General features: G+C 34.0%; 1 protein-coding gene and 1 long non-coding RNA gene across 2 annotated transcripts; one reads left to right on the forward strand and one right to left on the reverse strand.

Moving 5' to 3' along the window:
* Nucleotides 1-26,506: 26,506 nt before the first annotated feature.
* On the forward strand, nucleotides 26,507-121,676 carry LOC308630963 (sodium channel protein type 2 subunit alpha; the record flags this gene model as incomplete). The annotated part of the gene is made up of 27 exons (XM_081261773.1): nucleotides 26,507-26,578; nucleotides 28,197-28,514; nucleotides 29,449-29,597; nucleotides 39,161-39,250; nucleotides 40,092-40,220; nucleotides 40,612-40,703; nucleotides 41,773-42,045; nucleotides 44,890-44,953; nucleotides 45,847-45,988; nucleotides 46,138-46,344; nucleotides 47,625-47,912; nucleotides 52,792-53,139; nucleotides 57,081-57,213; nucleotides 62,002-62,240; nucleotides 76,313-76,486; nucleotides 79,262-79,618; nucleotides 86,874-87,353; nucleotides 97,209-97,329; nucleotides 99,057-99,211; nucleotides 100,638-100,811; nucleotides 103,473-103,595; nucleotides 104,963-105,244; nucleotides 108,704-108,757; nucleotides 111,098-111,239; nucleotides 111,599-111,696; nucleotides 117,904-118,174; nucleotides 120,481-121,676. The coding sequence occupies exons 2-27, from the start codon at nucleotides 28,248-28,250 to the stop codon at nucleotides 121,674-121,676; spliced, it is 6,048 nt and encodes a 2,015-aa protein (XP_081117899.1). The 5' UTR covers nucleotides 26,507-26,578; nucleotides 28,197-28,247.
* Nucleotides 58,336-68,129, reverse strand: LOC308630964. The gene is made up of 3 exons (XR_014018072.1): nucleotides 68,059-68,129; nucleotides 60,775-60,876; nucleotides 58,336-58,780 (listed from the first exon to the last, which is right to left on the reverse strand). It is a non-coding gene; the product is annotated as an uncharacterized lncRNA (long non-coding RNA).
* Nucleotides 121,677-134,765: the final 13,089 nt, after the last annotated feature.

Here is a 134,765-nt window from a genome sequence, read left to right on the forward strand (position 1 = left end):
TTTCATGCATTAGTAATGCAGGCTCTATCTGGTGTACCGATGTTTCACAAGTGCTTAGAATAGTTACTGACATATAGAGGAACTAAAATTGTTTGTTGGATAAATGAGTGAATCTTAGATTCATAACTTGTGTTTCTTTAAGGTGCACCATACTTTCTCTTTCACCTTTATTGGGCTGACTCCCACTTAAAAATACCCACTACAATCTGCCTGATTTTCATTCAGTATTTATGACAATAGGAATGAAATGCATAGTTATTACAACACCAAGGCTTATAGGAATGTAAATGTATAATTAACCCTGCCTGATGACCTTTTCCTGATTTATCTAACATATGATGCTTCTCATTGACTTCTTTACTCTTTGCTTGCATATCCATGTTCTGGGTTGGGAGAGTCTCTAAATCAGGAACTTGATTTTCATCTCTATCTCCCAAGCATCTAGCCCAGTGGTTGGTGCATAAGAACATTTTAAAAGATGCTGGTTTAGTCACAGGATGAACATGTACTTAAAATATAATATTGTTCCAGTATGTGCTATGCATCATGATCTTTCTCTATGTAGATGCCTTCAATCCTTACAATAGTCATATAAAGGGAAATGTTAATCTCACTTTTTTAGAAGTGGTGAAGCTGGTATTTCACCCAGGATCTCAGTCTTTCTCAATTGTTTCAATTATTAATCCCAGTAGCCATATAATAGAAAATTTAATGTACTCCCTGGTTCAAAGATAAATATATGTAATGCAAGATTTCTTGGAAATATTTGCATGATAAAATCTGTCTCAAATTTGTATCAGGAAATATACTGATATAAATATAGTGACAAAACACTATAAATATATGTGTCAAAGTTAGGAAAAAGCTAGAAATTTTCAACATTAATATTCCCCATGCAAATCTGCCACTCTAATTAGAAGAAAATACTGATTAGAAATAAGTAGAGGAAACATGGCTTAGAAGTAAATCTCTGTAATTTGTTTTGTTTGTTTGCAGTGCTAGGGATTGAACCCAGGAACTCAAGAAGGCAAGGCAAGTACTCTACCACTGTTGGTATCCAGTCTCTAAAAAAGAAATATTGAAAAAGAATAAACATAATTATCAACTTATTTAGAAACAAAATTATGTTCCTAAAAGGTTAAAAAAAGGAACTGAAAAAATGTTAAAATATGTAATGTAAGCATACCTATATATTTCACTGTATGAAATCATTTTTCCAGAAGTTTAAATGCTGCCAACCACCTAAACTTTGCAATTATGGTTTAAGTTGAGAATATAGGCCAGGTCTGGAACAGTTTAAGAAACCATTTAGCACCCTTCAACAGATGAATGGATAAAGAAAACGTGGTATATACACACAATGGAAAGTTACTCAGCATTAAAAAATAATAAAATTATGGCTTTTGCTGGTTAATGGATGAAACTGGAAAATACCATGTTTAGCAAAATAAGCCAATTCCAAAAAACAAAGGCCAAATATTTCCTCAGATATGCGATGCTAATCCACAATAAGGGAGAGGGGAGCCAGGGAAGAATAGAGGTACTCTGAATCAGGCAGATGGGAGTGAAGGGAGGGGAGAGGGCATGGGGGTAGAAGGTAGTAGAGTGAATTAGACAATATTAATTACCCTATATGGATATATGATTACACAACTGGTGTAACTTTCCTCTTATACAACCAGAAGAATGAGAAGTTATACTTCATTTATGTTATGTATCAAAATGCATTCTACTGTCATGTGTAAGTAATTAGAACAAATTAAAAGAAAGAAACCATTTAGCAAACGTTTTAGGACTTGTTTGGTATAATATTTATATGTTGTGATATATTCTGTATTTCTTAAACATTTTTAACAAAAGTCACTACAAACTAACTTAGTGTGTAAGACCCTGTTATTTAGGCTATGCATAGCCTTTCAGTGATGTTTTCAATAACCACTTGTTAAGCATTATGCAGATCAAAAATTGTGCTATCAAAGCCTATGTCATGTCATGAAGAATTCCACAAACATCATGTAGAAGTACTTACTACCAGATATTGCACAGCCAGAGTTAGAATTTTGATGTAAAAGTTAAGAAAAGCAAGTATAGGACAAGAGTAGTTTAATGAAACACGTGAATCATCTTCTCTCCCACTTTCTGTAGATGGAATAACAATAAATTTTGACATCATTTTTGTCTTACCTACACATGAAAATCAGCAAGAATTTCCCAGTAAAAATATTCATATTTTCATACTAGTTGAATAATGCTTTTTTCTTAAATTAAAAAGGTTATTAAAAAAACAATGTGCATCTTCAGGGAGATTATTGATAAGTAAATGCATTTATTGATTCTAATCAATCTTTAGGAATTTAAGTAACAATTTTTTCTATTCAATTTTATTCATATACTTTTGCTCACTTAAAATACTCCAAGACAGCAAATAGATTTTTAATTTGTATGAATTTATAATAATAATTTTTTGTGTTGAGGAAAATGCTGTTCCTACCCTTTCCATATTTTCAGAGCATTGATATACTTAGTGATATCCTCAAGCATTCAGATATCTACAATTTGTTTATAAACTGTTTCCAAATCTAAAATAAGTTATGTACTAAGTCATCAATGTGCTTTGAAGTTATTTAACCTTTATTTTGCCCTGTTCACTTTCTGCTCTGTTTTTTATCAATTGAGGAAATGAAATATGCTGAATGACCTCAAACGTGTTATAACTATGAGGTGAGATTGATTTGGGGAACCTTCTATGGGCCTTTGTTAACACATGACATTTCTAACAGAATATTGCCATGGTTCTTACACCTGCCCATCAATTTGGTCACTCTCCATTGGTGTATAGGATGCTGACAGTATTTTAGGCATTTGAAAAAGAGAAAAGACATAACATTTATACTAAAGTGTTTATTTTAATAAATAGCAGTTATTTACTGTTGTTCTGGGGATTGCTTAATCTATACAATGAAAATGACTTTTGGGTGTTTTGTTCATTTTTCAATTGAAATGGCCTCTATTTTTTTTAAGTGGCAAGTACTTAAAAATGTTCTAAATAAAAAAGGTTGTAAAAATCCAAACAAACTAGTGTTTTATCCAGATGCCTATCCTGCCAGGAAATATTAAAAGGATACACATTATAGTTTATAATAAGATCTAGACATTTTGCTCATGTTCATGTATGTTTTCCATACATTTATAGTAAGAGGTGGAACTTTTCAACATAGTTTTACACTTACCTCTTAATTCAAAACTTTTTCTGAATTTTGAAATATTGTTGATTTATTTCATTATTTACCACTTTATTGAACTATAATTCATCTTTTCTTTAAATGAAAATTTCATTTTTAATATTACTTACTTATGGGCTGGGGATGTGGCTCAAGCGGTAGCGCGCTCGCCTGGCATGCGTGCGGCCCGGGTTCGATCCTCAGCACCACATACCAACAAAGATGTTGTGTCCACCGAGAACTAAAAAATAAATATTAAAAATTCTCTCTCTCTCTCTCTCTCCTCTCTCACTCTCTCTTTAAAAAAAATATATATATATATTACTTACTTATTTAAAAACACAGGATGTTTTTAACATTGTTTTCATTTTCAGTCAGAAAACTAAATTTAAATAAAGGAAAAAAGGAATAGTTTACTTTTTATTACCTTTATTTTTATAATAATGTTTTATCTTTTATATGTATTTTTAATTAATGAAGACTTTGATTTTCAATTTTATTTTTAGAAAGATCATCATTTTACTCCTCCTTATGGAGCACATCTCTATGCCCACCAGGGACAAAATATAAACCCCAACTGCATGCCACCAGTGACCTAATTCTTCCAATCACCCCTACCTACCTGCAGTTCCCAACAATCAGTCCACTCAAATTATTAATCAATCAAATGGATCAACTCACTGATTAGGTTTTAGTTCTCATAATCTACTCTGAACATTTTACCTTTGAACATTCCTACATTGTCTCACACATGAGCTTTTGGCTGACACTTCAGGTTCAAACCATAGCATTCTTCCCCTGGCCCCCAAATCTCATGCCCAACTCACAATGCAGAATAAAGGTCGTCCATTTCCAAGAGTCCCAATAATATAAGTGCCAAGAACACAAAATGGAAAAACAATAGTCTCTTTACCTAATGGTGCTAACAAAATCGGATATGGATAAAAAGAATGAAATAGGATTCTTATCCCATACTATATACAAAAGCCAACTCAAAGTGACAAATACTATCAGAAAGTATAAAACTTCTAGAATAAAACATAGAGGAAGACCAGGCAGAGTGGTGCATGCCTATAATCCCAGCAGCTTGGGAGGCTGAGGTGGGAGGATTGGGAGTTCAAAGCCAATCTCAGCAAAAGTGAGGCGCTAAGATATTCAGTGAGACTCTGTCTCTAAATAAAATAGAAAATAGGGCTGGGGATGTGGCTCAGTGTTCAAGTGTCCCTGAGTTCAATCCACAGTACCTGCACCCACCCCCCAAAAAAAAGATGAGAAAAAGCTCCATGACATTGATCTGGGCAATGAAATATTTTGGATATGACCCTAAAAGTACAGACAACACTACTGTCCTGTATTACTAAAAAGAGCATATAAAAAAAGAAAAAGCACGATAAGAAGCAAAAATAGACAAATGTGATTACAACACACTGAAAAACTTCTGCACAGTAAAGCAAATAATCAACAAAGTTAAGAGACAAACTGCAGAAGGAAGAAAACATTTGTAAATCATAACCTGATAAGGGTAAATATCCAAAATACATAAGGCATTCAAACAACTCAATGGCAAGAAACCTGATGAAAAACATAGGACCTAAATAGACACATATCAAAACAAGACAAGCGCATGGCCAACAGGTGTATGAAAAACGGTCAGCATCACTAATCATCAGGGAAATGGAAATCAAAACCACAGTGTCATGTCACCTCACATCTATTATCAAAAAGGCAACAGAGAGCAAGTGTCAGTGAGATTGTGGAGGAAAAGAAATGCTTACATATTATAGAGAAGAATGTGAATTTGTATAGCTGTTGTGGAAAACAGTATAAAGATTCCTCAAAAAAAATTTAAAATAGAACTACCATATGATCTAACAATTTCATTCTGGGGTACATAGCTAAAGAAAATAATATCAGTATGTCATAGAGATAACCTGCACTCCTGTGTTCTGTGCAACACTGTTTACATTATCCAATATATGGAATCAACCCAAGTGTCTATCAGTGGCTATAGGGATCAAAAAATAAACACAACATGAAACACACACACACACACACACACACACACACACACACGGGGGGGATAGTATTTAACCTTTTAAAAGAAGGAAACTTTGTCATTTTCAATAATATAGATGACCCAGAATGATGTTATGTTAAATAAGCTAAGCACAGAAAATCTAATACTACTTGAACTTATTTATATGTAGAATCTAAAAATTAGATTCATTTTGTAGAAGCAGAGAGTAGAATGGTGACTACTAGGGGCAGTCACTTGGGCATAGATTAATGTTTGTCCAAAGGGTACAAAACTTAAACTAGAATAGAGGAATAAATTTTGGATACCTACTCTATAACATGGCAACTATAGTCAATAATAAGATATTATATACTTGAAATTGCTGAGAGTAAATTTTAAATGTTCTTATCACACAAAGAATAAAAGGTGATGAACATGTTAATAGCTTTTTTAATAATCTTGTAATATATTCACATCTAAATATCATTTGGTACATCATAAATATATGCAGCATTTGTCAATTAAAAATAAATAAACATTGACACGTTAACTTTGTAATAGGAAATAGAGCCATGATTAACATTTTATTGTTTATATAGATGGTTTTACATAGATACAAACCATTTTGTGGTTTAGAAAGGATTCATAAGTAACCTTACAAACGTGATGGTTAAGTACTTGTTCTCAAATGTCAGGTTGCCACACTCCAAATGCAGGCTTCTCTACATACAGACCTGTTCTCTTTCAGCTTTCTTCATAAAGTAAAATTAAAAAGTTGTTTCTACCCCCAAAGTTATTGTGATGATTGAATTAAATAATTCATTGTATATGCAAAGCATTTAGAAAAGTCCCTATCCTTAGAAAGATTAAAAAATATTAACATTTTGTTTAACACAAAATTGGTAATTATTATATGCTCCATTGTGTTACATTTCTGGGATATTCTGGGGTATATATTCAGATTGAAAAAATTAATAATTGTAAAGCAAAGTTGACCTCATATGATGTGCTAGTCAGCTTTCTGATGCTATAACAAAATACCTGAGATAATCAACTTACATAGATGAAGGAGAGAAACTTTATTCTGGCTCACAATTTTGGAGGTTTGGTCCCTAGTTGGCCCATTGCCTTTTGGCCTGTAGCCAAAAGGAAGTACATCATGGCAAGAAGCTCATGATGAAGTAAGATGCTCACCTTAGGTGGCCAGGAAGCAGAGAGAGAGAGAGAATAGGAGACAGAGTCTCAATATCCTCTTCAAGGACATACCCCTATATAGTTGGATGACTTCCAATTAGGCCCCATCTCTTGAAGTCTCTACTACTTCCCAATAGTGCAACAGTTCAGGAATCAAAGCTTTAACATAAGACCCTTTGAGGGACACTCATTCAAACCATAGCATATGAAGAAGTCATATTTTCTTTCATTCAAATAAATAAGGCTTAATTTAAGGACAAGAAATACCTACATATATGTATGAGAAATTATTTTCTAAATTTGTTTTTATTAAAATTGTATCTCCAAATTCAACTTTTTATTTTTGTAATTTTATTTCTTCTGTAATCAACCAACAAAACTCATTTTTTATCAGTGATAATTCAAATGACCTTATTAGTCTTTCCAGAATTGTGTGATTTCAAATCTTTTCTTCTCACCTTATTTTAACAGGATCTTGCACAGTACTTTATAGAAAAGATTGAGGTGATGAGGTGAATATAATCTTGTCTGATGTTTACCTTAATTTAGATCTCTCTGAATCCATTTACTTTGATTTTCTTTTCATGCTTAAAGATATGCTCCATGATTTCAAATTTCAAAGCTTTCTTCTGAGTTCTTGATTCCCTCTAATCCTTTTTATTTCAAGAAAAAGACCTCTTAAAGAAGTTTTATTTCCATAGCTTTAATTTCTGATTCTTTGCTACCCTCCTTTTGTTCCTCCTTCTCAAGAAAGTATGGCTCTCTCTTATACTAAGAAATAAATTGTGCTGTTTGGTTCTCTTTTTTCTTCTCTTAATAGTAAATTTTGTAAACAAATTTGGTTCATCTAATTTCTTTATTTCTTTACAACCAAGTTATTGCTTATCCATTCTCATCACTGTACTCAATTGTAACTTTAAATATGTATAATATTGGTATTTCTCTAATATGAATCTTGTATTAATTGTATAATATTAATATTGTATTAATATTTAATGTATTCTACAATACAGTTTTTTAATATTTCATTTTCTTTTTTAAAAGCTTCAGCAAACTGCCATTGACCGTTAGCATTATATTTGACACTTTCTCTCATGCTATTATCCTTTCCTGATTAAATCTGCAAACTTCCATCCACCTAATCCTGTCATCCACCATTGTTGTGATTTGCCTTGTTTTTTCTTATCCAGAGCCAGGCACTGCTTGGAACTGGGCCTTGCTCAGGATTTTTTCTGTTGACTGGAATGTTCTCTCACCCAGACCAACCTGGGAATCCTGGTCTAAATTCCACTGTGTCTAAGAAGTCTTTGTAGTCACTTCAGCCCTCAATACCTGTAACCTTTTCAAAACAGGAAGTGATACAGAAGAGGTTATTTATTTATTTATTTATTTACTGGAGTCCAAATACCCGGCATCTCTCCCTTATTTGCTTGTGGCCAGTGGTGTAGCCTGATTCAAAGCTCAGTTTCTTCATCTAAAAGTCGAGACTATTTAATCCCTCCCTGATCCACTCTCAAGATTGCTATAAGTGAAAGTAAAATTTTGAATATAAATTCATCATGTAAAATTGTTTTAAAATTACTCAAGCTTATCTTTGTTATCAAAACAAATTGTATACTACCTTGTTGTCTTGTATTATTTTTGTACATTTTTCTTTTATGTTGCTACTGGACTCAGTGTTATTTAAATCTCTATGTATTAATTTTGACTACCTAATAGGATTTTGAATTATTTGAAAGCAGAGTATAATGATGAATTCAAGTTCCTATTCATTTTAAACCTAAATACCTTAGAGGCAAAATTAGGCTTGCATTTCCCATTAAAATATGAACCATATCAGAGAAGCTTGCAAGGTTCTGGCTAGCCAAATAGAGGCAGTCAATTGAAGATAACCGAAAGGAACACTCTGTTAACTGAAAGAGGGTCAGCCAGAGTGAAAACAGATGGTTGGCTCACCGAGGCCTGGCTTGGTGTAGTCACATAGACTTACAGAAAAGAGGAAATAGATAAAAGTTTGTGGAATTGGGGTTCATGATAGTTCTTTCATCAAACTATGATTTCCACAAGGTAACAACATAAGCATCTTTCAAATGCATATTAGATTGAATTTTCAAAAATTTATTACACTGCCTATGACCTCAACTAAGATACAGAACATTTCCATCAACCTAGTGTCTTTCCACTCAGTCCCTTCTGCTCTCAGAGATTGTTATGATTTCTATACCCACAGGTTAGTTTTACCCACTCAAAAATTTCACATAAATGGCACCGCAAGGTATCACTCTTTTTTTCTTGGCTTCTTTCACTCAACATACCATTTTATTAGATGTAACTATTTTGCTGCATACAAGTGGTTTTATGTTTCTCCTGTTGAAGAGTACTCTATTCTACGTCATAATTGTTTTTTATTCACCTACTGATGGACATTTGAGTTGTTTGGGGGTTTCAGCTATTAGGAGGCTGCTGTGAACATTCTTGCATAAGTCTTTGCGTGGGTGTGTTTTCCTTATCATTGAGATTGTATGACTTGATAAAAAGCAAAATCAGATGATATATAACAGTATATTTCAAGACAAATGATACTAACAGATAAAAATGATTATTTCATAAGAATAAAAGGGACAATTTGTGGCAAGATATAGTAATCTTAAAAGTGATGATAATGAGACAGTAGGATCACAAGTTCAAAGTCAGCCTCAGCAAGGCTCTAAGCAACTCAGTGAGACCCTGTTAAATAAAATACAAAATAGGGATGGCGATGTTGCTCAGTGGCAGAGTACCCTTGAATTCAATCCCTGGCACCCTCCTCCCAAAAAGAGATGATAAAACAATAGCTTCAAATTCCAAGAAAAATACATCATAACTAAAGTGTGTAGGAAAATCTACACTTATTAGAGATTTTAATAACCCATTCCAATAGTTGATAGAAAAAAGACAAAATTAGTAAAGACGTAAAAGATTTAAATAACATTATGATTATCAGACATGAAGAATTAATTGACATTAATAGAATATTATACTCCACAACTACAGAATATGTGTTATTTTCAAGTGTACCTGGAACGATTAACACAGACCATTTATTAGATCATAAAGAATTCTGAAACCATTTCAAAGAGCATTTGACTACAGTGAAATTGATTTAGAAACCTGTAATAGTGAGAATTCAAGGAAAATAAACTTCTTTTGGGGGGCAATTAATCAACATATTTCTAAATAGCCAATCTATAATCCAAAGAGGAAATCATGGGAAAACTTTAAAAAATGTACCATAATAGAAGATAATTGAAATGCAACATGTTAGACATGTTAGACATGAACCATTTTTTTTTTTTGTCTCAGGAACTGATGAATCAAATTGGCATTTTATTCTCTTTAGTAGAAATGAGGAAGGGAAAAGCAGAAAAATAGGCTGAAGAACGAAAATTATGGGAATCATGCCCACCATGAGCAGGTGTTTTAATAGTACTACAATTGTAATGACATCCTTGGATCTTGGTTAAACTAACCTTTCAATATGCCAATAAACAGACCACTAAATAAACATTTTAGCAATTCTTCTCTGATAAGTCCCAAAGAGTGGCATGTACTAATGCTTTCATTTTCATCTAATGAAATGCTAGTGGAGATAGTTTGGAGAGTGTTAATGTTGACAGAGATTATAACTAAAGGATACGTTAGATGGTGATTAAAGAGATGAATAGGCAACCAACAAAAGTTGTGAAATCTGCTATGAGATATGAGATGAAACCATCTGTCTCTGGTTTTAGTTTAATCCTTAATGAATATAAGAAGCCTGACTAAATGATCTGGCGGGAGGGTGGGGGGTGACTTCCAAACACAAAATCCATTATTTTAATTGGTATTGACTATGGTGCCAACATAAAGAAAAAACTCTCTCGAGATAAATAAAAGGATAGATGTAATTCTGAATCTGTCAAGTCTTCTAATTTATAAACTTTCTTATTTGGAAAAATAATTACTTTCTAGAACCCAAACCATCCCCCTACCCCACGATCTGTCTTTCTTTTATGAGAAACCAACAGGAAGTTTAGTTTGCAATTTGTGATCATGATTTGAACTTTTCAAAAAATGTGTGTGAGTCATTTCTTGCTCTTTGATAATTTCCAAATGACAAGAATTTGCTTTTATAGATCAGTCCTTTTAATTATTTCAGTATACTTTGGTTGGAAGCAAGAAGAATAAATGAGAAATGTCATTCCTGAGGAAGAGCCTCATAATAAACACATAAAAAGCAAACGGTCATTTTGTGGTGGGGTGATATGTATTCCTGAGGCTTTTGCCCCTTTCCCTTCTTGAGCTGCTCTTTTTCCTGTTCCTTTGCAGAGGAATCTGGTGGAGCAATTTAGTGGTGTGGAAATCACATGAATCTAATGTATGTGGGCTTCAGCCACTGTGTACATGGATAGAGATGCTGTTCAAAAATCTGTCTTATGTGTTCTAACCATAATTTTAACATTCAAATATGTGGAATTCTATAGGGAGGCTTTACATATAGAATGCAGGATATATATATCTCTTTGTTTTGAATAACATTTCTTCATTCATTCCTACAGACAAAACTTAAAATTTAAAAATATTAAGAAAAAGAAGAAAATGATGCATTCATTTTGCTTGGAACCTCTTCATCCATAAAGGCTTACAACTAGGCTGACTTGCTCACCTTCTGCTTAAATCTCATTTTCTCTGCATAAATCTGATTTCCTAAGCAAAACTCTCTTGGCCGCCCTGTTTAAAAGTAGCATTGCCTTTCTATTTAAAAAAACTGTTTTGTTTCCAATGATCTGAATTCATTCCAATTAGCAATATTGTTGATTTCATTAGGAAGAGGGAGGAGATTTCTAAAAATTGTCAAAAATAAAAAATAAAAACAATCATCAAAAGGTCAAGTAAACTGAGGGACAGAGCCACTGAATGTTTGTCCTCTCTGTCGTGCATTAGGAGTGAGCATGGGGGAGAAAGGTGCTGGCTGAGTCCATGCCTACTTGCTGAACAGGCAAATACACTGCCAGCAGACCCAGTATAGTTTTCACCATAAAAACAAACAAAAATCTTAGGCAGCAATACCTGTTTGTGGCAATATCTTTTCACTGTTGCTGTGGTCTATTTTACAAACTGCATTGTGGTCAAAGAGAATATCACTTTTCCATTCTTTCAAGATTTCAACAAATATTTCTAGATATTAGAGAAAGGCAACATTTTGCTTTATCTACTTTTTTTATTTTGAGGTGATAGCTGCTAAATTTGGCTGCTGTACTCTCCATATCCGTAAAGCTGTTCTTGGGTCCACCCTGTGGGCAACCATCCAGATATGGATTTTTCCAGGCAGCCTGGGCATGGCTATCCTGCTTTTAACCTCTTCCTTCTGTGCTGGGGCTAAGGACATTGAATGGCCGTGAGCTTTCCTTTATTTCTGGTGCAATTGTTGCTTCTCAGGTCTGGCTTGGGCTCTGATCTTGACATTTATGTCACAGGTGTCACTGGTGAAACTGCTGTGAAACCAGATGGCAGGCCTACTGGGGTTGGCAGCATCTGCTATTGTCCTCGCTGTCACTGCTACCTGCTCTACTTTCTTCTTCCTGTTGATGTGCTGTTGCCTTGTGTTGTCATTCCATTTGCTATTTGCCTTCCTTCAGGCCTTTTCAAATGTGAATACCTTTCCATAAGTCTTATGATGCATTCGCTCTGCTTGGAACCTCTTCATCCAGGAAGGCTTACAACTAGGCTAGCTTGCTCACCTTCTGCTTAAATATCATTTTCTCTGCATAAATCTGATTTCCTAAGCAAAACTCTCTTGGCCACCCAATTTAAAAATTATAACCCACCCTTCTTCACTCCAACTCTGATGTTTTTTTTCTCTTTTTCCTATGCTATTTTTTTCACATAGCAAATAACATTACCTTGTCATGTACTGAATTTAACTTGTTTATATATTATCCATATCCCTTCATTGGTCAAGATTTTGTCTGTTTTTGATTGCTTGGTTCATTACTGAATTGCAAGCATCTGGAAGAATGCTGGAATGTACTTTTAGCAAATATGTCAAAATATGTGTCCAAACACGTTTTTCCATTGACGTCCAAGCTCTTAACCCCAGAGTGGGATGCACTATTAAATAATTTTTCCATTCCTCATTTTGAAGTTGTTGCTTATGTTTCTAGAAGGCAAATTTGCAATTTTTTAATTAAGCATTTTTGAAACTTTCTTTCTACTTACACTTTTTTGTGCAATATCACTCAATTAGAAGAGGTCTTAATTACTACTGTTTAGGTACTTCAAAGTGTTTGTTAAATGATTACCTGGATTATAAATATTGAAAATGCAGCCTATTGCCTTTGTATTTGGTTTTATTCATTGCATTTAGCATACTATTATGAAGAAGAGATTGAAAAACCCAGGGGAAAAAGAATAAGTAACATCTGCTGCATATACTGAATATTTGACTGAAGTTGTCTTCTTTAATCCTCACAATAATCCATGTAATTTGCCCGAAGAACCACAGTCAGAAAGTGTCAACACAGAAATGCAAAGCAGTTGTGTCTGGCTCCAAAGTTTGTTCATTTCTTCCTGAGGCACAGTCATACCAAACAGCAATAAGAACTCTTCTAATTGAGTGATATTGCATGAAAACATGTAGCTAGAAACAAAGGTTCAAAAATGTTTGATTGAAAAAATTTGCAAAGTTGCCTCCTACAAACATAAGTAACAACTTCAAAACGAGGAATGGGACAATTATTTAATAGTGCACCGCTCTCTAGGGTTAAAAGCTTGGACATCAATGAAAAAACATGTTTCGGCACATATTTTGACATATTTGCTAAAAGTACATTATTTGCAATATGAATCCAACAAAATATATATATGCCCAATGCTAAAAAAGAGGCACCAAGATCTCTATAACATTGTTCTTGAGTGTTTTGCTTATTTTAGACTGCCAAACTATAATTTATTATATTTCTGTATTTTTAAAAGGAGACAATTTATTGTTAAGATCCTTCCTTGTTTTGTCTTCTCCTTTGATAGATTTTGATCTAGTTGTACAGTGTACATTAGGCTTCTCTTTTCATTCAGCACCATATATTTATGAAGACCCCATATGATGTAAAAAGCACTAGAGAAAGGAAAGTTATCTGCAAGCTCCAACAAGCCCCCTAGCTTATGGAAGAGCATCAGCTATTGTTCAGGGCAATGGTATGCTCTGTGACTATCTCTGGGATGCTCAGTTTTCTCCAATCCAGAGTCTATGTAAATGATCTTAATGATTCACTTAATTATAATTCCATTTTTCTTATTTGATAAAAGTAAATTGCTGCTGTGTTTTTTCAAAGCAACCGTGGAATCTACAAGTTAGAAAAAATCTTAGAACCATACATTCCAATTATTTACCCAGACAAAAATCCTCCTTATGGTATCTACTTGAGTATTTCTGATAATTGAGGATTGTTTCATATTTTAAAATATGCATTTTGTTTTGTATAAGTCTCCAAATTTAATCATCATTCCTTGTACTTGGGTTGTAAATATTGGATGTATTGCTTATATTTGTTAAAAATTAAACTAAGAAACAGTAAAATTTTAGAGTTTATTTGAATGAGCAGCAGTTCTGAAGTCAGACAGCTCCAGACGAGAGTTGGTTTAAGAGTTCCAAAAAGTATCTCAAGAAGAAGTCTTTCATAGGGCAAACATGAAATTAAAACAAAGAAAACATTAGATTGGTTGCAGTTATAAGGATGCCTTACTTTGTCCATTCATTTGGGAATTTTCTAACCATGTGAGTTGGTTACTTTTGATTGGCAGTTACAAGAAAGACCTCAAGTTAAGTTTTATTTATATTTGCAAATCAAGGAAGGGTAAGATTACTTGTAGGGATTTTTTGTTTGTTTGTTTTTAATTTATTCTAATTTGTTACATATGACAGCAGAATGCATTTCAATTCATATTACACATATATAGCACACTATTTCATATATCTGGTTGTACACAATGTAGAGTCACACCATTTGTGTCTTCAAACATGTACTTAGAATAATGATGTCCATCTCATTCCACTGCCTTTCCTACCCTCATGCCAGCTCCCTTCCCTTCCCTCCCCTTTTCTTTATCTAGAGTTTATCGATTCCTCCCACGCTCCCCACCATCCCCATTAAGAATCAGCATCCTTATATAAAAGAAAACATTCAGCCTTTTTTTTTGGCGGGGGGGGGGGGGCGGGCGCTGGCTTACCTCACTTAGCATGATATTCTCCAGCTCCATTCATTTACCTGCAAATGCCATGATTTTATTCTCTTTTAATAGTCCATTGTGTATACATACCACATTTTCTTTATCCATTCATCTACTGAAAGGCATCTAGGTTGGTTACACAATTTAGCTATTGTGAATTGAGCTACTATAAACGTTGATGCTGCGGTGTCCCTTTAGTATGCAGTTTTTAAGTCCTTTGGGTACCAAGGAGTGGGATAGCTGGGTCAAATGGTAGTTCCATTTCCAGTTTTCCAAGGAGTCTCCACACTGCTTTGCATATTGGATGCACCAATTTGCAGTCCTACCAGCAATGTATGAGTGTGCTTTTTCCCCCCACATCCTTGCCAACACTTATTGTTGTTTGTATTCCTAATGGCTGCCATTCTGACTGAAGTGAGATGAAATCAGAGTAGTTTTGGTTTACATTTCTCTAATTGCTAGAGTTGTTGCACATTTTTTCATATATTTGTTGATTGATTTTGTTTATCATCTTCTGAGAAGTGTCTGTTCAGTTCCTTGGCCCATTTTTTGATTGGGTTGTTTGTTTTTTTGGTGTTAAGATTTTTGAGTTCTTTAGACATCCTAGAGATTAGTGTGCTATCTGCTGTGCAAGTAGTAAATATCTGCTCCCATTCTGTAAGCTCTCTATTCACCTTACTGATTACTTATTTTTCTGAAAAGATGCTTTTTAGTTTGAATCCATCCCATTTATTGATTCTTGATTTTAATTCTTGCACTATAGGAATCTTGTTAAGGAAGCCGGGGACTAATCTGACATGATGGAGATTTGGTCTTTCTTTTTCTTCTATTAGGCGCAGAGTCTCTGATTTAATTCCAAGGTCCTTGATCCACTTTTGTTTGTGGTGAGAGAGGAGTTTAATTTCATTTTGTTGCATATGGATTTCCAATTTTCCCAGTACTATTTGTTGGAGAGGCTATCTTTTCTCCAATTTATGTTTTTGGTGCCTTTGTCTAATATAAGATAACCGTAATTTTGTGGATTTGTCTCTGTGTCCTCTATTCATACCATTGGTCTACAAGTCTGTTTTGGTGCCAATATCATGCTGTTTTTGTTACTATTGCTCTGTAGTATAGTTTAAGCTCTGGTATACTGATGCCACCTGCTTCACTCTTCTTGCTAAGGTGGTTTGTTTGATTAAGGAGTCTTCAGAAATAGATTATGTTTTAATTTAATTTTCCTATAATAGCTATATTAGTTTTAGATCTTTCCCCTATAGTCACAAGAGCATCTCAAACACCCGAACCCCCTTCAGCGTGATAGCTTGTTCACTATTGTACCTCTTTGAAATTTGTAATTCAGTTATTGAGTAACCTTATTGAGTAAAGGTATTGCTTTATGCATTTCAAGATTTACAAGGAAAAATACTGCATAGCTTTGCCTCAAGATAATAGAGATGACTACCTCTATTTTTACAAATATGTGTGGAAAACAAGTGTGTTTTTGAGCTTGAAAAAGTAAAAGGATATACAAAGCTGGAAGGATGTGAAAATATTCATGGAAATGGCAGAATTTGAAATTTACTCCTCCTGTTGCTTCAGCAGACTGAACCAGCGATATAGAGAATTTCAGGGTAAAATAGCAAGAGCAACAGCTTGGAAGTGGAAAGACAGAGAACAGGATGCAAGTGGAGAAACACTTGAGCAAATCCTTCTATCTGTCCCACAGATGCTGAGTGTAATTGATAGGGGAAGAGACCAGAAAAGAAATTTGCAGTGCTCTTTTTAGGGAGAGGAATTTGTACTTTATATGGACAGTAGTGGAGATTCCTGAGTAGAGGTGATAAATATAAGGTGATATTTTTATTAACATTGACCTAGGAGTAGTTTGGAGGATCAATTAAAGCAAATAAAAATGATCATAGAAGGAGGAGTTAGAAGATTAATATTGAACTAAATTTCTATTTAAAATTTAAATTTAGTTAATGAAGAAGAGATTCCTTCAATAAGGGTTTCCAGAGCAATTAGACAAGAAAAATTGACAAGATTGAAAAAATTATATAAGCAAACTTGCTGTGCAAGTAAAATAATAAGCTACAGAGGCAGGAATAACTCCATTCCTCGGGGCCTGAGGTGAGGCAGAGCATCATGGCAGAAGAGTGAAGTGGGTGAAAGCAGCTCAGTACATGGTCACAGGAAGCAGATAGAGAAAGGCTCTCGCCCACCATGAACAAAATGTCTACCTCAAAGGAAGACTCCCACCTACTAACCTCCTCTAGCCACGCCCAACCTGCCCACCAGTTACCAACCAGTTAATCCCTATTACCAGATTAATGCACGGATTGAGTTAAGGCTCTCTAGCCCAGTCATTTCACCTCTAAACTTTCTTGCATTGTCTCACAAGTGAGCTTTGGAGGACACCTCATATCTGAACCATAACAGATAGATAAAGAACAGAGTGAAGAATGGAAACTCGCCGTTTATTGTAGTACTACAAGTTCTTTGATATTGAGGGTCTGAACCTGATGTTGGAAATGGATGGAGAAGGGAAGAGAGAGAGATGAATAATTTCAGAGGCACAATTGACAGGACTTGGAGGGCAGTGCAAGGAGGAGGAGTTAGGTGATGTTCATGCTGTAAACTTGAGTGCAGGAGATTATGCCTTTAGAAGAAAAAGGAAGGGGAATTTGGTGAGGTGGAAAGTTTTCCCTCTGTGTCTACTATGTATGCACACTACTGCAGTGCCTGGAACACAGAAGGCACTCTTTATAATCATTTATCTATGCATTCAGTCTTGACTGTATGCCAGAGTACTGAGCACTGGAGATATATATGGAAGCAAAAAGAAAATGGAGAAACAAGATTTGTTGCTCTTATTTAGTGTGGTGGACATTATGTTGCTTTATCCAAACCAGATTTCCTTGGTCTCTTCTCCTGTTTCTGTGCTTTTCTGAAGTGCTTTTTGCTTCTAAGAATCTGTAGCAGTATCTCTCTTTGGAGAACTGTCTTTTGGTTATTTGAATCTTTGTTCCCATTTTAGCAAAAAGCCTCATGTCCAGGAGTTTTTATTTCTCATTCACATCTTTAGTCACTGACTACTTATTACAGTCTAATGAAAGTCCAGATCTCTTGCCTCAAGTTGGGACAAATCAAAAGACATAAATAATATTCCAAAATTGTCTTATAGGATTAGGAAAAAATAACCTTCTATAGAGTTTTGTTGGACATCCACCTTTGCTTGGTTTCTTTCCCATCCAGTCGAGCAAGTTCTCCCACTCCTTTACTGGCTGATCGTAGGAGTATTTTCTTAACTCATGTCTGCTTCTGGGGAACCTGACTAAGATGTGTAATTTACATTGCAATGGGAAGAGACAGATAAACAACATAAATAATTCAATTAAAATGTAGGTTATGAGCAGCTAAGAGGAAAATATGGAAGGAATGTAATCAGGGTGTGTAGATGTGTTCACAGTGCATTTGTAGGGGATGGCTTGCAACTTTGCACTGTGCAATCAGGAAGAGCTTTGTCACTGAGGTAACATACCAGCAAGGACTAAGAAATGCCATGGCAATGAGCTATGGAAATGTCTGTGGGGAAAGCATTTCAGGCAGAGAGAAGAGTAAATGCAAAGTCATGAGCTGAGGTTGTGCCTAAAGTGTTTGAAAAAGAATGTTCGTGTGGAAAAGCAGAGCAAGAAAAGAAATGGGAGAAGGGATTGATGGGGATGGCCAGATCTTCTACACCAACAAAAGCTGCTGTATGAAATTTGACTTTCTCCTTTAAGTAAGATGGAGAGTCACTGCATCACTGCAGAGTTTTCAACAGAATAGTGACTCAATCGTCTTGCATTTTAAAAGAATCTGACTACTGAAAAATAAATCTGGCTACTACATTGAGGAGACCAAGAATAAAGCAGGCAGGGAAAGCAGTTCAGAGATTATCAAGGCTGGTATCTTGGGACATCACACAGGGTTCCATGTTCAAAAGGGCTCCATGTATGGGGTTTAATGCTCTGCATTCACCAGCTTGTAGCATATCCTGAGTCTTGCTTCTAATTCTGCATCCAGCATCCCTGCTGAGAACATATTCAATACCACCTGTGCCCCTCACCCCTGGTATCCCAGGCTGCTTAGCCTCCTCTTCCCACATCTTCTCAATGACTACTGCTCCCATCCATGAAGTTATGGTGAGGAGAGGTCTGTGTTCTTCTTCCATTGTTCTTGTTGGGGTTTAGAGCACAAATACAGGTCAAGTTGAAATGAAGAACACACACTCTGTGCTGGCAGAGCCAAGGCAAGTGAGACACTCAGCCTCTCATCCACTCCCAGCCCAAGAATGTTCAGGTGCAGATGTTACAACCTCTTGGGTTCACCCCTTGAACATCTGTTGGAGCAGCAGACTCATGGGAAAGGTAGATTTAATTCTCTCACTTTCCCTGAGGTCAGGTTGCTTCAGTTCAGCATCTAATGACAAGGGAAACCAGGCAGCTGGGGGTGGGAGCAGGAAGGTGTCCATGTGGCTCTGCACTTGTCCTTTATCTCCCTGATCAAGGGAGTGTAATATTAAATAGCAAATAAAAAACATCGGCTCATGAGACAGGCCATTTAAGTAAAAAAATAAAGTATGTTTTATAATGAACAAGGCGCCCTACATTTTCATTTTGCATTGTATCTCATAAGTTATGTAAATGGACCTTGTATAATCCTAATGGAAAGATCATGGCGACTTGAACCAGGGTTCTGGAAATAAACAAAGTGAAAAATGGTTGGATTCTATATATAATGTGATATAGAACAAAAAGAATTTGCTTTTGATATTATGTAGTGTATGAGACTGAGATAAAGGTATCGAGAATGACTCTTAGGTTTTCATATGAGGACCTAGCCAACATTTATTGAATGAATTAAGTGTATCTGTGCATGAAGTACATGGTTGGTAATGAAAGCATGGTGGTAGAAGCAAATCTTAGAGGTATTTTCTAAGGGCGAATATAAAGATTTGGTGACAGAGATGATAAAAAAGAGGGAAACAAAAACACTTCTAATATAGGAAAATAGAAGAAATTGGTATTAGTGAAAGAAATTAAATATTTAAGAAATGGCACTTATTTCTAGGAAGATAATTTCAATTTTGAAAATGTTCAATTAAGGCTCCAAGAATGGACAGCCAAGGAGAACTTGTCTATATGTAATGGGATCTTGAATGAACATCCCAGACTATGGATCGGTATGGAGAGAATCATCATACAGTTGTAAGCTCCAGTCACATGTTCTTTTGAAATGTGCACTAGTAGAGAGTATATAATATTTCCAAGAAAACTTTAGATTGCATTTATTGTTAGGAAGCAAGAGGAATAAAGTTAACCTGAAAAGAGGGGCATGAAAGCAAGGTCAGAAAAGACTAAAATGAAGTGATCAGAATTAAGGACTCCACATTCAAGAGAATCATCAGTCATGTTGATGTATCAGTTTCTTGCTAATATATCAGGTCTTCCTCCATCCCTGGGACCAGTATACTCAGTATGATGCATGCAAAGACACTGAGGAGGGAATTTTTGTTTTCCAATAAAGGATAAACTAGCACCACAACAGCCAGGTTATAAGGAGAAACTAAGTTATTCTTGAAGGAAAACAAGGAACAAGAGATGGGCAAGCGAGAAACAAAAGACAGAGGCCAGGTATAGATGCAAAGAGAGTATATTTGTCAGAGCTGACAAATAAAGGCCATCTCTCCATAAATGGAGAGAGGCAATACAGGCTTGGGTTCTGTGACTTTTATGGGCAGGCTCAGGGAATAGAGCCTGGTGGGTCCTAATGCGGGGGTGGGGGGTGGGGAGGTGGTTAAGAGTGAGGTTGGTATGAGGGAGTGATGAGCCTTTCTCAAAAATGCCTTTGGGCTAGAAAGCAAATTTTTTTCTTAAGGTGGCCTCTGTCACTTAAGATGGTCATCCAGATGCTAAGCAAGGACCTTACAATTCTAGTTTGCCTAACTGCACTAGGGCTGATGGATTGTACAAATGTCTTAGGTATAGATAGAGATCACATTCCTTTAGAAAAATCAGATGTATTTTTAAATTTGCATCTCAATGGTACATTTCTCATTTCTGAAGGAAACAAGGAACACTGAAATATATTTAGGATCTGAAGTCAGATGTGTGATTTGAAACTTTTGCTCAATGTGACAATGGCAAGTTACTCAACAGGTATGAACCCTGACCATCATCATACTTGCTAACTTACTAGTTCCTTCACAAGTACTGCAAGGGTTAATCAAGTAAGATAACTAAGTCAAGAATCTAGTAGGGTGCCAGAATGTTTAAGCTCCATGTTAACATGACACAAATAAACAAACCCAAGTTCTCTTATAAGCTCATTCTCTTTCTCTGTATCAGACACACACACACACACACACACACACACACACACACACACATACACACACACAAATTTTGAGTCTGGGACATTTTGGAATAAAGCTATTTTTCGAGCATTAGTTTTCATTTCAAAGAACTCTGCCTCTGCCTCTGCCTACATGTTTCAATATTAGGAAAATGGCCCCAGTGGAAGAGGATGAGAGCTGAGAGAAAAAATTTTAGGTAGAATTTCTCCATTAAAAAAAGGAAAGGAAAAAAAAAACTGACCTGGAAATATTCAGGTGTATGCAACCAATGAAAGTGCCTGCCCTCATGGAAAGAACTAGTCCTCAGAAAATTTTCTTTCTTACCCAATAATGAAGATCCAAAAGTGGAGCTCTATGATCCCAGAATATTCAATCCATCAAAAACTAACACATCATTAGATTAAAGGTAGCCTTACTGCTGATGAGCCACATAGAGAAGATTGAATTAGTTCATGGAAGTCTATTAACACACATTTAATACATTTTGAAGATTTTAAAAGGACCTAAAAATGTATTATAGTCAAGCTTCAAAAATAAACAAATAAATTAATTTAATTTAATTGCTTCTGTAAAGATAAAGGTATGCTTCCTTTTGTATAAATAACTTATTTTTCTAAGGAAAGGTGTATATAAATTGACTATTTGTGAATTAAATTATATTTCCCATAGATCATCATGATAAAGTTTTAGCATAAATTCTGTTGAAGGAAAACAAAATATGTCCCAAGATATAATCATTCCAAGGAATACCTACACTTTTATAAAGAATATTGCTTGCTGGGAGCAGTGGAACATGCTTTATAATCCCAGCTTACGAGGCTGAAGCAAGAGGACTCCAAGTTTGAGGCTAGCCTCAGCAATTTAGCAAGACTGACTCTAAATAAAAATAAATTTTTTTAAAATTAAAAGGCCTGGGGATGTATGTAGTTCACTGGTAAATGCCCCTGGGTTCAAACACTGGTAGCACTATGTATATTATTACTCAATGCACATAATAGGAAAATAAAGTATTAAAATTAAGTTTGTTTCATAGTGGAACTAAAACTACCATTTAAAAGAAAGAATAATGGCTTTTCTGACCAGTACATACTAAACTTTAATCTTTCATATTCTATTGTGCTCTGTTCTTAATATATAGCAGAAAAAAATGTAAGTCTGGTTGTTCAAAACTTTCTCTCCTTTATGAAAATGGTTAGCTATAGAAATGCTCTGGTGGATTCAGGCAAAATAGAAAAGTGTACATAAAAAAAACACAGCAGGGAACAGTCCATGAGCATGTAGATTCAAACATTGAAATAAGGAAGCAGAGAATCCAAAAATCTTCAAATGATATTTAAAAAAAAACTTTTTTTAGTTTATGTTCATATTACTTTAATATACTGAAAAAAACCCTAAAAGTTACCATTGTAAAACAGAACTAAAAAGGCACTTCCAGAAAAAGATATTTCTGTCATAGCTTTGTTAACTCTTGGGTTTAAAAAAAAAAACTAAGTTTTGAAGACATGTCCACAATCATGAATTATAATATAAATTATTTCAATGAGGACATAATCATTTCCTTAGTGTAAGTTTATCTTTACTTATTATATAAATGTCATTTTAAAAAATTTTTTGCAATGATGGATATTAAACTTACTGCCTCCTGTCTGCAAGGCAAGAGCTCTACCATTGAGCTACATCCCCAGCCCATAAATGTCAATCTTTATGAAGAGAAATTAAAGTTACATAGTAATAATTACTACAAATTCTTCTTTTCCCTTGCCCCTCATATAACTGTAACTATTTTTTCTGCATACACACATTAAATGTATATGGCTTAACTTTTTTTTACATTTTAATTTAGAAAATTCATGCTCCTTTTTTGTAAAGGAGAAAACAAAGAAGAGAATTCATCAGAAGGGAAGCACTATAACAATGTCATCAGAATTTAGAAATGCAACTTTTAATATTTTTTTCTCTTCTTACTACTTCAAATTACATTGACTTTCCCATTATTTATGTATCCCCCAAAGATAGCAACTAGCCTTAAATTTTTTAACAAAATCTTTTGTCTGAAAAGTAATATAAATGAATGTAAGTATTTTTGTTAGGTAATGTATGTCATGTAAAATACAAAGTATCAGGTCAAAAGGGTCAGAGAAAAAGGAAGAAAAATTAATGTGCTTAGATTTTTGAAAATCTCATTCTAAGAACTTAATAAAGAGAACATAGTCTTATTTCAAACCTACACATAAATCTTTTTGATATGGGAAAAATATTCAGATTTTGCTCATTTCATGTCTTGGATGTACTGACAAACCATTTTATGTTCACCCTTTAAAAAATTCAAAGGCAAACTCACAGGTTAGGATCAATGGAAACGAAGGGGTGCCCCTACAACTGATATAATATCAAAGAAACTGCATATATTGGTGTGTTTCTGATAGTGAATGATTCTGGAAGAAAATCTTAAGCAATGCATAATTTTAAGGAACATGGATTCTGTAGTCAGACAGTATGGACTTAAATTCTGACTCTACTAATTCCAGTTGTGAGAATTTAGGCACGGTGCAAATTATTTAACTCTTTGGCATCTAAGTGTCTTGATACTTTAAATGGAAATGATAACACTATCTAACTTATCAGGGGGTTATAAGGATCAAATCATTTCATGGCTCTCAAAATAATACTCGACAAAAAATAAATACTACATGCTATTATTATGAACAATTTCCCCCTCAAATTACCTTGCAATTTTTTTACTCCCTAATTTATTTTTTGAATTAGAATCTTCTGTATAACCAGTTGATCTACTGTGGAGCAAATTTACAAAGTGAGACATGAATATTCATTTGATAAATCTGATGCTTACCATGAAATATATGTGTTTTGTTATACTATATTCCATATCCTACTGGACAACTTACTTTGGGGAAGAGATATTCCAAATATCTTTCCTGGTCTCTGTTGGTATAGGTGGTAAATTTTACATACACACACATATGCATATATACCCATATACATATTTGTGTGTGTGTGTGTGTGTGTGTGTGTGTGTGTGTGTGTGTGTGTGTATATATATATATATATATATATATATATTGATATTGGCAATTGTATTCACCAAATATCAAGGCATTGCAAATATGACTGAAATGTTACTAGTGTGCACACTTACTAGTTTGTTCTTGCTTTTCAATATTTATTTTCCCCTTATTTCAGTATTAGTACCCCGACTTATTTTTGAGGAACTTATATATTATTACCACTATGACCCTGACTTTTCATACATTTTCAGGGAGGTTTCTCCTTGTTCTAAGGGTAAGGGATGTGGATCAGGGGAAATCAATTAAAGGGAAGCATTACCTTGGACAGAATGATGACTTCAAGTTGAGTGTGCATATGACTAAACTGGAGCCAATGAGAGAGAATGAGTTTTCCCAGGTCATTTTTTTTCCTATGAGGTTTAAATTTCAGAGTGTTGGGAGGCTGGATTTGCTATAGCATCTTACTACAATCAGAGAAGAATCTGCTAAAAACAACACCCACTATCACCATGAAAGTCAGAGCCCAAGGACACAGCAAACTACATGCTAGTAACATCAGTTGACCTCCTGAATCATCCTATGCTTAAAGCTAGTTGTAGACAATATTATGTGAAAAAATTCTGTTCTCTGTTTTTTCTTTTTTTTTCTTTTTTCTTCAACTACTTGAGTACACTTCTTTCTCTTATAATAAAAAGATACCTGTTATAGTGACTCTGTTCTCTGTTTTTTCCTTTTTAAATTTTTGCTTCAACTACTTTGAGTACTCTTCTTGCTCTTATAATAAAAAGATACCTGTTATAGTGACTAAACTATTCTTTCTGGCTAAACCATCCCCAGGTTCATTTCCAACAAGTACATTTTCTAGTGAAAATAATGAAGCTAGAAAATGTGCAAATATATCAATTTAATAATTAGAATTGTTTTAATTATAATTGACAACATTGCCTGATTTTTATTTAATCTTTATTTGGGGTTTTATTTACATGAGCAAGTGTTTATTTTTATGACTGAGTAAAGATTGCAGATTTTTAGTGTCAGACTTTGAGTTTGAATCCTGCTTATATGATTTTAGGATACTTCCCTTAATCTCAGTGTACCTCTTTTCTTCAGTTTTAAAATAAGGATCATGAAAGCATTTATTTGATAGTTACATGGAGGAAGAAATGGTATAGCACATGCTTACATCTTAGCCCTGAAGCTGGCACTTAGTGAATCCTCAAATCTTAACTGTTATTGATTGAAAGACTAGCACTTGGGATTCACTTTTCCTCTGTGAGTTCTTTTTTTTTTTTTCCTGGTTGCTTTACAATGACCTAAATCAGAGATAAAATAAGAATGATGTACCATTAACTTAATTTTCCTTCCTAAGGAAAATTAATTTGTATGACACAAAAGATGTCTTTCTATTGAATTAGCAAAGGACTTTATTGGATTTCAGATACTCTGGGACTGAAGTTAATGTTAAATCTGACTATAGGTAATATGTCCTTAATATAACGGCTGGTTTTTTAAAAATTTTTTTTCTAGTTGTAGATGGACACAATATCTTTATTTTTATTTATTTATTTTTATGTGGTGCTGAGGATTGAAGCCAGGGACTCACGCATGAGATGCAAGGGCTCTACCACTGAGCTACAACCCCAGGCCTAATTGCTGTTTTATACAGGTTTTTATTTTTAATCTTGTACTATTTACTTTATTTTCACTTTTTTCCCCCACACAAACTTTACTTTCCACCTTTATTTGAAATTCCTTCTTTTTCCTTTCTTCCAAAGTGATCTGGGACAGTCACTTCAAGTGCACAGATAATCCTCATTGGGCAGCACAAGAACTCATCCTGACAATCTTCATTATGGGGAAAAACAACAACAAAAATAATAATAATAATAATAGCCAAAGCATTCATCATCCAGGAATCTGAATGATGAATGCTTTCTTTTTACCTTTAACTTGAATTATTTATATTGATTGAATGACTTCCTGCCTTTGCAAATAAAAAACATGAACAGAAGCACTATCAATTTTTAAATTTTTTTTTTCTAGTTGTAGATGGACACAATATCTTTATTTTTATTTATTTATTTTTATATGATTTTAGGATACTTGCTTAAAAGATATTTTTAAAATGAAATCACTGAAATTTGCAAAGTTTTAATGTTTAATGCTTCTTTGCTGGAAGCTTCAGGCTCCGTCGCTGAACACTGCTGAAAGCTTCATCTGTGTATACACTGGAGGTTTTCCCCCTTCATAGTTCCCAGCCCTCTAGTGGTAGTTATACTAATGTCACTTTGTAGTCCCTGAACAGGAAATGCCTGTTTTTACTTCAGTTACCAGAATCCTTTCACAGGAAGTTAGGTGTGGTCTTTGAAGGAGAATTTGAAAAAAAAATCTTTTTTTTTTCTTTTTTTTTTTTTTTAAGCATGATGGAATTTTAGCTGCAGTCTTCTTGGTTCCAGCTTATCAGTCCCAAACTCTGAGTGTAAAAGATTCTTCAGGGGTAATGTTTTAAATTCTTATTATGCTTCTCTACCTTTACAGGAGAATCCTTGGGGAAATTTGCAGGGAGACCACTTTCATTTTGAAGCTTTTGGCAGCATGTTTTAGCATGTCTTTTCTATTAGAGCATCCAGGCATGAGAGTTTTCTCCCTTGAGTGTGCAAGGACCAGCTTATTGCCTATACCTATTGGTAGGCATGAGGGTCTCCGGTGATAAGTGAGGAAAATGAGGGATGTTTTGGAGGTACTGTGATACTGGGAGGGCAGTCTGATAGTTGGTGGCTGAAAGGTTCTTGTCAACTTCAAAAAAATATATGACAACTATATAGTAGCTTATGATCAGAAGTCCCTCTTTTCTCTGGCATATACTGGAGAAATGAATTGAATTGATATATTTTACTCTTAGAAAATGCAACTCATGTGTTTCAGTGGAGACTTTCATTTCTATAGTATTATGGTTAAAATGGTTTTATATTTTTAAAAAGGAGAAAAATAGTTTAAGTGATTTTTTTTTTTTTTTGTACAGTTGGCATTCATAAGCCAAGGTCTTGGTTGTATTGTTTAAATAGCATAGAAACTCTTGTCTTTGGTTAAAGAAATTTCATTTGGAGTGATTGCTGTGTTCTGCTGAGTAGTCTATTTTAGTCTAGTAAAAGATGGTTTGAATCCCAGTAAAACTCCATTTATGTTATCACAAAGACCATATAACAGGAGTTTGCTTAAAAGATATTTTCAACTTGTTATTTTTTTCAATTCCAAATTCTGAAATGGATAGTCAGACCACTATGCTAGATTTTGTAAAATGGGATTTATTTGAAAAAAAGGGGGGGTTACCTTTACCGTATTTCCTAAGGTACTGCATATTCGTTAATTTAAAAAAAGAATCACACTAGCTAGCAGCAGGTTGCTAAGCCAGGGGGCCAAGCTACAGACCTCTGAGGTGTGTGACTTCCTGCCAGGTTTGGCAGGAACTGGGTCCCTTCCTGTGCAGCTTGCTAGCAGTTCCAAACACAATCGGGCATCCCCATTCCCTTGCTCTCAGGCAGTATCTGTGTTTCCACAGCCTGGCATTTCAGGATTTTTAGATTTTTTTTTTAACCTGATGTAATGATTTTGAATAAACTCTCAAAGGTGCAAAAGTGGGCCAAAATAAAAGTGGAAAAATTTAAGAGGGACATTCAGGATCCTCACATAGCTCCATTTCTACAATTCTGTGGTTTTTCCTCTCTTATTTTGTTCCTGACATATTTAAAAAAAAAAAAAAATTGAAAAAGATGGCTGCCAAAATATTCACACAAGTGAAAAAGCAAGCACAAACCAGTATCCTCCATTTCCAGGCTCTGAATTGGGGTTTTCCCCCCAAGTAGTGTAATCACTTAAAACATTTCGGGAATGAAAGATTAGATGACTTCATAGACACCTACTGAATGTGCATGACAGATCTCTGTGTAAGCAAATGAACGCATGCATTAGGTTCCCTGAATGCTAAACACAGCTCCCTTTGTAAAGTACTATGGCTTTTGGTTTGCATACTTGATATCAGTGCTCAGTGTCATATAACTGCCACAATAACCTTTTATCCTAATGGTCATTGCTTTTTTCCCTCCCTGTTTCTATAGCACTTTCTCATGCAAGGAGCTAAACAGTGATTAAAGAAGCAGGATGAAAAGATGGCACAGTCAGTGCTGGTACCACCAGGACCTGACAGCTTCCGCTTCTTTACCAGGGAATCCCTTGCTGCCATTGAACAACGAATTGCAGAAGAGAAAGCTAAGAGACCCAAACAGGAGCGCAAGGATGAGGATGATGAAAATGGCCCAAAGCCAAATAGTGACTTGGAAGCAGGAAAATCCCTTCCATTTATTTATGGAGACATTCCTCCAGAGATGGTGTCAGTGCCTCTGGAGGACTTGGACCCCTACTATATCAATAAGAAAGTGAGTTTCTAGTCCAGTTGTCTTTATTGCCCTATTGCCTGTTTCTGGGCTGGTCCCATGGATTATGGCAAAGATTGTTTGACCTCCTCCTGTCTGTCTAAAGTATTTGTAAGTTGCTGGGTGGGCCTGATCCAGTAATGGACCAAGTATCACAGAAATTTTTGGGAAACATTCATGTGAACCTGCATTCTGGGGACAGGCAGAGAACTGAAGAGGCATTGGGGGAATTGAGGAAGAGCAAATGCCAAATCACCTTCATGAATGCTAATTATATGTAAAATTGAGTGCAAATCAACCCTGGTTCTCTGGCAATGTGATATCAGGTTGATGTGAAAAGTGGCAAGTAGGAGTATATTTGAAATACATATTTTTTATATTTCCAAGAACAGAATCTAAATTCCCTTTTATGATCTTCAGCTCTACACAAGGCACTTTGGTCTTCTGCAGGTTTAATTATGATTTCACACCATAGACATTCTGCTTTCCATGCTTCTCCACAGAAGAAATAATCACAGGTGATATATAAGTGCCAGAAAGTGTTAGCCAAGAACATGGCCTGGAAAAACCTTGAAGTCCTCATAAGAAAATTATCTAAACCAAAGTAATTAAACCCTTTTTTTCTGTTTCCTGTGAATTTTACATGCAGTTTTAAAATACTGATGTTAAAACTTAATAAAGATGCCAAGAATTCCTATGGCACTGACAACAAATTTACTGCACATTCTTTAAATTATCATGCCACTTATTAAATTAGGAGAGTTTATAGTGCTCAGAAAAGAAAAACTCTATCATCTTGCCACATGTTGGCAATTGGTGTACTAGTACATTATTTTATTGGGCAATGTTTTCACATATGGTTTCACCTTTCCCTTAAAATATCCTTAATATATATTCTAATTTTTTTCTGTGTGTATGTGTGTGTTTTCTTTTGCAGACATTTATAGTATTGAATAAAGGGAAAGCAATCTCTCGATTCAGTGCCACCCCAGCCCTGTACATTTTAACTCCCTTCAATCCCATTAGAAAACTAGCAATTAAGATTTTGGTACATTCATATCCTTTTAATAATGGTTGCTTATTATGGTATTTTTTCTTTTACAAATTATTGAGCTATGAATTTTCTAACTGTATGTGGTTGGCTAGATGCTAGATGCTCTTTCTTTTTCTTTCCTCATACTTGACATCTAGCATGTTGCAAAATGGATTCAGAGGTAAGTAAAGCCCTGTTCCTCAACCTGGGTATTTCTCCTCCCACTCACTACTCCCTTCATTTCTCCTTCACTCCCTTCTGAATTGCTTGCTACATCAAGACTTCAAGCGTTTTTTTTTTTTTTTTTTAACATATTACCAGGTTCTCCTTTTTGTCTTCACATTTTACAGTGTTATATAATAACTTTCATGCACTAATTTTCTTCACTGCTTATACATTTGGAAAATCTAGATACATAATCTGAACTATACAATTTTGCATCTTTTGATCTGAATTCTACTGCTTTCTGCTTTTTATTTTGGAATTTGAAAACTTTAAGTTAATAAGGGTTTACAATTTTCTCTATATGCACACTAGCCTTACCAATATTTGTCCAAGTTATTTTCCCAGAAGTATTCCCATTAGTTTCCTCTCTCTCTCATATATATATAATATATATAATATATATATACAACTAATATATACATATATATACACTATAACTAATATGCATATATTAGTTGTATTTTCCATTCTTTATATATGTACATATGTGTGTATATATATATATATATATATATATATATATAATACAACTAATATATATATATACACATACATATGTATGTATTGTATTCTTCATTTTTTTATTGAAGTATTTACTTCCTATAAATGGAATTGATAACATCCTGTTTCCAGACAGAAATGCATTTACTCCTTGAAGTCAAATGTAGTAGTTAGGAATAAAAGTTTTTTTATTCCAGGCCAGGGGCAATTGTCTGGCTGAAAGCAGCCCTGGAAAAGCCCATGGAGCAAATGCTTAGAAGACTGGGGCTATACCAGGCAGTACCATTGACAGGAAGCACACAGACGCCTTGGGATGAGTGGTTTGTGTTGGAACCAGAGGTGAGGCAGGGGAAACTCTTTTCCTCAGATAGGCAATTGTTGGTATTCTTTCTTCTTTAGAAAGAGTCATGGCTTGGGAATCCCAGGACCTGGTCAGCTCAGAGCCTAGTTATAAGGCTTGCAGCATAAAAACCTACTATCATTATCAGGCACAGAAAATATTTTGAGTCAGATAGGTAGGAAATTTACAACATGGGATAAGTCACATACGGGATACTTTCACAGTACTGGATGGAGAGGATATAAAACATATCCCAGGCTCGCCCGAGCGCAAAGCAAACAATAGATTTAAAAGAAGGACATAAAGAAAGCCTGCTTTTTGCTCTAGTGCAGCCCTATCTCCAGGTTTTGTAGAAGCATCAACACATTTTCATTTGATATTTTAGATTGAAAATTTATGGTGTGTTACCTTAAGCAATAATGTTTCTTTATCTCTGTTTTGTAAATAAGAGAATCCAGTTAGAAAACAGTGTCTTTGAGTTACCATTAGAAATGAAAGATAAAGTTGGGATTTATATTTGGGTCTCCTGAATTATAAATGATGATCTCTTATTATATCTCAAGTGCAATGAAGAATTCTATCCATAAATTAGTCATTATACTTTGAATAGTTATATTTTAATTATTATTATGTACTTATAATGAATATGCAAAACTATATGGAAAACTCAGATTCAGCCCACAGCCCTGTTCATATGGTAGGCACTGGGAGAATATGTATTCAATAAATAAATGACTAATAAATTAGAGGTTGGAGAACACAAAAACATGTGGGGGAAAAAAGCAGAAGACTTGAATGGATCAGAAAAATTTCCTTTTGTCCTCTACCAATGATGAAATGGAATTAAGAAAGCCCATACAAATGAAAAATAGAGATTTTTTTGAAAGATGCTTATAGAGATATCATGTATTTCTTTGAAAAATCTCATAAAAACTCAAAAGAAAATATCCCTAGGATATTATGAATCCTAACTTAAGACCCTCTGGAACACAGGGCTTCATGGTAGAGGGCACAGACAGCTTTAGAAGTTCTGATGGAACAAGCTGGGCACTGAGGACAAAGTTTCTGCCAGGAGCACTCTAAAATGCTAGGTACAATTTTAATTTGAATGTTTTCCATAAGGAAGCACTCAATCTTTCATGGTAAATTTGGTAAGAGGTCTGTAGAGATGCAAGTTGAATTGTGAAAGCAACCAGGTAAACCTGTTAGATGGGTTAGGCTGTGATGTTTATTCTCCTAGAGACTGTGTGGTATATAACCACAGTTTCTTCCAAGGTAGACATTTAGACTTTCTCAAATCTCTAATTGCCTGAATGAAACTATTATATTTCAGATGTCTCACCTTGGAGTACAGATAAAAGAAAAGGCAGGTGGGCTAACAGTCTTAGACAAATTCATCAGTTAGCTAGTGAACTCAGATATATATAACATTGAAGTTTTTGACCGATTTTCACAATTACATTGTTATCTATGCCTCACAATGCAAACCCTAGATTCAAACCTTGGTTTTCCGACTTCAAGTACAGCATTTTTTTTTTTTGCTGTATTTTAAAAATACTTATAAATGGTTGCAGGAATCTGTGGTGGACTTTGGTGGAGACAATAACAGTGGCAAAATGTCAGAAATTTTAGATTTATTTTTCAAGAAAGGCTGACAGGATTTGCTAAGCAATTGAATGTGGAGAATAATGGAGTAAGACTATTTAAGGGTTACACTAAGTGTTTAGTCTGGTCAAGAATGAAAAATGGATTTACTGTTGATTGAGCTTGGGACAGCTTTGGAGTTGGAGTAATTTGGTGGGTAAAATCAAGAACTTGGTTTTGAACATCTTATGTTTGAGACACTTGCTAGACATTTAGTGGAAGAGTTGAAGAGTTAGATGTGTATGCAAATCTGGAGCTCAGGAAATTGTTAAGCAGGAGTTAAAAATTTGGAAGATGTCAGTTTATGGGTATTTCTTTAAAGTCACTGCACTGGACTAGGTCACAAAAGATCTGAGACACTTCAAATCACATGATTAACATGAAATTGCCTATCATTCACCAAATGTTAGAAAAATGAAAATCAAATGTTAGAAAAATGAAAATCATTGAAAAGCTACATTCAGATCCTTCTGAGATTTACTTATCAGTTCTATGATGTTGAGCATTACTGTTTTCTTTCTTTCTTTCTTTCTTTCTTTCTTTCTTTCTCTCTTTCTTTCTTCTTTTTTTTTTTTTGTACCAGTGATTGAACCCAGGGCACTTAACCACTGAGCCACATTTGCAGCTCTTTTTATTTTATTTTGAGATAGGACCTCATTAAGTAGCTGAGACTATCTTTGAATTTGTGATCCTCCTGCCTCAGGCTCCCAAGCTGCTGGATTATAGTCATGTGCCACCACACCTTGCAAGCATTACTCTTTTTAATCTCAGTTTTTCATCTATAAATGATGATCATAGTTTATAAATCAATAATAATAAAATGTATGACAAATACCTCAACCTAGGATCCATGACTAGCACTCAGCACTTAATGGATACTTGACAAAGGGTAACTATGACCACCACTGTTAGTAGAAGTAATAATTCTAGAAGCAACTTTTGTAAAGATTAGCAAGAAATCTTTCATATTGCTTAAGGAATTCCACACAGAATTCTGTACAAATTACTGCTCAGCTCCACCTTATCCTTGCAAATGAAAAGCTCTTATAGCACCAAAAGTGGGACCTTTACATGACCAAAACGCTCTGTGAGCATCCTCAACTCTCTCATTCTTCAGATGAGAGATGAGGCCCAGAGATGTTTAGTTCCTCCCTAAGTCTACATTATCCATCAGTAGCAGGGCTAAAACTTCAGACCCAATCCTCTGACTCTCAGCCCTTTGCATTCTTTATTCATCAGAAGAAAACTAATTTTTAATCTGTTCAACATAATATATCACGGACATTGCAAAGTGTATATCTCTGCACATTTCAAAGGTTCTTTTCAGTGGCTCCAACTTACTAAACTTAGATGATACTTATAAAAAAATATTTCAACTGATAAATTTCCAAACAAATAACTATACAGGTCTATAGGAAAGGAAATGTTACAACTTAATGATTTTTCCTTCTTTTTGTTTTCAATATTCAAAGGTTCTCCTAGTTTTCTACCAGCAAAGAGGCATTTGCTAATATTAAAATTAAACAACTCAAGAGTTAACTGTATATATGTGAGATCTATTCAATATTTTTCCTGGTTCATAAATAGGTACAGATATCTAGAAAAACGCCTATCCTAACTCTGCGTAATTCTCCATTTTTAGTTCAGAAAAACTCTCACATAAATCTACTCTCTATGTCTTTTTTATATAAGTTAAAGATTTCTATGGATAATATTCATCATTACAAAGTTCTTATACAGATGAGCTGGGGATATAGCTCAGTTGGTAGAGTGCTTGTCTCTCATGCACAAAGCCCTGGGTTCAATCTGTAGCACCACAAACAAACAAACAACAACAAAGAAAAAACAGTTCTTGTACAGAGCAGCACTCTGCCCTTCCTTAAGAATAACAGAAATATTCTATATTTTATGTCCAATAAACGAATGATTAGTGGTAATAAAAATAGTTATTATCTTAGCAGACAATGACCATATCCCATAAGAAGAGTAATAGTGTGGTTATTCATATTTACTTATGAAAACTGAGCCTCCAAAAACTAAGCAGCTTGCTGAAGCCCTCCTGGCTGCTAAGGGCTGTCTGTGACCAACAGAGTTCATGCTGCCTCACAGACAGAGGGCAGGCCTGCCAGAGGTCCACATCAAAGCTCACAACCACTTTCAGCATAAACACAAAGGTCTTCCTCATTATATGCACACAGAAAAAAATTAACATTTTCAACTGGAAAGTTAGTATTCATCAGTAGGGTAACATGCTTTTACTAATACCTAGTATACAGAAATTAGTAGAAAAAAAGACTTTTTTTCTAATGTTTTTATAGGGTTAATCTGCCTGCTTTATTTTATAAAGCCAAGCTCTTAAGAAAGTATTATTCCAAGATAAATTGCTCTTTTGAAAAATGCACTCCAGCTTATGGCGTGGCTTTAAATTTGGAAAATAATATAGGATTATGCATTTTTCTACCCATTGTAGCCCTTTGAAATCTGCCTTTCCGGTGTAGTTTCTATATTAACATGGTATCACCACTACTAAATTCATACCTATATTTTTGCATTTGAATAACTGTGTGTCTAACTAAAACTATACTTTTTTCAGTCACCCATCAAAATTCAGGAGAAAGTATGTGTCTGGTGAAATAAGTAATAATAAATTAACAATTATTAATAAAGTTAATAAATTTAGAAACTTTCTATTTAGATATACTTATGATACCCAAGGTGTACATACTTGACTCTAGCTCTCTCCTCTCTTATTTTAAGAGGAAGGAAGATACTCAAGTCCCGCAGCCTGCTGGGCTGATGAGATAAGCTGGGTTTAAAGGAGCTGGCTGCAGCAATAACTAAGAAAACAGAGAAGAGACTACATAAAACATGAACATGAATTTCTAAGAATAAGAGCAGGACAGCTCTGTGACCTTAAGGGTCAGCTCCACACTGGACAGCACTGGAAAATGAGCAAGAGAGCAAGCGCACCCACAACCCCTCTATTTATTAGGGAAAAGACATTCGATAGAATATTCCACCCAAATAAGGCAAGGGATAGGGTTTCGAAAGGTGGAGTCTTGCTTTGTAATGTCTTGTAGTCAGCAGATGGATGGACATCTTGGCAAGTCACACCCACCTCAGGTGCTGTGTGGGATCACAGGCAGAGCAAGAGGAAAGGCATACTTAAGTCACACCTCCCAATCAGTGTGCAATGCCCGACCAGTCCCCTCACATCATGCTCAAATTCGCATAGCTCATACACACAACCCATGGATGGCTCATGACACGCAAGTTCATTTTTGAGTGTGGGTCAGAATTTTTAAACTAAAGTGTTTATTTACCTCTTGCATTTATAATGATGCAATGTGAAAAATAACTGGTTTTGAGCATAATACCTTATTATCTATGACTTCCTAAAAATAATCATTATTCAATTAGTAATTAGTATTGAAATATACTTTAACTTATTAAATGCAATTAAATTCTACTCTTATGAATAGTGTTTATAAGAAACAAAGCTATAGTTGAGTCCATATGTAATATAAATCTCATGAGAATGTCCACCTTATGTTTATTTCTATGTCCTACCTTTTTATAAAAATCAGACACCTTTATGTACAAAATATGTGAGATTTGTCATGAGGGGTATATTTTAAGGTACTACAGGGATATGTAACTAGTAGATATAAACAAAAGAGGCATTATTGTGAACAACTTTCTACTGAAAGTGTCTTTTTATCTCAGTGCTAAAGCAAAAACATGGATTGGCCAGAGTGAAGCAGAGACCATTTCCAGGGAGTGGAAATAGCAAGACCTAGTATTCAAAGGGCCAAACAAAAACAAACAAACAAAATAACCTCATAACATTTATACACAAATTACAAAATAATTGGAATTAAGAAAATACAATTAAGAGAAAAGAAGTTGAAAATGAAGTCTACAGGGAACAGAACTCTTAGAATCTTGACTATATGTGAGGATATTTGATCCTCATTCTAAGAATAGTGTAGAGCTACAAAAATGATCCAGATTACATTTCCAAAGGTCATTTGGGGATAATGTGCAGAATAGATTAAAAGGTGCCAAATATAGATTCATTGTAGAGTAAACTACTATAATGTAGATGGACTATTAGACTTGATTTTAGTCTTGATGGACACTTGGAACATGCAGTGATGTGGGGATGGACAATAGTGAACTAACTAGGGAGACAGCAGGCAGAATTGACAATATTGGGTTGGATGCATAGTCTTAAGGTGAGAGAAAGATCCAAGACTGCTCCTAGGTGCCTGGCTAGATCATGAGACATTTTGTAACATCCATAGTACCCAAGGTATTTAGAGGTATTTAGTCAGAGCAAAGGGATAAGATGAAAATATTTTTAGTTCCATTTTAGACCTTGGGTAAAAGTGCAATTTTCATGTAGACAACTGAGACAAATGAAGTGTCACCTGGAAAGAAGTCTTTCATATTGGTATGCATGTGGATGGTACCTGAAGCTATGTTTGCTGAGGAGCTCTACTAGGAAGGGGATGGCAGGATAGGAAAGATGGCTTGGATATTCTGTTTTGGTTTTTTTTTTTTTTTTCAGAAAGGGAAATGCAACTTTCATGTTTTTCCTGAAGCATGAAGAAACTTAGGAACTTGAAAGCAAAGGGAAGAAAACTTAATGAAAATGGGAGGGATGATCCTTATTGAGTGTCACTGGAAACCAAGTCCAATAAAAACTCAAAATTATCCTTTGTTTTTTAGTGACAAAACATGGAGATGTTTTTCATCTTTAGAAAAAAAAAGCTGGCAGGCTGAGTATGTGATAGATACATATGGAAAAGAAAGATCAACAGCTCTTTTAAGAAGTGTGGCTGTGAAAAGGAGAAGAGTGGCTGGCATGTAAGCAGTTGAAGAGGGTTATGGATTATAGGGATGATCTCCCTCTCCTCCAGGATAGGAGGGACATAAGCAAATTTGTGTTGATAGGAAGAGGCCAATAAAGTGGCAGCCACTAAAGGTAACAGAAGGAAGAAGTAAGAGGTTGCTGACATAGTCTGGAAAGGTGGAAGGTGTTCAGGGTATGGATGGGGGGATAGAAAACTTCCCCACTGTACCCGGAAGGAGCAGAGGATACCCAGTGTACAGAGGTTTATCAGTTTGGGGATGGGAAATGGAGTTCTATGCCAGATTTTATCTCTGTAAAGTAAGAAATGAGACCATGAGCTTGCAATGCAGAGGAAAGCAAGAAGAGGGTTGCTGACTGAAGAAAAGTGTAGAATGCTCAAAATTATCTCTGTAGGCAGTAAGAGGTAGGGCCCAGTAGTGGAATACATGGCTGCTGAGGACCCCCCAAAGCTAGTGACTATGCATTTAGAATGGTGACCATCTGCCAAGGAGGATTATATGTTTCCTGGCAGGGCCAGTCAAGCCAGCAGGCACAGAGGAACCTCTGGTTTCACCTACTAATAGTAAAGCATCTTTAATTTTATCTTATCTTTTGTTCATTTTTAGCAATAAAGGAAAACTGTGTTTCTTCTTTGAAATGGTGTTTTCTGTGTTCTCTAGATTGTAGTGCCCTCACGTGGCTGATCCACATCAATCAGTTATAACCATTTTCATGTGGATGCCTTTGAACAAGCTGAGAATTAAGTAAGGCCTTATAACAGTGTTGCTAAAAACAAAAATCAATTATTAGTTTGAAGGAAGTTGCAAAGAAACTTTCTTTCTATATTAATACAGCACTGCCTACTAACTGTCCTATTGTGTCGCAAGTGGATGTTGTTGATATTTTGTGATGTTTAAGCAACATGATGATTTACAATAAGAATAGGGTGATGGGCTGGGGATATAGCTCAGTTGGTAGAATACTTGCCTTGCATGCACAAAACCCTGGGTTTGATCTTGATCCTCAGCCTCCCCCCCCCAAAAAAAAAAAAAAAAAAAACAGAGTGAGGAGGGATGTGAATAGTATTTAGTCCTTCCCTGAGATTTTTATAATTGTGTCAAAATTCACACTAATATAGTTTGCTGTATTATATAATTGAAAATGATTTTTTGTGCTTTATATAAAAGTCTTTTCACTTATCGGACTACTAAATATTTTCTTACTTTTTTTTGCTATTTTATTAATATAAAGAAAAGTGAAGAGCATTGGCTATACCAACATAGGCAAAGTGGGATAAAATGAAACAAACCATATATTATAAGCAGTATTCTCTATTATCCAGGAAATGAGGAAAGCAAAATGTTGAGCATCTACTATGTATCAGGTGCATGAAATATTAGGAAATTTGACATATTTTTACTAATTTGATTCTTGTAACAATCTTGTGAAATGGTTATTATTTTTTTACCTTCAACAATATCATATGTCAGTTAAGACTCAGGGAACTTCATAAGTAATTTCTCCTTAGTTACAAACTCAAGTAATGCACACTAGTACCAGCCACTTTCACACACAATTTGGAATATTTTGAGCAATTTCAGTATATTAGCATTCAGCAAGTACCTTATTATAACACATTTTTTCAGTATGACCCTTAGAATGAAGTTATAACACATTTAATTCATTACTTGAATACTTTTGTTGAATTTTTTCCAAGGTTTACTTACATGCTAAACTTGCAGTTCTATTATTTAGTTGAGTCTGTTTCTTTGAAAACTTATATTGATGAATTAGTCACCAATGAACTCATTTCTTAACATTTAATCTTTTTAATATCTAAATGCATATACATAGTCCCAAGTAAGTTGATGGTTTGGGCTAACGTGCTCTACAAATGGATTATTGAATTACAGAAATGTAAAAAAAATGATAGAATAATGAGTATAAAAAATAAGCATGTAAACTTTATCCTTCATGTGGTGAGGACATGATAATGTGTGAAACTGAGATGTTTCTATCAGTCTTTATCTTCCTTGACAATTTTCTACTTTTTTCAATGTGCTCATTATGTGCACAATTCTTACCAACTGTGTATTTATGACCATGAGTAACCCTCCAGACTGGACAAAGAATGTGGAGTAAGTAGAAATTTTTAAAATATCTTTCAATGTTGACAATTCTTTGTTTCATGTTGTGGCTTTAATATCTTTTGACCTTTTCAGTTTCTTTAACAAATCATGCCAACTACTCTAAATCAGACACAAACTCAAGTTCATTTCAATCATCAATTCTTTCTAGGACAAAGATTGCAGAGGCTTTTACAGTTACTCAAACTACTGTACTGGGTTGACTGTTAATATTTGTAGCCATTTATCTTCCTTGTGAGTCTTATATTCTGTTAAACATTACCAAATATTACTAGTATCTACTAATAAAAATTATGTTTAGCTTATATATTTCTTTTCTCATGCTTTACAGTTTTATGTTTTAGTAATATATATTTTGTGGTCCTTAATGGTGCATATTCTATGAAACACATATGTTCCATTTATTTTGGGAATAATATATATTTGCTTATATCAGATTGTAAGTCAGTATATTTCAGGTAACATCATCATATAATATGATATTTTTTTGATTCTTAATATTAATTAATATAAAAAGAATGATATTCATTTAGTTATAGTCAATAAGAATGTCTTTCAGAATTTAATGCAACTTTTTGCCTGAAGCCCTAACAAAGCTCCATATCAGAGGGAGACCAATGTGAAAGCCTCTGTTTTATTTGCTGGTTAAGTCAGCTTTAAGATATGTACACATTGAGTGTGGCATGTAGCTCAGATCTCGTAGAGAATATGCTTAGCATGCATGAAGCCCCAAATCCAATCCCTATCACCTAAAATTTTTTTAAAAAGTATATTCATGTAAATTTCATAAGATCAAAAGACATTTAATGCAAGTTTGACTATTTTCTCTCAGGTACACCTTTACAGGAATTTATACTTTTGAGTCACTTATTAAAATACTCGCGAGGGGCTTTTGTTTAGAAGATTTTACATTTCTCCGGGATCCATGGAATTGGTTGGATTTCACAGTCATTACTTTTGCGTAAGTATCTTCATATATTTTCTTTCCTGGAAGAGTAAATCACTGGTGGGAGTTTACATTTTATTTCTGCTTAGTGGCATCCCCTAGAAAATTGAAATTGTCCTCAGTTACCTTACGATTTTAGAATATTTTTCTTCCAATCAAATTATTCAGTTTGGAGAAATTAGGAACCATCATAATAAATTCTGTGGCTTTGGTTTCACTGAGCACTGTAAAAAAAATGATGTTACATCTCCCAAATAATAGAGATTAGGATCAATGACAATGCCATTTCTCTCTTAATTGGGAAATTTGATGGCAACAATCATCGAAGTTGAAAATGGTCTTGATTGAAGACCAAGGTAGACTTAGATTTCCCGAAATTCTGAATAACTCTGATTTAATTCTACAGGTATGTAACAGAATTTGTAAACCTAGGCAATGTTTCAGCTCTTCGAACTTTCAGAGTCTTGAGAGCTTTGAAAACTATTTCTGTAATCCCAGGTAAGAAGAAACTGGTATAAGGTGGTAGGCTCCTTATATCTCCAACTGTTTCTTGTGTTCTGTCATTGTGTTTGTGTGTGAACTCCCCTATTGCAGATATGTGACAGAGTTTGTGGACCTGGGCAATGTCTCAGCGTTGAGAACATTCAGAGTTCTCCGAGCATTGAAAACTATTTCAGTCATTCCAGGTGAGAGCTAGGTTAAACACTGAGGCTGACTTTAGCTGCACTGGTGCTACCATCACTGCTTTCCTTTGGCAGGAGCCTTGTTGCTTGGTGCATATGGCAAATAACTTTGTAAAAAGCAAGAATTGGTACATCATGGTTTGGATGGATTTGATTCTGTGCTTTTTACTAGTTGCTTTCTTTTCAACTATTCTAAATCAGCCTTTGAGTTTAACAAGTTTTGCATGAGGCATTTGCAGTATCAGGCTACCTGGTTTGCATTATGTAACATCAAGCTTTCCGCAATAGAAGCTAAACTACGAGAATTCAAACTGATGCAAATTTGACCATGTAGGCCCCAAACTGGCAATATTTTTAAGTGCAGATAAATGAAAGAGCAAGGGATAGCATGAGTGCTGCATGGGGCTCAGTTTTCAGATGTCTTCCTTTTTTTTAAACCCACATTCAAGTTTTCAGATTCACAAATTTACAATCTCATAATTCAGTGACATCAAGATTTCTCACTATTCTATTCCTATAGACGTTTTCAAACCAATAATGGGTTAGAGAGTAAGACATCTGCAAATACAAAGCAAAATATTTACATAAGGTTGAGTTTAAGCATGAATAACAAATTCATTTCTTTTGCTCTAAGAAGTGTTTGGAAACACACATTTGGTTCGTTTCCATTCACAGTTCTCTAATGAACATACAAGTTCTGCTTTCATTCATTTTCACCAGCTAGCAGGCTTTTCATGAAATGTTATTCAGTCACAAGCATTACACTAATATTGTTGGCATTCTGCATGACATTTTTATTTTTCAGGACAAGCTCATGATATTTTTATTGGTAAAATAGCTATTGAATAGTGCATTAAAATTCCTCCCTCTGGCTTTATTTGTAGGCCTGAAGACCATTGTGGGAGCCTTGATCCAGTCGGTGAAGAAGCTCTCAGATGTCATGATCCTGACTGTGTTCTGCCTCAGCGTGTTTGCACTGATAGGCCTGCAGCTCTTCATGGGCAACCTGAGGAATAAATGTTTGCAGTGGCCCCCAGATAATTCTTCCTTTGAAATAAATATCACTTCCTTCTTTAATAACTCATTGGATGGGAACGGTACCACTTTCAATAGGACAGTGAGCATGTTTAACTGGGATGAATATATTGAAGATAAAAGTAAGATATACTCTCTTACCATTAAGTTGTTTAGTTCTTGAAATATTAAATACCATGTATAGTGGGAATTATCTCACATTTGATGGGAACAATGTGACTTAGACTAATTTAAGACAATTTACTTCATGTAGTAGGGAAATCCAATCCTTTTTCTATAAGAAAATTGCATTTGAAAATGTGTTATCTTTTTCTAAACCACTGTGGTAAACAGTTCCATACTATGCTATAAAACAGATCAGGAGTTTCAGACATCTTAATAAATGAGTAATATGAACCATTCAGTGTATTATGCTAATATGGATTATTAAGATCACTGGGTAAAATAATTTGGACCTATTTGATTGACTCAACACATACATTGAGAACATATGATGTAATTGGAAGTAGAGAAACCACTCACCAAGAAGAAGCCAGAACTTGTACACAAATTCGAAAGTTAAGCAACCTGGTTCAGTCATTCACTTATTGATATTTCATTTCATTCCTTTGGTGTCAATCATTGTATTATAGTTGTTTAATCAGTGTAATTTATTTTAAGCACAGACATCAGAATAATCTTAAGATGCCATATAGTTCAGCATTTTTTCTTATGATTGAGACCATCCTCTCTGTCCTTTGGTAGGCCTTGCCCCTTCCTCTCCATGTAATATTAGGCTAGCCAAATTCCACTGGTCTCTTGATTATCCATACTCCACTGAGATATTTATTCTGAGATATTATACATGGTATACATGTATTGTAGGATCATAAGAAATTATATCCCTTCTCACATTATAGTGCTGTTTAAAAAGTTAACATTCTTATAAAGATTTATATTTGAGAGAAAAAAAATATTGGATAAATGAATAAATCTAAAAACCATCAATTAATTATGAGATTTCCCATTTATTAATATATAATAATAGAATAATGACAAGCTTTGCCCATAAATCTTTTCTTTATTTCTGGTTGTTTCCCTTATATGAATTTCTATTAATAATATTTTGGAGGGGTGACAGGATACAACCAGATTAAAACTATACACAGATAGCATCAAGTTGCTTTTCTGAGAGATCATACCATACTATATCCTCAACAGAAGTATCCATCTTACAGAATTCTCACTAATATTAATTATTATTGTATTTTAAAATCATTGGGTAGAAGGAAAAATGGACAATACTACTCTTTTGTTGTTGTTCCTCAATTATTAATTTAGAGAATTAAAATATGTTTAATAGTATCAATAAACATTTAAATATTTCCTATAATGTGAATCATCTGTTGATTTTTTATCAAGTATTTTTGGGAAATTCATATGGGATTTTTAATTTATCCAGTATATTAAAATTTTATATTTTATTTTGCTAAGTGTATTCTTAACTTGTTTTCCATCTCATGGCTTGTTTTTTTTTGTTGTTGTTTTGGTTTGGTTTGGATTTTTTTTTTTTTTTTTGAGTACCAGGGATTGAACACAGGGGCACTCAACCACTAAGCCACATCCCCAGCCCTATTTTGTATTTTATTTAGAGACAGAGTCTCACTGAGTTGCTTAGCACCTCACGTTTGCTGAGGCTGGTTTTGAACTCACAATCCTCCTGCCTCTGGCTCCTGAGCCACTGGGATTACAGGTGTGTGCCACTGTGCCCAGGACTTATAGCTTTCTTTCTTTTTTTTTTTTTTTCATATGTCATTAGTTGTTGATGGACCTTTATTTTATTCATTTATTTATTATGTGATGCTGAGAATCAAACACAGTGCCTCACACATGCTAGGAAAGTGCTCTACTACTGAACCACAACCATAGCCCCTGTAGTTTATTTTTGATACCTAAGTGATATTAAATTTTAAAAGGCAGTCAAATAAACAAAATTGTTGTCATTTTTTTCTGTTTTGTATTTAGAAAATACCTGTTGATTAAGACATGAAAATAATCACCTAAGTATTATATAATAAAAGTCATGTATATTTTTGCTATCATATTTAGTGAACTTATCTTTAAATCTATAAACACCTAGAATTATTTTTAATATTTATTTTGATGTGAGAGTCTAATTTTTTTACAAAATATGACACAGATCTACCTACATCATCTATTAGAATAATCCTTGAATAAAGGGCCTAAATATTAATATAACAAATTTGGGAAGTTCATATATGTATGTGTTTGTTTATATACATGTTTTCATGTTTTTATTTGTGAATATATAAATCATTTTCATATGTATGTTTGCTGATCTCATCTCTTATAAAAACCTTTTCATTTCTTAAAAAATAAAAATTAGATACAATAGACATGTATTTCAAAATATAAAACCTTTTACCTTTATACATTTGAAAGACAGAAATCAAGCAAAAACCCAGAACAGAATATTTTGAGAAGGAACAAATACTAAGCCCATTTCTCACAAGAAATTAAGTAAAACTGGGTGGGCGAAGAAAGTTTGAAGCTATTTTGTGTCCAGGCAAAAAGTATCCTAAAGTAAAGATTTATTTGCTTGTAAACACTTAGAAGCAGGGTTTCCCTCTCTCTCATTTTGTAACAAAAATCAACCTAACTTCTCAGTTTTTTTTTCCAGTGCCCCAAAGAGTTTGAGTTTCCATTTACAATAAATAATGACATGAGAATGCTATCAGAGTTATTCCTTTGGAAAAGTTTCTTTCTAAAATAAATTTTCTAAACACATATTTGATCAAAAATATTATATAATTACGTTTGTTTAGTTCTTTCGAAAATCTTTTATTATTTTATCTACCTTGTTGTGATTGAAAACATTTGTAGGCTTTGTTACCTACATACAATGTAATACTAAAGTGTTCTAAAGTCTTTTTAATGATTCTCTCTATTCTTTACTCTTCAAATAGGTCACTTTTATTTTCTGGAAGGGCAAAATGATGCGCTGCTGTGTGGCAATAGCTCAGATGCGGGGTAAGTTGTGCTTCCTATTGATTCTCAGCCCTCGCTGCTCCTTCAGCCTCAATAACCTATCACCTCCCACCCATCCAGCCCCACACACTCCTCATTCAAAGCACTGCATAAATTCCACTTCACGCTGGCTCTCAGAATAGCCAAGATAAGTATGGATTCTCACCTCCTTCACACACTCATATACAGCAATTATTTTTCCATACTAGGTCACATCTAATCTTCCAAGTTAGCTCAATGGAAAATAGAGAGAAAAGGAGTGCATATACATAAGCGGCTTAAGTTAATAGAATTCATAAGCACATACTTGTAGACGTGTGACATTTTATTTATGCTAATGTGCTCTCCATGGCTTAAAATGCAAAATCTCTGAAGATAATGTCAATATCTGAGGCTTGGTAACTAAATGTCTAGCATATTTTAACAAAGTGCAAAAAAACAAAGACCACAGTGTGGAGTTTCCTCATAGATTTGTGCCTCCTCTAATCTTCTTCTTTTTTTTTCATATGATAAATGGGCATAATTATATACCCCACACTCACTTCTGCCTCAAGACATTTTTGGTGAATGTCAACTTTCCCTGTAGACTTTTTTTTTTTTAATCTGGTCCTGACTTCTAGTTGCAGAAGATATTAATCAGGATATGATTGCTTTTATATGGAGATGTGATAAATATAACTTGACAGTTATGAATCACAACAGAACCCACAAAATAAACTTAACAGATTGTTATGATAAATCAGTTTGCATGATGAAGGGTCCAGTGCTGGGTAAGGTTAGAGGAACAGGCTTTCTCTAGAGTCTGCATCGAATAGACTGGCATCCCTAGGAAGAGAAAAATCATTCAGTGGGCTTGCAGCTGCTGACCTCCTCTCCTTGTTCTAACCTAACTATAGCCAGTGTCCCGAAGGATACATCTGTGTGAAGGCTGGCCGGAACCCCAACTATGGCTATACAAGCTTTGACACCTTCAGCTGGGCCTTCTTGTCCCTATTCCGTCTTATGACTCAAGACTTCTGGGAAAATCTTTATCAACTGGTGAGAACAGACATAATGATTCTTCTGGGAAGCATGAAGCATGAAATACAGAGATTAAGAGAATCGCTGTGTGATGTTTTATTGCTTCAGAGTGGGAATTTGTAACATCCTATATAAAATTTATTAAAATGTCTCTTCCCTTTTTGCAGACACTGCGTGCTGCTGGGAAAACATACATGATATTTTTTGTGCTGGTCATTTTCCTGGGCTCATTCTACCTAATAAATTTGATCCTGGCTGTGGTGGCCATGGCCTACGAGGAACAGAATCAGGCCACAATGGAAGAAGCAGAACAGAAGGAGGCAGAATTTCAGCAGATGCTTGAACAGTTAAAAAAGCAGCAAGAAGAAGCTCAGGTATAGTTAGCAAGCATGGGGACCTTCTGTTTCCATCTCAATTCTCTGACCTAAGTGTTAGTTAAAGTCAGTGGCATATGGTTCACATTAGAGACCTGTCATGTGGCTATTAGCTTAGCCCTTTGTTTTGGTGATTACTGGCAATACTGAAGGCAGAAAACCATAAAGAAGTATAACTAAACACTTTTTTGCCTCACCATGAGAAAATTATCAAAACCCTCATTAACTCAAGCTCATAAAGTAGGTGGACCTACATACCCTCAATCAGACTATTTTCTTAACCTTCCAGGGAAGAACTCAGTTTCAGTCATTTTTTCTTGATAGTGTCACTACAATTGGGAAGTTCAGAAAATAAAAGTCAAACTAAGAAGAGTATTTCATAGAGTCTGGAAAGCAAAGATTATTCAATGTTTGTTCTCCTGCACATGAAGTGTGTAAATACAGGTTTATGGGTTAACAAGAAATTGCTAAAACACTAACATTTTTATATCATACATCCTTTAACTTGGAAATGAGTCTTCAAAATGAGGCAAGTATTTCTCCTAAGTATATTTGCCTGACTAATGGCATCAACCCATCCAGTTGCCTTATTTTGCTTTTCTTGAATATTGACTGCAATTGCCTTTTGTCTCCAATTATCCTTAAATATGTCCTAAAAGCCACAGAAGGAAGGTATGCTGAGGCAGTAGCAACCACCTCAGTTGTATATTTTTCAGAAACTGTACTATAAGAATTTATAGATAAACACAGACACCAAGATCCAGGACTCCCTAATACCTAATCTGTAATATGCCTGTATTGTTCATTTCCTACTGAAATTCTCAATACAAACAGAAAGTAAAAAGTTCATTAAAATTAAATACTCAACTGAGTTAAATTCAATAATTCAGTCTAGCACTAAAGTCCTTGCCAAGTCGAGGTGTGATGCAAGGCAAATGATTATCGGGCTTAAATAGGAAAACTTACACTTAATTCTTCCTTCTTATAATATTGCTTAAATCAAAAAAAAGATGGGATGCCATATGAGTGTCTTGTTCATTTTGTAGGTAACTGGTTCACCTATGTGCAGCCAGAGCTGGAAGGCTGTCCTCATCCATGCTCATAACTTTCATGTGTACGCCAATTTTGTTCTTTGTTTGATCTAATGCACAAGGACTGTTTTTCAAAAGAGCAAGTGGAGAACTGTTTTTAAGGACCATATTCACTGTATTAAAGACAAATGAAGCAGCCGATTATTTAAATGTTCATCTGCTCTGGCCATTTGCTTTGTGCCCTTCTAGGCAGCAGCTGCAGCCGCATCTGCTGAATCCAGAGACTTCAGTGGTGCAGGTGGGATTGGAGTTTTCTCCGAGAGTTCTTCCGTGGCATCGAAGTTGAGCTCCAAGAGTGAAAAAGAGCTGAAAAACAGAAGAAAGAAAAAGAAGCAGAAGGAACAGTCTGGAGAAGAAGAGAAGGAAGATGGAGTCCGAAAATCAGAATCTGAAGACAGCATAAGAAAAAAAGGCTTCCGGTTTTCCTTGGAAGGAAGCAGGCTGACATATGAAAAGAGATTTTCTTCTCCACACCAGGTAAAACATATTAGATGATATCAATCGCACTTTCATAATAAGACTTTTCAAAGAATATGCCAAGATTTGGTGGAGAAAAAGCTGCCTTTCCTCTGGATGGCACAAATGCTTTCAGAATGGTAATGACTATCAAGTGTTTTGGCTGTTGCCTCACAGATGTGAGTTTTACCGCATTTTTGGAATCCCAGGAAGGGATTTTTAGATCCCACTGGGTTGGGAAGGTTTATGGTTTTGAGGTTTGTTGAAGACTTAAACATCTCTGGGCAGTTTTCCACAGAGGAATTATCAGCAGATGGTTCCCATGCCTCTTGTGCCTGGACCCAGTGAACTGTGGGTTTTATGAGTGGCAGGGCCTCAGAAGTGTACCAGGGATACTTTCAGACCATCTGTGCAGTTTGTCTCATCCATGTGCAAACTTGACATGCTGGGTGCATTCTTCATGACCTTGTTTCAAAGGGAACTGAAGCCCACTTTTGCTAGAAGTATAGTCAGAATTCTTAGGCAGAAATGCACAGAGGAAGGTTTATGACACTAAATAAACAGTGATGCTTAATTGTACTTGATTTTCCATGTCTGATGTTAAACATAAGACTTGCATTCAAAGAACATGCAGATTTATGTACTGCAGCATATACATCACCAGATGCCTCAGGCTTATGCACCCACACAGGTTCTTGAAAACTTAAAATTTAGGATCCTTTAAAATTACCAAGAGAATTCCCAGGAATACACAATTCCTCAGATGACAATTTCACCAGAAGTAAAACCTTAATGTCCATATAGTAACAATAAAAATTACAGCAACATTGATGATGATTCTAATGTTACTATTTGCCCATAGTATTGCTACTTGCAATATAACTTTGTTTGAATCTCCTTATGACAACCCAGGCAGGTACTGAATTAATTTTCATGCCAAATTTTCAGATACAAAGAGAACGAGAGGGTGTGTGCTTTGTTAAGTGCCTATTTTAAGTGTGCATTCTTTTTACACTATTCTAATGCTAACTGCTCTGATGCTTTGTATTATTATTAGTATTATTATTTTTACTTTTTTTCTTTTCTTTTCTTTTTTCCAGTCTGGGGATAGAACCTGGGGCCTTGTGCATGTAGGCCCTACCTCTGAACTACAATCCCAATCTGCATGGTATTTTTTCACTGTAGTTTTGGTTCAATGAAGTTAAATAGCTGCCCAATGTCATATAGTTATGAAGGGTTGAGGTACTATTCAAACTTGGCCTGACACTGAAAGCCTTGAATGTTCCACTTTATCAGGCAGTCTATAACAAATATTTTTTTATTTTTTTATTTTTTTTATTGGTTGTTCAAAACATTACAAAGCTCTTGACATACCATATTTCATACATTAGATTCAAGTGATTCTGCAATCTGTATTGGGGTAAAAATGGGAGTTCATGACCCACTTGAACAAATATTTTTTAAACTGATAAGGATATTTATAATCTAATTTCATTCAAAAGATACACATATCTAACATTACACTTGCGTTTTGTATGGTTTTAAAATAAATACATGGTTTGTAGGTCAGCTTCATTCGTTCCAAATCCAATTAGCATTATGGGAAATTTAAAATAGAATTTATTTTTAATTATACTGAAACATTCACTAGTTCTCTGTCATTGCCTTTTCTCAACCGTTGTCATTCTATTAGAAGAAATATTAATCAATAAATATGAATCCCTTAAAATTAAAAATCTCCTTTTTAAAGCACTGGTTATTTTGTAAAAAAAAAAAAAGGATAAGGGGGAACAAAAGGAAGAATGGAAGGTAGAGAGAAAAGAAGAGAGGAAGGGAGAGAGAAAGGGCAGATTATTTTGGCCTGGGTTTAATCATAACCTACATTTGTCTAAATTATATCCTAAGTTAGCCTAAATTAGAAACTTAATAATTGATAATATAAATAGTTGCCCAGAGATTCTCTTCAATTTTCAGTATTTCAAATGCAATGGAACTAATTCCAGGAAAAATCGTGAAGCCTGAGAAGGATAGGCTCTGTTCCTCCCCTTTCTGCAAATGTCGCTCTCTAAGATAACCTTTCCCCAATACTGTCTTTTCATACTGTGGCATGCCTACTTCCCAGCTACTTTGTCATTACAAGTGATCACCAACTTATAAAACATGACATTTATTTCTTAAGCAGTCTCACAAACAACTGGCTAAGAAAAGGAAAATGGAGAGAAAAGGTCAAAGGGATGGGGTAATGAGAAGAAGACAGAAAGAAAACCTCAAAATAACCCTAACCCTACTTCACATTCCTGAAGGCAATATTTAAACGATCAAGCCAGGTAGAGGTGCTTAACCTAGGTACAGCGATGAAGGGCCCTTAGCTTTAACTAAGCTTTTCAAAGGTCTAAGACTCGAAAATATCAAGAACTACCATTTTGTCATGACATGATGGAAAAGAGATGATGTTCATAATCATTTCTGCTTTCATCCTGAAAAAAAATACCCAATGTAGGCTTTTACTGCAATATTACAATTTTCTCACTAGAGTAGGTGGAAATATGAAATATTTCTTCGGCTTCAATTTGATTTGTTCATGTGGGAGTGGGGGGAAAAGAAAGTCAAGAGTGCACATTCTATCCAAGTCTCACAATAATCTGAATAATTTTTTCAAAGCCTTTTAAAGATAGAGTTGACCCTCTGAAGTTATTATTTCCTTCCCTATTTGTGATAAATCGGGCATTCTGCTTTCTAGAGATTCATTGGTACAGAGAGTTTTTCTTACTGGTCATCTTTTACTTGTGGAACAGAGTTTGATTACATTTATGAAATTAATGTAAGAATTAGAAATTGATGCTAACAGAAGGAGTGCAACCATTTAGCATATCTGTTGCATGTAAATATACTCTTGTACAATTTAAATAACCTTTGAATCTTGAGAAATATTGTCTGCACTATAATAATGTATTTATTTCCAAACTTCTGTAATTCTCATTGTATGGAGTACTTGTAGTTAAAATATAATCTCTTACTAAAGTGATACCTATAAATAATTTCTTTTTTTATTTGTAATTGCCAAACATTTCTTCTGCTGTTGATTTGAGCTAACATGACCATTAGGTCACAAATTTTGTCAATATAATATCCTCACAGCTAATTCAAATACCTGTGAAGAGAGAGAAAAAAGACATGCAAGAAATTGTGTGGTCTAGGAGATGCTTTAAAATAGCCACCTGTATAAAAGCAATAAAGGAAAAAATGATTCTTAACAATAAAGTTGATAATAGGATGAAAAAACATAGGAACAAGAAAAGGAAAAAAAAAACTTCTGTAGGGGGAAAAGGTACATCTTCATAGATGTGCTTCTTTCTGTAAATAATGAGTAAGATCTCATAAGGAAGCTTCTAGCATTTATAGACTTTGTTGAGAAATAAATGATTGCCTAAAAAGAAAATTTATTCATTGGTCAGGGAATGTAAAAATGACAGTAATTATGATTTTAATAACAATTAAAACTAAATGATTATTTTAGTTGTCTTTATATCCTGTGGAGAGGAAAAGATTGAGCTAATCATTTTTACTGATGACATTAATATTCTTTCTATCAATATTCACAGAAACCCAACTCAATTTGGCTTAGGCAAAAAAAGACAATTTTTAGATCATGCAAATAGTCCATGAGTATCTCTAGGCATCCAGGATCTCCAAACCATATTGAGACCAAGATTTTTCCCCATATCTCAATCCTGGTCCCTCCCGGATGGTGGCAAGAAAGCACCCTTTAGCACCAATTATATCCCATATTTTTGGCAACTTCAGTTGAAAAGGCACCTCTTTCCTAACAGTTGTAAAAGAAAGGAATGGCTGTTAACAGGTCAAGCAGGACCTGGTGCTCCTCTTTAAACCACTCTGTGTACAAGGTATACAAAATGTACTAATTGGCAAAGCCAGGACACTGTCCTACTACTGGATCAAGAAATTGGGATTAGTGTCTCCCAAGTTAAATGGTTTGAGAGTTGAGCATTTTTTGAGACAGGCGGGGCACTGTCAACAAAAGAGAAGAGTATATTGGCAAAGAAAAATTAGTGTTTCATAGAGTGAGGTTACAAAAGGTAGACAAGTAAATACAGGAAGTAGTTCATTCTCCTTAATGTGGCTATAACTGAGAAACAAGATAAACGTTGCGATGAAATTGACAAGGTCACCATTTAGAATATTGTAAGTGATTGTTATCAGATTCTTAGTGAAAACCAGGTTTTTGTAAATATGGTGCTCTTCAGATTTCTTGAGACAGGAGAGTGAAAATCAGGGAATGAATCATACAGTTATTTCAGCTTGATTTGTTTAATTTATTCATGAAGATCATTATAAAATATGCAAAGGGAAGGGAAGAAGCTTCTCCTTGTACTATATTTAAACAGATCTACTAGCAAGATGGATTTTATTTTCCTCTGTGGGAAGATCTGCATCAGGGTGTGGTCACTTGTGAGTTCTTACTGAATATATTTTTGGCTTCAAAATCTCTCGATGTAGGTGCATATTTAGTTGCTTTTCACTCAATTGTTAAGTGAAATTAGCATCTAGAAGAGAGTGTAGCAAAAATTGCTGTTCTGAGTGTTGATAATAACACAAGACATTGTCATGGCAATACTTTTAATATACTAAAATACAGGAAAAGTAGAAGAAAATGAGAAAGCTTAGGAAAAAATAAAGGAAAGGAGAAAGAGCAAAACAAAAGTGAACCTAGCAGAAAGTGCTGGAATGCTACTAGCAGTTACCATAGGAGCCTGTGGTTACATCTGTCCAGTGACTCAGATAGGTCAGCGTCCACAAAAGAATGAGGCAAGTCATGTTTTCAGGATGCCAGCTCTTGATTTTACTCATCTGCTTTTATCTCTTTGCTTATTGTTCACAGTCGTTATTGAGCATCCGAGGCTCCCTTTTCTCTCCAAGACGCAACAGCAGGGCGAGCCTTTTCAGCTTCAGAGGTCGTACTAAGGATGTTGGCTCTGAGAATGACTTTGCTGATGATGAGCACAGCACCTTTGAGGACAATGACAGCAGAAGAGACTCTCTGTTTGTGCCACATAGGCATGGAGAGCGGCGCCACAGCAATGTCAGCCAGGCCAGCCGTGCCTCCAGGGTGCTCCCCATCCTGCCCATGAATGGGAAGATGCACAGTGCAGTGGACTGCAATGGAGTGGTCTCTCTGGTGGGGGGCCCTTCTGCCCTCACTTCTCCAGCTGGGCAGCTTCTGCCGGAGGTGAGGCCAACTAAAACTGCAACTGATGGGAGCAATGCAGTGGGCTGGTGCAGGCAGGAGTGTTGTTGTTGTTGTTTTTAAAGAGAGAGAGGGAGGGAGGGAGGGAGGGAGGGAGAGAGAGAGAGAGAAAGAGAGAGAGAGAGAGAGAGAGAGAGAGAGAGAGAGAGAGAGAGAGAGAGAGAGAATTTTAATATTTATTTTTTAGTTTTCGGCGGACACAACATCTTTGTATGTGATGCTGAGGATCGAACCCGGGCCGCACGCATGCCAGGCGAGCACTGCTACCGCTTGAGCCACATCCCCAGCCCTGTTTTTTTTTTTTTGTTTTTGGTTTTGATTTTTTATTTTTTTTTAGATCTAAGAATTTTCCTGAATCCAATGTTCACAAGCCAGGAGTTGGTTTTATCAAGCTGAGAACTTGTCTTATCAAGTTGTCCTACACATACTTTTTTTTTTTTTTAACACATTAACTAGAAACATAAAACAGGTCTCATGGACTTAATTTAGAAGTGTTTCTTCATCTTGATTATAATTTGAAACTTACCAAAAAGTAAAACAACAATTTATCAAGCAAAATGTTTCATTGATATAATTGAATTGATTGCAAGAAAATTAATATGGACAACTTACATAAATATTTTTCTCAGGGATTTTGCCATCATTGTGAAGAAGAGAATTTGAAATTTTTGCTTGAAGTAAATACTAGTACTAAATAGATCAGTATATCCTAGAGCAGCTTTCTCTCTCTTTGTAGGTCAAAGTGGTAACATCTTAGCATCTGCTCAAATGACCTTGGCCATTGTAAATTTGCTTCAGTAAAAGTAGTTCCTCAAAAAGTACTTGGTTCTGAATCATATAATATAATTTTTAGACCAGATATTACTGTCATGAATTACTTTGGTAAACAAAGTGACTCCAAATCTAATGCATGGAAAAGTATTTCAGCTAAATACTAGACAGTTATCAGGATATTACTAGCATTTCCTTCATAAAACATCACTCTTTTAATGCTGGTATTACCTGAAATTTCATTTACAAGCAGGAGCTCCTGGGTTAAGTCCCCAGCACTTCAAAAATCAAACATACACTCTGGCAATATCGTTTGATTATATTTTCTGGTTTTCAGAATCATATTAAAAATCTTTGCATGATTTTTTAATATAACTTCATTTATTGTATTAGATTAGCTCTTTGAAGCCACTTTAAAACAATATGAAGTTAGTTTTCAGTTACCTCTTAGATGAGTTTCTTGCTTTGAATTATAAAAATAGCCACTGATATTCACTTTTTATGTGTGGCTTTTCCCTGCCCCTTTCTCTCAGGGAAATTGTTCAAGCAACCAGGAGTAAGAGCAAACCATGAGAAAGGTAGATATTTGTAGTGAGGGGAAGAGGAAATGTCAGCTTTTGCTAAAAAATAGCTGTCACCAACAATGTGCCAGACAGGGTCCCAAACACCTTACACATGTGAATTCATTTGACGCTTCACGATAGTTATTAATATCATCCCCATTATACAGAGGAGGAAAACAAGGCCTGTGCATGGTGGAACTAAGATTTCACCCCAAGTATGCTGGTTACTGAATCTACATTCTATCCAGATTATAATATTACCTTCCATTGAATTTTCTTAATGGAAAAAAAATGGCCAAGTATACAAACACTTTCTTTCAACCAGAGTTTCTCAAAATATACTTCACTCTCAGACTAGTTAGAGATGAATCTTTTAAGATGCTCCTTAAAAATGGACATTCCTGGACCCACCCAGACCTACTCAGATTGAAACACTGAGGTGAACATGGTCTGACTATCTTTCTCCCAATAAGGATCCCACATGGCTCTTATGCATAACAAACCTGACCATTACTGATCTTCATAAATATTTATCAAGAAAAAAGCCTTCACAATTTCTCTCCACAAAGGAGGATGTCAGTTTGTTGGAACCAGCTGGTATTCATCAGTAATCATCATAAATCTCCTGTCCTATCAGAGACGATGGAGTCAATCTCTGAAGGCAGAGTTGGGGCCAGTTTGAAGCAAAGCCTACCGAAATCCCAGTGTTGCCCGCCTCCTCCTCCATCATTCACTTCTGCAGTCAGGTGTTCAGGGTAGGACACTGCACTGCTGCACAAGACAATCTGAGTATGTCCACAAATGAAGCAGGCCCTGGGGCTGCAGAGGGAAGGGGAGGGCAGAAAATAAACAGCTGTGGTCAAATGGCACCTTCCAGAGGACAGGGTTCCCTGATCTTTACACATAAATTCAATTGAGACAATTTAACTAAAGAATTACCCCAGTGATGTAATTAAAGGTTTTGAATATATCATTAAATCCTAGACAGGGAGCTAGGGTGGTGGCTCAGGGGTAGAGTGCTTGCCTAGCATGTGTGAGGCACTGGGTACAATTCTCAACAATGCATATAATAAATAAAGGTCCATTGACAACTAAATATATATATAATTTTTAAAAAAACTAAACAGATTTTGAGTTCTATATATGGTTTTGTTTGGTACAACAGATTTAAATCAGGGTCACTCGGCGGCCATTGAGCCACATCCCCAGCCTTAGTTGTATTTTATTTAGAGACAGGGTCTCACTGAGTTGATTAGTGCCTCGCGGTTGCTTCAGCTTTAGGAGATGCTGGAATTACAGGCATGCACCACCATAGCCAGCTACATATGGTTTTGAGTAGAGTAAAAAAGAACAAATAACCTTCATATGACCATTTTTTTTAAACTTTCTCTGACAGTGCAAAATACTTTAAATTCTGAGAATCTCCCTTTTGATTTGAAACTTAGTATTTTCATAGAGGGTATATTTCTTTTTTCATTAGTTTCACTTATTTTTTACCTTAAAATTAATTTTAGAGTAACCTGTGTGGATGATTATTGCCCTTAGTGACAATAATATCAGTTGGGAAACTTTGGTTTTGAATATACGTGAACTAGAGGTGTTCAGGTTAATAAAGATAAAAAATAAAGTTAATTGTTCTTATCAAAATAAGGCCAAAATAGATGAATACCACTCAAATTTCTCTTTTAGAAATATTAGAAATATTAAAAATACTCAGAGAACTTAAAATGACTCCTTTATTATTAATACACCCTGAAATGTATTTGAAATGTTTAAGTTTTGCCTTTTGTCCTGTGATAGTTAATTTCATTGTTTGAACTCCTGAATTAGAAATTAATTTCTGCCCTTTTTGAAATCCCAGTGAGCTTATTTTATAATAGGAAAGTTTGAAATTATTACATCATTTCTACAAAAATAATAAAAATTCAAGGTTCCCAAACTGATGCCATTTTTTAATAAAAGGGATGGGTCATTTGTGGATTCAGTTGATTTGTAAATGTATCACCAAAGTTATAGACAAGTTAAAATTTAATGTTCCTATATTGGGAAATATTACCTATTTCTAATAAACAAAAGCATTTTACTTCTGGAATGTTTTTTTTCCTCACACATTAAACCAAATGAAAATATGTCTATAAAGAAGTAATGACTAGACCTGGGAATAAATTAAAGAAAAACATGTTTCAGACTGAACTCCTCAGTTGAATTAGTTGGAAGTACCAAAAGATTACCTACCTAAAAGAAAACATCATACTTCTAGGAGGGTACTCCAGAATGGAGGAACAGAAAAATTCACCTAAATATCCCAGAAAGCTTAGCATCTGGTGAACCTTCAAACACTCCCTAAGAATGATAATTCAAGCAATATCATCATGAGCTATTTATGACTGAGAAAACATGGTGAACATTTAATTAAGTAGCATCTGTTACAAGAATGTGTTAGTTTTTGCTACCCTCAATAATAATTGTGGGTTGAGAATATAGCTCAATTGGCAGAGTTCTTGCCTTGAATGCATAAAGCACTGGGTTCAATACCTAGCACCACAAAAAAAAAAAAAAAGGTGATTTTGTCTGAAATTTTATTTTTAGGGCACGACTACTGAAACAGAAATAAGGAAGAGACGATCCAGTTCTTACCATGTTTCCATGGATTTGTTGGAAGATCCTAATTCAAGACAAAGAGCAATGAGTTTAGCCAGTATTTTGACCAATACCATGGAAGGTATGTCAGAAGTCTTACACCATATCTATGTGGTGGTATTTTAACAACGATGCAAAACCACTTCCTTAAATTCCAAGAAAATACTCCCCAACTTGTTTTCCATATCATCACTATTTCTTTTGCTAAGTAAAAGTAAAATCCATGAGCAACACATGGATTCTACTATCTCATAGATTTTTACATTTAGCCTCTAGGAAGCTGCTGCAAATTCAAGGTATATTTGGAATGCTACTTTCAAAGATTAAACTCTAAACTCTTGAAACGTGTTGTGTGCATGACATTGAAATGAGTATAATGATAAATGCGTATCATTATGATGATGCTAACCTGCTGAAATTGTATTAACTTCTTAACACAGTTATAAAATCCATTGATCTAACCAGAAATATAAATGAAAAAAATGCAAATTAAGGTTTGACATTAACCTCATTGAAGGAAAGCATTCAAAATTTTGTAATCCTGCCTTTACAAAACTCTCTTTGACCAGAGCATAAAAATGCATTAGCATTTTCTTTAGTTACAGATTTTATCTAGGTAGTTAAAATAATGTTTAGATATCTGGATTGCATAATATCACATGAAGGGGAGCAGCACAATTTGTAATTAATTCTTGGCTCTGCCACATGTTAAATGTGTTACTTTATGACTCAAATTATGATTTCCTCATTAGTGAAATGTAGATAATGATGGTTAGGCATAAAGTTATAGTAGGGTTAAGTAAGGCACCCTATATAAAGCACCTATGTACTTGGCATGTGGAAGAAAGTCAATAAATATCATTGCTATTCGTTGTTATATTGTGTTGTTTTTGCTAATTCACATGTCTTTGCCTTTCCATATTACAAATGAATTCAAACAGCGACTGTCAACTTCAACTACTTGGAAAATAGTTTCATATAAAATAAGTTCTGTCCTTTCACTTTTCCCGCCTTTTCCCTTCCCTCCTTATTATCCCTCCCTACTGTGATGTAAAATATATTCTATCCCTCCTTCTTTTGAACTCCCCTTGCACCCGTTCTCACATGTGTGAAAGTATATTTGTGGTGTGTGTGTGTGTGTGTGTGTGTGTGTGTGTATAAAAAGAGAAAAAGAAAAGGAGAAAGAGACTGAGAGAGTTCCAAATGCACACGCATTTCTTGTTTATTACACTTTCTCTTGAGATTGGGTAGATCCCTGGAATAATTCTCTTCCAGTCTGAATGCAAAGATCCCATGATATCAGTACCTAAAACCTAAAAGTTACAGCCACAAAACCTCACAGTGTAGATGACTGTACACCTCACAGACAAAACAGTAATACAAGACCCAGTTTTCATAATATCCTAATGCAGTAGCAGAAATCTTTTCTCTGATTTCAATGGAATATTAAACTCTAGTCATTCTTCCCCAACCTCGCCTGCGTTAGCTTGCACTCCCTCTTCCCCCCCAGCTGCCAGTAGCTTGCTCCTCCCTATCCCTCCAGGTAAATCTTTTGAAGATTCTCTGGTCTTCTGCTCCTTGCCATAGCAAAACCACTGAGAGGAAGCTGCCAGTGGTTCTGCTACAGATGTCAGCAGCATGTCTGCTCCCTAAAGCAGGAAGTAGAGAAGGAGACAGGGTAAGTCTAAATCAACAGTCATACTTTGCACTTATCATAGCATTAAGTTTGAGCTAACATAAGAAATTATTCAGAAAGCATCAAACCACCACAAGATTGGACTTATCCATTCATTAAAGTACTAAGTTCCAAATGATCGTACCCACATCCTTCTCCAAGGAAATGTGTCTCAGGGTTGGTGTTTCTCAGGATGGAAAGAATGTTCCAGGAACAAGTATAACTTAGGAAGGAACAGAGTGAGACTCTTTGGGTTTGATTATCTACAGATCTTCTGACTTTGTGTTTTTGTGAGAGACAGTGGCTACATTTTACTCTATTTTCTTCAGTTTCATACAATGAAAGGATGACTTTTCTTTACTCAATTATACCTAAGGAATGTGGCATTGGTCAAGGTTGGCAGTAGCAATACTTAGCACAGAATGCATTCTAGAGCTGACATAAATATGGTACGTTTTTGTTGCTGATAATGGTAAGGAGGTTTCTTGGTTGATACAATCTGTTTATTTGATGATTGCTTCTTCTAAGATTTAGTTCACCTTTCCTTCTTACAAACCAGGCTTACTGATCATGTGGCAACTTTTGTTTTCCTTATTTTTAACTACAGCCAAATCTTCATTGTCCAGGGTAATAAAGAGCCTCATGGTAAATGAAGCTGTGCAGGATGAGCAAAACTGACTTATTTACTTTTTAAGCTTCATTTTTTTATTCTTTTTTTTTTTTGCTTTTTTAAAAAATTTGTTCTTATTAGTTATACATGACAGTAAAATGTACTTCAATACATCATACATAGATGGAGTATAATTTCTCATTCTTCTGGTTGTACATGATGTGGAATCCCATCATTGTATAGTTATGTATCCACATAGGGCAATAATGTCTGATTAATTCAACTATCCTTCCTACCACCATACCCTTCCCCTCCTTTCACTCTCCTCTACCTAATCTAAAGGTTAGATTATTATTCTAACTATTTTTCACAAACCTCAACTCCCTTATTGTGAATTAGCATCCACATATCAGAGAAACATTTGGCCTTTGTTTTTTTGAGATTGGCTTATTTTGCTTAGCATGATATTCTCCAACTCCATCCATTTACCAGCAAATGCCATAATTTCATTCTTCTTTAAGACTGAGTGTATATATATATATATATATATATATATATATATATATATATATATATATATCACATTTTCTTTATTTCTTTTTTAAAAAATGCAAAACCACATAGAAAAATTTCCTGGTCACACCTTTGTGAAGGATTTATGAGGGTGAATTAGAAGCACCAGAGGAATGAAATCGAGCCAGCAAAAGGTACAAATTTAGCTGTAGATGATTCTCAGTGTGGTAACCCACACAGGAATAATGGAGAGGTGGCTGTAGTTGTCTCCTGAATACTTTGCTTTTTTTCAAAATGTGAAATTCTTTTTTTTTTTTTTTTGGAATGAATAATTGAATGATTTTATTTTAGTGCTCACACAACTTTGCTCCAGTTTCTCCTAGTGTCACGATGAATAATACTGGCTGAATTTTTCTTTTTGAAATTTTCTCTGATTTATTTTGTTTTTCTGTGCTATTCCTGTTTGCTTCTCTTTTTCTACTAACTGGCAGCTAGCATATAAAAGTAACTTATTCTGAGGGTACAGAGGCAAAGTGAGATTTTTGTAATTTTCCTTTTATTATTTATCATAAATTATTTTCATGTTACCTTTGGTGTAAACACGAGGTTTTGGGGGAGTCTTCAAATCATCTACAATTTAATTAATGCATAGCAATTATATGTATATTTTTCTCTGATTTAAAACTCAAATACTCTTTATTATTTTCCAAATTACACATAAAAAGAAACAGAAATAAACTGTTCACTTGAAGAATGTCAGTATCCAAAGAGACAATTTTTACTTTAGGGACATGGTAGTATTAATTAGTAGCAAATGTTTGTCATCAAGATAAGAAAATAATTACTGTAGTGATGATTCTCTATTTCACATATTGGTTCCTTCCTTACAAAATGTAGTCCATAGTAAACTGTAGCAGGATGGAGGTCTAGATGCCATAACAGTGACACTAAAGGTAAAAACAAGAGTTAATTGGATGGAAAAAGAAGAAATCTTCACAATATCAGTGTGGGAACTGATGGTCCCATGTTTGGTAGAGCAAGTAATGGGGTATGCAACAGTGAAATTGGCAGAGGGCAAATCCCCTGCCCACTGGTTAGTTCATTAAGAGATCATCTTATCAAAGGAAGACAGTATATATTGTTCCACTTTCTAATTCTCCAAAGTTATTTGCCATTGTTTACCAAAATTTTCAATTTTGAGAATCCCTTAAAGATCTGTGCATTTCTTCCTTCTCCCTCCTATTATTTAGTTAAAATTCTTCTTGAGAACGTAGTTTTTTCCCCTAAAATTTTACTATGAAATTTCATGTCACAGGTTTGATATATAGTTTCAATACAATAAAATAAAAGCATACCATAAAACTTTATGAATTCTATGTATATTCTTTCTAAAATCCTGTTGTAATTTTTGACAGTACACAAATCCCACTTTGTGAAATGTTGATTTAAACTAACAATGGGGATGGCAGTTTCTTAGATTCCATATTTCCTCTTCTTTTGTGTCCTCTAGTTAAATTGAGAATTGTGGAAAGAAGAAATCTTGCTGAATTTAATATGACAGCTGTATCAAATGAGTTTTTGTGAGACACTTTAACAGAGAATAAAGACACTGACAAAATCATCTCAATAGAAACCCCTAAAATATGTCTAATCCAAGAAACTGAGATTCAGCATGACTGAGAAAGGTTTATAGGACATCGACTGAAAAGAAGTTTCAATAACATACATGCCTCTTTATCTGTCTGGTACACGATGAACTTTAAGTGTAGTTAACGTAAGTCATACTGTTCTGGAAGACTTGAAGACAGTTGCCAAGCAGTTTAATGTTGCAAATGGAATCTTGAAAACTATGGTTAGCCATAAAAACTTTGGAAAACTGATTAGCCCTTCTCTGCCCACTCTTGTTAGACTGCAAACCCATTATAAATTTTTTCTTGCTTCACCATGAGATTAACCAATTAAACATTTTAACACCTTTGAATTTCTCAAAAAGTTATTTCAAGTTTAACCCAAAGACTATTTAATAAAAAGTAAACACTTTTCATGAGAATTTTAACTTTTTTTTCTTCCAGAACTTGAAGAATCCAGACAGAAATGCCCACCCTGCTGGTATAAATTTGCTAACATGTGTTTGATTTGGGACTGCTGTAAACCATGGTTAAAGGTGAAACACCTCGTTAACCTCGTTGTGATGGACCCATTTGTAGACCTGGCAATCACCATCTGCATTGTCTTAAACACGCTCTTCATGGCCATGGAGCACTATCCCATGACGGAGCAGTTCAGCAGCGTGCTATCTGTCGGGAACCTGGTAAGACACTGAGGGTTCCTCTTCACATTGAAAGAGTTCATGACTGCCTTGGTGAATGTACGTTCTTGGTAAAGAATGCTAGACTTTTGTTACCCAGTTAAATCAAATATCCACTTACTGGCCACATTTATCTGCACAACAAAAGTTTAGCATTCTTTCTTTTAATAATAAAAATATATTATTATAGGTAAACATAATGCAAAAGATTCAGAGATTTTGTGAACAGTTTTGATTTAAAATTGAATTTAAGTTATGAATTCATTAGATAATTGTGAATTATGGAGGCCATTGATCTATGATGATAGAATCCTGACACATTTCTCGGGTTTTAAGAACAAAAACTTTGCAAAACAAATATAATAATAATTTTGAAATAATTATGAAATATCATTTTTAATTACCTGAAGAGGAAATCTCACATGGTGGTTGCTATTTCCATTTTAGTTTCTGCTATAATTCTAGAATTTGTAAATGATAGGTTTTACATTAGCTTTCACTTAGCAATAGAAATGAAAGTAGAAAGGTCTTATACAAAGAAATCAAAGAAATAAAAACATAAAGCAAAAGTATATTGGTACTAATATAAAGTGCTTATTACCTTCTCATCACCACACAGCATGATAATGAACATTTAGACAGGTTGTATGTAAATAGTGAACGATGTAATCTAAGTCAAAGTATACAGCATTTGAATTAAACACTATGCATTTTTTTTAAAGAGAGAGTGAGAGAGGAGAGAGAGAGAGAGAGAGAGAGAGAGAAGAGAATTTTTAATATTTATTTTTTTTTTTAGTTCTCGGCGGACACAACATCTTTGTTGGTATGTGGTGCTGAGGATCGAACCCGGGCCGCACGCATGCCAGGCGAGCGCGCTACCGCTTGAGCCACATCCCCAGCCCCAACACTATGCATTTTAATAATTTAAATTTTATTCTTTTTTGAGCTAGGTCTTCACTAATGATAAAGTTAATGTATGTTGGCCACTTTTTTTTTTTTTTAATCAGGCACTACATTCTATGATTTGCATGAAATCTCTGTCTTTGGATTCCCCCAAAGCCAGTCCTAAGGTAGCAGATACTATGATTGATTGTCTATATTTTTCAATCAAGAAAACTGTGCCGATGATAAATTGCTAGAGCATTGGACAGTCTGAAGGCTCTACAGAGATCCCAAAGGCTATTTCAGAGCATACTGTAAGCTATGGCCACAAATCATAGAAACTTAAAGTAGGAAAGGACAGTCATGTTATTTAGTTCAAATTTTCTCCTATATAGGAATCTAAAAAATGGGAATGTGATATGAAAAAGGTTTATGGAGGTGAATATCAGAACACAAATGAGTTAAGCACAAATAAGGGAATTCATTACCTTAAGTAACTGAAGTTTATTTGGAATTAACTCCAGATTCTAACCTGACTAGATTCCAGTTCTTTATCACTGCCATTGGGAATCAGCTTCTTGACCCATCTCTTCCCAGATGTTTCCTTTATCTCTGCCTGGATATCTCCTACTGTATTCAAGATGCTACTGACTTTATTGTACCCATACAAGTCCCTGAACAGGAAGATTGTAGCTTCCCAACTAGCAACTTTAAGATCCAAGAAGTAAATATCATCAACCATGTGATAGTTACATGACCATTTCTAAGCCAATCAATTGCTCTAATTGTAGGATTAAAATGTCATATCTGGACAAATCAGAATAACTTCTTTTCACTGAATAGTAAATGAGTGGCACTATCAGGCAGAAAATTGGGATGCGATTATGAGAAGAAAGAAAGGTATGTGCTGGAAAGACATAAACAATAGAAGGGAAGTTAAACTTAGAACTTCTCAGAAGTATTAAGAATCTCAGGATTTGCATTTGAGGTGAATCATGGAATACTAGAAAATATAAACACAGGATGCAATTTCTTCTCAAGTGCACATGGAAGCTTCCCTTGTATGTTAGGTGACAAAATAAACATCAATAAACTTAAAAAGTTATAAAACTATTGAAAAGTACTTTTTGATAAATAAATGAAATAAAATGCTAGAAATCAATAACAAAAATAATGGCAGAAAATTTATTATTATTTTTGGTGGTGGTGCTGGAGATTGAACCCAGAATCTGTGCATGGGTGGTAAGCATTCTACCAACTGAGCTATATCCTAGCCCCAAATACAATTTATTCTTAAGTGACCAATGGATTAAAAATTTCATCATAAAAGAAATTAGAAAACACTTTAAAATAGAGGAAAATGAAAACACGCCAAACTGAAATTAATCGGGCAACTAAACAGTGTTTCAAAAGATATATACTGTAAATGTCCATGGTAAAAAAGATGATTCCTTAAATCATAAATATATCCTTTCCCCTGAAGTGATTAATCTATGGATTAGAAGAATCACCTTTTACCATGGACATTTTGAGCATAAATGAAGAGCAAAGTGAACCCAAAATTTGCATAGAGATTAAAACAATAAATAGAAAAAAAAACAGAGGAAATGAACAAACTGAAAGGTTAGTTCTTTGAAATGATGAGTAGAATTCATAAGTCTTTATCTAGACTAACCAGAAAAAAAAGGAAACTCAAATACTAAATCAGGAATAAAGACAGTATATCAGCATAGACCATATGGAAATCAAAAGAAGAATAAGGAAAAGTGTAAACTACTGTAGGCCAACAAATTAGATACCAAGACAAAATGAGTTGTTCCAGTTCCTTACATATTCTGGATATTAACCACTAAAAGATGTGTACATTATGCAGAGTTTCCCCCATCTTCTAAGTTGTCTCTTGACTGTGTGATTGTTTTATTGCTGTGCAGACATCTTGTAGTTTGATGTATCTCATCTCTTTTCACTTTTGTTTCCTGTGCTTTTGAGGTCTTATTCAAAACATCCTTGCCCATTCCAATGCCCTTAAATATTTGTTTATGCTTCTTTAGAGTGGTTTTATGATTTCTGGTCTTAAATTTAAGTCTTTAAATCCATCTGGAGTTGTTTTGTGTATGGTTAAAAACTAACTAGTGGTTCAATTTCATTCTTCATTCTTTTGCATGTGGATACTCAATTGTCTAATCACTATGGTTTTTTTGTTTTGTTTTGTTTTGTTTTTGGTCCTAGGGGTTGAACTCAGGGACACTCAACCACTGAGCCACATCTCCACCCCCCCACACACCTTTTTTGTATGTCTGTGTGTATTTTTATTTAGAAACAGGATCTCAGTGAGTTGCTTATTTGCTTAGTGCCTTTCTCTTGCTGAGGTTTTTGAACTGGAATTTCCTCTTGTTTCAGCCTCACAAGCTGTTGGGATTACAGGCGTGTGCCACTGTGCCCAGCTTCAAAATTGTCATATTTGAAGAGACTGTTAGTTACCCAGCATTTCTCAAAACAACACTCAAATGGCCAACAAGTATATGAAAAATGTTCAACATCATTAATAATCAGGGAAATGCAAATCAAAACCACAATGAGATATCATCTCACTGAAAGTAGAATGACTATTACCAAAGAGACGAAAGACAAAAACTGCTGTAAAGGATATGCAGAAAAGGAATCTTTATAGACTGCTGGCAGTAATAGAATTTAGTGATTATGGAAAATATTATGGAAGTTCCTCTAAAAAATAACAATCCCACTACTGCACATATATCCAAACACTTTGAAAATAGTATGTCAAATAAACATCTGTACTCTCATGTTTATTGTAGCATTATTCGCAGTAGTTGAGAAAAGGAAACCAAAATTTCCATCAAATTATCATGGGATAAAGAGAATATTGTATATATACATAGTGAAATGCTACTCATCCATTAAAAAGAACAAAATTCTGTCATTTCCAACAGCATGGATGGAACTTGAAATCATTAAAGTAAGTGAAATTAGCTGAGCCCCAAAAGACAATACTATAGTATCTTATTCACATACACAATCTAAAAAAATTGATCTTACAGAAATTGAGAGTAGAATGGAAGTTCCAAGAAACTGAGGAAAGGTGAAAGGAGAGAGAGTTATAGGGTGGTCAATAGTTACTAAATTATAGATTTTTTAAAAACCTAGAATAAAGATTTTTAAGTATTTTCATCACATAATAAATGTTGAAGAAGATAGCTATGCTTACCTTGAATTAAATATTATACAATACACAGATATTGAAATGTTATGCACTACATAAAAACATACAATTTCCTATGTCAATTAAAAAGATATTTTCATTAAAAGCATAATATATTTGGAAATAACGTCCTAAAAAGAAAATATGAATAGATATTTAACATGTAAAAATTTAATTAATAACCAAAGGAAAGTCTGAGCCAATATAGTTTCACTGGCGAATTGTAGCAAATGTTTAATGAAGACTTAAAATCAAAATCAATTCTTAAAAAACTGTCCAAAACCCAGCTACCTGTGAGGCTGAGGCAGGAGGATCACAAGTTCAAAGCCAGCCTCAGCAACTTATTGACACCCTGTCTCAAAATAAAATATGAAAAGGGCTGGAGATGTGGGTCAAGGGTCCTTGAGTTCAATCCTTGGTACAAAAAAAAAAACTGTTCATAAAACAAAAGAAAAAGTAATATTTATGAAGCTCAAATAACCTGATATAAAAACCTGACAAAAAAATTGAAAAGAAAGAAAGCTATTGACCAGTCTTACCCAATTGAACATAGATAGAAAGATCCTCAAAAAAATTCTAGGACAGCAATCACACAATGTATTTGGGGTGTTGGAGTGAACCAAGTGGAATTTATCTCAGAAATGCAAAATTGGAACAACACAGAAATTGTTAATAAAATGTACCTTATTACTTCTTTTAAAAACATGCAATCATTTCAACAGAAGCAGAAATCACATTTAATAAAAAGTCAGATAGTTGAATGATTAAAAAAATACTCAACAAAATTAACATATAAGGGAACTTTACCAATTTGACAAAAGCCACCTAGAAAGACCCCGCACTTAGGATCAGAGTAAATAGTAAAACTGAAGAATACTTTCACTTTGAGATCAGGAACAAGACAAGTATGTCTCCTCTAGTCATTTCTCTTCAACACTGTACTGAAGGTTTGTTTGTTTATTTATTTATTTATTTATTTATTTATTTATTTATTTATTTATTTTACTTGGTGCGGGGTTTGAACCCCAGGCCTTGTGCATGCAATGTAAGCACTCTACTAACTGAGCTATATCCCCAGCCCTACTAAAAGTTTTAATCAGGGGGAAAAAAATTAAAGAATGACATCCAGATTGGAATGAAATACGTAAAACCATTTGCAACCTTCTCTTTTATTGAAAAAAATCTTACTGACAATACACACAAACACAAATATAACTAAAAAAAACTAATAAATGAATCTAGCAGAGTTGCAAAATAGGAATAAAATCAAGAGACAAAATCCAATTATGTTTCTATACAGCAGTAATGAATAATCTGAAAATGAAATTAAGAAAATTCTATTTATAATAGCATCAAAAACAATAAAATGCCTAGGAATTAATTCAACAAAATAAGTACAAGACTTGTACATTAAAACTACAAAATATTGTTGAAAGAAATTTTAAAAATACAAATAAATGGAAAGACGTTGCATATTCATCAGTTAGGAGACAGTACTGTTAAGATAGTCATGTTCACTAAATCTACCTGGAAATTTAATGCAATCCTCAAAATCCTAGCTACTTAATTTGCAGAAGTTGACAAAGTAATTGCAGATCTCATATGGAAATGCCAATGGGTCATGTGCCAAAACAATCAACACAGAAGGGCCAAGTTGGAGAACTCAAACTTAAAAACATTAAAACTTACTCCAAAGCTAATGTTAAAACTTATTCCTACCTTTTCTTCTATTGGGCACAGGATCTCTGCTGTAATGCCTAAGTCCTTGATGCACTTTGAATTGGATTTTGTGCAGGGTGAGAGATAGGGTTTAATTTCAAAGCTAAATTAAGCAAGACAAATTGGTACTGGCATAAAAATAGATGTAGAGTTCAGTGGAATAGAATTGAGATTTCATTAGAAACTCCCTTACATTTTTTTTTGCATTAGAAACTCCCTTACATTTTTGTTCAATTTGTTTTCAACAAGGGTGCCAAAACAATACAATTGAACAAAGAAGTGTTAAGTAATTGATGTGGAGTGAGTTAATATCCATACACAAAGTAATGGAATTGAACTCTTACCTAAGAACATACACAAAAATGGACAGTGAATGAGTCATTGACCTAAATGTAAATGCTAAAACTCTAAACAATGAGGAGGAAATTTAAAATTAAATCTTCATGACCTATGATTAATGAATTCTTAGTTTTGATATCAAAAACATAAGCAACAAAATAAAATTAATAACATGGACTTCATCAAAATCAGTAATGTTTGTTTTGCTAATAAAATTATCAATAGAATAAAAAAGATAGAACATAGAATAGGATATATTTGCAAATAATGTATCTGATAAGAATTTGTACACATATTTGTATAACTCAGAAAAAGGTATATAATTCAATTTAAGAATAAACAAAAGGATTTGAATAGACATTTTGGCAAAAAATAAAACATGCACAAATGCCCAATAAACACACAAAATATAGTCAACACCATTATTCCTTAGGCAAAGGCAAATCAAAATCACAACGAAAACCATGTGCAGTGGCACACACCTGTAATCCTATCTGTTTGGGAGGCCAACACAAAAGGATCAGAAGTGTAAAGTCAGCCTGCAAAATGTGGGAGATCCTGCTCAAAAAGAAAAAAAAAATAATAATTTGGGCCTGGGGTTATGGCTCAGCGGTAGAGCACTTGCCTCGCATATATGAGTCACTGGGTTTGATTCTTAGCACCGCATAAAAATAAATAAAATAAAGATAGATAGAACACAGATAGATAGATATAAAAGAAACAATTTGTAGTCCCATCAGCAATGTATGAGTGAACCTTTCCCCACATCCTAGCCAACATTTTTTGTTGCTTGTATTCTTGATAATTGCCATTCTGACTGAAGTGAGATGAAATTTTAATGTACTTTTGATTTGCATTTTCCTAATTGCTAGAGATGTTGAACATTTTTTTCATATATTTGTTGATCAAATGTATTTCGTCTTCTATGAAGTGTCTGTTCAGGATCTTAGCCCATTTATTGACTGGGTTACTTGGTTTTTGTTTTTGTTTTTTTTTAAGTATTAATCCTGGAGATTAATGCTCCAAGGTGCAGCTGGCAAAGATTTTCTCCCACTCTGTAGGCACTCTCTTCACATTCTTGATTGTTTCCTTTGCTGTGAAGTAGCTTTTTAGTTTGATTCCATCCCATTATTGATTCTTGATTTTATTTTTTTGTGCTTTAGGAATCTTGTTAAAGAAGTCTTGTTTTAGAAGCTGACATGATGTAGATTTGGGCATAACTTTTCTTCTATTGGGCACAGGACATCTGTTCTAATGCCAAAGTTCTTGATCCACTTTGAATTGGGTTTTGTGCAGGGTGAGAGATAGGGGTTTAATTTCATTTTGCTACAAATGAATTTCTGGTTTTTCCAGCGACCATTTGTTGAAGAGGTGATCTTTTCTCCAATATATGTTTTTGGTGCCTCTGTCTAGTATGAGATAACTGTATTTATTTGGGTTTGTCTCTATGTCTTCTATTTTGTATTATTGGTCTATATGTATGTTTTGGTGCCAATACTATGCTGTTTTTGTTTCTATAGCTCTGTAGTATAATTTAAGGTCCTCGGTTTATACCCAAAGGACTTAAAATCAGCATACTACAGAGACACAGCCACATCAATGTTTATAGTAGCTCAATTCACAATAGCTAAACTATGGAACCAATCTAGGTGTCCTTCAACAAATGACTGGATAAAGAATATATGGTATATATACACAATGGAATCTTATTGAGCCATAAAGAAGAATGAAATTATGGTATTTTCTGATAAATGGATGGAGTTGGAGAATATCATGCTAAATGAAATAAGCTAATCCCCCAAAACCAAAGGCTGAATGTTTTCTTTGATATGTAAATGCTAATTCACAATAAGGAAGGGTGGTTTAGGGAAAAATAGAAGTACTTTGGATTAGATAAAGGGGAATAAAGGGAAGGGAGGTTATTGGGAATAGGAAAGATAGTAGAATGAATTGGACATTACTATCCTATATGCATATATGATTACATAACTGATGTAATTCCACATCAGGTACAAACAGAAGAATGAGAGCTTATATTCCATATATGTATAATATGTCAAAATATATTCTACTATCATATATAACTAATTATAACAAATAAAAAATATTTTTTTAAAAAAGGAAACATCAGATACCCACTATGAGATCTCACCTCATCCCCTAGGAAGGTGATTTTCAGAAAAACACACTAGAACTATTATTAGCAAGGATGTATAAAAAATGAAATGCTCATAAATTTCCCTTGGAAACATAAAAATGATATATCCACTTTAAAAAACAATATAACTGTTTCCTACAATGTGAGAAAAAGAGTTACCGTATGACCCAGAGATTACACTTGTGGGTATACAAGTGAATTAAAAACATTTCTACATGAATAATTTTTTGTGAACAGATAATAAAAATAGTAATAATAAAACTTAGAAGCAACTCAAATGTTCATAATAATAGAAATGATTCAGATGTCAATCAACTAAGAAATGGATAAACAATACATGGTATTTTCTTGTGATGGAAAACTTTTCAACATAAAAAAGAATTAACTATTGCTATCTACTACAACATGGATGAATCTTGAATACATTACAATAAGTGTACAAACTCAGTTGCAGAATGTCACATATTTTGCCACTCCATTCATATACAATGTCCAAAGCAAGCAAATCCATAGAGACAAGGTAGATTAGTGGTTACCAGGTGGTCATGATTGGGGTTATTGGAACTAAATGCTGATGGTATGGTATGTGATTTATTTTTGAGATGATAAAAATCAGTCTTAAATTCAACAATTTTCATGGCTGTACAACTCTGTGAACATCCTACAAGTCACTGAATTATAAACTACCTAATATCCACCATTTATTCTTCTAATTACCAGTTAATGGATGCTCAAGTTCATTCCAGAATTTATGTTCCTGTTGCAGTAAACATTCTTGTACATATCTCCTGTCCTAACATCACATCAATTTCTTTAGTATGAATTCCCTACATTGAGGTATTCTTGGTATTGAACATATTCATGCCACATAAAAATTAGATGGTATGTGAATAAATAGAAAAATGTAACTCATGGTTGAGACAAAAAAAAGCAGTCAATAGAAATAGGTGTGGAAGTAACTTGTTAGAATAAGCAAATGGATTCTGGAGGCGCTATTGGAAATATGTTGAACAATTTAAAAGAAAATATGGTCATAAAGAATTAATAGAGAATATAAACAGAAAAATGAAAACTAAAAAGTATACTCTAGACATTTTTTTAATTAATAAGTTCACATTTTAAGATTAAAAAAATCATGGGATGGATGTGGCTGAGGTTGTGGCTCAGTGGTAGAGCACTTGCCTTGCATGTGTGAGGCACTGGGTTCAGGTCTCTGCACGGCATATCAGTAAATGAATAAAATAAAGGTCTATCAACAACTAGAAATTACATATAGAAAAAATATGGGATGGGTTTGAAATAAAAATACAGATTTCAGAAGAAATTTTTTTGGTAGGCATGGTAGTGCCCACCCATAATCTGAATGACTCAAGAGACTGATGCAGGAGGTTGCAAGTTTGAGGACAGCCTCAGCATCTTAGTGAGACTCTGTCTAAAGATAAAAAATAGACAATGAGATAGGGATGTAGCTGGGGATTTAGATCAACTGTAAAGTGTCCTTGGGTTTGAGAAGAAGAAATGGTTGTTAAATTTAAAGCAAATCAACAGAAACTCTCAATTTAATGGTTATTAGAAATGAATAAACTTGATGGCCATTAGAAATGAATGAATATTGGGAAATATAAAAGAGTGTCTTTTTATAAATTTCTTCATAAGACAACTTATTGTTGCAAAGTTAAAACATATGTAAGTGTAAAACATGAAAAAACGAGAACATTTCATATAAAATGGCACAACATTAACGTTACAGAGAAAATTACAGGACAGCATCCCTTATAAACATAGAGGGAAAAATCATTAGCAAAATATTAATGCAATCTAACAATAAATAGAAAGTTTATTAATTATGAAAAGTGAGGTTTATCTCAGAAAATCAATATTTATTGAACATTTGAAAAGTGATTAATTGACTATGTTAAGAGAACAAAGCCACACAAGTTTGCACACACTTATAATCCCAGCTACCTGGAAAGCTGAGACAGGAAAAAGGGCTGGGGGTATAAGTGTGAAAGAGAGAGGGGAAAAAAAGAAGGAAAGAAAGAAAGAGAGGGAGGGAGAAGGTGGGGACTAGTAGGGGAAGGAAAAATATAACAGAATATTGATAGTTGCAGAAAAGGCATTTGAAAAATTTAGAGATTTGTGATAAAAAATAAACTTCAGTAAATTAGGAGTAGAAAGTACCTTTCTTAAATTAATAAAAGACACATAAGAAAACCTACAGCTACAATGTAATTCTGCAACCTGTACACTCAGAAAAATGTGAAATTATATCCCATCTGATTCAAATGTATGATATGTCAAGATCATTGTACTGTCATATGTAACTAATTAAAGCAAATTTTAAAAATGGAAAAAAAGAAAATCCACAGCTAACATTTTGCTTATTATTAAAATATTGAACAGAAACCCTAAGAAAATTTGGATACTTGATCCAAAAAGGGGCCAATTTTTGAGGCAGGACATCAATTTTGGCTATTTCTAGTCAACATTGCACTAGAAGTCCTGCAGAGTATACTAGAGTGTAATACTAGATATTAGAGTGTAATAGGGGAGAAAACACAAACAAAATATATAAAAGTTGAAATGTAAGAAGATATTTTTATTTCATCAACATGATTATGTGTGTACAAAAGTTGTAATGAATCTGCAAAACAATTATGGTGTCTAAACAGCAAATTTAAATATTTATTTAAAATGTCAAATCTACTTAGTAATAATCTTGCAAGTCATTTCAAGACATCTGCACTAAAAACTACAAGAAATAACTGAAAGTAATTTTTAAAGATTTAAATAAGCAGAACATATATGCTGTGTTCACGAAATAGATTAAATATTACTGGGTGCAGTGGTGGACACCTATAATCCCAGCAGCTCAGGAGGCTGAAGCAGGAGGATCATGAGTTCAAAGGCAGCCCCAGCAAAAGTGAGGCACTAAGCAACTCAGTGAGACCCTGTCCTTAATAAAATACAAAAATGGGCTGGAGATGTGGCTCAGTGGTTAAACACCCCTAGGTTCAATTCCTGGTACCCTCCCCCCAAAAAAGAAGATTAAATATTAAATTCAAAATTGTTGATATCATATTATTAAGAAATCAGTTCTACTCAAATTTGTCTATCAATTCAATCTGATCATAATTAAAATCTTGGCAGGTTCTCTTTGTACAAGTTATTGGACTGAATTTAAATTTTATATGGAAATGCATAGGACTTTAAATTGCCAAAATAATGCTGACAAACGAATAACAAAGACTTAACAAACATGACTCGAAGCCTTATTATGAAGCTACATTAATTTAGAATATTTGGTATTGACATACTCTAATATATCAATGAAACATACATTCATAAATAGATCCAAACTCTATCTCAGTTTTGAATAAAACACCAAAGATATTAAAATAGAAAAAAAAGAGGTTTTAGCAAAAAATTTCTGGAACACTTAGATAAATATATAATATTTTTTATAATAAAAAATAAACCTCATTTCCAATCTCACATAATATACAAAAATTGATAATGGACGGTAGCCTAAGCATAAAATTTAAAACAACAGAGTTTCTAAAATAAAACACAAGAGAACATTTGGAGAAGTTGAGATAGGCCAATCTTTATGGAAAAGAGACCAAAAATTGCTATATATTATCTAAGTGAATATTCAAATATAAAATATCCAAACAATGAGGTTCTATTGAACAACAAAGAAGAGTAAATTATTAATATATACATAGTTATGTATTTATGTACCCTTGTAACTCATTGGTGCATTTCAATTTGAAGTATTCAAGGGTATTTTGAAAAAAAATATACTAAAACTCTTGGATTTCTGATTTTTCCATCTAAGTAGAAAGAGTTTTCATTTACTGATTTAGAAAATAATCAGAAGAGAAGCAAGGATGTGCATACAAAGCAATAAGGTGAATTTTGGACTTGTTGAATTTAAGCTATCTGTGAGATAGTCATCCAAATGGAAGTATTGAATAATCAGAGAAGTGTCACCTGCAGCTTTGGAGATATTCTTGAACGGAAAAATAGACCTCAAAATGTAAGCTTATTATAAAAAATGTAATTTATTATAAAAGGTACAATTAGAGTAAAATTGTCTTGAGATCTTTGAAGAATTTCAATATTAAATAATTTGTTCCAGGAAAAAAAAGCAACTGAGAAGCATCCAGGAAGGAATAGATTAAGGGAACCAAGGACAGAAAAATATTTCAAGGAACAAGAAACAGAAAACAATGTCAAAAGCTTCTAAAAGAACAAGTTAAACTATTAAAATTTTCCATTAGATTTGTGGCAATGAGTTTATGTTGGTGAAGTTAGTTAAAGCAATTTATGTTCATGGTAGATTGTGGATTGTTACAGGGGAAAGCAGACTACTTCAATTTAACAAAGTTTAGCCAAGCACAAATAGAGAGGTTCTAGAAATGAGAAGCATTCCAGATGGGCGATGGTATGGAACTCACCACCCAGCCACATGCCGTTTATATTTAAAGCCAGAGAAAAGAAAGTGGCACACAGAAACAACCTGTTTGTCTACAGCAGGCATTTGCCTTATATGATAATGTTTTGGCAGCTTTTAGCCTCTGATGGGTTGGAAGTCAGCTGCTATGACTGGTAAGATGCTGGTAGCTTGGTTACGAGGGTATATTCTTAGGTGAAGTTACCTTTGTTTAAAAATCAAGCTATCCAGTTTAGAATTCATTAGGTATGGAGGACCACTTTGAGCCAAACTCTTGAGTTAGTTAAGTGTAAGTTGAAGAGTCTAACTAATGAGTTTAGACAAGAACATTTGGCTATTAGAAGATGATAGTTGGCATCAACTGGAAAGGGAAATGGAGTACAAGTAGAGTTTATCTGATGACAATGATGATATTTTTAAGGTGAGGAAGGACTGAGAAGCTGTGCTTCCACAAAGTCCCAACAGGAAGCAGCCAGTAGCAGGAAGAGGTTGAAACTATCCCTCAATTAAAAAACTGGATTCTTTGGGAAGTCTGAAGAGGCACATAGCACAATTGGGAAAAATAGTTCAGAACAGGTGCACTTCTTTCACTTTAACAAGGAGGAGAAAGCATGGATATGCATGTAATCAGTTTTATAGAAAAAGGGAAATGAAAATTTCAGGTTGACCAACTTCCATTAGTTCTAAGAAGCAAACACAGAGTGTGGAATAAGAACATTGTTGAAAATAAATGGAGGAGAAAGAAGGCTTGAAATAAATGTACATTCTGGAAATAGAGAGTGGAAAATGCTGCCACCCTTTTTGCCAGCTAAAGGAACTTTTAAAATATCTTCAACATGTATTGGGTTAGTAATGCCCATGTTGATTACAGTTTACATGAATCCTCCATAGGACCAGCTTAATCTGCAGGGCCAAGAGAGAGGACCAATCCATTGTGCTTGGTGCCTAAAATCTGCACTGCTAGGTAAACATCTGGTGAGTTTTGGGAAGACTGGAGAGATCACAGGCAGAGCCAAGCAGTGGATCACAATAAATCAACTGCACCTTCTATTTGCAAATAAGAGTATTAATTGTATCTTTATCCATGTACACTTTATCACTTGATAAACCTTAACTATAAGCAACAATTAAATACTCATTTGAACACAAATCATTTGAAAGTACCAATTTGTTGGTCCCAAACCAATTTTTAAAATTCAGAATTTAATTTTGATGTGTTGGGAGTAAATGAAATTGCTCAAGAATAATTTGTGTGTCAAGAGTATACAGTTCTGTAATCAACTACATTTCTCATTCAGGTCTTCACTGGGATCTTCACAGCAGAAATGTTTCTCAAGATCATTGCTATGGATCCATATTATTACTTTCAAGAAGGCTGGAATATTTTTGATGGTTTTATTGTGAGCCTTAGTTTAATGGAACTTGGTTTGGCAAATGTGGAAGGATTGTCAGTTCTCCGATCATTCCGACTGGTAAACTAACTCAGAAGAGTTGATAATTTTTATTTCTCTAAATAATTAGTCTTCATTCTTATTTACTAATAATTTTAGGATTTGTACAATTCTAATATTTTAATACACTCATGAAACAAACCAAATTCCCTCATCACCAGATTGGAATTTCTTCTTCATTGAAGTTTCGATAAGTAAATTTTGTTTACTTATTTATTTATTTTTAACACAATACCTTTATTTTATTTATTTTTATGTGGTGCTGAGGATCGAACCCAGGGCCTCGCACATTATAGACGAGTGCTCTAATGCTGAGCCACAACCCCAGCCCCCAAATTTTATTTATTTTTGAGAAATAGATTCTGTTTAGTTTATTCAAGTCAACAGTTAACAGTTCCCCCCTTCATAATCAAATGGCAAGTCTAACTGGGAGGTAGAAAGAGGAAGTTGACATAAACCCAAATCACAATTAAATACCACTGTTGTCAACTCAGTTATCTGAGGTTTGTGTACAGGTATAAGTCTTCATTTAGATACAGGATGAGTTCCCCTTTCTGCAGGCCTCAGCAATTACAGAGCAACTCATAGCCAAGAGTTGGAACAAGGAACAGTGCATGAAGGAGAGGATTACAGAATGAGCTCTGTACCTTTGTTCCTTCAGCCATATCAGAAAATTATCAAATCCACTCTTTGAGAAGAGTTGCCTCTATAAATTTTGCTAATTTTAAAGATGCATCTTTTATTTGGTCCTTGCTATTCAAAGATATTTTTTGATCTTTTAAAATCAAGAGACTTATTTCCATCAAAAGTTTGATATGTTTTATTGTACTATTGTTTTGAGTTGGTTTTAACTTTTTGTGATTTATTTTCAGATAACAGAGGTTATATATAGTTACCAAAGACAAGTTCTAGATGATTTATCTTATGCTTATTATCCTCAAGACATTGTTGTGAAATTTTTAGAATTTTACTTTGGACTTAGGTTGTGCTCAAAGTCATTACTATAGATCCACCAGTGGTGGAGCACTTGTCTAAAATGTGCAAGACCCTGGGTTTTATCCCTGCACAACAAAAGAAAGAAAGAAAGAAGCATAAGAAGAAAGAAAGAAAGAAAGGAAGGAAGGAAGGAAGGAAGGAAGGAAGGAAGGAAGGAAGGAAGGAAGGAAGAAAGAAAGAAAGAAAGAAAGAAAGAAAGAAAGAAAGAAAGAAAGAAAGAAAGAGGAAGAAAGAAAGAAAGAAAATTTCCTTTGCTACTTTCAAATTTTAAGTTTGAATTAAGATCCAGAGAATTATGATACTATGATTTCCTTTTCTAGGTCTCAAGAATATTGACCTAATTTGAAACTAGAAAGATGCAAGAAACAGAACAAAAGTTAGAAATTATTATATGATAAATAATATGAGCAACTACTTTAAAAAGATGTTTAGTAAACCTGCATGATAATGTGATGCAGTTTAGGGGAAAAGGGAGTGTATGTCATTAGCACATCTTACTTAGTATGTCAGGCTCTTTTGCATAAATTTATTCTCTGGGAATAAATTAAACACTTTGGTGCTTATATTTGCTCCTTTGGGTCACTTAGATGCCATTAAATAATGCACTACTCTCAGCCTGACATTTATTGAAGCATCAGAAATAAAATACTGCTGTTGTTTAACTGTAAATGGTACTTGAGAGGCCACTGCATGCTAATACAACCAAAGTGTCAAGCACAGTGGCAGAGAGACACACTACAATGAGTTGATTAATTAAGTCACTGAAGACATCAGATTGAAAACTGCAACTTTTTACTAAGTCCATGTATTTCTCCTTTAAATGTAATACATCTTAAAAAATATTGCCTAATATTACAACAAACTAAAGGTATAGTTAGATTAAAATAATGTTAATACTCAAAAGATCAGTTGATTTTTCTCTCACCATATGCAATTTAAGTGTTAATATTATTTGCACTTGTGCACTTCAGTATAATATTTTAAGTATACTGAAAACTATATTGATTTTGAGCTTTTAAACAATGGGAGCTCTTACTTCCCTGAAATTGAATCTCTGCTATTTAGCCACCATTAATCTTAAATATCTTAGTTCCTTTAAAAAAAAAGATATATTTCATATGCTCATGTAGGATTCTTATTATTAAAATGCTGATTCAAAAACCATGTAACATAATTATTTTATTGACAACATGTATATTTCAGAATTTAAAATATCCCCATGGTATCAAATACCTGCTACATTTGCTAGATAATAGTTTGACACTTAAATAATCCATCAATCTACAATTGAGACAGTCACCCTGTAGATTTCAGCTGGAAACAAAACCACAGATGCTTCAGAAATGTAGGTCATTCAAAGTTATGCAATGTACTATATAAATATTACACAGTGCATTCCATCTTTATGCATATCTATAAAGCATTCATTAAAAATGAGTGAATAAATAAATAAAGGTAAGACCAGTAGAATAGAGGAAAGAGGGAGATGCAGGAGGGAAGGGAAAGAGGAGGCAGTGGGGACTGAAATGAACAAATTAAATTCTATGCTTGTATAATTATGTCAAAATGAACCCAACTATTATGAAAAACTAAAATGCACTAATAAAAGCACTTTTAGAAAAAAGATAAAAGACAAATTTTGTGGCTTTTGTATCATTTTCTGTAAATTGTAGTGTGAACCAAAACCAAAAAAATAAAATTACAATCTGCATTTTTTGCTGTAAAAAGAAAAAGGGGGGGGGGGGGAGAAGCAAATAAATAAATGTAGGTCATTAACAACCCTTTTTTCTTTTTTTCCAGCTCAGAGTTTTCAAGTTGGCAAAGTCTTGGCCAACTTTGAATATGCTTATAAAGATCATTGGCAATTCCGTGGGGGCACTGGGAAACCTCACCTTGGTGTTGGCCATCATTGTCTTCATTTTTGCTGTGGTTGGCATGCAGCTCTTTGGAAAGAGCTACAAAGAATGCGTCTGCAAGATTTCCAATGATTGTGAACTCCCACGCTGGCACATGCACGATTTCTTCCACTCTTTCCTGATTGTGTTCCGTGTGCTGTGTGGAGAGTGGATAGAGACCATGTGGGACTGTATGGAGGTTGCTGGCCAAACCATGTGCCTTACTGTCTTCATGATGGTCATGGTAATTGGAAACCTCGTGGTATGTACTAAAAACGTTTTCCTTACTTTCAGTATAAGATTATGTAATCATGAAAAAGTACACTAAACTGGTGAACATTTTGCATTATCTTTGTGAACTGTTTTTGTATCAAAGTTATTTCCTATTTTCTATTATTCATGATTGCAAGAGCCAAGCATTATTTAGATGTCTTTAATTCACACAGACCCTCAAAATGCCTCTTGAACCAACATTGTTCTTCCTCGCTGTTCCTCTTACTATTGGAAGGGAAGGTCTCAGGCTTTTATCTTTCAGTTCTTGTACTAAAGTATAGAAGTGTCATTATGAATTCATTTTATTTCTAAGTAGGAACAAAAATATCTTTTGAACATGTTTAAATTCAAGTTTCCTACAAATTAAAATTTTTAAAAATATTAATCATCTCAGTTTTTTAAAGTATACAGGTTATTTGGAATGTAGAAATTGTAGTTTGAATCAGTAACATTGAACCAAGAAACATAGATTGTCACTTCTATACAAAATTGACCATGCCCAGCACCACTGACCCATCTTGGACATGTGAGAAAGGTAAAAGGAAGATCAATATGACACAGTGTTATGACATTTACTCTAACAGGAATTAAAAATAGAAATTTATCTATGATGTTTGAAATGTGGAAATGAAAGCTGTCTACCAGATTCACAAAATGGAAACATTGCTTAATATTAGCATGGAACTCCATCAAAGAGTTTGGACCTGAAATATCTTTAATTATGATGTAAGGTTGGTTTGGTAGGGAGAAAGGTGATCATTCTAAACCAGGGAAAAAGTATACCCAGTGGTTTGGGACAGGATAGTATACATGTGGGAAGGAGCCTTTCTTAGGCTTTAAGTAAAGGAATCATGCTGCTTTGCTTGAGCAGGAGTCAGACCAATGTAACAGGAAAAGAACTATATGACCATTATTTTAACCTATAGACTTATTTTCATTCAAATAAAAAGAACAACTTTCAATTCCCCAAAGGAAAATATACGAATAGGGTAAAAATGCAAAATATTAATTTCTATTCATTGCCATATTTCAGAATCTTTATCTTAAATAATCCTGCTTTTTGTTTTGTTTTGTTTCGTTTTTTGAGGATCAAATCTAGGGCCTCATGTGTGTTAGGTGAGTTCTCAATCACTGAGTTAATCCCGGGCCCTGATCTGTGTATGAAATATCAAGAAACATGCACAGTGTATAATTCAGAAATATGAAAGGTGGTTTAAAACATCAAATATTGTTTCTGTGGGTTGGGAATTTAGGAGCAATTTATCTATATGATTCTGGCTCAGGATTGATTATGAGGTTGCTGTGAAGGTGTTGACTGAGGCTATCATCATCTTGACTGGAGCTTCTGGGTCAGCTTGTAAGAAGGCTCAGTCTTATGGCTAGGGGCAGGTGGTCTTAGTTCATTGTTGGCTGTTGATTGAAGATCTCAGTTACTCTCTACATGGGCCTCTTGATAGGAATGTTGAATATTCTTACAACATCACCACTGGTTTCTCCCAAAGCAGACAGAAGAGAGAAGGCAAAGTGTAGGTCTTCTTTGTGTTCTAGTCTTGAAAGTCATTCTCCATAACCTCTGCTGTGCTCTGTTCGTTAGAAGAAGCTCACACTTCAGAAGAAATTAGTCTCCATTTTTTGAAGAGAAGAGTATCAGGTAATTTGTAGATACATTTTAAAGCCACAGCCATCCCCCAAACAACAAACATTTTGCTTTTAGGAAAGTATAAAATTCTATAGAGCAGAAATAAATGGTCAGAGAGTTAAATGGAACAGAAACAAATCAAAAGTCATAGCTGTGTTATTGATTTGATTTCATTTCTTCTATGTATCTGGCATACATTGGAGAAGAGAAAGAAAAGGCAGAACAGAGTCCTTTATGACAGCAAGGAACGATTGGACTGCAACAGGGAATTCGGAGTGGGAATAGTAAAAAATAAGCTAGGGCCAGATTGTGTAGAGTCTAATTTACGAAATGGCTGACTGTGCATAATAAAGTGGATTTTCCTTTAGGCAATTCAAAACTACAGATGGCTTTTTATCAGGAATTGAAAATGAGCTAAGATATTTTGATAAGAATAATGTAGCTAGAGAATGCAGAGTGGGTTTAAAGAGAAAGAAACTTACCATATCACATATCATCTATTAGTTTACTGAAATAAAACATTTCTCTCATATGTAATTGAATAGAGAATTCAAGTACATAAATAATTTCAGAAAGTATCAAGTGTTTATATATATAGATGACATTTAATATTAATTTGTATTGCTGTAACACATAAAAATAATTATTTTTATGTAGTCACAAAAATTTAAATTTTATGCCTCTAAGAGAAAAAATTAAAGACTCTCCTTTCTTTTCCATTATCAGTTTAAAAATGTTTTGTGATGTTCTGGATACATTTATGGAGTAGCTAAGATAATAATGTCCAACCTGTTTACCACTGTTAACGATTTTTTTCATATCATACTTCCTTAAGTAAGATGGAATAAACTGATACACTGCCTCTTACAATTCTTCCCATTTTTACTGGAAAGAGGGAAAGGTCACTCAAAAAGAAGCTGGTGTAACTTCTTTTTAACATGTCAACTGCCTGACAAGGTTCCACCACAGTATCTGTGAATAATCAATGCCAGGCCTCCTCTACAGGCAAGAGAGAGGTGGGGCCACAGTCTGCACTTCCCCAGGATTTTTAGGAGCCATTCTTTGTTTCCTGGCACTGTGGCTAGAGATCCTTTGATAGATGAAAGGCAAGTGCTATAGAGAGAGAATGTGACTTTTTGAAGGCTGCTAGTTCTAGAAGTAGTGGATAATATTTTCTCTAAGTGAAGATGGAGCAATAGCAGGCAGGCAGGATTAAGTTCAGGAGCTACTCTCAAAAGGTGGGAGTCAGAATGGAGAAATCAGGGGGTGGGGATGTGGCTCAAGCGGTAGCGCGCTTGCCTGGCATGCGTTCGGCGCTGGGTTCAATCCTCAGCGCCACATACAAATAAAATAAAGGTGTTGTGTCCGCCAAAAACTATAAAATAAATATTAAAAAATTCTCTCTCTCTCTCTCTCCCTCTCTCTCTTAAAAAAAATGGAGAAATCATTAATATGTGTAATACATTTCAATCTGGCAGCAGTGGAAACATTTTCCTTCTGAGAGACTAAATTGGGGGAACATATGAGAAAGTTCATTCCACTCAGTGATTAGTCCTCTATCCATGCACCTTTGTGAAACAGGATTCAGGATTTCAATTCCTGAGTGAGCTTGTCTAACTCTGTTCCCTTAGGTTACCCTTGATCACACCAAACTCCTGGGCCAGCTGTTACACATATAGCTTTCAATAATGAAGGAGGTCTAAACAAAGAGATTAGCTTGGCTCACACAAAATTTTATTTTTAAGAAAATAAGGTAGATAATTGTAGAGAGTCTGTTGGATAATGGTAACAATGATAGTAATAGCTAAACTTTCCCATGTATTCACTGTGAGCTAGAAACTGTGCTGAGAGCCATAGGGATTATTTCTTTGAATTCTTATATCAATCCCATAAACAGGTGTTGAGAAAATTATAATATTTATTTTACAGGTAAAGAAACTGTCCTTAGATCGCTTATGTTACTTTTCTAGCAATAGAAATTTGATTGTTACTCAGCATCCTAAATCTAAAAGATGTGTTCCACTGTTATATCAAGTAAAACTGTGGTTAAATCAAGTAAATTTGTGGAACTAATGGTGTCAAGAAGGTGTTTGCAAGAAAAATTTTAGGACAACATCAATGCAGATGGACTGCTTTTCAAAGGAGGGAGGGAACTTTCTTAAATATGCAAAATAAAAGTTGTAGGTTGGAGGAACTTTTATTTTTTCCTGACAATGAAATAACATTAAATTATCAATTTATAACATATCATAGAAGCAATTAGAAAATTGATGGCAAGCTTTATGATAGTGACATAAGTGTGGTAGGAGTTCAGAGAAAGTAAATATCAAGGGATAGGGATGTAACTCTGTGGTAGAGCAATTGCTGAGCATGCATGAGGTCTGGGTTTTATCTCCAGCATTGAAAGGGAAAGGGTGGGGTGGAATAGCATTGAGTGCACATGGAATATTGTTTCCTTGTTGATTTTGCAAACACAGCAATTAAGAATGAAGATTTCAGAATTAGATTATCAAATCCTTTTCACAGACCAGATCCCAAAACTCAGGGAGATAAGAATAATTTTTCTAACTATAAAAAACTACTTATTTATTCCTCCCATGCTCCCCCTCCCTACCCCACTATGAGTCAGCCTCTTTATATCAGAGAAAACATTTGGCATTGTTTTGGGGGGATTGGCTAACTTCACTTAGCATTATCTTCTCCAATGCCATCCATTTACCTGCAAATGCCATGATTTTATTCTCTTTTATAGCAAGGATGGTGGAATGTGTTAGACATCATTATCCAAAGTACAAGACACGAATTGGTGTCAACATACTTTATAAACAACCACAGATATGAAAAATTGTGCTGTATATGTGTAATAAGAATTGTAATGCATTCTGCTGTCATTTATTTTTTTAAAAATCAATTAAAAAAAGAACACCTTTAGCACAATTAAAAAAATCTACTTATTAACTGTGATCTTGGACAAGTCACCTAAAGTAGACAGAAGCCTCAGTTTTCTCATCTATAAAACAGTGATAATAATAATTACTAATTCATGAGACTGTTGTGAGAAATAAATCATAGGAAAATAAAAATGCCTAGCACAAGGACTGGTACTTATTAAGATCTCAGTAAAAAGCAGCTTTTACAAAACACTCTTATGTGCTCTAGAACCTAACTCTAAGACACATTTACATGTATAGATGTATCAAAGCATCATAACTTTACCCTAAAAATGTTACAGGTCTGGGGTCTTCTAGGAAACTAAGGCAATTTGAAACCCTTCCCTCTTCAAACCCTGAATCTTACAGTCAAGTCAGAAAGATTTCAGACATGTTGCTCAAGAGTAACAAGCATGAGTTTACTGAAGGAATAGGGAAAGGGTACACTCTCAAGGGAGACAGTAGGTCTTCTCAGAGAGGAGGGGGACAATTTTATTGGGGGTCCTAGAGAAGTTTCCAGTGAGTTCTGCCCAGTTCTTGACTTTTTACTGACAGCAAGATGACATCAGATGTTAAGTCCCCACTCCCTTTACAACTTTAGGTCATGTGGCCCATACTGACTGGTTCTAATTGGCTATTTAATTATAAATTCTTACAGATTTTATAGTTAGAAAAATTATCCTTATCTCCCTGAGATCTGGTCTGTGAAAAGGATCAGAAAAGTCTTCTTCTTCAGGGTAACTTGGGTTCCTTCTTTTTGAAACATTATTTTGGGCCTGCATTTCTCCTGGATATAACTACTTTGCTGAGAAATGTGACATATCCTGTCCACTTAAGCCAGGCAGGGTTGTGGTTAAATTGCTTCTTGGAAAAGAAAGCATGTGGGGGTCAGCACAGTTGGCCTACTTTATGGAATTATTCCCTTAACCTGTGTTCTCCTCATTCACATCTGTCTGTCCCCTATCATAAATATGTACAACAATTGCATATTAATCAAAATAAAATAAAACATAAAAAAAGAACCCACTGTTGGACATCAGTGTAGAATGATTGATTGATATGGATCAATACCTAATAGAAAAGGACAGTATATTAATAAACCTTTGAAAATTAAATCTAGAAAATACTTATGGCACCACATTTCAGTGTTCTAATGAATAAAAGTAAAAATTTAGCATTTAGTTTTATTTTTCTTCTCTCTCTTTTTTTTTTTTTTTTTTTTGGTCCAACTAAGAGATTCAAAGACAAGTCATGGTAAAACATAATTTTATTGGCAAATTCCAGAAGTAAAGGAACAAGTTTTAGTATAATTATCAGGAGCCATTGAATAGCAATTGACAGATGGCTCAGTATAGACTCTAAAAGTTGCACTTAGTTCTTATGGGATCTTACACACTTTGACGTACATTTTCATTGGAATTTCACTGAAACCTTTCTCAGGATTTCTATTTTGTACTGCTAATTTCTGCATTTGGTCCCCTTACTGCTCCATGTTCCATTTTTTCTGTATGGTTAAATACATACAGGACTCATGGACATTGCCAATCAAATCCTGACGGGAGAAAAAAAAAGAAAAAAATATATATATATTTTTTTTATATCTGTCAGGCTCGTGCCCCTGGAAATGCCTGATTCCTTAGTAAATTCTCTCATTTTGAGTTTACACAGTGGATTTATTGCCACTAATATTTTAATTTGCCAGGCACAGTGGTGCATGCCTGTAATCCCAGTGGCTCAGGAGGCTGAGGCAGAAGGCTTGTGTGTTCAAGGCCAGCCTCAGCAACAGTGGGGCACTAAATAACTCAGTGAGACCCTGTCTCTAAATAAAATACAAAATAGTGCTGGGTATGTGGCTCAGTGTCCCTGAGTTCAATCCCAGGCACCCCTTACCCCAGCCATTTATTTTTTCATTTACTCAAGTCAGTGCTGTTTATTTTTGGAGTTACATAACAACACTTCAAATCCACAATCCTTAATTCATTATTACCATCATTATTATAATCATTTCTTTTCCTTTTTCTTTTCTTTTTTTTTTTTTTTTTTTTTTTTTTTTTTGGTTTTAAGGATTGAACTAGGAACTTGCACATGCCTGGCAAGTTCTCTACCAACTGAGCTACATCCCATTTCTTTATAGTATTCCTAACTGTGTTATAAATATTTTGGCTATGATTTCCTAAATCAAAAATTAGGACTTTTGATCTAGCCATAAATACATTTTTTTCTAATTTAGCAACTTATCTGGGTGAAAAAAAATGGTACAAAGTCACAAAAAAACAAATCACATTTAAGTACATTGGAATAGTTTTTGGTTTTAGGGATACATTTATATTAAATTATCAATGTCCTAGGAAGTCCAGCCGACATGGTCAAAATACCTACCGTCCCTAATAAATCTAGACACTGTGTAGTTGCCTAGATTTCTCCTTGGGAACTGAATTGAATATAGAAGTTTCATGCAAGAATGGCTTCTGTGATTTTCAACTACTCAAAAGGAAATAGTACTAATGGTATTATTTTATAATGGCCAGGTATTTTTTATTACATTTACTATTTTTCATAGTTTATCATAAACTAGATTAAATGCCTAACATAAAATAAGGTGGAAGAACAATCTGAAAAACTTAAAAAGTTGAAGCAGCAGAGTCTTGTGATCACCTCTTTTCCTTCTATTTCAGGTTCTGAATCTCTTCCTGGCCTTGCTCCTAAGCTCCTTCAGTTCTGACAATCTTGCAGCCACTGATGATGATAACGAAATGAACAACCTCCAGATTGCTGTGGGAAGAATGCAGAAAGGAATCGATTTTGTTAAAAGAAAAATACGTGAATTCATTCAGAAAGCCTTTGTTAGGAAGCAGAAAGCTTTAGATGAAATTAAACCTCTTGAAGATCTAAATAACAAAAAAGACAGCTGTATTTCCAACCATACCACTATAGAAATAGGCAAAGACCTCAATTATCTCAAAGACGGAAACGGAACAACTAGTGGAATAGGCAGCAGTGTAGAAAAGTATGTCGTTGATGAGAGTGACTACATGTCATTCATAAACAATCCCAGCCTCACTGTGACCGTGCCCATTGCTGTTGGAGAATCTGACTTTGAAAATTTAAATACTGAGGAATTCAGCAGTGAGTCAGATATGGAGGAAAGCAAAGAGGTAGGAATTTTTAAATATGGGGATATTTTGGTATTAAGCATTTCTTTTTCATTAAAACCATTAGATATTTTTAATTGTGTGTTCCTTCTTACAAGAAAACATAAACTATGTATTGGTACATTTCCTATGGCAAAATGACAATTGATAAATTAATGATAGATTAAAATATAGCTAAAGAAATGATAGACTGCCTCAGTTTCTCAAATACTCAATTTTTTGAATACTTGATAATATGTGAATAATATCAATTTCTATTTTAAGATAAATTTAGATTCATAAAAATGTTTCAATTTATGTGTATTCTTCCTTATAACTCACCCACATTAGTAGTTTTTGTATATACTGGAAAAATACTTGATGAAAGATAGTTCCAGTTCTCATCTTGTTATATTTTTGCCTCTGATGAAATATGCCTTTCATGGAAAACTGCCTGGGATCTTGACTTGATATTTACTCATAGTTTTCTGTTTCCTGAAGCAAATGATTTTTTTTTTCTTTTTAAGGAAAAGAAGTTTGTGATAAGGAATCATGGTAAACATATTTTAACCCTACTGAATCCAGTGCATGCTGTTTAAACAAACAAGTATTGATGCATTATAAAATGTAGAATTCTGAAATTACTATCTCAGTAAAAGTCTTCATAGTTTAAAGTATTCCTTGATTTACAAGAGTATTAATACCAGAATATGTTTTGGTTTGCTTTTCTTTGTTATTCACCTACAGGTTTGTAAGAGTAGGAGATAAATATAAGAAAGAATTTAAAATCTTAATATTTAATTGTTTAATTATACCAAATGAAGATAAGATTCACAGTAATTAACATAGTCCTACAAAAATAATAGGTCAAGACCAAAGATTGGCTTCTTCCTTATTTTAATTGTTTACCAAGGACGCAAGCTAAAGGCTTCTCTTACTATTCTTATTCTAAGAAAGAAAATATGGGGGAGCCTGAGACACTGAAACATAAAATTTAAGTAGTTTAGCACAGTCATGATAATTATGAAGCATTAATAGTATGAAGAAAACTATATTTCAAAGAAGAGAATTTTAGATATTTTAGTCTACATTCCTGTATTTATTTGATAAAATTGCTGAGTATATGGTATTTTCCATTCTTGTTTATAAAGTTGATAGTATTGCTAATTCAAGAGTTAGGTGGAAGTAGATGTTCAGCATGAAATTCTGGCAATGTTTAAATATAAGTACTGAAAACTAAGGAATAAATAACAGAGCCATAGTTATCAGTTTCACAAAATAACTGATGAGATTTAAGAGGGAAGGGGTAAAACCTTAGAGCCCAAAGAAAAGAATTGTTATAATTCAATGAAATAAGATTTTTACTAATTAGACTATTATTTAAATAGTAATATCTTAAACCTTTTTAATAAATTTTCAGACTGGGAATATAGCTCAGTTGGTAGACTGCTTGCCTTGCATGCACAAGGCCCTTGGTTCAATTCCCAGCACCACAAAAAAAAAAAAAAAAAAATGGATGAACATAACTAGTTGAGTTATACTGAAAGTATGGTGCCTAATTTCTCATACTGTGTACTTCTAGAAGTGGAAGTCAGCACTTAGAAAAGAGAATTGGGTTATTCAAATTTTAATGTAGCTCTTTATCATTATTTTGCCGTTGTATCTAATAGTGGATAGTCCCTTGTACTAGAGAAAATAGATTTTTATTTACACATGTGTGTAAGTTTAGGGTGTCACATAAAGTAAGATTAAATTATAAAGAGTCAAATGTTGAGGCCATAAGTTAGTTTTATCTTTTAGCTAAGTTTTCGTGCCTTTTGGAGTATAGTTAACTTATATCCAGTATCCCTAATTTTTTAAGAATTTTGAAGTTTTATACTCTGATGTAGCATGCATTTGGCCTCACCTCAAACCATTAAGTTTGACACAGGAATGTCCTATACGGTGGGGGTTATAATAGGAAAATCCATTCTCTTTCTAGTTTTTCTGTTGACTATTAAGCTGTTTGTATTGTTTTCTGTTTGATTGGCACTAACTCTGTTTGAGTTAAGTACTCCAAAATAGTATCATGGACTCGGAGTTTTGGAAAGAACTGATCTGCCCATTGGAAGTAAAGGAAACTATTTAACTGGGTTCTGAAGTCCTTTCAATATCTTCCCATAACAGAGATTGTCATTTTAGTGTTGAAGTTTATTATTTGAAGAATAGTCACTTTAATCAAATTTTCTAGATATAAATTCATAAACGAATAAGAATTAGGATCAGTCTGTGAAGAGAATATACAGAGGTTTTGATCTTTCAGAATTTTATCTGGTAGCTGTACTAGAAAGCAAAAGAGAATTGAAATGATTTTCCAAGAATTTTGAAAACTCATTCTGAAATACCTTCTTAGTGTCTATCTTCTAGTCATTTTTGTTTGTTCATTTTTTTTAAATTGGTGAGTTGGGATTGGGTTGTTTAGTATCATACATAGAATAGTTTAAAAAAAATGGCCTGAAGCTTCTTACTATTCCTTTCTAAATGATTTTTTTAAACTAAAAGAAAAAATTAAATACTTTTTTTTTTGGAATCTAAATGCATTTCTTTTTCTAGGGTAGACTGAGTGGGCTTATAGTTTGGGGGTGTGTAAGTTCTCTTCCATGCCTTTACCAAATTTGTGGAGTTCTTTGTTAGCTTTCTAAAGATTCTCTGCAGTATACAATGTAAAATTCATGTCATAATCAAGTATGTTTTAACTCTTACTATGTTTTTTAACTTTATTTAATGCTATTCCTTTTGTGATTTTGAAAGACTGATTTTCCTTTTAGAGTTTTTAATCATGTTGAAGCCGTGTTTGATAATTTTTCAAAGTATAATATGGTACTGTCTATGGTGACCTTCACTGCTTACCATTCTTACTTCTCACAGGGGTAAAATCAAGCTGGAACCATCAGGAACGCAGCTCTGGTGTTTTATAACCAGCCAGAGGCTCGTGCCACCACTTTTACCCAGGTTACCCAAGCAAGTTGTATATATATATATAAATAAAATCAATGTCTAAATGACTTTTGACTGGCCTGCATGTTACTCAGCTATGTTCCTTGCCCATCCATTGGCAGTAAAATAAAAACATGCACAGCTGCTCTTATGCTGAGTCATATAAAGCATGGTCAGGCAAGTCTGACAACCCTAACTTTAAAAAAAAATTAGCTGCTTAATTTTCTTATATAGATACTAATAGAAATTATATTCAATGAAATTAACATTGCATGCCTTTATGGATTATTTAATTTCTGTGTTTGGTTACAGAATTTTGAATATGCTAAGAGCCTAAAGGAGAAATGTAGGTGGTGTTTGAAAAACTCTTGCAGACAACCTTTCTCTCCCCTACTTAAAAAAAAAAAAATATTTTTTCCTATTTAAACATTGCCCCAGTGAGGGTACATTTTTCATAATTCTGTGTTTAGTGTAATATTGTTTTTCTGAAGGGTAATCTGCAAATTAAAGCAATTCATTACTCATGTGCAAACTTCTGAAAGGATGTTCTAATGTGATAATAATATATATAATTGGAATGTTATGTTTATGTTTTGGCTGCTAGCAGCATGAGTATAATTTTTATCTGCTTCATTTTAGGGAAAAGGGCATCACTTTATTTAGCAATTGACCAAAATTATTTTGCATTTAGAATATAATTGCCTTGGAGATTCTGTTTATATTTACTCCTAAAATTCCTACACCAAAAAAAGGAGTGTATTTGGTACATCAAAACCACAACAAAAATACCCAAAAATAGACATCTATCTTTAGATGTTATTGTCACTCTGAATATAGGTCTGGAGTCCACCTTCTTCGTCTTTTGACTCCTCTGTCCATTGTGAATTGTTTTTTTTTTTTTTTCTAACTTCTATCTAACTGGGCAATTTTCTCCTGAGTTTATTATTGAAATGTATCACATTCTACAGACTCTTATATAGGAGGAGAATCGTGAGCTCTTGGTCCTTCCACCTCTTTAAAATGAACGGATGTTCCTTACCATGTGAACATAGCGATAACTCTCAAACTGTTGTGAGGGCTCTGTTATATGCACCATTTATTTTCTTCTGTTAAAACCAGTTTTGTGCACAAGTATGATAATCAAATTGTTCTATTCAATTCAATGGGTCATTAAGAAATATTAATTAAATACTTTGCCACTTAGAGCCAGTTTACTCTTTTGCTGCTATGAAAACTATTAAATAATCCTAATATAAAAGTGGCTTTTTCAAAGGAGCAATGACATGCCACAATTATACTTTATTTTACTCTCTGGCACTCCAGATTCATGAAAGATAAGGCCTTATATATTAAGGGAAAGTATCATATAATATAGGATCCAAGATGTATAACTATTCACACTAAACACAATTCCACATAAATATGCACTGGGAATAGAGAGAATATGTTCCCTATTGTGTATTAATTTTTCAGAAAAGCATGAGATTTTAGCTTATTAGGATAGTGACTTGTTTTTCCCAGTGTCTTGAAAAGACATAAGTTTAGTTTCTTTATTCTCTGAATATCTCATTTTCCAAATTCCTATATAAAAAAGTATTTGAGGGAAAGTGATGATCAAGTATATTATCTACTAGTCTATGTAGCAAACAGGTGGAATAAGTACAGTAGTATACAATCTAAGCAGGAACTGGTTTATTTATTTCCATCCTTCACATTATTATAATTTTCAATTTCCTTTAAAAACAAATCTCTGATTGTCCCTTAGGAAACATTGTTCATGCCTTGAAGTGATATACTAAATTCTAATACCAGGGATAGGAAGGGGTCAAAAATGTGTAGGGACCATCTGAGTAAGCATGTTGGGATGACTTCAATGGGAACTCAGCTGTGATTTTATCCAGGAAATAAACAGTCCTCATGAGAAACATTTTCAGTAAGATAGTGATTAAATGGAAGAAAAGGCTCCAAATATCTTTAATGTTAGAACAAAGTAGTCCAAACACAAAATCTTTGGGGTACTTGTAATCTACTGAGGGATAGATAGGCTATCATGACATAAATGTTTCTTTTTTTGTTTGTTTGTTTGCCATTTCAAGTGTATAATTTAGAGTCTTGCTATTTGTTATTTAAAATGTTTTATAACTAACATATTCATTATAAACACTAAATGATTTTTTGAATAATGCAGCATAATGAGAATAATACTTTTGATTTTGCCATCTTCCTCATTCAAAAAGATGGCATCAACAGTTCCTTTCTAATGGTAATGAGTCACTTTGGTCAAGCAAGCCATCACTTCCATTCTTCCAATGTTAAAATTTTTCGTGTTAGATGTTTAAAATAGTAACTTATAATTGATGTGGAAAATAAAAGTTTAAGTGTAGTATTTTAAAAAATAAAATGAAATATTGTATCTTGATGTTTACCTATTGGATATTAAGCAATATATGATCCTAGCTTGCTTAATTTGTATGACTGTCATTACTCAGCACTTAGAAGAATCAAAGAATCCCATGAGACTTCCATCTAAAAAAATTAGTATTTCTACATGAGTGTAAATGATTGCCAATTCTTTTCATAACAAGTAAAATTAGCTATTCCTGCATATTCTCATTACTATTCTGACATTGGGGCATTCTTAGTTTTCATTAAAGCTTAATTAAGAAAGGGTTACTCTCATAGTATCATCCAGTCCTGTTGTTACCTGATAAACAAATATAGGTAAGTGAAAAAAGAAACTAAACATCCAAATTTTACCAAAGGGAAGTATAAAACTTGTCAAACTAGGTCTACTTGTGGCCAAATCATATATTGGTTTATTAGACATGTAACATTTTGCAGAGAATGATGCCCAGATTGGAGCTCTTACAGGCAAGCTGTATTAGAAAATTCTTCTTTAAGTGCACAAGTTGTAACAGTTCCATGTAGTGACACACACATCGGACAGTTCTAATGGGTGAATTTGCACTGCAGTTAGGTTGATCATGATTATGACCTTATCTGAAGCTGAAGATGTTTATATCCTTAATTTGATTCATTTGGATTTTTTTGGACTGTTTAAATATTTTAACTCTTTTAATCAACACGTTTTAATATGATTGTGTGATTTAACAAAAGTCATTGATTGATATCAAAAAAGCTTTTATAAATCAGAATTTCTGTCCTATATTTCAGGATTATAGATTAAAGTAAACATTTGTTTTTGAAATATTTCAATGTGTACCTATCTCTACTCTATTTGAATAGACATCAGAGCTACAAAATTAACTAGAATTAATACTGATTTTTGGTTATGAAACATGAAAACCAATAATATCATAGGCACTACCTTGAACCCAAAATGTTTAATTACATATCAAGTCTACTAAATGTTTTAAATTGATAAAGATTGGATTTACTTCTGAAGCATCAAGATATTCTCTGAGGGCATAGATAACATAGAATCCACCCACTGATTCACCATGACTTTAACAACATGATTAAACCCTCATTTTCTTAACTAAATAGATACTGGACTCACTAATGTTAGACATTAAAGTGAAGTTTAGATTTTTCATCTTTGTAAATTAAGTACCGGGAGAGTCCAGAAATACAATGATGGATCCTAAGCTGCTCCACTTCTTGGAAAGATGAGAAAGGATGAGATTACCTGTCCTGAAAGAGGTCCTATTCACCCCTGCAGACCATATACATAAAACAGAGAAAACAATGTTAAAATGATTCAATAGTAGTTCTTCTGACTCCAGAGTTAAATTGAAGTTCACTCCACAAACTTAGCTCAGTCTCAATTATTGGCAACCTGGTTTTGCAACAACATTCACTATCCTAAGAGTAGTTAATTAGTTAATCGTTGCTTACCCTGCAATTAAGGGAGACTATTATTTGTATTCCCTTGAATGTGAAAATGTTAGAAAGGGGTAAAAGTAGTTAATGGTTACATAAGAGTTTCTGCCCTGATTGTTCATTGATTTATATGACAAGCATGTATTACATAACAGACATTGGTGAGAGATACAATGATGACAAAAACATAATCTTTGCTTCAGAAAGTTAGGTCTATAAAGATATATCTTCCAGAAACACAAAATACATTTAAGTTACACTTTTTTAAAAGTAATAACCTGACCATTAAAAAGATATAAGTAGTTTGCTTCAGGAAAAAAATGTATTGAGTACTTCTTATCAGTGCACTAAAATGAAAGGAAACAATGTTCATTCTCTAATTTTTAATATGATTTAAATGAGAGGAAGCACTGAAGTTCCCTTTATCTTTAGGCTTTCCAGAAATGACACCTAAAAAGAAACTTTTTAACTAACTTCTAGGGAAGTCTCATTTTCAGGTCAGTATAAAATCTTTGATTAACATTCCTTAATTTTAACCTTGGATCAAACTATTGGATGAATTCTTAATTTGGACAATCTATTAAAAACAGATGATTGACCTAGTGATTTGTTCATTCATTCACTAATCAATAAAAAGCATATTGGCAATTAAGAGTCTGCTCCTAGTATTAAATTATATTCCTTGTATTATCCATAGGGCCTATAGTGCATGTTTCCTGACCCCAAACATCTGATAAGTATGTTAGGGAGACCAGAATCTATATCAGTCTGAAAAAATTGGACCCTTTATCAAAGGTCAAATGCAAAATAGACCACAAAAGAATCATGCAGGATCTAGGATGCACATTTCATGGTGAAGATGGGTGGGAGAAATGAGGACTCCAGATTTGTTTGGTAGATTTCATGAAAGGAAATAAGTGTGATTGTTACAAAATAGTGAAGGGGAATAGCAGTGATGACTCAGGCCTTCCTGAAGTCATTTAACATAATAGCAACCCAGCTCTGTGGCAGTAGGAGTGACCACGGTTGTTCCTGGGATCCCATAGAAACCTTTTAAAATTTTAAACCAAGATTTCCTGTAATACTTTGGTAACTGCCCCCTATCACTATTGAGGGCTAGCCTACCTTCTGTTAGAAAGTCTTTCACTCAGATATTCAGTCATCCATTCATTTTTAACAATATGGACTGAGCACTTATATCCTACTCAGCCCTGAGGTAGGCTCTGATGGTCATTGGCCAATATCAGTAGAGCATGTGGAGAGTCCTAAATATGGCTCCTTCCCTGGACCCACTTCAAGCTGTCCTATTCTGTTTGCAATGTTATCCTAATTATTAAAAGGAGCATTTTCCCATCCCCATTGTGCTGTCTGTAGTTAGTTCAGATGTGACTAAGCTTCAATTTGTTTGATTACCTGTGTTATATTACAACATCATGCAAATGACAGGATCTGAATTATCAGATCCATAGTAGGTAACAGCTTCATATGAATTAGATGTGTTAAAACACAGGGATATTTTAGTAACTTCTTGCTCAATTACATGCATATAAATTCAACTCTACTTATTTAAGGCAGTTTATCTGAAAGAGAAGGATATGAATCAGAATAAGTCTAAAATGTTAGAATATTCATAATAAATGTACTTATTTTGATGTTTCATCTTAGAACAAAATACATCAAATTTTAATGACAAAGGTATTATGATCAATTGCCTAGTATTTTGCTATGCCTACCAAGTAGAAAATCAATCTTCTAGCAACTTATATAATCTTTGATTTACCTATTTTGGAAAAATATAAAAATAATCAAAAAACTAATTCTAAGATGGCAGGAGAATCTAATATTTATGCACCTTTTATTAGTTTCATTAAACTACCTGAGGCAAAAACATTTTTAATCTTATTAGATGTAAATATTTTTACTTGGTCAGAGCCAATATGATAAGGAAATATTTTATGTAAAGTTATTTTCATAAAATAAAGGAACCATCTTCCTAGAGGAAAATCCACATAATCCTTAGTCCAAATGTAGGTTGAATCTTTTCAGTACTGACTACAGCATCCATTTTAAACTAGTTTAACATACTTCAGTGTGCATTTTATCATGTGCTTATTTCATCCTCTGTATAAAGTAGCTGTTTTCAGCTCAGCCATTTCTAATGTTATGCACTAATGGTAATAACATTGTAACAGGTTCAAGAATGCTGTGGCCAAAACTACTCTGATTCCGTGTGGCACTCACACCTGGCTCTGCATCTTTCTAAAGACCAGGATCCCTTCATTTATTATACTGATCCCAAGAGTGGTCTGACCTGGCTAAAGTTTATTGCATTTCAAAATTTAAGTCAACTTCTGTCTACTATCTTATTCTTTTGGTGATACTTTATTTAACCAAAGGAAAAAAGAAAGAAAAACAACAACCACCAAAGATTCATTTCTGCCTGTACTAACAGGACAGGTAAGAGTGCCAGAGTAACAAGTAGTTTCCAAATGCACAATGAATCGCAGGAGTGCATTGGCCAAAGAGAATGCAAAATATCAGCTCTTGCTATCTAGCTAACAACGTGCTGCTCTTTTCGGAATTAGAAAATAATAGAATATATTTAATAACAATCAGTAGTAAAAGTTTTCATGTCAATGAAAAGTGGATAAATTTAGATTGTTGCTGTTTATGTGCATTTGATCAAATCTTTTCTGTATTTGACATGAAAATACACTCGTGCAGCTTTTGTTGGTTGGGTCACAATTTTAGAATGAAACAACTATGTCATTTACAAACTAATTTGCAAATCAATATTTCAGAATCTGTATACATGGACTTCAAAGTTATTTAGCATCATATTTTCTTGAAAAAAATGTATACTATAGTGCTGTATCTAATCTTGTGACCCCCCACTTGTATCAAAGCAGACTGGCAATATATTTAAGTTACTTTTAAATTACAGATCAAGAAAATGCATATGGAAGACGTGGGGGGCGGGGCAGCACCCCTTATGAATTTTTATACTTAGATTACAGAAAAAATTTAAAAGTTTTTTTTCTCTGTGGGATTGATTTTCAGAAGCTCAATGCAACCAGTTCATCTGAAGGCAGCACAGTCGATATAGGAGCCCCAGCTGAGGGAGAGCAGCCTGAGGCGGAACCGGAAGAGTCTCTGGAACCGGAAGCTTGCTTCACGGAAGGTCTGTAAGGCATTGAGCGCCTGGCTGTTGTCTTTCTGTCCTGGTTTCCTCACCTGCTTACCTCTCTATCTACCTGTTAATTTGCACATTCTTTGCTTTTTCTGTATCAAAACAACGGCAGTTTTTAATAAACAGGTTTAACTTACATAATTAGATGCTTTTTTTTATTTCTGAGGATCCTGTTCACCTTGGAGATATCTTGATAACTGGCTTTTCTGTAGTCATCTAAAGTATCTCATGGGAGACAACACCAAACCATACATATCTTTCTTTAGGTTTAGAGGGTTTTTTTAAAAAAGAAAGTGAAAGTGGTAATTTGTCTTTTGACTGGTCATAGGATAGTGTATGCTATTTGATATATGTACATGTCAATCCGTTCTTTAATTTTAAAAAAAATATTTCTGGTTGTAGATGGACATAAAACCTTTATTTTATTTATTTACTTTTATATGGTTCTGAGAATTGAATCCAATGCCTCACACATGCTAGGCAAGCACTCTACTACTGAGCTATACAACCCTAGCCCTCAATCTGTTCTTAAGTAATAGTTCCCTGTGCTACTCAAGATCAATTTTTTTTTATTATTTGTTAACAAAAACAATAGATCATAAAAATGTTGAAATGAGCTTCAAGTTATATGATATTGGGCAACATGTCATTGGAATAATCTCAAAAAGTATTTTCTGAAAAAAGATAAAATTATGTTATTTGAGGTATGAATCTGTTATCTGTTATAATAATGCTGTGTAGCAAACCAACTACTACCATTTGGCTCTAAGATACTTTTCTAGTCTTAACTTCTAGTTCTTTCTGTGAAGCTCTCAGAATGTCCTGTCACTAAATTTTGCTTATATTACGTCTTCATTCTTACAGCTTCATGTTCTGGACATGATTCTCATGTATCTTTTAAGATCTAGCCACAACTCCACACATCTTTCATAAGGTTTAGAAATTAAACTTCACTGATGAACATTTATAAACTTTTTTATCTTGTGATAATTGTTGCTTTCCATAACTATAGAATCTATAGACAAATCACCCCTAGTTAAAATGCATCTTCTTTTACAGCAAGGGTGTCTTATATGTCATAGTATTATAGTACTATAATTTCTTCAATTTGATTTTTTAATAAAGCTAATATTCAGTAAATATTTAGGAACCTTTGCTCTAGTAGTCCACAAATTATACAAATTATACAAACGTGCTTATTATGTTGGTTCTGCTAATGGTCAGAATTAAAGCAACCCAAATATTCAGTAATAGTGGAATAGTTATATAAATTTTAGTAATACTATTTAGAGTAATATTATGGAATATTTCTTAAGTATACCTGCTTATGATAAAATGGGAAATATTTAAATATACCATTAAATGAACAGATTTGAAAATTCATATATGTATAATTTCTATGTAGAATAGAATTACACTCTATACAAGAACAGGATGGAAATACCAACTTTAAGTAATATTACTTTTCTTCCTGTCATTATACTTTTATATTTTTGTAATGTAATGTAATCCACTATAATGGTCCTAGAAACATAAAAATAAATATTTATTCAATGAAGAGTAAAAAGCCATACAGACTGTTTTGATTCCTATAAATAAAATCATCTTAAAAAGTAGCTATTTATAATATAGGGGAATAATAGAGATGCATGTTCCACCAACACAAAGATACATAATCAAAGAGTGAATGTTTCTTCATTTACTCTCACGTATTTTAGATTGTGTACGGAAGTTCAAGTGCTGTCAGATAAGCATAGAGGAAGGCAAAGGGAAACTCTGGTGGAACCTGAGGAAAACATGCTATAAGATCGTGGAGCACAACTGGTTTGAAACGTTCATCGTCTTCATGATTCTGCTCAGCAGTGGGGCTCTGGTAGGTGGTACATAATCTGCTCCTTCACCTTTTCCCTGAAGCCCTTTCCCTTTCCCTCCAATGAACCTCATGTTGCGCTCTTTAGAATAAGATATTTTTGAGAATGAAAGACAATACATGTGATGTGTTTAGCACAGCATGAGAAGCCCAGTAAAGAGCAACTGTCATTGCTTTGTCTGGAGTAATCCTCAGATGGAATTAAACCCAGGTTAGTATGGTATCTTATGATAATTAAAGATTTTTAGCAACAGGTCATCTATTAAGAATGTGTGTGTAGATATAATGGGCAATTGTCAGCTAAATACCAAACTCCTTAACATAAGCTCCATGCTTCATGGAACTCAACTGTCTTGTTCACATGGATTCACTACTGCCAACCATGGTGAAAGGCAAAGAGTGAGCTAACTCAATCACCGAGGAATAGTGACTTGAGAGCATTGCAAACCTAATGTCACTTACTGGAACGGCCAGTTTGGTCAAAATGCTGACCGATATAATGAAAACAATGTGACTCATTTTCCCATTTGATGATAAAAATATCATTGCATTTCCTTTGCTTTTCAATTACTTACTAGAATGTTCAATGAGTTGATTTTATTATGAAGATAATGCATTGTATCTGGAGGCCTCTAAGCTCATTTCTGTTTTAACCAAAAATCCTGCATCCTTCCATGTTCTCTGTCCAGAAGACCAGCCTTGTATTTTAATGCCAAGGAGAGAGGAACCTGTAAAGTCTTATCAGTGGCTGACTCGTGATTATACTCAGTTCAGGCTCACCAAATTGCACAAACATGCTGGCACCATGACTTGTTTCTAGGAGCTTCCAGCCACAAGCTGAGCTCCAGAGCTCTCAGGCCCTTGTGTTGAGCCCTGATCATAAGCCTCTTTTGTCCTTGATCCAGGCCACCATGTCACCTTGGTAGTTTTCCCTATAAGAGGATTGAGCTGGATAAACTGTCTTTTCATTCTACAAAGCCGAAGGGCTCCTGCAGTTGAGTTCCCTACCTTTTCCCAAGAACTCTACAAAATGAGGACAGAGCATATATGCCCTTGCAGGGGTGGGGGGGGGAGTAAAAGATAATAATCCCTTTTCTTTTCCAGAGGCCCATTATTTGTATCACTGTGAGGGCACATTTCAGTGATTGCACTGAAGAAAACAGATCTACACCCAAATGACTTTCTGCCTCTTAAAATTTTAAGCTCTTTTGGGATACTCTAATACCAAAATTTAATTATTTGAATTCCTCAGGGGACCAAAATGCCCATTCAGTAGTCACTTGTGTCCAGATAGCCATAAAGTAAATGTAGCCCTAAGAAGCACTAACCCATCCTGCCTTGGGGACCCCATGAAATGTTTGCATATTTGTCTTTCCCTTATACATAAATTAGAGACTGTTTATGCAATGAAACTGTCTTCCCTTTACAGGCCTTTGAGGATATATATATTGAGCAGCGAAAAACCATTAAGACCATGTTAGAATATGCTGACAAGGTTTTCACTTATATATTCATCCTGGAAATGCTTCTAAAGTGGGTTGCATATGGATTTCAAATGTATTTTACCAATGCCTGGTGCTGGCTAGACTTCCTGATTGTTGATGTGAGTATTCTGCAGTCTCTTATTTCTTTCCATGGCAGCTGATAGTAGGTACTAGTCCTGACAATGGTGGCTGTCTTGTAGTGGTCACTCAGTAAGTCCTGCATTGGCTGAAATATAAATGATACTTTCTACTTTCCCAGTGGAAGGATGCCTAAAATATTTATTGCCAACTAAAGTATGTATACTTTCTGGACAGAAAAATCAAATGCCACATTATTTTCTTATTGGTTTAGGTTCAAATTTATATTTGAAATTCTAAGTTATTCAAAATTATATATTAATTATGGAATTTTTCTTTTTCACTCTCACATTTCACAAAATAGAAATATTTAAATTCTTACCAAGCATCTTTGTCATTAGTATCTTTATCATGAAAAGGGCCTGTTGAGAAGTGTTTGTCAAACAAATGGAATATTTACTCTAAGGAAATTTGAAAGTCCAAAAAGCAAGAGATACCACTTGATTTTTGTGTTGATAGAAACAGATTCACTATCAACCAGTTATTTAAATGTTTATTATACTACATTGGTGTTGAAATAACAGAAGGTGGGATGCCAGAATACAGAAGAGTTTTAAAATAATTGAATATGAGACAAGTTACTACTAAATGTAACATATGTATACATGCAGAATTACATTAATGTCATCTGAAAATAAAAAAAGACTATAAGTAACATTTAAAAGTATATATGTTTGAACACTGTGAATAATGAAAAATGTACTAAAACTATAGCCATTTATTTATTTGAATAATGGGATTATGCATGATACTAGAACTTTTTGCTACTTAGCTTGTGGTTGTGATAGTTTGGCAGATTGTTAATAAAATACCTAATACTTAAAATATCTATATAAAGATAAGTCACAAAATCCACACTACTTGAATAGAGGAATATTTTTAAAAGAAATTTAGGTTTCCTGAAGTTCATACTCATATTTCCTAATATATATCAATATCCTACTATTTTTGACTTAGGAAAACTATTATGAGTATATATGAAACTGATTAATACTGTTTTTTAAATAAAATATGTATATTGCTCATCTATTCTGTTATGGAAGCTATAAATATAACTAAGTCATTTTTCTCATCCTGAAGGACTCTCAGTCTAACAGTAAGGACAGAGAGGTATTCAGTGACATATTGGCACCTGTATTAGAAGTGCAATTTGCTTCACTTGAAAGAAGAGGAAAGGCATCATGAGGGAATTGGAGTGTAGGTTGGAATTTGAGAGATGAGAACATCAGCAGTTTCAGATGAGGGAGGGACACCACGTGTTAAAATACTGATGTATGACGTGTAGGGCCAGTTCAAGAAACAAGTCCTTGCGGGTGGGCATAGACTGCCAGGAAATAAGAGAAAACTATTTGTTGGTTTTGTCATTGAATGACAAGGTAACAAAAGTTAGAGAAGAGTATGAAGAGACCCAAGATGCTATCCAAGAAATTTGGACTCATGTTTCAGTAAAGAGTAAGCCATTGAAGAATGACATACAGGGAAGTGATAAGACCAGCTTGCTCTTTTAGGGAGAGAAATTGGTGCGGGTGTGAATAATGGAGTAGAAAGGGAATCATTTAGAAATCAAAAGACAAATTAGAAGACTGCTACAGTGTCTGAATGTGTCTCCTTTTCAAACCTAACAATACAAATTACATTAAAATTGCATATTTTACAACCTCTTTTAGTCAGCTGATAAATATTTCCCATGTTCAGAATATTTTTCATGTTTAACTTTTATCTTTCATTCTTTAATGTATGCTATCTCTTTTTGGTTCTGTCTTCAGAGAAGGTAAAGTACTGTAGGTCCTCATTTCCTATATACAGAAAATCCTCACAGTTCATAATTCAGTTACTTTGTTTTTTCTGCCTGTGAAGAGGATTATGAATCCTAAAACATCTGATTTTAGGGAAACTAAATAAACCAGTTGAAATAAAATTTTGTAGCTAATTTTTTTTTTCTAAATTTGGAGATTTCACTTTCAGATAGCATTGCAAAATTGGTTTAAGTAAATCAAGATTTTGTAACAATATTCTATGTGCTTTACTTATTACTATTAAACATTCTTTTACAAATATATATTAATATAATTTTAAAATTATACTGCACATTTGTTTCTGTTTATCTGCTTTTGGAATGCTGATGTGCTTCCGGATGAAATATATTTCTTGACATGTAATTTAATGAATTTTCTATATATTGTCAAAGGAAATCAGACATTTCTGTGCTACCTAAAACTGGTTTTCTTTTTCTTTTTAGCTCAGTATTTCAAAATTTTAATCAACTTCATTAGTCGTCTGTATGAATGACTAAAAGAAACATTTTTCTTGTAATCTTTTTGTTATACTAATATCTCAACTTATTTTATTTTACTTCACTAATTTTATTTGATCTATTTTATTATGCTTCTCAAAATGTGGTTTATGGATCAGTATTTTGAACCTTACCCAGGAACTTGAAGAAATGCAAATTCTCAGGCCCCACTCCAAACCTACTCAGACTGTGCCAGCTGTCAGTATTTTTAATGATCCCCTGGGTGATTTTGAAATTGGCTGAAGCTTGAGAACCACTGGATTATTGCACAGAGAAAGGTTTATCTATATAACCAAATGTGTAGATGTTTTGCCTGTAATAAGAACATTGTGTTGTTTTCTCTGTGTAGGTGTCATTGGTTAGCCTAACTGCAAATGCCTTGGGCTACTCTGAACTTGGTGCCATCAAATCCCTCAGAACACTCAGAGCTCTGAGGCCATTGAGAGCCCTATCCCGGTTTGAAGGAATGAGGGTAAGACTGAGTACTTTAGAATTGGATAAAATTATAGTTGAACTTATCTTCTTTTTACATTAAAAATGACAAATCCAAAGAGGATTTCTAAGTTCTACATGCACATTGACATAATCAATCAGTCAATGTTTATCAGCTGTCCATAGTACCTGCCATTATTAAAGACACAAAATATAATGCCTGAATGTTTCCTAAGATCTAGATTCTTACTCTGTGAGAAATCTCTTATTTTGGGTACACTGCTCATCTGAATTAAGATTTGCAGGGCTGGGGATATAGCTCAGTTGGTGAGTGCACAAGGTTCAATCCCCAGAACCACCAAAAGAAAAAAAAAAAAAAAAATATATATATATATGCTCTTTTTATTCCCCTTATAAATGTTCTAGCAAACCTACTTGCTATCATTTAAAACTACCACACAATTGCTTAAAACTACCACACAATTGCTTATCTTTTTTCACTGTTCCATGTGATGTATTTTGAGCCTTTTGAAGCCTGAATCTGGCCTTTTTCAAACACAGGCTAAACGAAGTCTAAAAAGTAGGTCAGCTGTGGAAATCTGAAACTCACTTAGTAAGGTGATACAAAGGAACAGGGAGGAATTTGTGCTGATGTTTGGCGTCCCAAGGGACACAAAACCTAAGACCACAGCCCTACCATCTAAAAAAATGATGCTGCCCTGTCTGTAGTTTAGTTGTTAAGAAGAAAGCTGCAGAAAATGATGCTTTTTGTGATATTTGAATATAGTTACTTAGACTTTATCTGAATATTTGAAACACAATCAGAGATGAATGTTGTGTTTAGGGGTGTGTGTGTGTGTGTGTGTGTGTGTGTGTGTGTGTATGCATAGTTATATAGAAAGTAATTGTTACATGTTATATTCTTTTCAATTTAAAATCATTATTTTTTCCATAGTAGGTTTAACTCTTTCAGTAATGGAAAAATTTTTATATTTCCTATGTATAATTTGTCCCCAGATATTTTATTTTACTCTCAAATTTTGGTAGTAAATTGTATTGTTTGCATTTACATTTTTTTATGCTCACATGATGATCTTACTTATATATCCACATAGTCTTAATTATTCTTTGCATTTTTAGTTAGTTCCATTTCTTGATGAATATCTGCTACACATATATTCTTCTTCTCAAGAAAACATTCTACCATGTAAATTCACTTTTTACCCTTTGAATAATAACTTCAAAATTCTTAGCTGACTACCAGATATTTCTACCCAACATTCAACTTTGAGAACAGATATATTTTCTATAATTTGACTGTTACACTTGTTGTCATGTTTTAAAGTAAGTAAAAATAATACTAATTGTTGGATGTTCACTTTTTTTGTCCCTCTCATCCTGTGCCAGGTTGTTGTAAATGCTCTTTTAGGAGCCATTCCATCTATAATGAATGTACTTCTGGTCTGTCTGATTTTTTGGCTAATATTCAGTATCATGGGAGTGAATCTATTTGCTGGCAAGTTTTACCATTGCATTAACTACACCACAGGAGAGATGTTTGATGTAAGCGTGGTCAACAACTTCAGTGAATGTAAAGCTCTCATAGAAAGCAATCAAACTGCCAGATGGAAAAACGTGAAAGTGAACTTTGATAATGTGGGACTTGGATATCTTTCTCTGCTTCAAGTAGTAAGTCACCATTTTATTATTACCGGTGTTGTAAAATGAAAATGAGTATAAAATTCTTCTTCTCCACAATGAGATATAAACTCACTGCTGTTAGAATGATTATTATCAAAAAGAAGAAATATAACAAGTGTTGGCGAGTATTTGGAAAAACCCTTGCACAGGGTTAGTGGGAATGAAAATTAGCATGGCCATTTTTGAAAACAGTATGCAAAATTATAAAAGAGCTACCATATGATCTATAAATCACATTACTGGGTATAAGTCCAAAACAAATGTCAAATCAAAATGTGAAAAAAGACACACTCCTATCTTTTTCACATACAAATTTCATATTGCAAATAGAAATATACTGATTACTCTTGCAGCATTATCACAATAGGCAACTCTGGAATCAACCTAAGTGTTCATCAGTGGATGAATGTATAAAGAAAATGTGACATACATACACAAACACTCACATGCACAATGGAATACTATTCAGCCTCATAAAGAAAAAAATCTTGTCATTTGTAACAGCATGGATGAACCTATTAACTAAAATAATCCAGACACAGAGAAAGGAAATACCACATGATCTCACTTATATGTGGAATCTGAGCAACAGAATAGGATGGTGGTTAACAGGGGCTGAGAGTGGAGAGAAGAAATGTTGAGCAAAAGACAAAACATTTCACTTCAACAGGAGAAATCAGTTCTGGAGATCTATTGTCCTGCATGACCACTATAAGTAATAGCAATGTAGGATATACTTGAATATCACTAAGAGTATATTTTAAGTTCTAAACACAATACTGATATGTATATACCAACTAATAGATACCAATATATTATATCAATAACACAATATTGATAATGTATATACCAACTAACAAGAGTTACCAATTACACTTCTCCCTGACCTTATTTTCCCTGATCCTCTCCTTCCTGACCTCTACTCCCTAATCTCACTTTCTCTTGAATCACCTCTATATAAGCTCCCTGTTTCTGCTGATGGGCAGTATTATCACAGCCTTTGGGACAGGAGTTCCCTGTGTTTCTTATTTGCTAGCAAAGCCATAAACATTCTTTTTCCTTTTTCTCAAGAAAAAAAAAAGTTACTAATTACATAATGGCACATGTTCCTAAATATCACATTGTACCATATAAATAAAAATAATTTTATGCCAGTTTAAAAATAAATATAATTTAAAAGCTACTAATACAAAAATACATGTAACTTTAAGGATACTACATAGGTGCAATTAACAATATAAAAAGAAAAAGGAAAGAAATTACTTTTTAGTATATGAAAATACTTCCACGTTCCCATCTTCCTAGATTCCATGAATGCTGACTTCACTTATCTGCAACATGTTGAAAACAAGTTAGCTCTACAAAATTTATAGTCTTTCAGACATGCATGAAGTAGACAGACACTAGTTCATTTTTACTGGGTTTCCATCTGTGTTCCCACTGTTTTCCACCATCCCATCTGACAAAGTAGAGGTGCTTTTCTGGGATAGGGGGTTGGAGAGGTGTGCATGTGGCTAAGGGGAAGAATGGAAGATTTCTGGATACCTTCTCAGGTACCAGACAGTAAGTAACTAGACCTTGTCAAGTCTTCACCTACCAAAACTTCACCAATACCATAACCAAATTCCCTACCTTCACACCTTTGTTCCAACTCTCCTTTTCTGCTCGTCATCTTGTCTGCTAATTGAACACTTTCAGATACGAAGACTGCCGTCTTACAAATGATAATCTTTCTATCTATGAATTCTGCCAAAAATTCATAAGAATTCATTGATCCCTTCAAATGTGCATAGTTTGTTATATCTACTTGCTCCTGGAGGCAATCCACATAAACAATCTTCAATATTAAAGGAATACTCAGAAGGCTATAGTCTGTGGCACTGAGGAACTGAAAATAAAATCCAATATTTTGTTTTCAGTATTACTATTTCCACAACAATAGAAAAAAAAATATTGATCAAAGTTACTCCATTTTTCCCATGCCCCCCCCCCATTATGGATCAGCATCCACGTATGAGAGAGAACATTCAGCCTTTGGTTTTGGGGGGATTGGCTTACTTCACTTAGCATGATATTCTCCAGCTCCATCCATTTACCTGCAAATGCCATAATTTTATTCTCTTTTAATGTTGAGTAATATTCCATTGTGTATATATATACACCACAGTTTCTTTATCCATTCATCTATTGAAGGGCATCTAGGTTGGTTCCACAGTTTAGCTATGAATTGAGCTGCTATAAACATTGATGTGGCTATGTTACTATGCCAATTTTAAGTTCTTTTGATTGGGCAAAGGGGAGGGAAATGTGGGGAGAGGGCATGGGAGCAGAAAAGATGTGGAATGAGTTGGACATCAATACCCTAGGTACATGCATGACTGAACATATCATGCAAAGCTGTATCTTGTACAACCAAAGAAATGAAAAGTTATGCTTCAGTTGTGTACAATGAATCAAAATGCATTCTGCTGTCATATATACCTAATTAAAATAAATTAATTAATAATTTAAAGAGAACATTATATTAAAGCTCAAGAGTATTAAAACCAAAATCAATACTCTATAAATCTGTAGAAAAAAGAATGTAACTTACACAGGGTAAAGCATCAGATTGAAACTGATTTTCAACAGAAAAACTGCCTACAAGAAGACAATGGAATAATGTCTATATTATACTGGTTTAAAATCCCTTATCTATTGCATAACCCAAATAGTTTTAAAATAGAAAGTTTTGAGAGTATAACAACACAATTTATTTGTAAAATATAACCATATGTGAGATAAAAAAAGAATAAAAATATGGAAAGCAGTAAATTGTATTTAAATATGTTTGCTTTCTGATTAGGAAAGTTCTTCTCATATACTAGTTGTTTCAAAATATTCAGCGATATTAAGGATATTGTCAAGAATAAATTCCTAAGATTGGTTGTCAGTGATAATTCTAGGTAAGAAAAGAATAAGAAAAGAAAGCATAAGAGCAAATAATGCAGTGTGATTTTGAATTTGTTTCTTACTGGTGGTACTCTTAAAATATTCATACCAAGTCAAAAGTTGTTGATTATGATAGATGTCATAGAAAAACAAAAAGTTGAAGTATTTTCAGTGTACATATTATAAAACATTGCCCAAAAAGTTTAAATAGTAGCCTCAAAGTATTTTACATACATATATTAGAAAAAATCTTAACTACTTTGGTACTCTTTTCTCTTTTAAAATTATATATAAAATAGTGTACATATTCATGGTTGCCATGTGATATTTTAATACACGTATATACTGAGTAATGTTCAATTCAAAGTACATATATCTTCTACTTAAAACATAGTATTTCTTTGTGGTAAAAAAAAAACATTCAGAATCCTTCTATCTAGCTTTTTAGAATTTTTTTATAACTTATTTTATAAAATCATAACATGGGGAAAACTAAATATTATGATTTTTTTACAGGCTACATTTAAAGGATGGATGGATATAATGTATGCAGCTGTTGATTCACGAAATGTAAGTCTATTTAGAGGGAAAATTGTTTAGTCTGATAAAATCATTATTTCTAGTGTTGTAATTTACTTATTTTAATAAAATAAAACTATGTATAAAGCTATAAATCTATTTATAGAACTCAAATATATTATAAAAATATATATTTAATTATATTAAAATATTTAATGTCACATTATTTCTTCCTTGATGAGTTTTTTTTCCTCTACCCATTGTGATTTATCTTTACTTTTTTATTAAATATTTATTTAGTTATAGATGGACACAGTACCTTTATTTTTATGCGGTGCTGAGGATCAAACCCAGGGCCTCGGACATGCTAGTCGAGCACAGTACCCCTGAGCCACTACCCCAGTCCCTTCTCTTTGCTCTTTATGGTGCTGGGTATTAAACCTAGGACCTCTCACATGCTAGACAAACATTCTACCACTGAACTATATCCCCAGCCCTCATTGTGAATTTTTTAACACTGTTATAGTATTTAGCGTGGCAATTGACACTTACTAATGTATTGACTATATTTGTACCATAAAGCATTTTATTTTTGGCTTATAATCTACCTTATACACCTCAGTACCTTTGAAATTTTTTGCACAATTAATTTCTCCCTATTCAACAAGAAAGGAAATTATGGTTTAGAAAAAGAGATTGACTGCTGGTTTGGTAGAACAAGTCAGTTAAGCTCAAAATTCTATTTATCTGGTATCAACAACTGGCTTTCTGAATGAAAACTTTCTGATTTTTTTTTTTAATTTCAAAGGCAGTGAACACTGAAAGCCCTGCACTATATTATGAACCTGATATGGATTTTTTAAATTTAATTTATTACTGCTTTCTATGCAGTTGAACACTTTCAGATAGGAAAATGCAAATTTAAAACAAGATGAGACAGTACCTACATACCTTCCATATTGGCAGTACTAAAAAGTGTGGTGATATCGAGTGCCCCTGAATTCAATCCCTAGTACCACACCCCACCCCCCAAAAAGAAAACCCTACAGTAATTTGTTCACATGTATAGGATAATCCATTTATAAGAATAAACAGAAGCAACTCAAATGAACAAATATTATATGGTGATGGAAATATATGAATACAGCCATCTTCAACCATATAGAGAAATCATAATATATAACATTCAACTAAAGAAACTAAACACATACTATGATTTCATTCATATAAAGTTCAGAAATTGATGAAAGTGAACTTACTACTCAAGAATGCATACTTAGGTGTTAACTGTAAAGAAAAATAAAAGAAAATAATTGCCATAAAAGTCATGGTAATGATTACTTCTGGCAAGGATGGTAGAACTTATATTTTAAAAGGATATACAGGGTTTCTGAGATTCTGACAATATCCTAGATTATGGATTTTACTTCATAGACATGTATTATATTTTATATCTGTGTGATGCAATTTTCCATATGTGTATTGTGTTTAATTATAAAATACTCAAAAATATCATTGCTATGCACACAGACACATAAATCAACATCTCATTAAGTTGTTCTGATATTATTTAGTTTACTCTATTTCTTTAGAAAAGTTAGGTTGGTCATGATCCTCTAAATTGATTTCATAACACAGTAGATCATAATCAATGAATGGCTATCTCTGTTAGAATAGTGTTCTGTGAAATCTGAACTGTTGATTATAGCCAATGTTGTTGGTTCAACAACTACAATGTGTTTTCCTAACCAAGAGTATCTGTACAAGAGGGAGCACCATTGTTACAGAAACAGTGCTCAGTGAACAGAATGAATCAAGAGTCTCATTTTTAGGAACGAATAATCCTGCAAAATATATCTACATGGACTATATAATAATGATCTAGCCTACCTAAAAAATGTATAATATATACTAAATCCTTATACTTAGTAATTATTATTGACCAGGCTCTGAACTTTTCATAAATGAACATATTTAACTTTCACAGCTACCCTGTAAGGTTTTGGGTTGTATTATTTTCATTTCACAGATGAGGAAACTAGGCAGAGAACGTAAATGCTAATAATTTTAAAATAGAATAATCTAGACTTTAGACTTTCTTCTATAGGAGGAGAAAATCCTCAATTTGCATGCTGTGTTGAGACCTTTGTTTGCTAAAGAAAAATGCATTCATAATCTAGAAATTTACCTTGTGAAATTGCTTATAATTATTTATACTTTTCTATGAATTATTTTATTCTCAACTCAGCGAATAGTCTTACAGGGTTCTTCAACCAATATTTTACATTTAAAGGTTCATTAAATCTGCTTATAGAATTGAAAAATTTATGGATGTACTTTTTATTAAACAAGTATTAAATCTAATGCTTATCATTTTTCATATTTTTTTAGGTAGAATTGCAACCCAAGTATGAAGACAATCTATACATGTATCTTTATTTTGTCATTTTTATTATTTTTGGTTCATTCTTTACTCTGAATCTGTTCATTGGTGTCATCATAGATAACTTCAACCAACAGAAAAAGAAGATAAGTATAATAAACTTTTATCTTTGCTCGAAGATGTAAACTAAATGGATTGCACTATTTCCTTCAGGTTCCCAAATGCAATCACTAAGAGAAACAAACATAAGTCAGAATTATTTTAAGATTAATAATCTGCAAGTTTTTAAAATGACTGATAATTCAGATAGATTTTTAATGTGTCCAGCATGTGAATATGACCTAGTATGGCATAATTTATATGTCAAAATATGCATCTCCCCTAATAGAGATATTAGGGACATTTGAAGAAAATATGGGTGTCAATTTCATGTGATTATTGAGTTGCATTTGATAGCTGGCAAAAAACATGGTTTTAATGAGTTTTGTTTTTATTTCTTTACTTTGGAGGTCAAGACATTTTTATGACAGAGGAACAGAAGAAATACTACAATGCAATGAAAAAACTGGGCTCAAAGAAACCACAAAAACCCATACCTCGTCCTGCTGTAAGAACAGTATACTTTTATCCCAAGTTCACTTTTGCAACAAAAATTGAGAGAAAGTAGTATTTTTGTGAATTTGCCACACAATAATTTTACCTTAATAATGTGACTAAGCAGGCTAAATAGCCTGAATATTTGTATATTTATGACCTGCATATTTTATACATGTATAATATGTATGTAAACATATGCATCTTAACTATAAATAAACATTTTAGTCTTAAATAGTAGTAGTAGCACACAGAACTGAAGTCATTAAGGAGATCCTTATAATGTAGAAAAGAACAAACATGCAAACACATACATAATGTGGAAATAGTGAGTGGTCTCTGACTTCAGTAGGAACTTATTGGCGTACTTGATAGATCTCAGGCCCTATTTTCTGCAGACTATTAGCGTGTGAAATAGTTTCACAGGGTTTTTTTTTTTCTACTTAAAAAAAATAGCAAGCTGTGCATGGTGGCACATGTCTGTAATCTTAGCAACTTGGGTGGCTGAGGCAGAAGGATTGCAAATTCAAGGCCAGCCTCAGAAACTTAGCAAGGCCCTAAGCAATTTAGCAAGATCCTGTCTCAAAATGAAAAATGATGAGGGGTCTGGGCATGTAGCCCAGTGATAAAGTGCTCCTGGGTTCAAGTCCCAGTACCAACCAATAAATAACCAAATATCATATTTTCCCTTGCTACCCTGACCAAAAATTGGAGAATACCATGTTTTTAATGATTTTTTATGGCTCTTCCAATTGTCATTTGCCAATGACTGATGCTTCTATTTGGCTGCTTCAGGGAACTGCTGTCAGGAGAGTCCTTGAGTTTTTACATCACCTCTGGAGGAATAGCTAAGATATTAAATCTCAGGTCTCCTTCCCCAAGGTGCACATAGTGTAAGGCAATCTAACACTATCCAATAATCTTGGCTTCGTGAATCAAATGTGACCATATAAACCTAGCCATAATCAAATATTCAGTTTGTAGACCTGCCACTAGCTCAAAGAAAGTGAATAGTTACATTGGACAAAATATAAGGAATGTACAGTTTTAGCATAGTCATTGAGAAATGATACAATTTGAATGAATGCAAAGAAAAAAATAGAGGACAAATATATTAAAAAATGTATACTTCAAGGTCCTTCAAATTTAAAAAAAAGTCCTTCTCCTTTTCTCCTTTATGGAGAGAAAAGATTTTTTTTAATTAGTGAATAGTAGACAGTTTTCTGGGTCAGATGAGACAAGATGACCACATGTGTCTGAAGAAATAGTTTTTAATTGAGCAAGTGCAATGTAGTTAAGCGATCGGCATAATAATGTGAAGAAAAAGACATTTTTTAGAGAGCTTTACACAGAGACTGGTATGGGAATAATTCTAGGCCATAGCTAAGAAAATAAACACATCTATGTAAACATCAATCTGTAATCTGGGTCATACCAACAGGATTGGAACACACGAGCTAACTGGGTCAAGAAGAAGGACTCAATGGGATGAGATAGCTGTGCATCGTAGTAAACAAAATATGATGTATAAATAAGAGAATCTAAAATGGTTGGCATTTTACAAAATTATTGGTTCTGTGGATATAAATTGGAATCTTTAAAAATGTTTAGAAGTAATATTTAGGTGTCATGAAATGTCCAGATTGAGACTAGAATTTTGAAGTTGTCAGAACAGAATTTGGTTGAGTTTTGAAAAACAGATCCATTTTTTAAAATTTGTTCTAATTAGTTATACATGATGGTAGAATGCATTTGGACACATCACATGTAAATGGAGTATAATTTTCATTCTTCTGGTTGTACATGGTGTAGAATCACACTGGTCACATAACCATATGTGTACATAGGGTAATAATGTTCGATTCATTCTACTATCATCCTACCCCCATATCCCCTTCCCTCCTTTCACTCCCCTCTATTATTCCCTAGCCCCCTGCCTTATTATGAATTGGAAACCACACATCAGAGAAAATATTTGGCCTTTGTTTTGGAGGGATTGGCTTATTTCACTTAGTATGATATTCTCCAACTCCATCCATTTATCTGCAAATGACATAATTTCATTATCCTTTAAGGCTAAGTAATATTCCATTGTGTATACATACACATTTTCTTTATCTCTTCATCTGTTGAAGGGCATTTAGGTTGGTTCCATAGTTTGGCTATTGTGAATTGAGCTGCTATAAACATTGATGTGGCTGCATCACTGTAGCCATTTTTGAAAAATAATTAGAAAAAACAAAAGTCCTGAGCATTAATCCTTGGGCACTTCTCCAAGTTATAGGGAAAAGTAAATCAATTAGAGAATGAGAGTGATTAAATGGTGCATATCTTTAAAAAAAAACAAGCAAGAAAGATTTTCCATTAAATAACACATAAGCTTACCTGGGTAGTGGATGCATGTGAAAATATCAATGCATTTAGATAAAATATTATCAGTGATAGTTTGGAAAGTTAGGAAATAATCTGATAAAATCCATCTATTCATTCATTCATTAACTATTCATGCACTATGCTAAGAATTTTGATTAAAATATTCAACAGTCTACAGTCTAGCTAATTCAAAAGATAATAATCATATAGTGACATTAACAAATGGAAATATCCAAGAAGGAGCAGATACATGGAGGGAAGTTAAGGTTTACCAATGTTATGCATTAACTGAGGATCCATGAGAAAGTATGGTAGGAAAAATGGGATGTGAAAAGCCCCATAGAAGGGGTTCATTTGGGACATTTTGATAACTACAAGTAGGAGGGATCAGGCTTTATAGGAATTCTCTTTATCCTAAGAGCATTAGTAAAATATCAGTACAGACCTAGTCAGTTTACAGTTTAGTTTTTGCAATGATCACTCAAGCTGTTCTACAGAGACAGGTATGTGCATGTTGGAAACAAGTTTTGGAGTTATTTCAAAGATGGTAGGTAGCCTGAGGCAGAGTGAAAGAATGAGAAATGGAGATGAGTGAAAGTAGATGGATTTGTGAGCTATCACCAGTGTGGAATTAGAAGGCGTGTATATTAACTGAATATGGGAAAGACAATAGGAAAACAAGAATGTTGAGTTTTTGCCCTGCACGCTGGTTGAACAGTGGTGTCATATGAGAAACAAGAGTGTTGAGAAACTGAAGATGGTAGTTTGCATAATTTGGCAACCAAATAGAGATAAAGAGAGAAAATATGAATAATTAGAAGAAGTAGTAAAAATGAAGATTTCTTAAGATTGAGAGATTGGGTTTGAAGCACAGTAAAAGGAATCTGGAGAAGAACATATTGAAGAGTGAGAAAAAACAAACACAGAAAAAAGTTGGACAGACTGTGGGTCAAAAACATAATACTCTAGGTTAGAGTGAATTTTGACTATCACAAAAAAGTGTGGAAATCAAGATAATGTGATATGAATAAAGAAGTACAAGTTTTTCTTTGATGTTGCCAAGAATGAAAAGGAGAAGGAGAGGAAGGAGGGTAGGGAAATGGGAAATTTTTGAGAAGGTTAGAATGATCCTGTGAACAATGAGGGATGAAAGATTGTTACTTGATGTTTAGGACCAAGATGAAGTTGGGGAACATATTCTTTGTTGGGGAAGAGTTCAAGGTTATACATTTTTTCCCCAGCATATTCTGCACCATAGGATTTAAATTGGAGATAGCACATAGTGAGTCATGATTGGAGTTGAACATTGTCATCCTATTTGAAAACTTATGGGCAGGGAATCTAAGGAACTTTTTATTGATCTTGATAATATGAAAATTTTGGATTTTAAGGTAGTTTAAAATTATTACACCCTAAATGCTACTTGCTGTGAGACAAAAATGACAATTTGGACCTTGAAAGTCTCCAAACAAGTGAAAGAGAGAAAACCAAAATTAAATAAGTCCAACCAGGGGCTAGGGTTGTGGCTCAGTGGTAGAGTGCTTTCCTTGCACATGTGAGGCACTGGGTTCGATCCTCAGCACCACATAAAAGTTAATTAATTAGTTAATCAAATAAAGGTATTATGTCCATCTACAACTAGAAAAAAAATTTTTTTTAAGTGCCAACCATTTGAAAGCAGTATGGAGATTCCTTGAAAAGCTGGGAATGGAACCACCATTTGACCCAGCTATCCCACTCCTCTGTCTATAATCAAAGGACTTAAAAACAGCATACTACAGGGATACAGCCACATCAGTGTTTACAGCAACACAATTCACAATAGCTAAAATGTGCAACTAACCTAGATTCCCTTCAGTAGATGAATGGATAAAGAAAATGTGGTATATATACACAATGGAATATTACTCAGCAAAAAAGAGAATAAAATTATGGCATTTGCAGGTAAATGGATGGAGTCGGAGAATATAATGTTAAGAGAAGTTATCCAATCCCAAAAAACCAAATGCCAAATTTTTTCTCTAATATAAGGAGGCTGATTCATAGTGGGGTTTGGAGGCGGAGCATGGGAGGATTAGACAAACTCTAGATAGTGCAAAGAGTTGGGAGGGGAATGGAGGGGGTATAGAGGTAAAAAAGATGGTGGAACGAAATGGGTATCATTACCCTAACTACATGTATGAAGACACAAATGGTGTTAATATACTTTGTATATAACCAGAGATATGAAAAATGTGCTGTATATGTGTAATATGAATTGTAATGCATTCTGCTGTCCTATATAACAAATTAGAATAAAAAAATTTAAAAAGTAAAGTATTGAAATATTACATCATAAATTTTATAATAGATGAAAAAACAAAGTTTTCTGAAAGCATAGAGTGCTTAAAATTTAAACCTGCACTATAAGTCCATGGGCAGAGAAGTGACAGGATTTGTTTAGATGGGAGACAGGTAAACAAGATAAAATGATACAATAGAATAAGCAATTTTTAATAAGAGTATAGAAATAAGGGGAATACAGTATTTTCAAAGCTAAACTAGAGTAAGTAATAAATAAGAAGGGACTGTAGGAAATTGAATTAGACACATTTATTGGGTGGAAAGAGGCCCTGAGAGGACTGTCTCAAATGAAACAATAGAAGTCCAGTCCAGAACACCAAATATGAATTCAAAGAAAAAAGCAAAATAGAACATGTGTTGTTTGATACCCAAAATTTCTATTGGAGGTAATGGAAGCCTTGCAGCAGAAGATGGTAGAGTACTGGAATGAAGAATCCAGAACAATGAAAGTGTCAGGTTCTCGGCAAGCTATAGATATATCAGTGTGCCAAGGTATCAATGTATTGGTAGAAGTCATTCCAGTTGAGAAGATAAAGACAGCCCCCAGAAGTTGTCAGGACCCACCCCTGTAGTGTCTAAAATAGTAAGCAGATACAGGCAAAATAGAATAAAACAGGATCCAGTGATCAGAACTGGCCTATAAGTTAAGGATATAATTTTATAAGATCCAAATTGACTAGGATAATATCTGAATTATAAATTATACATTTTTCTTTTCTTTTTTTCTTTTTGTGCTGCTAGGGATTGAACCCAGGGTCTCCCACATGTTAGGCAAGTGCTCTTCCTCTGTGCTACTACATCCCATCCTGAACTATACACTTTTTAAAATATATTTTAATTCTTACAGAAGAGTTGCTCCATATAATCTTTGCAAAGATTTTCTTGTGTGAAGGGAAAGCATCTTACATCATAACCGAAGATAACTTATCAAAAGTGAGGAATTAACCTTGGTACAGTTCCATGGTGCAGAATAAAGAATTTGATCCAATTTCATCAGTTTTCCACTAATGTAAAAAACATTTTCTTGAGCTATAATATTAAGAAAAAGACCCAATAAAAATAAATTTAAAAAACTATAATATTAAAATGTTATATAGAGAGGAAAGATGTCAAAACAAGAATAAATTAGAGAAAATTCTAAAGATGTACTTATTTATTAGATCTTTAAGGTAATTTTAACACCTATTCCCCAGCACATGGAATAAAAATATTTGTTATAGTTACAAATATTTACTGACTGTCTTTCATACACATAATATATGCACCAAGATCATAATAATTGGCGCTTAACATACAGCCAGTTTATAAAATTTGCATCATGAGTAGTGTATATAAACTAATTCATGTGAAAAGAATTAGACATTTCAATATACAGAGTTATCTATTACATATACAGTAAATGTGATTTGGTTTTATAGAAGCTACATTTTCATATTGCTGTGAGATAAGTTGAATTAGATTTTATTAAAGTTTCTGAGTGAATTATTTATTTTATTTGTTTCAGAACAAATTCCAAGGAATGGTGTTTGATTTTGTAACCAAACAAGTCTTTGACATCAGCATCATGATCCTCATCTGCCTCAACATGGTCACCATGATGGTGGAAACTGATGATCAGAGTCAAGAAATGACAAATATTCTATACTGGATTAACCTGGTGTTCATCGTTCTGTTCACTGGAGAATGTGTGCTGAAACTAATCTCCCTTCGTTACTACTATTTTACCATTGGATGGAATATTTTTGATTTTGTGGTGGTCATTCTCTCCATTGTAGGTAAGGAGAGAATTCGATTAGGAATTTAATAGTGAAAATTTGTGTTTCAAAACTTTAGAGGTGTTTTTCACTAATTTTTTCATTCCTTTCAAAATTTCATTTGTATTCCAATAGTCTGTTCTTCAGTTTGTTATTTATCCAATTTTGTCTATGCATGAAGTGATGTGTTAATTTTTTAAAATGTTCAGCTTTCATTTATCACCTTGTCCCATTTCAGAAGACAATAACTACAACTTGTTGCAATACTCTTGTGCCCAGTAATATTCCTGTGGTATAGATAAGTTTTGGTTTGAATAAACTAAGATACACATTTACACATAAATCATTGGAAGTGGTCAAATAGTTCATAAATATGATGTCATTGGTAATTGAAATAGTGTATGTATAAATTAATATACATGATTACACATATAAACATAATGCTATATTTGAATCAGATATTTTTCTATGATTTTGAACATTTCTTTTCATAAATAGATATTATGTTCAAAAAATCTGATTCATTATCATCAAAGTATACTAAATTCTTATGTGTAAAATACTCAGTGAGATAAAAGAAACCATTTTAGAAGATTTTAGACAAGGCTCAGTCTATTTGAAAAAAGGAACTTATACAAGAAAAGTAAAATAGTGTACAGCATAACTCATTTTATTTCATTTTTCATGGGTTTTTTAAAACAAATTAATGGTTCGTGGCAACTCTGCATCAAGTAAGCATATTGGCACTATTTTTCTAACAGCTTAGATAATCATTAAAATTATTTAGAAAAAAGTATTTTAATAAAGGTATATGTATATGTTTCAGAAACAATGTTACTGTACACTTAATAAGCCACAGAGTAGAATAATCATAAACTTTTAGATGACCAGAAAAATCAAGGAATTCATGTGACTCACTTTATTGTTGTATTTGCTTTATTGTGCTTATCTGGAACCAACACTGCAATATCTCCACAGTATGTCTGTATTCCTATTTACACTACTTTCTCTAATAGAATAGAGCATTATAACAATGTGCAATTCAATGTAGTCCTCGTAATAATGACATGAGGTAATAATATAGTCATTAAAAGATGAGGAATATAAAAAAGTTGACCTTTTAGAAGTTGAGAATCGAATGGTGTTTACCAAAGGACAGGGACAGTATGGAGGAGGGCAGATGGGGAGGGCTTATCAATGAGGATTATTGTTTTTTGGCAGTGTTGGGGATTAAACCCAGGACTTAGCGCTTGCTAGGAAAACTCTCTACCACTCATAACATCCCAAGCCAGGAATAAGTTATAGTTAGGTAAGAGTATAAAGTGTTCGTGTGCTACCACACAGTATGGTGACTGTAGATTATAATAATGCATGTTATATTTTAAAAAGCTAGAAAGAAAGATTTTTACTCTTTTCTCAATTAATGTAAATGTTCAAGGATAGAGGTTTAGGGTAATTTTAACATTACACAATGTAACATATATTGGGACATCACATGGTACCCCATAAATATGTGCATTTTTGCTTTTGAAAGCAATACAATTTTGCTTTAACAGATGATATTTCAGAGTCAAACAGATCTGACCTGGGATTCCCTATTTGTGCTTATCAGCTCTGTGAACTAAGACAAGTTATATCAGCTCTCCAATTCCTGGTTCTCTAAGAAATATTTTTGTAAAGTATTATTGCAAGGATTAAATCAGGTTATGTAAATAAATGTATTTATCACTCTGCCTAGCATGAAGGAAATACTCAGTAAAGGTTACCTTTAACAACAGTAAGTTGAAATTATCACCATTTCATACTGTATTACACCAAAAGCTAGGATTCGGTTTCCAGTGTGTCTTTCTCCAAAGCCAGGATTTTCTCTCTGTTCCCAAATATAACAAGATCACTCTCCCTATCTCAGAAGGACAAGAACTCTCATGTTCCTAATCAGAAATCTTATTTTATCTTTTACTACTTACATAAGTAAAAGGACTAGTATTTCTATGTTGGCTACTGTCTATAACATCTTTAGACTTTCAGTGGTTGACTCATTATTTTAATAGGTGCTTTTTGATCAGGGAATATTGACCACTAGGTATCTTCATTTGATATAAACTCTTTAATGTTATAAAACCAAAATACCAATTCCATTTTACTGAACAACTACTGAATAAATAAATATATATATATATATATATATTGAATTATATGTGCATGTATGTGTAGCTAACTCTTACATATAATTTTTATAAAACCCAATAAGTGTTCATCTTACAATGTAAATTTTTGTTTTCTGATATTATTAACACTGTTTTTTGTTGGTTAATGGTTTTCCACAGGAATGTTTCTTGCTGAGCTGATAGAGAAATATTTTGTGTCCCCAACCCTGTTCCGAGTGATCCGTCTTGCCAGGATTGGCCGAATCCTACGCCTGATCAAAGGGGCTAAGGGAATCCGCACACTGCTCTTTGCTTTGATGATGTCCCTTCCTGCCTTGTTTAACATCGGCCTCCTGCTCTTCCTGGTCATGTTCATCTATGCCATCTTTGGAATGTCTAACTTTGCCTATGTTAAGAGGGAAGTTGGAATTGATGACATGTTCAATTTTGAGACCTTTGGCAACAGCATGATCTGCCTGTTCCAAATCACCACCTCTGCTGGCTGGGATGGATTGCTGGCACCTATTCTCAACAGTGGACCTCCAGACTGTGACCCTGAAAAAGATCACCCTGGAAGCTCAGTTAAGGGAGACTGTGGGAACCCCTCTGTTGGGATTTTCTTTTTTGTCAGTTACATCATCATATCCTTTCTGGTCGTGGTGAACATGTACATCGCTGTCATCCTGGAGAACTTCAGTGTTGCTACTGAAGAAAGTGCAGAGCCCCTGAGTGAAGATGACTTTGAGATGTTCTATGAGGTTTGGGAGAAGTTTGATCCTGATGCAACCCAGTTCATAGAGTTCGCCAAGCTCTCTGATTTTGCAGATGCTCTAGATCCTCCTCTTCTCATAGCAAAACCAAACAAAGTCCAGCTCATTGCTATGGACCTGCCGATGGTCAGTGGAGACCGGATCCATTGCCTCGACATTTTATTTGCTTTTACAAAGCGAGTTTTGGGTGAGAGTGGAGAAATGGATGCCCTTCGAATACAGATGGAAGAGCGTTTCATGGCATCAAACCCCTCCAAAGTCTCTTATGAGCCCATCACGACCACTTTGAAGCGCAAGCAAGAGGAGGTGTCTGCTATTGTTATCCAGAGAGCTTACAGACGCTACATCCTGAAGCAGAAAGTTAAAAAGGTTTCATCTATCTATAAGAAAGACAAAGGCAAAGAAGGTGATGGAACACCTATCAAAGAAGAAATCCTCATTGACAAACTAAATGAGAATTCTACTCCAGAGAAAACCGATGTGACACCTTCCACCACTTCTCCCCCTTCCTACGATAGTGTGACAAAACCGGAGAAAGAAAAATTTGAAAAAGACAAATCAGAAAAGGAAGACAAAGGGAAAGATATCAGGGAAAGTAAAAAGTAAAAATAATCAAAGAATATACTCCATTTTGTGATCAATTGTTTACAGCCTGTGATGGTGATGTATTTGTGTCAACAGGACTCCCACAGGAGGTCTATGCCAAACTGACTGTTTTTACAAATGTATACTTAAGGTCAGTGCCTATAACAAGACAGGGACCTCTGTTTAGCAAACTGGGACTCAATAAATCAGAGAAATATCATGGAAAGGAGGTTTCTGTTTTCACAACCAGCTGACACTGCTGAAGAGCAGAGAGTAATGGCTACTCAGACTATAGGAACCAATTGAAGGGGGGAGGGAAGTTAAATTTTTATGTGAATTTAACATGTGACACTTGATAACAGTAATCGTCACCACTGTTTGTTTTAACTGCCACACCTGCCATATTTTTACAAATGTGTGCTGTGAATGATCACCTTTTTTTTTTTTTTTGATTCACAGGTTGTTTACTATTATACGTGACTATTTTTGTAAATGGGTTTATGTTTGGGGAGAGGGATTAAAGGGAGGGAATTACACATTTCTCTATCATATAACTGGATATATTTTAAATGAAGGCATGCTGCAATTCTCATTCACACATAAAAAGAAAATCACATCACAAAAGGAAAGAGTTTACTTCTTGTTTCAGGATGTTTTTAGATTTTTGAGGTGCTTAAATAGCTATTCATATTTTTAAGGTGTTTCATCCAGAAAAATTTTAATGTGCCTGTAAATGTTCCACAGAATCACAAGCATTGAAGAGTTGTTTTATTTTTACATAATCCATTATATGTACATGTATATATGTATATATGTATATGTGCGTGTATATACATATATATGTATACACACATGCACACACAGAGACACATACATACCATTACATAGTCACTCAGAGTCCCAGCAGCATGACTATTAACAATTTTGATAAGTGTCCTTTGGCATAAAAGAAAAACATCCTATCAGTCCTTTCTAAGAAACCTGAATTGACCAAAAAGCATCCCACCACCACTTTATTAAATTGATTCCCCTTTTTCCTGCAGTATTGTTTAGCCATCTTCTGCTCTTGGTAAGGTTGACATAATATATGTCAATTTAAAAAATAAAAGTCTGCTTTGTAAATAGTAATTTTACCCAGTGGTGCATGTTTGAGCAAACAAAAATGATGATTTAAGCACAGTATTTATTGCATCAAATATGTACCACAGTAAGTATAGTTTGCAAGCTTTCAACAGGTAATATGATGTAATTGGTTCCATTATAGTTTGAAGCTGTCACTGCTGCATGTTTCTCTTGCCAATGCTGCTGTATCTTATTCCTTCCACTGTTCAGAAGTCTAATATGGGAAGCCATATGTCAGTGGTGAAGTGAAGCAAATTGTTCTATCAAGACCTCATTCTTCATGTCGTTGAGCAATAGGTTGCAGCAAACAACGAAGACCTTCTTGCTTTTTCTTCTTCCAATCTTAATTGAACACGCTGGTGAAAAGCCTGACTGTACGAACATGTTGCAAGCTGCTTAGATCTGTTGAAAATATATGGTTAGAGTTTTCTAAGAAAATATAAATACTGTAAAAAGTTCATTTTATTTTATTTTTCAGCCTTTTGTACATAAAAGGAGAAATTAAAAGTATCTTCAGGTTGATGTCACAGTCACTATTTTCAGTTTCTGTTCCCAGCACTTTTAATTAAAGCACTTCACAAAATAAGAAACAAGGACTAAGATGCAGTGTAGGTTTCTGCTTTTCTATTAGTACTGTATGTAAACTTGCACACATTTCAATGTGAAAAACAATTCTCAGATTGAGTCTAATGTTTATTTGCTTTCAAATAGTAATGCCTTATCATTGAAAGAGGCTTAAGGAAAGATCAGTTGATTCTTGGCATTGCTTGAATTGGATGTTTCCACCTAGTCTTTTTATTCAGTAACCATCAGTCTTTTCCAATGTTCGTTTACACAGATAGATCTAATCTCACTGCTCCATATAGCACTAGCACTGTATCAGATGTGATATGGGATCCAAGCATTTTTTTTTCTTCCTAAACCAGGTAGTGAAATTATATTACCAGTTACAGCAAAACATTTTGTGTTTCACAAGCAACATTAAACGTAGATTCTTTATACTAAAGCTATTGACTTGTAGTGTGTTGGTGAAATGCATGCAGGAAAATGCTATTACCATAAAGAACGGTAAACCACATTACAATCAAGCCAAAAGAATAAAGGTTCTGCTTTTGTTTTTGTATTTAATTGTTTTGTCTCTGTTTCTATCTTTGAAATGCCACTTAAAGGTAAATTTCTATCATGTAAAAATGATCTATCAGAAAAAATAATGTAAAGAATACACATTAAATATAATAATTCATCTTTAAATTTTTTCATGGAATGGAAAATTAAGAAGAGTGTATTGGATATCTAGTTTTAATATTGGCCAAAAACATAGAAATGGTATCAGGTAGAGTAGTGGAAAGTTACAAAAATTAATAAAAAATTGACTAATATTTTAAGCTGTGATCCTTTCTCCTTCCCGCCTACCTCTTGTTTTGTTTTGCTTTTCACTTTTCCATTTCAGTTCCTTTGTTATTTATTCTTTTTTAAAGTCTTTTTTAAAAATTTTTTTGTAGTTGTAGATGGACAGAATGCCTTTATTTTATTTGTTTATTTTTATGTGGTGCTGAGGATCAAACCCAGTGCCTCACACATGCTAAGCACTCTCTGAGCTGCAGTCCTAGCCCAGTGTTATTTATCCTTGATCTACTCTTCTGTATATTCTTCCTTCCTTCCCTTGGGTCCTTAGCATTTTACATTCATTATATCCTTCTGGTTTCTTTCCTAGTCACCAAACATCTTATTTATTACAATCTGTGGACAATGACTCCATGCACTTAGGCACGTGATTATTTGCTGTCACTCGGTAACATCTATACATTGTCTATATATTTGTTTTTACAATTTCCTTAGCAAAAATTCTTAGAAACTTTTCAACTCAACTGCTCGTGATATATATATATATATATAAACAGAATTCACAGATTAGACAGATTTCATTTTCCCATTTAATTATGCACAGTTGGGAACTGTTACTCAATTCTGACTACATATTAGAATTATTTAAGAAGTTTATTTTTAAATGCCAATGTATGGATGAATGCCACAGCAACTGAATTCATATCTCTGGAGATGACATTAAGCAACTAATATTGTTAAGGCTCTTCACTGATACTTATTCATACTAAAAGTTGAGGACCAATGAGTTAGGGTCCTCCTTGCCCAACAGTAAAACAATATTTTACTGTAAGTAAGTGATACTGATGCACTTTTATCAGAAGTTCTCCACTAGGACTGTGTTTGGTAGAAAAGGAATTAGAATGACGTAGGGAACTTTTTCAAATCACACACACACACACACACACACACACACACACACACTATATGGGACCCCAACCATCCTTGTATACAAACTGGCTTGAAGATGGGCATAGTCTAGAAAACACTATCAAATCATAAAACCAGTCCTGGGTGAATCTTACACGCTCTGTTGCAGTGGAACCATTAAATGGGACCAATAGGAAGTAACTCAAAGTGATCAGCCAAATAAAAAAAAATAGATTCCATTTTTCGTTACTAACTTTTATATAGACAGAATAGGCTCCCATTCTCAACTTCTCCATTCTTGGGACACTTCTCATAATCAACTCTTTTCCTGAGTTCTGTATAATATAGGCCAGAACACAACCAGATGGGAGATGAGAGGGAAACAAAAATGCCCAGAAAGTGAGTGAAGGATGTCTAAGAAATGGGAAAGGTGTTTTATAAATTATCTCCTAAACAAAGTCTGTTGTTAATACCTGCAGCAATGGTGGGGCAGGGGGAAGGAAAGAATTTCAAGGGAAGAAATTTTTTCTTAGTTACTAACATGACAAGTCTGCAGGAAAAAAACATATTTCTCCTCCTTTTTTTTTTAATAAAAACACTTATGTAAAAGAGGAAGAAGACATGATGCAATTAACTGTTATGATAGTGGATTCAGATTGGGTTTTTCCTTCACTTGTCAAAATAAGTTCTGAGAGTCTACTATATATTAAGTTTGTGATAGAAGCTGAGAGATCAAAGATGAAACTTAACAACCTACAGGAAAATGAACCCGAACTGAAGAACCTGGAAAGCCCCACTAAAGCATGTGTTGGCAAGGTGACCTGCTACCTTTGAGCAGTAGATTAATAGCAACTCAGGTACATTTGTGCCAAGTATTGAGGCAACCTTGCCCATTCTGCACTTAGTATTTTTCAGCTATCTCATTTCCCCACCTCTTTATTTTGGATTTCTGTTTTTCTACCACTTCATACAGCATACATATTTTTAAAAATTTTAGAGTTGTTCTTTTTTTAAATCCAGTGTGATATTCTTTTAATTACTTTTTATTTTTATTGGTTCTTTTTAGCTATACATGACAGTAGAATCCATTTTGCTATAATTACATGGAATATATCTTATTCTGATTCAAATATAAAGACAGGGAGCCAAAATTTGTTCAAGTTACAAATTATTCCTTGAAATCACAACCAAAGTCAAAGATCTCTTTCTCTCACAGAATTTAATAAAGACTCACTCTAGAGTCTCACCAACAGTTCTGAGCATTTCCAGGCTTCACACAATAAAGTACACCATCATGTTTCACATTATTTCCTCCAAGATCCATATTCTTTTTTGTTGTTGTTCTTTTCAGATATTCATGACAGTAGAGTGTATTTTGACATATTATACATACATGGAGCATAACTTCCATTCTTGTGGTTGTATGTGATATAGAGTTTTACTGGTAATGTATTCATATGTGAACATAGGAAAGTATGTCCAATTAATTCTACTGGATTTCCTATCCTATCCCTTTTTTTTTTTTTTTTTTTTTTTTTTGGTACTGGGAATTGAACTCAGGGGCACTCAACCACTGAGCCCCAGCCCCAGCCCTATTTTGTATTTTATTTAAAGAGAGAGTCTCACTGAGTTGGTTAACACCTCACCTTTGCTGAGGCTGGCTTTGAACTCATGATCCTCCTGTCTCAGCCTCCTGAACCGCTGGGATTACAGGTGTGTGCCACTGCACCTGGCTCTGATTTCCTATTCTTTCCCTCCTTACACTCCTGTGTTGTGGGTTAGCATCCACATGTAAGAGAGAACATTTGGCCTTTGGTATTTGGGGATTGCCTTATTTCACTTAGCATGATAGTCTCCAGTTCCATTCATTTACCAGCAAATGCCATAATTTTATTGTTCCTTGTGGCTGAGTAATTTTCCATTTTGTACATATACCACATTTTCTTTATCTACTCATTGATTGAAGGACACCTAGGTTGGTTCCATAGTATAGCTATTGTGAATTGAGCTGCTATAAACATTGATGCAGTTGCATCACTATAGTATGCTGATTTTAAGTCCTTTAGGTATAAACCAAGGAGTGGGATAACCAGGTCAAATAGTGGCTCCATTCCAACGTTTCTGAGGAAACTTCACACTGCTTTCTATAGCTGTTGCAGTCCCAACAGCAGTCCCATGAATGTACATTTTTCCCCACATCCCCGCCAACATTTATTTTTACTTGTATTCTTGATAACTGCCATTCTGACTAGAATGAGATAGAATCTCAATGTAGTTTTAATTTGCATTTCATTGATTTGATAGAGATGTTGAATATTTTTTCATATATTTGTTGACTGTATTTCTTCTTTTATGAAGAGTCTGTTCCTTTGCTCATTTGTTGATTGGGTTATTTGGAAGTATTTGGGGTGTTAAGTTTTTTGAGTTCTTTATATATCCTAATGATTAATGCTGTTGCTGAGGCACAGGTGGCAAAGATTTTCTCCCATTCTGTAGGCTCTCTCTTTGATGTGATATTTTCTGTTAGTAGCCTATCTTAATCTACATGAGGTTACTGTATTCATGGGTATATTTGATTTTATTTTTATCACCTTATTTTATGCTTTCTATTTTTTCACATTTTTCCTTATATTTCTTCTCCCCTCTTGTCCTCTTTTATATCAATTGTATTTATTTTTCTTTCCCGAATTTCTACTGGTTTGAAAATTACAGAGTATCTTCTTCTGTTCTCTGTTCATTCTTTATTTAAAAAAAAAAAAACAATTTTCCATCCACCTCTTTATTAATGATTATTCTTACATGTCAATCATAGTGAATTATCATCAATATTTGTACTCTCATTTGGGACAATAAATTTCCTAGACAATTACATATCATTGTCCACCTAGTATACATTTTTTACTACTATTGTAACTTTATTTGACTGACACACAGCAATGCAAATGGTGATTTCATTGCAAATTTGTAAAAGCAATGCTTATTTAGATTTACTAACATGTTAATTAATTCCTTTCCTCAAATTTACTTCTTTCACTCACCTTTTAATTTTGTGGTCTATTTCCTTCTTTAAATATATCTCTTAGAGATTTTATGAAATCTAAGGGAACAAACTGACTCATTTTTACTTTTTCTGAAAATGTTTTGTTCTTCAGGGGCATTTTTGATAGATTATCTTAAAATTAATTTTTGCATGTTTTATTTTTTGGGGGGGAGGTGTATGGGGGATTTAACTCAGGGACACTGGACCACTAAGCCATATCCCCAACTATTTTTTGTATTTTATTTAAACACAGGGTCACATTGGGTTGTTTATCACCTTGCTTTTGCTGAGACTGGCTTTGAATTTACAATCCTGCTGCACCCTCCAGAGCCACTGGGATTACATGCAAGCACCACCAAGCCCGGCCGCATGTTTTAATTTTTAAAGTTTAGTTAGGAAATTATTTGTGTTAATTTGACTCAGAATTAATGCTAAATTAGTAATTTGAAGATGAATAAGTCTAATCAATATGTTTAATTCAGAACATTTCAGGAAATTTTTAGGATTTTAGAACTTACAAATATTTTCATATTCTATTTTTCTATTTTCCCCATCTGGAACTCCTGAGTGAAGGAGTAAAAGACTTGAATTTTCTGAATCTTTTGTTCCATGTTTCAATATCTTTTTTTTTTAATCTCTTAGTGCTTTTTCTAGATAATCTGTTTGGTGTTGATATTAGGATAGTGCTAGTTTTAAAATCTTCTTTCAGGAAGTATTCATTCCTGAAAGAATTTCTGTAAGATTGGAATTATTTCTCCCTTAAATATTGATAGAATTCACAAGTAATGACATCTGGAAGTTGAGTCTTGTTTGTGGAAACATTTTTAATTAAAGATACCAATTTTATTAATAGATATAGGACTAAATTCTCTTGTTTTCTCTCAGTTTTTAATGAATGGTATTTTTTCCAAGAATTTGTTCATATATTTTATTGAATGTACCATGTAACTTGTCCATGTTATTCCCATGTTATGCTTTTGAATTCTGTAGTATTTCTGGTCATATCTTATTTTTCATTTCTGAAACTGATTATTTTCATTTACCTTCTTTTGTTGATTAGCCTGCCTAAGGATTCTTTAATTTAATTAATAGGCTCAAAAATCAGCTTTTGATTTGTGGATTTTGTATCTACTGTTTTTCAATGTTTAGTTGTATTGATTTCTGCTTTTTCCAATCTTTCCAACGTCAGTTTCCTTTTCTTTTCTGACTGCACTGGCTAGACACCCATGAAACATTGAAGAGGAAAGATTATATTAGCTTTGTCTTGCTTCTGTTCTGAATAGGTAGAAGGTGTTAATTATTCACTGTTAAATATGGTGTTTGGTATAGGATTGTTTTTCATAGATGCCCATCATCATCTTGAAGAGAATCCCTTCATTTCCTAATTTTCTGAGAATTTTTAAAATCATGAACACTAAATTCTATTCACTTTTTTCTACATTTTAATGAATCATATTTTTTCCTGTGTTCTGATATTGTGGAAAATATCACTGATTGATTTCATTATATTAATTCTAATTATATTCCTGGAATTGAATACAACTTGGTCATTTGCAACTTCTAATATTTCTGTATTTGATTTTCCAGTATTCTGTTTCATATTTTTACATTTTAGTGCAAGACATTTTTCGTCTTATAAAGTGTCCAATAGGTTTTGACATTGAAATTATGCTAACAAAACGAGTTGGGAAAAGTTTTCTCCCTTTTTTCTAATGCAGAATTTATGTTATTTTCCCCCCTTAATTTTTTGGATAATGAACTATTTACACCTGCTGGGCTTGAGTTGCTTTTGTGTACAGATTTGTAATTACGTATTTCTTTGATAAATAGAGATCCATTCAGATTTATGTATCTTACATCTTGGTTTCAATAACTTGATAATATTTCAAGTTTATTCACACAAAGTTGTTTATAACTTCATGTTCTCTTCTAAAATTCTGTAGGATCTGATGTTGAAATCATCTCTTTTTAGTTATTCAGTCTGTTAGAAGCAATATTTGCCTGTTTAATTCTCCTCTACTGATCTTTTCTATGCATTACTTTCTTCACTTTAATATTTATCATTTTCTTCCTTCATTTTCTTTGATTTCAGTTTGCCATTTACTTTCTAGGTAGTTTAAATGGCTGTGTAATTCATCAATTTTAAGCCATTATTTTTATTTTAAATAATTATAGTTACTTCGATTTCTTTCCACAAATAACTTTATCAAACAGCCCTCCACAAACTTGTATTTTATTACAAGTTAGTTTAAAATATTCTCTCACTCCTGTTTTGATTTCTTCATATTCTAATATGTAGTAGAATATCTCTTGATTTCCAAATACTTGAGGGATTTTTCTAGGTATCTTGATTTTATTTCTAATTTAATTTCTCTTATTTGGAATAATATACTCTGCCTAATTTTAATCACATTTGGCAGAATTGCTTTGTAACTCAGTATCTATCAAATGTGACATATTCTATGTGCAGTTAAAAATCAGTGCATATTCAATTGCTCAGTGCAATATTCTTTATATGCTAAGTAGATCAAGTTTGTTAAACATATCATTCAGAACACATCCTTAATAACTGATTTTGACTGTTTTTTTCTGTCATCTACCAAATGGAACATGGGAAAAATCTACCAATTTGATTGTGGATTTATTTTATTTTCCCTATTCATTCAGTTAGCTTTGCTATCTATATATTTTGATTTTTATTTGGCTATTTTGTATCTATTAAGTGCCTAAAATTTAAAATTCCTGCCTTTTCCTAGTAGATTGAGTCTAATTGTTATTCTTAAATAGTCCTCTTTATTTTTGATAATGATTGCTTGTGTTCACTGATCTAATGCAATGGTTTTGGCTGGAAATTGCCTAGCATACCTTCTTTCCTTCTTTTATTTTTAAAGTTTCTATAACCTCATAGTCAGTATCAAATATTGATGAGTTTCATTTTGTGTCCAGTCTGTGAATCTAATGATACACAAACTCACACACACACACACCTATATTGGATTTAAATATAGGACTTCTTTGAATTCTTCATATTATTCATCTTCACACAGTTATTCTATTGATTGTAGCCACCCCGGCAATTGCCATGTGCTTCCATGACTTATTAAATTAAAAAAACAAATCAGTATTTTACAGCTTTCTGCATATTCCTAAGATATGAGAACGTTTTTATTCCATTTCTCTACTTTTATCTCTTATGTGTTTTTTTGTTTGTTTGTTTTGGTACCAGGAATTGAAAAGGACATCCACCCACTGAGCCAACATCCCCAGCCCTATTTTGTATTTTATTGAGAGAAAGGATCTCACTGAGTTGCTCAGCACCTCTGTTGCTGAGGCTGGCTTTGAGCTTTTGAACTCTCAATCCTCCCATCTCAGCTTTCCCAGCTGCTGGGATTACCGGCGTGCATCACCATGCCCAGCTCTTGTGTTATTATTATCAATGAATTTTCATTTTACATGTAGTTTAAAGTTACCTTGATACAGTCAATATTCACTTAAATTTCCCTCAAACATTTAGCTTTTGGTTCATTCTTGCAATTCCTTCCTTACCTGCGAAACATTTTTTATTCTGACAAAAACTCCCTCTAGTATTTCCTTTGAGTCTGTTCTTTTGAAATTCTCAAGCTTAGTTTGTCAAAAAGTATCTCTCATGTTCAAGTTTGAAGGATACTTTCACTGGAGAAACTTACCTTGAAAGTAAAATTTGGGGGCTGGGAATGTGGCTCAAGCGGTAGCACGCTCGCCTGGCATGCGTGCGGCCCGGGTTCGATCCTCAGCACCACATACCAACAAAGATGTTGTGTCCGCCGAAAACTAAAAAATAAATATTAAAAATTCTCTCTCTCTCACTCTCTCTCCTCTCTTTAAAAAAAAAAAAAAGAAAGTAAAATTTGGGCTGAAGTTGTGGCTCAGTGGTAGAGGGTAGAGCGCTTGCCTAACACACCTGAGACACTGGGTTTGATTTCCAGCACTACATAAAATAAATTAATTAATTAAACTTACAGAAGAAAAGAAAATGCAATAGGGGACAACTCACACTTTATCATAATAGACCAAACATATGTACACAATTTCTAATTTGATAAATCTCACAGTATTTATTAGAACCAATTTTAAGGTGTTAATCAGAACTATCATCTTGTGCCCAATTCTAAAAGACCTCCTATAAAGAATAGGCAGTATTAGAATGATTCATGATTGGGTTCATAATTTTGCCACTCTTTTCCCATACTAACAAGTACTCTCCTAAAACCCTTGCCAATGTTTTAGAAAACTGTATTCTGATGTGTCTCTGTCGGCCTATTTTGGCAGTTCCTTTAACATTTAAATATGGAATTGCCATAAGACCCAGCAATTCTACTCCTAGGTATGTGCTCAAGAGAAACAGAAACTTTTACAAAAAAAAAAATATATATATTCATAGCAGTATTACTCATAATAGAAAAAACTTAGGAACATTTCAAATGCCTATCTATAAATGAATATATAAATTTTGCATGTCTATGCAAATGGGAAATTCATCCATTTAAAGGAATAAGGTATTGACACATCCTATAACTTGAGATGAACCTCAAAAACAATATAAATGAAAGAAGCAAGAGACAAAAGGTCACATACTATGTAATTTATTTTATATTATATACCAAGAATAAGCACATCAGTAGACAGTGCAAATTAAATATTTTCAAGGGGGGCTGGGGATGTGGCTCAAGCGGTAGCGCGCTCGCCTCGCATGCGTGCGGCCTGGGTTCGATCCTCAGCACCACATACCAACAAAGATGTTGTGTCCGCCGAGAACTAAAATAAAAATAAATAAATAAATTCTCTCTTTCTCTCTCTCCCCCTCTCCTCTCTCTTGAAAAATTTAAATATTTTCAAGGGACAAGAAAATGACAAAAGATGAAATTACTATTTAATGGTTAAGGGAGTTTAAATGGAGTGATGAAAGTTCTGAAACTAAAAAAAGCTGATGGTTGCACAACATGGCAAATAAACTTAAAAAAAATCACTGAACTTTACATTTTTAAATGGTTAGGTTATATGAATTTCACCTCAGTGAAAAATTTATGGGCAAAAAAAAAAAAATTAGTAACCATTATTTCATCCTTCTCCACTAGGTGGCAATGCTTCCATTAGGAAACATCTAGTATTCATTTTTCCAGGGTGATAGGAGGGGGGCTATGTTTGCAAATTCATTTTCCAGCTTATTTTGTTCTTAGTTTATGTGTAAAACAATGGAAGCTAATGTGCATTTTAGAAACTACTGGAAAAACAACGGTTTACAACTGACTGTATCTCCAAAAAGAAACTGTAAGTTTCTGTTTTTAGATTTCTTTCCTTGAGTGTAGATCTCATATTTCAAAAATTACACCCACATAAACAAATTATGAAACTAAAGAAATGGCTAATAGAAAGCATTTCAGAGACTCGTGTAAAACTGAACATCATGCCTGATTACTCATATCTATAGGGAGTTCCAAGTAATATTTTCATTATCACTACAGGTAACTGAGGGAGTCTTGAAAGTATCCATCTGTGTTTTCATGAGCACAATATAATTTGGTTGTTTGACTTAGGTAGTGCTGTAAACTATTTCTCCAATTCATGAAATGATTCAACATTTAATAAAGCTACATTCATTGAAGTTCTATTGGTAATAAAATAACTATATCCTCCTATCTCTAAATTTCTTGACCAGGGGTTTAAAGAGAATAACACAGGAAAAGCCATTCATCCACCCATGTGGCATATTTATTTTCAGCTCCAAGTCCACACAGTTCCTGCACTGGGTATGTCCTCCTGCCACTATCCACAACAAAATTCCAAAGTAGCAGAGAAAAATTAACCAAAGGAAACGGTCCCCAAAGTAAACCTGAATCAAAGCACTCTGATTAGAACCATATACTTATACCACTGTAATGCAGTTCTTGGTCACCAATCATCATTTTCCATAGGAAGGAAAGCTTTTTTCAGGAATAAGCTGACAGGCCATAAAGACCACACTCTGAGAGAAACCAGAAAACAATACTAGTAAATCCTTCATGAAACTGTTCTTGCAGACAGTTGAGGACAAGACTCAACATGGGACCTGGCAAAAGAGTTCCAAGATAATAATAAATATGGACTTAATCCTGGGTTTTTATTTAGGAAGATCTGGATGCTTATTAGAAACTACACTGGATCCCAGAAAGCTCTTATATAGACTTTCCTAAGGTAATAAAGAACCACAGATATAGCAGGTCGAAACACATATTTATTCTCCATAGTTTCTGTAAGGCAGGAGTATAGGCACAGTTCACCTGGTTTCTGACAATCAAGGTGTTGGCCAGGGATGGGGGTCTCCTGAGGTTCAGAGTCCTCTTCCAAGTTCATGAGGTTGTTGGTGGAATTCAGCTCCTCACAGCTATGAAACCCACTAAGGCTTGTTTCTTCAAGACCAGCAGGAAAAAGGAGGTTTTGCTGCTGCTTCAAGTCTCTGAGTTTAGGGAAGACCTAATCCCTCTTTTAAAAGACTCACTTGATTAGGTACGGCTACCCAGGACACTCTCCTTTCAAATAACTCAAGCTCATTGGGTACCTTAATTGCATTTGCACAATCACTTCACCTTTGTCATGGTATTTTGGGTAGAAGTCAGTCCCAAGCTTTGACTAAATTCAAGTGGAAGGGATCACCCTAGGTTGTTATGACTTGTTGGGGG

The sequence above is a fragment of the Spermophilus citellus genome, assembly GCF_964194105.1.
Source record: "Spermophilus citellus genome assembly, chromosome: 11".
NCBI lineage: Eukaryota > Metazoa > Chordata > Mammalia > Rodentia > Sciuridae > Spermophilus > Spermophilus citellus.